Source organism: Nyctereutes procyonoides, unplaced genomic scaffold (assembly GCF_905146905.1).
Source record: "Nyctereutes procyonoides isolate TBG_1078 unplaced genomic scaffold, NYPRO_anot_genome, whole genome shotgun sequence".
In the NCBI taxonomy this organism is placed as follows: Eukaryota; Metazoa; Chordata; class Mammalia; order Carnivora; family Canidae; genus Nyctereutes; species Nyctereutes procyonoides.
The window spans coordinates 21,278,805-21,398,709 of NW_026575122.1; the positions used below are offsets into that span (position 1 = coordinate 21,278,805).

Genomic DNA, 119,905 nt, shown 5'->3' on the forward strand with positions numbered 1-119,905 from the left:
CCAGACATACACTTTGGAATGATTCAATGAAAAAATCTTATTGGACACCACTATGCACTGGGTCCTGTGGACACAAATAAATGAAAAAGCAATTCATACCTCTAAAGGGAAGGCATGAGCAAGGAAACCGCACGTGCTGGGAGGCCTGGATGCCTCCATCCCTGGCACTTGCCACATCATCTCCTTTAAGTCTCACTCTGAGAGTTCATCTTATTGTCTTCATTCTCTCTCTCCCCATGAGCCTTCTCTCCCCTTCTGTTGTATTTCCCCCTATAATTATCCACCACCACTTTCCTTTCCTCTGTCTTTTCCTTCCCCTAAAACATCGTGATTTCCATTCTATAAATCCTCCAAAATAGAATAATGAGGCACTGAGTAGATATTGGACCTAGAGATGGCCTGCATACAAAATTTAGGACCAATTCATAGTGTATGGCCACTATGAAACCCAATCTTGGCTTCAACACCCCTCCAGGGTCAACTGCCATGTCCCCAGGAAGCTCCTTTGCCATGCAGCTTTCTTCTCTACTACAATAGGGTCAATGGATACAGCTGTATACCAATGGTCATTTCTCATCATCTCAATTTAAGATGAAACTACATTTATATGAAAGTCCTTTCTCCCTGGCCCATGCTGTACTATATATGCTGTAATGCTAAATATTGTAGTGCTAAATAATGTCTAAAATATGGACATCTTCCAAAAATCTCACATCTTGGCAAACAAAAGATACTTTGCAAAACAACACTGTGTCCCTTAATAGATGACAACCATGCTTGAGTATAAAGCATGCACTTTGTTGGGGCAGACCAAGACACAGTCTCTCTCTTCTATTTTCTTCTGCCCTTATGTCTTGATTAATTCATGCTATCTGTCTAAGCTTTAAGTAGTTGAGATCAGAACTCCTTCAAATTCTCCAAACACAGTGTGATCACACCTGTTAACTTTGTCAATCCTCCAAAATAATAATGACATTTGACCTTAATGGTTCAAAAATAAGTTTTTCTAAGCAAGATTTTGGCAGTGACTCTAAAGTGCCCACACCTATCATTTAGTGGGGAGGGAGAGAATGATGGGTTGTGCTGCTTGATGTGATTTCAAGAAGCCCTACCTACTGGTCTCCAGGCTGCCTTCAGCAAATCCACCATGATTCTCTCTTGCTGAGATAGCACATATCCTCATTCACACAGGCAAATATACTCTTATTGGACCATCCTGCTACTTTTAAAGTCTTTTAAGAATACTTATGTTATGCCAGTAATACATTAGTCTTTAGTAAATGATTAGGTCAATTTCCTTTGGAATACCTAACAGAAAGTATTTAATAAAACTTGTTTAAGTTTTCTGAATGTGGGTGCCTGGGTAGCTCAGTTGGTAAAGAGTCTGCCTTCAGCTCGGGTTGTGATCCCGGAATCCTAGGTTTGAGACCCAGATCGGGCTCCCTGCATGGTAGGAAATCTGCTTCTCCCTCTGCCTTTGCTCCTCCCCCCTCCCCACCACTGTGCACTCTCTTTCTAAATATAAATAAATAAAATATTTTTTAAAATGTGGGAGGCATCTGGTAGCTTAGTCAGCTAAGTATCTGCCTTCAGCTCAGGTCATGATCCCAGGAGTCCCCCTGCTCAGGGGGAGTCTGCTTCTCCCTCTCCCTCCGCCCCTCACCCCTGTTCATGCTCTCTCTCTCTCTCTCTCTCTCTCTCTCTCAAATAAACAAATAAAATCTTTAAAAAAAATTTTTACTGAACATAAACTTAACTTGGAAATGCCCTTGAAAGTCAAAATTAAATAAATTTGCCACTTTAAAAAATAGTTTGAACATCGTAATTAAAGCCTCCTTGCAGTTAGCGTGAATAAGTTTCAAAATTGACAAGTCAATTAGTGAAGCAACATTTATATGGCATCCTCTCCATCTTCATTCCCTGATCACTTTAAAAGGGAAAGTTTTTAGTCCAATCTGAGGGAAATATACACATCTATAACCTGAGGATTTTCCATATGTCAGTTTGGTGTTGGTTTGCAAAAATTTGACTCTAGAGAAAAAAATCATGGTAGGAATAAATGTGGCGACATGATATATTGTTGATGATTTTTATGGTCATTATTTCTGGGGGAAAAAAACTAATAATAAAGTGGATTTACTCTTCTCCATAAGACCTTCCAGAATTGATTTTCTACCTAACCAGCCTCATATGAATTTACATGGAGCATTCATTGCATTAATTCGAAGTACGAATAATCAGTTCCTTATTTTTTTTTGAAGATTTTATTTATTTATTTATTTGAGAGAGAGAGAGAGAGAGCATGAGGAGGGGGGAAGGGCAGAGGGAGAGGGAGAAGCAGACTCCTCACTGAGCAGGGAGCCTGCTGGGCATGTGGCTTGATTCCAGAACCCCAAGATCATGACCTGAGTCAAAGGCAGATGCTTAACCAACTGGGCCACCCAAGTGCCCCTAATCAGTCCCTTATTAATGAGGTAGAATTCAAATTAGATTGTTCCCCCCACCCCCCAGGCAGCCCAGGTGGCTCAGGGGTTTAACGCCGCCTCCAGCCCAGGGCCTGATCCTGGAGACCAGGGATCAAGTCCCACATCAGGCCTCCTGCATGGACCTGCTTCTCCCTCTGCCTTTGTGTCTGCCTCTCTCTCCCAATCTGTGTGTGTCTCTCATGAATAAATAAATAAAATCTTTAAAATAAAAAAAAAGATTGTTCCCCCCTTCAACTTGCCTGGCAAATGTTTTTCTACCAAGTTAGTAACCTTTACAGGTTACACCTAGTTCAGAATATTGTTACATACCCACCCTCCACTGACGAATGGGACTGCTACTCATGCAGGTGGTTCCAAAGGACAGAGCAAGCACTTGGCCGGTTAGCTCAGTTGGTCAAAGGACAGAGCAGTGACAGCACCCAGCCAAAGAGGATTAGTCTCAAGACTTGAAATTTAATGGCATTTGCCCTGCCAAGGTCAGACATGTTTGGGACCCACGACTCTTACTTCCTTTCTCATCTTATCCTTTTAGAATGGAAATGTCTGTCCTATGCCTGACCCACCATTGTATTTTGGAAACTGCTAACTCCATTTTCTGGTTTCATAGGTTCACAGATGGAGAGGAATTTTGCCCCAGGATGAATTAAATGCCAAGTGTCACCCATAACTGATTTAGATGGTATTTGGATATTTTGGACTTAGAGTTGATGCTGGAATGGGTTAAGCTTTAGAGATGTTGAGATGGGATGAATGTGTTTTGTATGTGAAAGGGGTATGAATCTGGAGGGCCAAAGCAAGAATGCTATGGCTTAAATCATGTCTCCCCAAGATCCATACATCACTCTCCTGACCCTCAGTACCTCAGAATGTGATCTTATTTGGAGACAGGATCTTTACAAAGATGATCAAACTTAAAGGAGGCCATTAGAGTGGACTCTAACCCAATATGATTGGTGTCCTTAGAAAAAGAGGAAATTTGGCCACGGAGATACGCATAGAGGGAAGATAACACATAAAGACACAGAAGGAGGAGATGGTTATCTACAAATCAAGGAGAGAGGTCTGGACCAGAGCCCCCTCTCAAGGAAGGAACCAAGCCTGTGGAACCTTGATTTCAGACTTCCATCCTCCAGAGTTGTGAGACTATAAATTTCTATTGGTTAAGCCACTCAGTCTGTGGTACTTTGTTATAGCAGCCCTAGGAAACTAACACAACATCATTTAATACCAATGATTTAACACAAAAACTATGTTGATATTTAAGTATTTAAGTCATCATGTGTATGTGATATTGAATATCTATTCAATGCTATTAATTATATTTTGCAGTAAGATTGATAAAGCTTTAATTTCCTTACAAAACAATTAAAAATGGTAGAATTATATTATCATAGTCATGTATTTACTATGAATATTCTGCACTTGTATAATTGATTAAAAGGAAAAAATTAGAACACCACTCTGAAAGCATATGCAAAAGAAAAAATGAGAAGCAATAGTAATTATATTTAATTGATAAATATGCTACCAAATTATTTTCAGAATTTGGCTAAGCTTTACATTTCAGGGCTGAAACCATTATTGCAATATTCACCATATTGATTCTTAAGAGAAAGAAAAAGCTGATTTATTAAAAATGCATAATTCCCATCAGATAAAACTTACATACAAAGTAATGGGACTATGCCTAAGAGACAAACTTCCTAACTCATTCAATTGATTAATTAAAAACACAAATAACGAACAAAATAGCATCTTTAAGTCATTCTGACATCAGATTCAACAGAGATTTCTTAAAAAAAAAAAAAAACACTGCCAATTAAATACCGCTCATGAGAGCTTTTGCTTCTAAAATTTTAAACTACTTATAGAAATCTCTGCCAAATAGACACTGTACCTACATATACTATAAATGAACGAAGAATGCCAGATAAACTTAAAAAACTCAATCCTTTGGTTCTGTTTTTTCATGTGTTCTTCATGCCTTCCTTTGAAATAAAAAATACTTATTTTATATGTTGTATGGTTTCATGTAACAGGATCAATTATCGTGTCATAAATTGGTGCTGAATAATGCCTTTTGTTCTCCCAGGGTCTTATTTTCAACCAGGACTGAAGGAATTTGAATCAGCTCTTTGTCCTTGTGCAGAGCCAAAAAGAACCTTCATCACTACTTCCCAGAGGCTCCCCTGCCTGGGACTCCTCGCCAACCATCATCTTCCCTGGGCAGCCACCTCCAAAACAGGAGCCCTGGGAGTCAGGAATCTTGTACCCAATGGCCTGAAGGATGGCTCTTTCTTGCATGAAAAAGCTAGGACCACCTGCTCTTTTCCAGATGTCAGCTGAAATCTCAGAAGAGCAGACAAAACATTCTGATCCTGTCCTTCTCCTTCCCCACACCCCCTAGGTCCCAAACGCTTGGACAGTAACAGTGTACTTTACATTCATAGGATGACTGGAAGTGATTGCTGGGAATATTTTAGAAGTTGATGAATGCAGTGCCATATCTTCAATACAAGCTGTGTGGTTCCTCCCCTTGGGCGTGATGATCTCCTTGCCTCCTTGGGTGAAGCTTGTCTTTAACAACACCCTGTGACATGTGGAAACACAGAGAACAATGGTGCCCATGCCAGGGCATTGAGACCCCTGACCAGATCTATGCAAAGGAAGCTGTGACCCTGGGATACAATCACTGAGGTGGAGCTGCAGCCACTGCATTCTTCAGGATAGGAGGGGCTGGTAAGAAATAGGGGTGCCGCACTGACTCTGGTGGGACAAGGATGACTGGCCATTACAGGCTATGTGCTTAATGGACTTAACCTCTCTTGGAGCTGCTGTCCTGACAGATGACAAATGACCTACACAGCCAGTGGATGCCATTTTAAATTTTTTTTTTGAGGGGGAGGCTTATTTGTTTTTTTAATCTGTACCCTCCTAAATCATATTCTTCAATGTCTAGGAAACCATTGCTGGGCCCAAGGCCAATTAGAATAAAGCCTCTAGGTAGGTTCTACTGCAATATATAATGGTAAACATTTGCAAGCAATTTGATTCAAGGTACTCATTTGTGATATTTAGGCCCTTCTATTCCCCAGCTGGTAGAGAAAAAAAAAAAAAAACAACTTCAGCAAAGAGCAGGTTCCACAGCTTAGCCTTGATGAGGAGTAGAGACACTATTCTGGGACTTATTAGTTCATAGGGCAGAAATCTGCCCTGCTTGTTCTCAGTCACTTCCCCTAAAAGCTGGATGTGACTTTTTCAAAAATGGACTGTCTCCCTGCCAAAGCACAGAGAGGATATTTGGACACATTGTCTCCATTCTATGACCTATTAAATGTCATTTATGTACTTAGGACAGAGACAATTATTTATGGAGCAAGACTTGACAGAAAGTTCCCTGGAGTGACAGGGACATATGAGGAGTCCTTCCCCAGAGGACATGCTTTTGGTGAAAATTGAATTAATTTACAAAGTAAAATGCAGCTCAGTTTAAAAGAATAAATTTAGGATGATGAGAGATGAAAAAGATATATAATGTGAATAAATGAAATTGTTCGGTGGCAGGGGGGCGACTTTGATAAAATAAAGATTTGACTAGAAATCAAATTTGCATTCTCTACACAGAACTGTCACCAGCCTCTAAGGAACTGACAAAATCTGAGGATGGAAGAAAGTAAAATTGGTAACCAAAGGGTCAATGGGACCAATAAGCACAGATGCAGCTTTTTACCCAGATCTTTTTCATTTGCCCTTAAATTTCCCTGACCCACCTCCTCCCAGGAGGTGCCTTGTAGGTTTGTCTTTTGGTCTCCTCATTTGGCGCCTCTCAGAGAAGCCCTTTCTTTACTGTACTCCTGATGTCTCAGTGATCATCTTGGCTGCCTATCAGGCACAGGAATTTGGGTTTGGTTACAAAGTGGACGAGCCAACCCCAAGCTTTTTTGCCTATGGTTCATGGGTCCCCAGCTGGTAATGGAAGTCCAGTGACAAATCCAAACAGCTGCCTAGGATCTTTTTCCTGGGGACCGTCCCTGTGGCCCCACCGCACCTGGCACCTAACCTTGGCAATTTAATTCTTGCTGCAAGAAATGGTTTAGGGGTTTAGTTTGCACAGACAGATGTCTTTTGGTGAGTACCGCATGTGGAATAGCACCTGAGCATATTTCTTCTCCTATTTGCCTTGGCTCTCCTAGATTTCTTCCTCTTATTTTGTTGCTTCCATATAGGGGCTTCTGGGTCTCTTCACCTCCTTTTCTAGCTTAAAAAGCTGATGAAGAAGCCATTTGGTTCAGTCAATGACACTCTGACTTTTCAGGAGGAACTAGAAAGTAGAAAGCCATTTGGGGGCAGCCCTGGTGGCTCAGCGGTTTAGCACCTGCCTTCGGCCCAGGGCGTGGTCCTGGAGACCTGGGATTGAGTCCCACATCAGGCTCCCTGCATGGAGCCTGCTTCTCCCTCTGCCTGTGTTTCTGCCTCTCTCTCTCTCTCTCTCTCTCTCTCTCTGTGTGTGTGTGTGTGTGTGTGTGTCTCATGAATAAATAAGTAAAATGTTTAAAAAAAAAAAAAGGTCATTTGGTTCAGTCGGACAAGCCCCAACTTTTGAGGAGAAGCCAATGCTCACAGAGGTCCTCTGAGCTTCATTTGGTTTGCCTGCCTCTGCAGCTTTCCATATATTTGCATAAAACCATCCATGTTCTAACTGGAAAATAGGAAATGACAATTCAATTTCCAGATGCAGCCCTTCGGGCGCTATTCTCCAAAACTCCAAGTTTTTTTTTGCAACATTGCTTGACCACATTCATTAGACTCCTGATAAAAACGACCAAGTAGTGGATCTGTGAATTATAATACTATCTTGCAATTAGCTTTGTTTTGTAAAAGGGAAATATTTGGAAATTGGGCCTTTAAGATTCTGTTTGCATCTTGTTTGTGTATTTGTGTATGTTCGTGTATGTTGTGCCAGCTTGACAACTTCTCTACCTTCGATGGTGTTGCTAAAATTAATTTGTAAAAGAGCTCTATTTAGTTTAAAGGCAAGTACTTTTAAGAATTGGACATTCTAAAACTCAAAAAAATTGAAATCAAGTTCACAAAATCTTGAAAAATAGTATTAAAGTTAAGGTTGTTGGTTTAATTAAAATGGATATGTCGTTAGAATTAACAGCATTAAATGTAAAATTTTTATTCTGCTTGTGTTTACTGAAAGTCAAATAAGTCAATGTTACCTCCATTGCAAAATTTGTCAGAAAAGAAAAAATAATAGACCTCAGAACTTTGTTGAATGCCTCAAAGTTTTATGGGTAATTTAAGAACAAATAGATGTAAATAGTTTTAATAAATAAAGACTACTGGAAATAATAAGGGAACAACTCTGCGGGCCAGGAAAGCGAGAAAGAAAACTTAGGACAAAATCTGAACGAATGTAAAAGGAAAGTTGTAGAAGGTTTGTGAGAAGGGACTCTTTGGAAAGGAATTTTGTGCCTGGTCAGGACTAAGATTCTGGAGATTCATGTGTAAAGGTTATTAGGAGTGATCACCTGAGGAAGCAAAGGAAGAATAAAAAGGCAAGATTAGGCAGTAGGCGAGCAGTGGTGCATCAGCAGAAGTCTTCGTGATTCTCTGAGGAGCTCCAAACATTGGATCACCCTTCAGAACTACCCTAGCCTGGGACAAAAGGGCTGGATTTCTGTATCCTCAGGTTGGACAGTCATTGAACGTGACCACCTGGGGGAGGGCATGCCCTAGGCGAGGCAATTGTCTTAGGTCTGGCTTTGGGGAGTTGAGAACTGTTGGCCTCGTTCCTACAGCCCAGAGTCCTTTGTTCCTGATCGGGATTCTGGTCAGTACATCCCAGCACCTGTCACAGGCACGCAGGTCCTCGCAGTGCCCCGGAGTCCTTGCCTCAACATCATCAGCATGGGACAGGGGAGGGAGGATACCAGAAGAGACTGAATAATTCTTAAAAATTCACCCTCTTGGATTGAATGAGTCTTCATATCAGAAGTACAGCAGTATGGGATTGGAATTTGGCTTTTCTCTCTATTAAAATGACAGTTTTTAGATCAGTCTAAATTGCAAAGTTTTTTTTATCTTTCATCTGCCTAGAAAAAAACAAAGTGCCTGTGTTTTATCTTTATTAGGTCTTTGATTAATTGAAGTTGAAACAACTGTGCAACCCTCTGCACTTGCCTTTAGAATCTTATTGCCACCTTGCCTAAATACATAAATATTAAGGTTTGTAATGATCTTCTAATCCTATTTAGGCATATTGTTTAAAGCCTCTGATACTTTTTTTTTTAAGATTTTATTTATTTGACAGAAAGCATAAGCAGAGGGAGCTGCAGTCAGAGGGAGAGGGAGAGGGTGAGGGAGAGGCAGGCTAGATCCCAGGACCCTGGGGTCATGACCTGAGCAGAAGGCAGACGCCCGACTGACTAAGCCACCCAGGCACCCCTAAGCCTTCTGATATTTCTGACAAACTTTCCAGAATTGAACTTCTAAGTGAAGTGTTTTGTTTTGTTTTGTTTAAATAATTAGGCTTGTTGATTTGGTATGTCAAATTACATGGGAAGCCTTGTCAAATAAGTGATGATAAACCTCCTTAGGTTATACGGTAGGGGTGATTGCTATCAATGTCCCAGAAATTATAAAATTCTAAGGTTTTGATATGTCCTGGTACAATGTTATGACCTATAATTCTAATTATTAAAGTGTTGTATGTCACAGAATTTCCTTGTCAGTTGCATCATAAGAACAATTACAGGTCTCAGATACCTTTAAGATCATAAAACTAAACCGAGTAAGAATTTGTGGATCTAATGGGAAAACTGTGTTCAAACAGACTCTTGTTTGAAACATTGCTGGTTCTCTAATGTTTGGTCTTCCAGATTTAAGGCAATCTATGATTTATAGAAATTTGGTAAAACATTACTTTGCAAACAAATATGAAACATGTATCTTTATCTCCCTACCTGATCCTCCAGAATTCAGAAAGTCCCAGTGAGTATTTTTCTATTTCCATAGCAATGAATTTATTTACAAAAGTTTAATAAGAATCTGTTCTCCTTATGTCAGGAAACAATTGGAAACATTAGTTATATTATCAAGACTTTGACCCAAATGTCCTATTTGAGGGAGATATGCATGGACTCAGATATGACCAGACAGCTTTCAGGGACTAAGGTTGACTTTATGGAACCAATAAAGCCCTTTGGAAAAACTGGCCTGATACCTTGCTTATAGGGGTACCGGCAGCTTTCCCACGTGAATAGGGAAGGTCACTTCCCAGCAGGTACAGAAACTTCAGGCTATTTTGGAGACCTCAAGAAGAGAGGAATTCACCCAAAGCTCTAGGTATTGCGGGTGAAGTCTGATGGCAAGTATTTAGCTTGGCCTCTTAACCTTGAAAGGCTATTAGAAGTTCGATCTGAAATTTCTTAGGAAAGGTTCCAGGAAAACAGATTTAAAAAAATAAACAAACAAACAAAAAACCTATATGTCAATCACTATTTTGCTGCACTTAGGTAAATAATTAGGCCAAGTTTATTTCAAACATTTTACAAATTATTTTTTAAGCAATTTAGTCCTAATTTAGCTATCTTTGGAAAGGAGGGTCATTTTAGAGAAATGGTGTGGATTTCTCAAAATGACAACACATTTTGTTTCGCAAAACACACTTTTGTGGATGCTAGATTCTAGTTCTTATTAGCTGTTTACAGAGTGCTTCCTCACCTCTAAAACTGAGCTGGATTCCAAATACTTCTAGTTTCTTCAAATATCTGACCAAGACTCGACACACTAATATTTCCAATTCTCTCCCATTCTTTCAACTTGAAATCATAGAGAAACAAAACTGCTGCTCTTTTTCCTAAAGCCCTGCAAACTGAAGCCAGACAACTTAATAAACTTCAGGGAAAAACTGAACAATGGCCCAAATTTAGGCCATCTTCATGCCTGTTGCCATATAAATCACTCAAATATCACCAGAGACCTATAGAAAATTGAGCACGTTCATTCCAGCGATCCTGATTTGATGGATCTGCCACTGGAAAAATCCAGACTTTGAGATGTTTATGGATAAGAACAGTTCTATCAATCAAAGACCATTAAGAGCTGGATATGATCCTATCAGCTATTGTCCACTGCTGAGAACACCAGAAATCAGACTGCTCGCCCAAGGAAACAGCTGGGCAGATCAGGCTACCAAGTTGGAACCCTGGACAAAGATCCAAAACCCTCTCTAATGGCTTTAGTACCAGACATAGACTTAACTAGAGTATCAAACCACAATAGTCCTTGGAGGACCCAGGAAGAACCAAGGAATGGGGATTTAAACAACATGTTGGCATTAAACCCAGCTGGAAATACAATGAATCCTTACCCCCAGGATGTCTTATGGGAGAAATATTTAACCGTATTTCCCCAAAGTATCTATCATGGGTGAGATGCTACTCTTCGATGGATCCAGAAGTATATTGCACGTCCCAATCTTTAGAGAACTATTTAAAAATGTGACATGTGTGCTAAAAAACAATCCTAAGACTGGGGCCCTACCAGTTCTAAATGGTTTACAACTTAGAGACACCAAGCCTGGAGAAGCCTGGCAGGTAGATCCTACCATGATGCCAAAAACAACAAGTAAATTTATGAGATTTGCTAGTATTTATAGACAACCTTACAGATTTTGGTGAAGCTTTTCCATGCTGTTCACGGAAGGCCTCAGAAATTGTTAAAACACTTTAAGCAAAATCATTCCTAGGTTTTGACTGCCGCTAACAATTTAGAGCGACAATGGAGCTGCATTTGTGGCAAAAGTCACACAAGCAGCATCCAAAGCCGTGGGCATTAATGGAAATTAAACCCTCCTGGAGACCCAAATAAACTGGAAAAACAGAATAAATGAATATCAAAAGGAACCCTGCTTGGACCAGCAAGCCTCTGGTGGACCTGTGACTACTATTTAGAGTTGGTCCAAAGACATCCATGGACAAGTACAATGAGCTACTTGGTTATAACAAATCTACCCTAAGGCTCTAGATAAAATAGTATAAGAACTATTAACCAAGGTACAAAAATCCTGGTAATGTAAAATATTGGCTTTCAACTTAGAACTAAAGATTTCTAAATCAGTGCAAAAAGTTTCCATTCCTTTAATCCTGATCTCTGCCCCATTTTTAGCAGGAAGGAAGCAGAAGGGTCATTATCCCAATTCCCTCAAGAATGAGCAATAATCCGAAGACAATGGGGATTGAGACTGGTAATCAAAGGGTTAACAGGATTGATAAAGCACAGCTACAACTTTCACCCAGACCTTTTTCATATGCCTTTAAATCACCTTGACTCTCCTCCTTCAGGGAGGTGGGTTTGAGGCTCTCGCCCTCCCCTGCTTTGGCCACCTCCAGAATCAACCCAATGTCTCCATGATTGTCTTTGCTATACATTGGGTAGATGGACTCGGGTTTAGTTACAAAAGAAGTTACCCTATACTACTCGCATTGGTTTGGTTTTTTTCTTTGGCACCTAGACTTCGCAGTACATCGATTACTACTTCTCAATCCTTTATTCATTCAATCAACAAATACTTTTATGTACCTGCTATGTGCCAATCCTTGGCATCAGCACTGGCTATCAGGGGTCAACACTGCATGCCCCCTGCTCTCATGCAGCTTACTCAGGTTATCCACAAATGCATAATTACAGATTGAATATGGCTTGGGGAGCATAGGAAAGGGACTTCCTGAAGAAGATAGACTTAAATGGAGAAGGAGGAGGAAAACCAGAAGGGTGTGGCAAACGAACAAGATGAGACCTAGTCATGGGATTTTACCACATGGAGGTTAGTAATGAACTCACATAGATTTTTTTTTTTTTGATGTCTTTAAAGTGGAAGCCAGACGTCTGTTCTAAGTGAGTGAAGTGGCAGAGTGAGTGGCAGAGTAAGTCCTCTAGATAGCAGGAAAAACAAAAACCCCACTTTCAAGAAACTCGGTAGGGAAGAACAGAAGAACAGTAGAGAGAATGGTACCTAGAAGTGGAGGATCAGAGGACAGAAATAAACACCTAGGAGTTTGTCATCTTGGGTGCCTACTCCCATCTCTGCCTATAATGGAAACAGCACATGGACAACATAGTTGCCCAGAGTGAGTGGTGCTTGGACAGGAACCAAAATTATACTTGTACAGGAATATTCACTTGGTGAAGTTTAGTATATGCAAAAAAGCTCTATTCTAGAAAAACCATCCTTTGGACAAGGTAGTAGTTTTATGAAATACCATGTCTCTTTCATTTACAATGGAATTTTACCTGTTTCAATTTAAAATATTTTTAAAACAATTTCTAGATACACAGGACTAGCATAATTAGGCTAAACATTTTGTTTCAAATTTACTGTCTCTTAATATTCAATTATATGAACAAATTTGTGCTAATGAGGTGTACTGGCATTCCACGTTAGTGGATTATATAGACCCCATGGACCCTTCACTGGCTAATTAAATATTTAAAGAGAATATTAAGGTTTTCCAGCCAATAGCAGATTATTTCTGCTCTGGGAGTCAGTGCTGCTACTGCTGCTGAAATGCAGAAGACTGGCATCTTGCAACAGAGTAAAACAAACTAATTATCAAATTATAACATTGTATATATCTATAGTCCCCCTTTAAGCCATATTTACCACTGCAGTTTCAGACACGCCTATTTTCATTGACATCAACAAGTCTCACGTTAAATTATTGCCTAAGAAAGCACATTACCATCTCCATTACAGGGAAAGATTAGTCTGCCTTGTGCCTAAACGGGCACCTCTAATATTTAATAACAACAAAAAAAAGACATGAAGGGGCACCTGGGTGGCTCAGGTCAAGATCTCGGGGTCCTGGGATTGAGCCCCACCCCCTACCCTGCACTCAACAGGGAGTCTGCTGCGCTCTCTTTCTCCTCTCCCTCTGCCCCTCCCTCCCAACTTGTGCATAAGCGTGCCCGCTTTCTCTCTCAAATAAATGCTTTTTAAAAAAAAAATTAAAAAGGAATATGAAACTAAGTAGCTAACACTACACCCAGGGAAGACAGGCATCCTTAAAGCCACAAAGAAAGCCTAATTTCATTCCAAGTGTTAATTCACAGAGGTTGATCCAAGTACCTGGGGTATTTTCTCTGCTACTGTTTCTCTTGACATTCTCTCCTCTGGCTACTATATATTTTTCTACAAAGAAAGTATTTAGGAAACAGCATGTCTAATAAACTCAGAGGGAGCCACTGTTGACCAGATATGGAAATCATATTCTAAAAAAAAAAGCCGGAAGGAAGCCAACCTGCACACGGGATTGTGGTATGTGAGACCCACTGACTAGAAACAGATTTTTTTAAGCTCTTCACGTTCACCAACCTGGACGCTAATCTTTTTCCTTAAGAACTGAGCAGAAGAAAAATGCCAGGGTTGTTTGGGAAGCACCTACTTACGAGGTCTGGAACAAGCTGCTTCAATCACACAGGCAGCTAGAAAATCCTATTTGCAAAACAGCTCCCACTAGCTTCTTTTATGTCCGAAGTAAGACTCAATTTTGGCTAGAAAGCGCGCGCCGTCAGCGGTAAGGAAGGGGGACGGTACCCCCCCCCCCCATCAGAAACCCCGTTTCCGGGCTGAACGGACCGCAGGAGCGCTGGGTCCTCCACGCGCAGGACCGACCTGGGGACAGTGGCGGTCCGGCTCCCGGTCCTAAAGGACAATCTCCTGGGGGCTCCTGGAGGCTCCCGGGGACAGCATCCCGACCAGCTGGTCTGAGGCCGGCAGCCGGGGCTGCGCGGCTGCACGGTGGCCGACGACCCTGCGGCACGAAGGTCAGTAAGGCAGCCGGCTCCCAGGCACGCAGGAGCGCAGGGCGAACTCCGGCACTCTCGCTAGGGTCCCCGGTGTTGGGGCGTCTCCAGGCGGCCCCTGAGTCAGCCCGGGAGAGACTCGGGACGCAGGCAGGGCAGATGGGGGGCAGAGCCCGTTCTCCCCGCTGCTTTTACCCGCCACAGCTGAAGCTGGGCCACTGGCTCTGAGCCCGCGCCTCGGCTCCCGACGGACAGCGGCCACCTCCCCCCCCCCCCCCGCCTGCACCTGTACTTGAGCCGGCCCTCTTTGGGTCGGGTCCTCTCCAGGCATCCATCCCAGCGGCAAGGACCCATGGCTGGGACATCTCGGCGCCCAGCTGGGACGCCCCGGCAGCCTGGCGCGGCGCTTGCCTACATGTTCCTGAGCTGCCCGGTGCTGCAGGGACAGGTACCCTCATCCGGGACCGAATCCCGCCCTGCGCTCTACCGGCCCACCTGGGGCGCACTGACCCGCAGTAGCCCCGACCCCGCCAGCATCCTGATCGCCAACCCTGGACTCCGGGTTCCCGTGGGCCGCTCGCTTTGGCTCGACCCGCTCCGGGACCTGGTAATTCAAGTGCAGCCCGGGGACCGGTGCGAGGTGACGGTGCTGGACGCCCTGCTCTCTCTCTCCCCCCGGCCGCTTCCCCTGCGCCTTCGGACCCCACCAGGTCGGGAACACTCACTTTGGCTACGGCTGCACCTGCGCTACGACGCCCCGACTTACACGCTGGCACTGCCCTTCACGCCGGCTGTGGACCTGACCTTCCCCCAGCCGGAGCTGGTGACGCGCAACAGGCCCTTGGTGGTGGAGAAGCTGCGGGGCTGGAGCCCAGCCATCGACAGGAGCCTGCTGGACTTCGCCTCCCCGGTGAACCGGAGGGGAACCTCTGGGACCCGCAGGTGCCGGCTCACCCTTCTTCCTCCCCAGGGCGCCCACTGCCCAGGTATGGACGTTTGGTGGACGCCACGGGGGCTCCTGTCCCCAGAGGCAAAGGCATGGACTGTGAGGCTTTCGTCAGAGCCGGCGTGCGCTACCAGCATACCGCCACCACCCGGTCGCCCAACTGGGACTATGTGCCCTTGATGGCGGAGCTGCTAGGGCCAGAAGACAGAGGCGCTGGGTCAGTGGAGGTGCTGCCTCGGGAGCACTTCCAGTTGCTGGTGAGCATCCACGACGGAGTAAAGAACACTGTGCCCAGGCCCAGTTTTGGGGCCTGATGACAATGGAGGTCAATCAGTTCTTGCTAACAGCCCTAACGCCTGATGCACTGGCTGCAGAGGACACGGAGTCTGACCCTGATGACCTGGTCTTCAACATTCTCAGTGCCCCCACAACCACACCAGGGAAGCAGGGGTATGTGGTCAGCACCGATGACCCCCTGGGTCTCCCAGTTTCTTTCTTCACCCAGCGGGAACTGCGGGAACTGAAAATTGCCTATCAGCCCCCAACAGAGAACTTGAATTCAGAGCACCTCTTCCAGCTGGAGCTAGAGGTGGTGGACGGAGGCGGTGCCACCTCAGACCCCTTTGCCTTCAGGGTGATAATGAAGCCCATGAACACCCTGGCCCCAGTGGCTAGATATAACCAGGGACTACTGCTATTTGAAGATCAGTTAAAGCCCCTGTCCAGCAGCCACAGCCTTCAGATCAGTGATGATGATAACCTGGAAGAAGTGACAGTAATGGTAGTAAGGGGCTTGAGACACGGGCAGCTGGTGGTACTTGGGGCACCTGGTGGGTGCGAGCATTTCACACCAGTGGACCTGGCAGCAGGGCGAGTGGTATACCAACATGATGGCAGCAACACCTACAGTGACAGTATCATTTTCCGGATGCAGGATGGGCACCACCAGGTGGAATTCCTCTTCCCTGTCACCATCATACCTGTCGATGTTGAACCACCAAAGGTCAAGGCCAACATTGCACTCCCAGTTACAGAAGGACAGGTGGTCCAGATTTCCCCCTTTGCCCTGAGTGCTACTGATATTGACTCTGATGACTCAACTATCCACTTTGTGCTGGAGGACCAGCCTCTAGAAGGAGAAAAGGAAGAAAAAGAGGGGGATCTGACCTCTGGCTCCTCCCACTCAAGTCAGCACCCAGGAGAGATGCTGCTGCAGCAGACTGAACCACCTCTCTATCCTGAAGATGAAGATTGGTATTATGTGGAAAAAGAAGGACTTTATGAGAAGGTGGTGACTGAGTGGCTTCAGCAAGACATAATGGAAGGGAAACTCTTCTACCGCCATCTTGGACCCCATAGCCCTCAACCTGTAATGGCCCAGATGACTTTCCATGTACAGGATGACCATGACCTACCCAATCTATCTAACCAGCACTTATTCACCATTAAAGTTCAACCAGTGGATCTGCAGAGTCCAGAACTATTTCCATAAACTATCCTAGAAATGACTGTGCACCAGTACCAACTCACTCACTTCCAGAAGAAATTCCTCCAATATATTGACCAGGACTCGGATGACCAGAACCTTTGGTACACCCTACTGACACCCCCAACTGATACAGATGACAACCATCAAGTACGGGCTGGAGAAATTGTGCTAACTGACTCACCAGATACGCCCATCACGCAATTCACCCAGGCCCAGGTAAATCTCTACAAAGTTGCCTACCAGCCCCCATGGAAGAAGCTGGGTATTGTACCACGGGTTGTGCTGTTCACATACCAAGTGGAGGATGCTGCAGTAAACACTGTACCTGGCACATTCACATTATTCCTGAAGCCTGTGACAATCAGCCTCCAGAAGTCACCAACAGAGGCTTTACTGTCTTAGAGGGAGAAAGTTTTATCATCAGTAATAATGAATTGGATGTCAAAGACCCGGACATAGATGTTGACCAGATTGCCTTCATATTAGTCTGGGGTCCCCAACATGGACACCTGCATTACTTAAATAAAGATATGATTCCAGGGGAACTTTTCATGCAAGCTGCTATTGTTAATGGGAATGTCTCTTACCAACACAGGAGAGACCAAACCGCCAATGACACCTTCCATCTGAAGATAAGTGACACGGTGCACCACATACCCATCACCGTCCAGATTTCCGTGCATCCCACTGTAGCTGACAAAACTCCCAGGATCTCTATTACAGGTAGTCCAATATTAGATGTTTCCATAGATGTACTAGAGAGCAGAGCCACTGAGATCACCATAGGTGTCATACAAGGCAAAAAGAAAGGCACAGGCGACTTGATGCTATCTTTCATTATGGAGGATAGCCCAAAACTGGGACTCTTCTAGTGAATGGTTTACCTACAGAACAATTCACCCAAGAGGATCTCATCAATGGGGTAGTAGTCTATCTCCACACGGGAGGTGAAGTTGGTTTCCAGAAACAACATGATGCCTTCAGCCTCACCCTCTCCAAAGATTCTTATCAATGGGTGGTGGGAGACAGCATAGTAAAGAGAGTGCAGGTGCAAGTGGTTGTGCTGCCTGTGGACAATGTGGCACCCACAGTCTTGGTGGGGAAGTCCCACATTGTTGATGAAAGCAGGAAGAATCCCTTGACCTTACAACATCAAAGCATTGAAGATGTAGACACATCCCAAGATAAAATCCTATGCACAGTGACTGGTCAGCCAGCCTCTGGCTACCTGGAAAACATTGCACCAGCTCCTGGCTCAAAAGAATCACGGGCTGGTAGCCCCATCAGTGCTTTCTCCATCAGAGATGTCCAAGTGAGGCATATCAATTATGTACAGAGTATTCACAAGGGGTTAGAGCCACAGAAAGATCAATTCACCTTTCATTGTTCTGATGGCATCAACTTCTCCCCAAATGTCTTCTTCCCTATAACCATCTTACCCACCAATGATGAGCAGCCTGAACTTTTTGCTGGTGAGTTTGTGGTATTAGAGGGGATGAGCCTTGTCATAGACACCACAGTGGAGCAGATGCTGACTTGCCACCGAATGAGCTCCACTTTCAGCTCACAGTGCTCCCTCAGCATGGACGAATCCTACAGCAGCTGGCCACAGGCAGCCAGCCTATTCACAGCTTCACCTTACAGGAGATCCAGGAGGCCTCCACAATTGTGTATGAGCATGATGATTCTGAGACCACGGAAGATAGTTTTGGGGTCTGGCTGAGTGATGGCAAACACACCATCCACAGGAAGGTACCCATTATGGTGATCCTGCTGGATGATGAAACCCCTCATCTGACCATCAATGATGGGCTGGAAGTAGAGAATGGACACACCAAGGTAATCACAAATTGGATCCTTAAGGCCACGGACCCTGACTCCGATGAAAAGAGCCTCAGTTTTGTCCTCCGTTCAGAGCCTCAACAAGGGCTTCTACAGAGACTGAGAAAACCCAGAGGGGAGGGGAGGAATAACCTCACCTTAGGGATGAACTTTACCCAGGATGAGATTGACAGAGGCCTCATCTGTTATACCCACACAGGCCAAGAAGGAGTTCTTGACATTATCAAGTTTGATGTGACTGATGGGATTAACCCTTTGATAGGCCACTACTTCTACATCACTATTGGCAGCTTAAACAAGGTCTTCCCTGAGGTGGTTAGCTAAGGGCTTACCCTGACTGAAGGTGGCAGAGTGGCCCTTACCACCAATCTGTTTAGCACCCGTGACATCAACAGCCATAATGAACAGCATCACTTCAGAATCACACGGGCCCCTAGCCTGGGGCACTTGGAGAGCTCTGACCACCCAGGGAAGCCCGTTGCCTCTTTCACTCAGCTTCAGTTGGCTAGCAACAAAATAGTCTATGTCCACACTTCAAATGATGAGATAAAGTTGGACAGCTTTGAGTTTCAAGTGACTGATGGACTCAACACTGTGTTCCAGACCTTCAGGATCTTTATCACAGAGGTAGATGATAAGAAGCCTATCTTGACCATCCATAAACTAATACTGCAGGAAGGGGAAAGCAAACAGATCACTCCCTTCGAGTTGACAGTGGAAGATGAGGATACTCCAGATCATCTTCTCCTCTTTACTATCACCCAGCTCCCCATCCATGGCAGGATCTTGTATAATGGCAGCCATCCTGCGGCCACCTTCACCAAGCAGGACCTGAATGAGAACCTTATTAGCTACTGGCATCCTGGCAGTGAGACAACTGAAGACAGTTTCTCCTTGACTGTGACAGATGGAACTCATGCCGATTTCTATGTTTTCCCAGACCCTGTCCTAGAGACACACAAACCTCAGGTAATGAGGACCCATATAAGTCCTCTAGACAACAGGCTCCCCCAGGTTGCCATTAACAAAGGGGCATCAGCCTTGAAGTGCCTTCACACTGGACACATGAGCTTCCTGATTACCAGCAGGTCCCTGAAGGCAGAGTATCAAGACAGTTTCCATGTGTTCCTGAAGTATAAAGTGACCAGAGGACCAGAGCATGGCTTCATTATCAACACTGGTCTTGGAAACGAGAGCACTCGAGTGTTTACACAAGGTTAGTAACAATGTCCCTGATGCCTCTGTCCCTCTCCTTTAGCAAATCAAATCTCCCAATTCTGTATAAAATTGTCCCAACCTGAGCCCATTGGCAGAATGATTCTGATTCTAATGAAATATGGTGGAATATGAGATTATTCTGATAACCAAAAAAAGGCAACTAGTCCTTTTGCAGCCATTTCATCAGGATATTCATTTAACCCTCAGATATCTAGTAAGGCTGGTAGTTATGCCTTAAAATTTTAGAACACAGGTGGACAGTTTCTGCTTCTGAACTATCATCATAATATATGATTACATTAATTTTGAAATCGGTTTAATTTCTAATTTTAAGAATCACATATCTAGGGATTGTTTTCATAGTTTATCAGCAAGTTTAGATTTCTGAAGATATTTTATATTTAGATTATGGACATAAATATTACACTGCACATTTTATTGTACTATTCAAATGTAATTTATGCATCTAAAAACATAGAACCAAATTTTCCTCAGTGTGTAGAAGGATGTGCTTTAAAGATCTTTTTAAAATATATTTGTCATTACTACTAAAAGTGAACTTGAGGCAGGTTCCTCTGTTTTCCCAGGACATGTGACACCTGCTGTCTTTGGCAGCTCTTTACACTGTCTTAAAACTTTTTCATGTAGCTTTATGCATGAGATATGAAGAGATACATGGAATTTTCTACACATGATACATATATACCTAAATAGAGTTAAAATTTAGAAGAGTGTTTAAAAAATAGTTTAGTTACATTTTCAGAATTACTTCTAAAGCCAATAAAATCATAGGTACTTTTATAAGAATTATATTTATAATTCTTATAATTATAAGAATAATTAAAATGCAAAATTATCTTTAATATACTAATAATTATCTATACTAAACACTCAAATATAGACCAAGTGAAAAATTGTTAAAAATCCAAGAGAATAGGTAATTTTAAAAATCATGATTTTATTCCCATTTTATTTTTTCTTAGAAATGCAGCAGATGGGATCCCTGGGTGGCGCAGCGGTTTGGCGCCTGCCTTTGGCCCGGGGCGCGATCCTGGAGACCCGGGATCGAATCCCACATCGGGCTCCCGGTGCATGGAGCCTGCTTCTCCCTCTGCCTATGTCTCTGCGCCTCTCTCTCTCTCTCTCTCTCTGTGACTATCATAAATAAATAAAAATTAAAAAAAATAAAAAATTAGAAATGCATCAGTTATTTAAATTTATTTTGACAAATAGTTAATGAATAACCATCATCATGCCAAGCTCCATGCTTGTATAGTAAACCTAAACCAGATAGACTCAATTCTCCATAGAGGGCCAGGATGTTGTAAAACATGCTTAACTAGAATGTCTTTCTTGTTGTGTATTATCCTACAGATCATACACATAGCACAGGAACAAAATTTTAAACTAACATTCTAGTTTTGCCAGTGCAACTTTAAGAAAAAATTTTTAAGAAAAAATTAAATTTATGTTCACGTAGTCATTTTTTAAGTTAGATTTGTATTCCTTTAATAATTTTAAAATTCATTTATTGTAGTATTTTCATGCCTTAAACCATTGAAGTTCTTATCATACTCATTTTCTATTGAGTCAACATGATGAGTGATACTTGCTCTTTTATTAGCTGACATGGATGAAAGGAAGATCTGGTATGTGTTGAATGAAGGAAGAAAAGTAACAAAAGATATCTTAGACTTCTCTGTTGAAGACAATGGTAAGTCACTATTGAAACCTTAATAGAGAGTCTTGGTTATTTAGAATCAATATAAAATTGAAAAAAAATTAAATTATTTACATAGTAATCACAGTCAGTATATGCCATAATGAGTAATGTTTCATAGAAACAAATGAATTCTTTTTGCTTTATTTGTAATCCTATGCCAAATGATCCTTGAAAAATTTCTGTTTTGAAAGGGAAAGCAAGAAGAAATGTCAATAATGAAATATGAAGTATTTTACCTATGAAATATTTATGTGCGACAATCCTATAGTCAAGTAAATCTCTTCAGGTGGTTCTGAGGATCTGACTGATGGTTACTGTCATTCTGGAACAAATTAGAAAGTCCACCTTTGGATTCTGTGAGGATTTTTAGCTCCAAAACTGAATCTTAGTGACTCCTTGATCTCTGAATTGTAATCTTCCTAGATGGGGTGAAAAAAATCTATTGACCAGCATGGAAGAAAACTTGCTTTAAAAATTGCCTGTATATGCTATACCTGTATCCATTTAGTCTGTCTTCATAGTAGCATAATGAGAAGCAAAGAGCTAACAGAAGGCACTCTAGGAATGGGCTGATTATGTTGTCAAAGAAAAATTATTTTACAATATGACATAATAATTGCAAAAATTATGTCAATGTGTGGCTTGCCACTCAATAACCTCTTTCAGTGTAAATCATAACTCATTCCCAGTAAGTAACATGCATTTTATTCCTTAATCATGGCAATCATTCAGGACTGTTTTGAAAAGCAGTCCTATATGAAGGCCACATAGTATTCTGAGTTTGAACCCCAGCTTACCCCATGTGACCTTGAAAAAGTTACCTGTTCTCCCTGTGATTCATTTCATTCTCATATAAAGTAGTGGGCTTCATACCACTTCCAAAGGGCTGCCAAGAGGTTTAAGTGAGTTAATATATGTAAAGCATTTGGCACAAAGTAGATGCTCATTAAAAATGAGTTACCTTCTTTGCTTCTGATGAGACTAACTGTAGTGGAAGCCACTGCCCCCTCTTCTCCATCTTCTCACTTAAAGTTTAAAATCTGATCTTTCCTTCATTCCCCAAGTTCCCAAGGACCAAAATCATTAAAAAGATGAAGATGAATTTAAGCCTTATAAACTAAGTAAAGCACATATGAGATTCAAATACTTTATAGTGATTATTTTTCTGCCCATTTTCTAGAAGGATGATATCTAAAAAGTCGTATACCTAACTTGGACGCTATACTTTCTGGGTGACATCAGAAACAAGTCTGTGATGATAAATGTGAATTTCATATGGCTACCATTCTTGGGTACTTTCTATGGACCAGGCAATGCGTATATACATTTTGGCTTTTGATCCTTACTAAAACGAGAGGTAAACGTTAGGATGCCCATTTTAAAATAAAGGCACCAAACTTGACTATAATTGGACTGAAGTCATACAGGTGAACTGGGATCAAGCCCAGGTATTGAGATTCCAAAGCCAAGGTTCTTAACCACCATTGCTAAACTACTCTGTCCAGGAAGCTAAAACCATGGACAGAAGTCTAGGAATAAGACAAAGACGGCACTTCCTCACCTCACAAAGAAGCCTCTAGTAAATTAAAGTGATGGTAATATCCAAATATAGACTCCAAAATATTTGAAGACACATTGCTCAAAGTTGGATCTTAAAACACATATGTATATGCATATGCTGATTAAATATTTATGCATTTATCTGTTCACTGGATTTCTTTTATTGTTTTCTGAGTGCCATGCCCATTTTGAGCATTCTTAGAATAGCCTACAACTGCTTAAGAACTCAAACGTTTTCATGTCAGGTATTTTCAAATGTTGTTAATTTATTTCTCTACAAGATCCAATTTGATCTTTTCTTTTAAAATATCCCAATTTTTGCACTTTCTAATTTCTAGAAACTGTCCCGTTCCTCCATATTCAAAGCCAAAAGTTCCAGTCTTTTCTCATGTTGCTTCACTCTGGCACCAATTCTCCTGTCTCCCTCTTTCACTGTAAGAATCCCTGTGATTTCATTGGGCTCACCTGGATAATCCAGGATCCTCTCCCCACTTCAGGATCTTTAATCACATCTGCAGAGTCCCTTTTGCCATATGATATAACATACGCACAGGTTCTGGGAATTAAGATGTGACAGTCTTTAGGGGGCTATCACTCTAAGTACCATGAGTACTAAAGAAATGACACACATGAGGCACAAAGCAAGCACACAGTAGGTGTTACTATCTTAAGAATTATTAGCTGAGCTTCCAAATGCTGTATTTCTCTTCTTTTAGGTAAAAAGAAGTTTAACAATTTATTCCTGAAAATCTATAGTTAGATCAGTTGATTATATAAATAGTTTAACTTTTAGGGCACCTGATTATATAAATAGTTTAACTTTTAGGGCTTAGCGGTTGAATGTCTGCCTTTGGCTCAGGGTGTGATCCTGGGGTCCTGGGATGGAGTCCTGCTTCAGGATCCCCACAGGGAGCCTGCTTCTTCCTCTGTCTGTGTCTCTGCCTCTCTCTGTGGCTCTCATGAATAAATAAATAAAAATCTTAAGGGAAAAAGTTCAACTTTTAAACTATTATGATGACTTATCTATCAGGGTATTGCCTGTAACTCTTTGTTTCTCATCTTTTTCTCTGCCCACTTATAAACTGATTTCATATTTATTAGAAGTTCACTAAGAAAAAAAAGTCCACTAAGGAGACAAAGAAGAGGAAGTAACTCAGATTCACTGTTCTAGGCTTTGTTTGCTACTGCATGCTGACCCACTATACCAAGGAATACCTTGCCTATGCACATCCTGTTTCCTGTATCAAGTGTGCCTTTTTCTTCCTGCTCTGCTGTAGATCAATGAAGTAACATATGCCAAAAAATGTAATAGGATACCCCGCATATATCAATTCCCCAATAAATAGGAGTTTTCATTTCTTCTTCCCTCTTAAATAGTTATGCACACACCTATACTTGGGTACACAGTATCCAAGTATATCCTCGAACTGAGGATTCGAATGGAAATTTTTGACAATGTACCTAGTTAGTATGTTCCATCAGTTTCTGCAATCATCAATTTTGAGCAACCCAGACTAAGGTCAATGCTGTATAAGATCTCAGCCTTTTTGATGACATTGTGATAAAATTCATTATGTTCAGGTTATCATGAAAGCCACTGGCAAAATGGGGGAATACATCAGATTTCTAAGGCTCTGAACTATGCCAGTTCAGCATACTGTCAAGTTCATTAGTCTTCCCCTCTCTAAGTCATTATACTCATAGATTTGTCTTGAAATTTTGCATATCAATACTATATGTAATGTTGAGTGGATCTCTTCTACTTACGAAATGATAACATAACCTTACATCTATATAGCACTTAATATTTCTACACAGTGTTTTTACAGATGTTATTCCAACTGATCCTTACTATAACGTCTTACAGGTTACTGTAAGACAGAAATTATTATCTCAGATTTTAAGATGAAGAAATGGGCTTGAAGAATTAAAATGATCCATACAAAGGAAACATTAGAAACATTAAGTGAATACTTTCTAATAAGCCACACTAAATGATTATATGGGAGTGAGACAATTTTAGTTTGGGTACGTGCTATAGATATTTCATATTCTCAAGACCTAAAATAAATTGTTTTATTTCCTCTTGAACTATCCAGTGTCTAAAACCAATCTGATTAACACTATGCATTTTGATATTTTATTTTTTTTAATTTGACCTGATACTTGCTTCATGATCCATGTGAGTAATAATATTCTATTTAGGTGTGAACTATCTTTTTAAAGCAAGTTATGAAAGTAAAGTAAGAACAACAAAAAGGTTTTTTAGCACCAGTGAGAGAACTAACTGTAAGTCCAGTCCTCATGTTCAGTAGCAATCTGGGGAAGAAGTAAATCAGAGTTGCAAGGTATAGGAAAAATCTAGAGGGTTGGTGTGCTCACACTATGCTAAAGCAAAACTTGGTCATACCCACTCCTTTGTGAAATATAGTAGGTAATCCTCCCCTTGTGGCATTTGTGATTTAATTAGACTTTTTCACTTTCATAATGAAACCATTGATTCTTTATAGAAAAATGGAAGAGATACCTCTGTTGGATAACCTTACAAGTTTGTCTAGATAGGCACCTCAACCATATTTCCTATCTCTGTTTGGAGGTCACACCTGAAGTGTAACTATTATGCAGTAGTATTTTCCTACAAATTAATTCTTTTAGAAATGGCAACATCTTTCACAACACCCGGTAATGAGTTATTTTTAGGAGAGCATTCCATGAGCAGGAGAATGATAAGGAACTAATATTGAAACTACCCTAATGCCACACCATTTAAGCCTTGTTTTTAGCATTGCTAATTAAACTTCCACCTGAAAGATTTAAGTCTACAATTTAGACTACATGAGCAGTCTAAAATTTTTTAAATGGCCAGTAAGTCCTCCACCAGATAAGTTGCTATAAACATTTTTTTAAAATAAGGACATGTACATAGTTTAGCTATAATAATAATAATTATTATTAATTAAGCTAATTATAATAATAATTAAATAATAACCAAGCTGTGCATTGATACCTAATCCCTTTCCCAAAAGAGGACTTGTTCTTTCAAAAAGAAAATCGCGTAGCAGAAAATATACATATATCCTTTATTATTTACACAAAAGAGATTATTTTTTATGCTTGGCTCTAAGCCTTGCCTTCTTTTATTTAATATATGTCTATATTATATCCAGAAATATATAGAAGTAGCACAAACAGATCTATGTTATCTGCTTTATCCTTTTTAAAACAGGTATATGGTATTTTATTTTATGGCTATACAAACCAAAAATTATTCTTCCATATTTATGGCTATACTTTTCTCTCTCATTTTCAATGCTGCCATGAACTTACTCTTGGCCTATTGTTGTGAATGCACACCTTTTCTTAGTGAAAATGCTGATTTAACCTGGATACTTCCATGTCTAAAACATTCCAGCTTTTCCCTAAATTCATAGTTACTTCAAACATACCAGGCTTTTTCATACAAGGGTACCAAGACAGATCTGTAGTTCAGATAGAAAATGTGAAAGCAATTTATTCCAAAATTAACTATTAATCCTTAGAAGTTTAAAAGTATGAGCAAAGGAAAAGAAAAAATATGCAAAGCCTTTTCTGCTGGCAGGTGCTCCCAGAACACACACACACACACACACACACCGATTTCTTATTTCTTGCTTCCTTGGCTCTGCTAAGGCTGATTCTGGAGGAGTTCTGGTTTTGGTTTTTTTAAGATCTGTCATGCTGAACTTTCAAGGTTGAGTCTGCAATTTAGAATGAAGTCTGAAGTCACAGGTACAGTGAACTGCCCCAAGATGAACTGCTCCTCTGAGTACAGGTCAAAAGTTTTGCTAATTTCTAGCTCACTAGTCAGTGGGTCATGAGGATCACTACCTAGTAGCAATGAGAGACACAGGGCAACTTCATCCATTTACATGACACACAGCAGAGTGAGTCTGAGGCACAACATTTTATAAAATATTGTACATCAGTGCCTGGTACTTGACTATTACACTTTGTTCATAGTGTAGGAACACTTTTAAACCTCCTAATTCGAGGGGAGTCCAGGCGTCTCAGTTGGTTAATTATCTGCCTTCAGGTCAGGTCATGATTCCAGGGTCCTGGAGTGGAGACCCATGTCAGTCTCCCTGCTAAGCTCCCTGCTTCTCCCTCTCCTGCTGCTGCTCCCCCTGCTGTGCTCTCTCTTTGTCAAGTAAATAAAAAACCTTTAAAAAGCAAACAACAACAAAAAAATACCCTCCTAATTCCATATAATTCCCACACCTTATTTTTTTGACATAGGCTTGTCCATGCTTGAAAAACATTGATGCTTTTTAATAACAAGTAGAATTCTTAGTTTCCACAAAGAAAATTAAGAAACGATTTCTAGATGATTTTCTTAGTTCTTTATTTTATTCTGTTACTGCTAAAACATCCCTAATGTTTTCAGCCACAATTTTTAGAACCGGAAATAATATGTGCACAAACAAATGGTACAAATATTCAAATAGTGCAAAAGAATATAAAATAAAAAACAAAAGTTCTCTCCTGTTCCCATCTGTAGTCCTAGTCCACGTGAAACCAAAAATCGTTTTTACATAAGCAAACACTAGCACACACACACACGTACGTTTTGCTGTAATTATGTCTTCTGTTAATTTTTAAAGCCCTAGAGATCTGGGAGATAGCAGATAAACTTAAATTTTATCCGTCTGATTTTTAATTTTTATGTAAATGGAGGCTGTTTAGGATTGTAGTTTGGATTGTGTATACTTGGCAAAGAAAAGGAGGAGCTAATCTGGCTAATTAAGTGAATACACTCAATCTATAATCTATAGATTCAAATCTATAATCCTGATCATAACCTGTATTAGAATTGATATGTTCCCCCAAAATACCTGGCATATTATAATAGGGACTCAAATCATTTTGGTCAAATAAAAGGATAAATACAAATTCATGAAGAAAAATGACCAAATCTCAAATTAATTTTGTGTTTTGTAGAGGCTGTTATGCTCTGTCATAGTTGTGATCTTAAAAATAATTGATCATAATTATGGATAATTTGGAAGGGGGTTTTGAAATTAATAAATAAATGTATTTTGGAGTTTATGATCCATAGCAAATAACCTCAAAGAAAAATGGCTTTAAAAAAAAAAAAGAAAGGAAAATGGCTTTAGTCTCTTTATCTTTGAGTATTTGCATGAAAGGTTTTGTTCATATTTTTCTCCCCATAAAAAAAAAAAACACAGGCTTATTTTTTTAACCATACTCTATTTTTTAAAGCATGCAATTCCATGTATAAAAATAGAAGGCCAAGTTGAGCATGCAGTAACCTAAGAAATCTCTGATACAAGAAAATAATCACACTTCATAAAGATAATTAATGAAAGGAGAAAACATTTTGAAAGCAAAGAAATACTATGAATGATACTCTTTTAGTATTCTCTACTAGTAAATCAATACCTACTATATTCAGGGAGTGTCTCATTTAGATCAATCACATTATTGTGTTTCTCTTGCTTTTCATTTTCCAGTTGCTAAATATCCTCATTATCACATACATCAATTTAAGAAACATTTTATTGCTTGAAAAGAGAATTTGTTGCTGAAAAACAGCAAAGCTATTTTTGTCTTGCATTATGTAAACAGGCTCTTACATAATCACCTCAGGGAACAATTTAAAATAAAATCTGACCACCTCATGATTCAGTCCTAAATTCCATGTACATAACACATGTACCTAATTAATAGGTAATTATAAATAAAAATACACATATGTATATACACACATATAATATATGTATGTTAGTTTAGGAGGTATAGATGAACACACAGAGCTCTCTAAAATGAGAAAGGTATTTTGACTCATTTGGAATGGCTAGTTAACATATCCATCTTCTTGATGAGGAAGTAAAATAGTTTGATTTCAAATTCAGGTTCAGCACTTATTGAACATCTGTCTTGTCCCAGGTATTGTGCTACATTTAAGTACCTTACCTCTCATTTTGTTTCCACAGTACTATCATGAGATAGATATTATGCCCCATTCTATAGATAAAAAAAAAACTAAATCTTGGTGACATTGAGTGAAATTATTATTATTGTTATTAATGTTATTAGCGCTTGAACATTCTAGGGAGTCATGTGGAAGGATAAGATAATCACAAAATCCTGATCCTTATGAAATTAAGTCAGTATTAAAATTGTCCTTATGTATTGATTCACTCACTCTCCAAAAATTACATTTCTCTGGAATGCAGAAGATACTTAATTTAAAGCTGAAATTATAGGCAAATATTTGGAAACTGATGTTTATATACTGGCAAGAAACACAAATGATGGAATGATGCCCATTGCCACTTTGAGAAATTAGAAACCACTGTTTCAACTTAGATCAGATGACTCATCTGTAGTTTTGAATGACTAAAGTCACTGAGGACAATATTCTTTTTTTTTTTAAGATTTTATTTATTTATTCATGAGAGACACACAGAGAGAGGCAGAGACAGAGGCAGAGGGAGCAGAAGCAGGCTCCATGCAGGGAGCCTGATATGGGACTCGATCCTGGGACTCCAGGATCACGCTCTGAGCCGAAGGCAAGCGCTCGACCGCTGAGGCACCCAGGCATCCCAGAGACAATATTCTTAATAGAAAAATTATCTACAGGCTATTCTGACTGAGAGCTTCATATAAATTGGGCTGCTGGGCATTTTGCTCATCATTCTCTATCAGGACACAGACACTGCGTTTTCTCCAAGTATGATAATGATTCAGACTTTCCTGAAGTAATTTACAAAAAGTCGGAATGAATATGCATATACCATCTGCATACTTCAGCCCAAATTTATGAGAAACTGACAGAGAAACAAAACATATGTAAGAACCGCAGAATGGATTTCAAATCCTGACCTCACTAGCAGGAAACCATGCAGTAAAATATGCTGATCATACCTGGTGCTTAACCTGGTCAGGTTCCCAGACGCTTTGGCCCTAGTAGTAGCACAAACCAGAAAGTCAGTGGCAGTGTGATTTCAGCCCCTTGAAATCTCAAGCCAACATTAAGGATAAGGAGAACTGCACAGATGATTAAGGATCACAGTGTTTTGTTCATTAGGTGTGTTATTAGAAGTAGGATGTGCAAGTAGAATGTTTGGCTCTCATTTTTAAAATTTTATTTTTTTATTCATGAGAGACACAGAGAGAGAGGCAGAGACACAGGCAGAGGGAGAAGCAGGCTCCAGAAGGGAGCCTGATGTGGGACTCGATCCCAGGACCCTGAGATCACGACCTGAGCCAAAGGCAGGCACTCAACCGCTGAGCCACCCAGGTGTCCCTTCACTTTTCTTTTTTGACAAGTATAAGAAAATGAACATGGGGATGTATTCTTAAGCAAGGTGGCATAAGCAGAGGGAGCCCTGGAGCCTCCGAATCATTGCTAGTGATGCCTTTGGTAGTCTGGTTTTCAGCTTTTCCTTTCTTTTTTCTCTCCTTTCACCTTCTCAACTCCTGTTCTTCCTCGTTTGCTTTTAATTTCTTCTACGCAACTGATAGAATCCAGAAGTTCTGGATTCTTATATTCCTCTTGCTTTTTTCCCCAGCCCCACGATATGTACTCCACCAGTGACTTTATTTACATAATTTAATCCTACTTATGCCTTCTTTTCCATTCTCTGGGACAGTTTCCAGTAAATATAATCTCCTTTGGTGTATTTATTTACATACTTTAAGATTTTATTTATTTATTCATGAGAGACACAGAGAGAGAGGCAGAGACACAGGCAGAGGGAAAAGCAGGTTCCCCTCAGGGAGCCCGATGCAGGCCTCAATCCCAGGACCCCGGGTTCATGCCCTGAGCCAAAGGCAAACACTCAACCACTGAGCCACCCCGGCATCCCTGGTGTATTTATTTAAAAAGTGTTGGTAAAGGGTTAACAATACTGTTATTAAAACAATCTCTATGTCTTATAATGAGAACATTCTTAATACCTGACCTTAGTTGTATCTAATCAATATGCTGAAGGAGGAATGCAATTTGTTACTGTTAGAAGTAAAAAGTCTCTGAAACGGAATGCAGCGTTATGATGTCTACTCAAAAAAGCCAAGAACATTAGAAACATCTGCTAGAAAATAAAATCCTACTGAAGGGAGGGACATTGAATCCCTTTGAGATCAGCGCTGTATAAAGTTTCATCCACATGATGAGCTTTAAGGAGCCAGCACTCATCCCTGCTCAAGACCCTGGTGGAGCTGGCTCTGTTACAGCTGGAAGCATGTTTGCTCTGAAGAGCCAGCCAAGGTCCTCCGTGCAAGCAATTATGATAGAGTGAAAATGGCTGTGGTCTCTGCTTCCTGTGATGAAAGAAAAGTGGAATATGTACCAGTTGACACAGCATTAGAAGAAAAAAGATAATAGATTTCTTGAGACAATGACTTTCTAATCTTTTAAAGTGACTGCATAGAACTGCTGGAATTCAATGATTGGGGGAAGATCTATAATAGATTTCCCATTTACTTTTTTAAATTAATAAATACTGCCCGCATCAGAGTCTCGGTGGCCAGAATTATGTATGTAGTTGAATTAAAGGCATCAAAGGTAAGTCCAATGTTCCTCCTTTGTAGTTTATTTTCAATGAAATAGATTTGTAGATCTTAACCCAAGAGATCTGCAGATAGAATTCAGAGAGTCAGTGAACTTGAATGAAAAAAAAAATAGTATCTTTATTTTTACTAAGATCCACCTAAAATATAGCTTTCCCCCCAGTTATAAACGTAGGTAACAAGTAAGAACACGACCGGCAGTACTTGTGGCTTTGTAACCAATAGAACTAACAGATATTTTAATATCAAATTATAGGAATTGTAGAGTTGTCAAAGTATCCTTTATATTCATCATTACTTTGAAATTTTCGTGGTAATTACTATCGGAAATTTCTTTTTTTTTAATAGCCTTATGAGATAATTCACATAACAAAATAATTCATATCCATCCACTTAGAGTGTACAATTCAATGGATTTGGGCATATTATTAATTTTTAAGACTATAGTGATATATAGCACACAATTTGCTGTTTTAGTCATTTTATACATATAGTTCAGTAGCACTAATTGCATTCATAGTATCATGCAATTGTCACCACTATTTTCAAAATTTTTTATTTATTCCAAACAAAAATTCTCTAACTATTCATTTTTTTTTCTTTTTTTTCTCTAACTATTCGATAGTAGTTACCCACTCTCCCTTTCCCCCAGCCCTTGGTAATATCTTTTCTACTTCCTGTTTCTGTAAGTGAAATCATACAATATTTGTCCTTCTGTGTCCAGTTTATTTCACTGAGCATGATTTTTTTTAAAAAAATTTATTTAAATTCAATTTGCCAACATATAGTATAACACCCAGTGCTCATCTTGTCATGTTCCCTCCTTAGGGCCTGTCACCCAGTCACCCCATCCCCCCGCCCAGCTCCCCTTCCACAACCCTTCATTTGTTCCCCAGAGTTAGGAGTCTCTTGTGGTTTGTCTTCCTCTCTAATGTTTCCCCATTCCTAAAGTGATTCTTAAAGGTTCATCCACATATCAGTATCAGATGTATCAGTACTTCCTTTTTATAGCTGAATAATATTTCATTGTATGCATATACAATGTTTTGTTTTTCCATTCATCTGTTAACAGATACTTAGTTTCCACCTTTCGGCTATTGTGAATGATGCCATAATGAACACTAGCAAATAAGTGTGTATTCAAATTCTTGCTTTTAATTCCTTTGGATATATACCTAAGAGTAGAATTGATAGTTCTCATTTGCTAATTCTATGCTTAGTTTTTTTGTTTTTTTTTTTTTTTTAGTAACCACCGAATTGTTTTCCATAACAGCTTCAGAAAATTTTTTAGTATTCTGATAATTGCGTTTTTATAATTTAGTTTTACATGATCCTATAGATTTTCACATCTACATTCAGAAACATTGTTTGAAGAAGGGGACCAGAGGCTTCCCAGACTGCCAAAGCACTTTCATGGCACATACACAAAAATGTCAAGAACTTCTGCACACTGGCTTCTCTTTTGTCTAAGCAAACTAATTTAAATCTATAAAGTCCTGGCAGGTGTTTGATGTCTAGAACTAAATAGGCAATCATTATAAAAATAGTGATTTTGCATTCTCTTGGAAATTCAGTACAGCTGAACTAGACTAATGACTAAACTTTAAAAATACTTTCAGAACCAAATTTTCTTGATTGATAACATAATAGGCACCTTTACCAACAAACATGTTGAGAAAACATAATATGCGCTTCAATGGTGGTATAAGTTCAGGCCTTCAATATACCAGAGCATAAAGGCTACTTAGATGAGTATACTTTGAAAAGCCAGATAGTTCCTGAAATGTGGTTGATTTATCAATCAGTTATATTGGAGTTCTGAAAAGAGAATAAAAAATACAAATGCTTCAACAATTTTCATCTCTCATAAAGCTATAATCAATTTAAAACATCATGAAATACATTCATTCATAGTCTTATGCTGCCATCATCACTCTGTATTTTCAAAATTTTCATCACTTCAAACAGAAGCCACATAACCATTAAATAGTATCTGACTATTTATGACTGTATCATTTATGTAGAGGTTCATGTAAACTCTGTTTTACAATGAGAAATATATTGTAGCTACTTACTCAAGTGTTTAGGATTTGGCATATGATTGTCATCAACTATGAAAAGAAACACATAGGAAGAATTTGAACTCAAATTTCAGAAATGGCCTAGTACTTTTCTGACTTAAGTATCATTCATTTAATTAGCAAATGGTTATTGAGTACCTGCTATAAGCCAGGCTCATGAGATATGACAGGAAAAAAGACATGGTTCCTCCTGTCAAGGAACTTAGAGTCCAATGGAGGATAAGTTAAAAGGAAGAATAAGTGCTATGTTAGGAGTCAGCTTAGATAGCTGTGAGAACAAATGTGCAAGGCATCTTATCCAAGACTGAAACAAGGCTTCCCAAGAAAGTGACAATCTGAGCTGAGACCTGAATGAGTGGGAGTTAGCCCGGGGTGGGTGGGGGGGGGTGGCAGAGAAGAGTGGAAAGGCATAACAGAAGAAAGAGCAGAGGAAATTTGGAGACTGCTATGAACTCACTTTGACTGCAAAGACCAGAGAGCTGAGGCTGTGGCAGGAGTTGAAGCAGGGAGCAGACTCCAGACCAGAAGGATGTTCTAAATGTGTCCATGGACTTTTTCCTAAAGGTGATTAAGAAACAGTAAAAGTTCAGACAGAGCAGTGACATGATTACCAAGTGCTCTGTACACATAATTTTGCATTATAGAGAATACACCCGAAGTAGAAACAAAAATAGAAAGGGAGAAATTGCAGTAAAATAAATGAGAAATAATGCTGATATAAGCTTAAGTGGTGGCAATAATGTGGAGATAAGTGGATAGGTTTTTTTTTTAAATCTGTGACAGCTAGAATTGACATTTCTTGGATTTGAGAGAGTAGAGAGAGGAAGTCAAGAGTGATGCCTGGTGTTTTCTTTCTAACAATTATTATTACCTCCCTAATATGCTGTGTTCTCTCAAAGTTTTAAATGCATGTCAGCAGCCATTGGCCAGTGACACATGCTCTGTCTCTCACTGAAACAGCGAAAGAGAACAGAAAAACATAACCAGATTTAAGAATACAAGCCTGATATTGCCTTTTGTAAAAACTACACTGAGATCCAAAGAGGCACTGGTACCTGAGAGTCATTCAAAGACTGATATTTTTTTTTATCAAACTTCTTGAATGGTCAAGAAAATAATCAAAAAGGGGGACTCTTGACATAAATTTCTAGCCCAAGATGGAACTGTTTCTGCCCAGAGTGCCACATCAGGGAACTGACACTTGGATAATTTTCATGTCCCTGCAAATGCTCCACTTGACCAGAAATGCAGTGTATGTTATCATCCAATCTCCAAATGCCAAGCCAACTCTGTGCCTTCTCACCCCAAACAAGGCTGACTGACTACATGGCCCCCACCAATCAGATATTGTCTACTTGTTTCTTCCTTGGTCTTTATTCTTAAATACTATTTTATTTAAGATTTTATTTATTTATTTTGAGAGAGAATGCATGTGCACATAAGAGAGGGAGGGGGCAAAAGGAGAGGAAGAAGCAGATTCCCCACTGAGCAGGGAGCCCAATGGTCATGGGGCTCAATCCCAGGACCCCAGGATCATGACCTGAGCCAAAGGCAGACACTTAACCGACTGAGCCACCCAGGTGCCCCATTCCTTGGTCTTTATTCTTTGCCCTGTAAAAGCTTCTTGTTGGAGCACCTGGGTGGTGAAGTTGGTTAAGCATCCAACTCTTGATTTCAACTCAGGTCATGATCTCAAGGGTTGTGAATTGAGTAAAGTGTATGTTTCAGTGCACAGTCTGCCTCAGATTCTTCTCTCCCTCTGCCCCTGCCCCTACTCCCCTCCCCCAATAAAAAATAAAATCTTTAAAGAAACAAATTCTTACCTTCCATCCTATTTTGCAGTTCTCTAAAAGGAGACAGTTCACCTCATGAAGTGTTCCATAAAATTCATTTGTATCACCTAGGACAAAGTGATGCCCAGGTTTCTAAACTGAGAACCTGGAGACATAGTGGCAAGGAATAATGAGTTCTGCTTGGAAAATGCTGAGTGTCGAGTTCTCATTCCAGAGCCAGTACTTACCAACCCTATGGCTTTGGGCAAATCTTATAATCTTTTTGAACCTATGTCCAAAATGGAGATGCTGATATCTGTCTGGTTCACAGGATGTGATGAGGCCCTAATAAATTATGTTTGTGAAAGTGTTTATAAACTATACAACTGAAAAATAAAAATAAAAAATAAAAAATAAATAAATAAACTATACAACTGGGCAGCCCAGGTGGCTCAGAAGTTTAGCACTGCCTTCAGCCCAGGGTGTGATCCTGGAGTCCTGGGATTGAGTCCTATATCAGGCTCCCTGCATGGAACCTGCTTCTTCCTCTGCCTGTGTCTGTTCCTCTCTCTCACTCTCTCTCTCTCTGTCTTTCATGAATAAATAAATAAAATCTTTAAAAAATTTTATATACTATACAACTGAAAAATACTGTGATTGAGGCCAGTGCTTCAGGAACTGATTAAAACCTTATTTAGTGTCATCATTGCTCATGAATTACCATTTGGAAACAGGCTTAGTGGGAGAATACAAGCATGTTAATCAGGAGACCCGAGTGCGTGCTAGCACCCAATGGAGGGCTGGTCCTTCTCTGAAAAATGAACAAGTTGAATTGTTCATCTCCGAGGGCCCTTCTAGTCCTAAAATTATAAGGAGACTGTTAACTGTTTTGTTGAAATCTATTGGATATCTAACATGATCTTAGTAGGTCGAAGGAGATTACTCTTAGGGAAAGTAATTCAAGAATTTTCCATCATGTTAACCTACTTTACGGAGAAAAGAAGGCTTGGGCTTTCTGAGAACTGTTATTACACACACAACTACATAGTGATTAATATGTTACTTGATAAATGTGAATGTGTTACAGAAACAGTATAACAGAATATGACTAAGGATGGTAAGATGTGATGCATTTGGTGCAATATACAGTCAAGCAAGATATGAAATCATTCTAGTATCTCCTGTTAGATTTCATTTTGTGGATTGAATACATAAAGCTTGGTTTTCCCTTGTGCATTTAATTGCAAACAGCAGAAAATTTGTAAATCCCTGAACAATCCCCTACTAAGTGATTTTGTATTCTGGGTTGTTGAATATAATCAGCTACTCCTGGGACTTCCCCTGCCCCTTAGTTTTTGTTTTGTTTTCTACAAAATCTACTTATTTACATGAAATATACATACATAAAAATACATGAAAGGTAAATAAAATATTTTAATACCTTTATTGAAACATAATTCATGGATTATACAATTCACCCATTTAAAGTACACAATTTGGTGGTTTTAATACATTCCCAGGATATGCAACCAACACCACAATCTAGTTTTCTAACATTTTCATTGCCCAAGAAAAAAAACCCATTATCTATTAGCAGTCACTCTCATTTTTTCCACCCTGCCTCCCCACTCTAGACCTTGCCAACCACTAAACTACTTTCTGTATCTGTAGATTTGCCTATTTTAGACTTTTCATATAAATGGAATCATGGAATGTGTGGTTCTATCTGGTTTCTTTCACTTACTGTAATGTTTTCAAAATTCATCCACATTGTAGCAGTTATCAGTACATAATTCCTTTTATAGGTGAATAATATTCTATCACTTTTTAGTTATCCATTCATCAACTGATGGACATTTGGCTTTTTTGCACTTTTTGGATATTATGAATAATGTTAGGAGCAGTCACGAGCAAGTGTTTCGGTGGATGTGTGCTTTCATTTCTCTCAGATGTATACCTAGAGGTGGAAGCCTTCCCCTAAGTTTTAAGAACCCAGGACTTGGGGATCCCTGGGTGGCGCAGCGGTTTGGCGCCTGCCTTTGGCCCGGGGGCACGATCCTGGAGACCCGGGATCGAGTCCCACGTCGGGCTCCCGGTGCATGGAGCCTGCTTCTCTCTCTGCCTGTGTCTCTGCCTCTCTCTCTTTCTCTGTGTGACTATCATAAATAAATAAAAAAATAAAAAAATAAAGAACCCAGGACTAGAGGGGCCTGGGTGGCTCATTCAGTTAAGCAATGGACTCTTGATTTTGATTTTGACTCAAGTCATGATCTCAGGGTCCTGGGATTGAGCCCCACATGGAGCTCCATGCCTAGTGGGGAGTCTGCTAGGTATTCTGTCTCTCTACCTCTGCCCTCCACCTGTTCACATGCTCTCTCTCTCACTCTCTGTCAAATAAATAAACCTTAAAAAAAGTATCCAAGGCTTAATATGTGCCATCATTGATGCCTTGAGGACCCCTTTTATTTCAGTTGGAAGACTAATAATGAGTGTCAACTAATAGGAAATCAGTTGAATTTCTTTTGAAAACACATTTTAGGGCTAGGCATTTTTTTTAAATTATGTATTTATTTGAGGGAGAGAGCACATGTGTGCACAAGTCGGGGACGGGCAGAGAGAATCTCAAGTAGACTCCCTACTAAGTAAGGAGCCTGACACAAGGCTGATCCCCAGACCCTGATATCGTGACCGGAGCCAAAATCAAGAGTCCATCGCTTAACCAACTGAGCCACTGAGGCACCCCAGGGCTAGGTAATTTTTAAGTGTATGCAAATCAGTTGTTTTCAAGTTCATAATTATAACAGGGTGAGAAGTCTGTAGGGCAGTGCATGAGAGAGACTCGGTAACCTGTCAGCTGTTTTCTTTAGAGATACTTCATGACTTCTTAATGCTTATCACAAGTAATACCCATCATTAATGCAGGGTTTGTGTCCATGAGCTAGGTGGCATATGAGAAAATTCAGTAAATTTGGTACAGATCCCCTGAGCAGAGTTTTCCTTTCAATTAACACAAGTTTTTCTATTATGAAGCAGACTACAAAATTCACAGGGAATTTTTAAGGTGTCTCCAAGATTCAAAGCTCATAGACTATAGCTATGCCCCAGGTTCCTGGCTCTCGCCCCTCCTCAGGACAAGTTCACTATTTTATGTCCTTAGGGTTATTTTGGTGTGAGGTGTGAAAAGCACTGTTGGAATAAATTTTTTTCATATGGCTATGACAAGACTTCAAAATAATTTAAATGATATTTCCTGATTGGAACCCTGTAGAACTAGTTGTTAAAAAATGTTGTAAAAGAAAAAAAAAAACAACTCTGTGTTTGAATACATCTGAGATATACCAGGCTTAACAAATGTATAGTTTCTTTAATTTAAAACTTCTCAGATGCCAGAGAGTTCCTTCATCTCTTGCTCAAAATGAAAGATCTAGAACTATCTGCTACAACTTTCAACCTTAGGCCTGTAGAGCATTTCACAAGTCAGACATTTGCCTTTTATTTCAAAAGTTGCTAACCAAAACAATTAATTAGAAAACATTCCAAATGTTAATTTTAGAGACCTGAGGAGATATTCATGAGAGAGTACTCTCTAGATGTAGAATACAGTTTTGTCTGCCTGCAATGTTTCTCTTCTCTCATTTGCTCATGTGTGACAGTGTTGGGATTGGTAATGCCATTTCCCTAACTGTTTCACCTGGGTTACTTCCTGATAAAATGGCTTCATGCTGGCAGACACATTTTCTGTGATTAATTAAGCATGATAGGGTGATTTTTTTTTTCTACACAATTTCCCTGTTCAAGCTTTATATTGATTTTCCTTCACAGCTCCAATTTTTCTCTCCCGTGAACTCATTTGTTAGGACAAAGAACCCTAAACAGGAACCTGCTGGTGTATGTTATAACAGGAATATGCGGAAGGGGTCTGTGACAGTCAAGTCTCTACAGACTCTCTAGGTCCTAGCTACAGCCTGTATCCCCAGGACCCAGTTCCCTGCCTGGACCGCCTGGTATAGAAATGGAGCGAACAGCTCTACTAGGGCTGTTCTCCCCAGCTATTTTCTCCATGCTTGCTCCAATTTCTTCATTTACATATCTCTTTAACTCTGACCGGTTTTATTACTGGGCCCAACATACTCCACACAGTTCACCGCAAAGTAGAATGGTGTTATAGAAAAAAACACCAGTTTGGAACTACTGCTTGAAGACTCATCATATGGCAAGTTCAGAAGAGTTGAGTCTTCCCTTTCTCTGGCAGGAGTTTCAAATGCTAAGGAAAACAAGGTCACTCCAGATTAGTGGATGTCATTGCTTTATTCACAGTTGTTTAGGAAGAATCTGGTTATAAATCATATGGCAAAATATAGAAGCTCCTTTTAATAGAAAGCAAGCACCGCTAGAAGACCGGAAAGAATGGGATCAATTCCAACTTATCTCTTCCTTTTATTCTTACAAACAATCATTTTATTACTTTTTTCATTTCACTCCAAGTTACTTTTTTTGTTTTTTTTTATTGGAGGTCAATTTGCCAACATATAGCATAACACCCAGTGCTCATCCTGCCAAGTGCCCCCCTCAGTGTCCATCACCCAGTCACCTCAACCCCCTGGACACTTCCCCTTCCACTACCCCTTGTTCATTTCTCAGAGTTAGGTGTCTCTCATTTTTGTCACCCTCACTGATATTTTCACTCATTTTCTCTCCTTTCCCTTTCACTAATTTTTATATTCCCCAAATGAATGAGACCATATAATGTTTCTCCTTTTCTGATTGACTTATTTCACTCAGCATAATACCCTACAGGTCACTCCACATCAAAGCAAATGGTGGGTATTCATCATTTCTAATGGCTGAGTAATAATCCATTGTATACATAGACCACAGCTTCTTTATCCATTCATCTTTCGATGGACACCGAGGCTCCTTCCACAGTTTGCCTATTATGGACATTGCTGCTATAAACATTGGGGTGCAGGTGTCCTAGCATGTCCTTAAATCTGTATCTTTGGGGTAAATCCCCAGCGGTGCAATTGCTGGGTCGTAGGGCAGATCTATTTTTAACACTTTGAGGAACCTCCACACAGTTTTCCAGAGTGGCTGCACCAGTTCATATTCCCACCAACAGTGCAAGAGGGTTCTCCTTTCTCCACATCCTCTCCAACATTTGTGGTTTCCTGCCTTGTTAATTTTCCCCATTCTCACTGGTGTGAGGTGGTATCTCATTGTGGTTTTGATTTGTATTTCCCTGATAGCAAGTGATGCCGGGCATTTTCTCATGTGCTTGTTGGATATGTCTGTGTCTTGCTCTGTGAGATTTCTGTTCATGTCTTTTTCCATTTCATGATTAGATTGTTTGTTTCTTTTCTGTTGAGTTTAATAAGTTATTTATAGATCTTGGGTCCTACTCTTTTATCTGATAGGTCATTTGCAAATATCTTCTCCCATTCTGGAGGTTGTCTTTTAGTTTTGTTGACTGTTTCTTTTGCTGTGCAGAAGCTTCTTATCTTGATGAAGTCCCAATAATTCATTTTTGCTTTTGTTTCTCTTGCCTGGATGTATCTTACAAGAAGTTGCTGTGGCCAAGTTCAAAAAGGGTGTTGCCTATGCTCTCCTCTAGAATTTTGATGGAATCTTGTCTCGCATTTAGATCTTTCATCCATTTTGAGTTTATCTTTGTGTATGGTGTAAGAGAATGGTCTAGTTTCATTCTTTTGCATGTGGATGTACAATTTTCCCAGCACCATTTATTGAAGAGATCGTCTTTCCTCCAGTGGATAGTCTTTCCACCTTTGTCAATATTAGTTGACCATAAAGTTCAGGGTCCACTTCTGCATTCTCTATTCTCTTCCATTGATCTATGTGTCTGTTTTTGTGCCAGTACCACACTCTCTTGATGACCACAGCTTTGTAGCACAATCTGAAATCTGACATTTTGATGCCCCCAGCTACGGTTTTCTTTTTTAATATTCCCCTGGCTATTCGGAGTCTTTTATGATTCCACACAAATCTTAAGATGATTTGTTCCAACTCTCTGAAGAAAGTCCAAGGTATTTTGATAGGGATTGTACATTGCCCTGGGTAACATTGACATTTTCACAATATTAACTCTTCCAATCCATGAGCATGGAATATTTTTCCATCTCTTTGTGTCTTCCTCAATTTCTTTCAGAAGTGCTCTGTAGTTTTTAGGGTATAGATCATTTACCTCTTTGGTTAGGTTTATTCCTAGGTATCTTATGCTTTTGGTGCAACTGTAAATGGGATTGACTCCTTAATTTCTCTTTCTTCAGTCTCATTGTTAGTGTATAGAAATGCCACTGATTTCTGGGCATTGATTTTGTATCCTGCCACGCTGCCAAATTGCTGTATGAATTCTAGCAATCTTGGGGTGGGGGCTTTTGGGTTTTCTATGTACAGTATCATGTCATCTGCAAAGAGGGAGAGTTTGACTTCTTCTTTGCCAATTTGAATGCCTTTTATTTCTTTTTGTTGCCTGATTGCTATGGCTAGGACTTCTAGTACTATGTTGAATAGCAGTGGTGAGAGTGGACATCCCTGTTGTGTTCCTGATCTTAGGGAAAGGCTCCCAGTGCTTCCCCATTGAGAATGATATTTGCTGTGGGCTTTTCGTAGATGGCTTTTAAGATGTCAAGGAATGTTCCCTCTATCCCTACACTCTGAAGAGTTTTGATCAGGAATGGATGCTGTATTTTGTAAAATGCTTTCTCTGCATCTGTTGAGAGGATCATATGGTTCTTGGTTTTTCTCTTGCTGATATGATCAATCACACTGATTGCTTTACAAGTGTTGAACCAGCCTTGCATTCCAGGGATAAATCCCACTTGGTCATGATGAATAATCTTCTTAATGTATTGTTGGATCCTATTGGCTAGTATCTTATTGTGAATTTTTGCATCCATGTTCATCAGGGATATTGGTCTTATAATTCTCCTTTTTGGTGGGGCCTTTGGTTTTGGAATTAAGGTGATGCTGGCCTCATAGAACGAGTTTGGAAGTACTCCATCTCTTTCTATCTTTCCAAACAGCTTTTAGTACAATATGTATGGTTTCTTCTTTAAACGTTTGATAGAATTCCCCTGGGAAGCCCTCTGGCCCTGGACTTTTGTGTCTTGGGAGGTTTTTGATGACTGCTTGAATTTCCTCCCTGGTTATTGGCCTCTTCAGGTTTTCTATTTCTTCCTGTTCCAGTTTTGGTACTTTGTAGCTTTCCAGAAATGCATCCATTTCTTCTAGGTTGCCTAATTTATTGGTGTATAGCTGCTCATAATATGTTTTTAAAATCGTTTCTATTTCCTTGGTGTTGGTGGTGATCTCTCCTTTCTCATTCATGATTTTATTAATTTGAGTCTTCTCTATCTTCTTTTTAATAAGGCTGGCTAATGGTTTATCTATCTTATTAATTCTTTCAAAGAACCAACTCTTGGTTTTGTTGATCTGTTTCATGTTCTTCTGGTCTCTATTTCATTGAGTTCTGCTCGAATCTTTATTAACTCTCTTCTTCTGCTGGGTGTAGGATCTATTTGCTGTTTTTTCTCTAGCTCCTTTATGTGTAAGGTTAGCTTTTGCATTTGAGTTCTTTCCAGTTTTTGGATGGATGTTTGTATTGCAATGTATTTCCCCCTCAGGACTGCTTTTGCTGTATCACAAAGATTTTGAATGGTTGTATCTTCATTCTCATTAGTTTCCATGAATCTTTTTAATTCTTCTCTAATTTTCTGGTTGACCCTTTCATCTTTTAGCAGGATGTTCCTTAACTTCCACGTGCTTGAAATCCTTCCAAACTTCTTATTGTGATTTAGTTCTAATTTCAAATATTATGGTCTGGAAATATGCAGGGGACAATCCCAATCTTTTGGTATCAGTTAAGACCTGATTTGTGACCCAGTATTTGGTCTATTCTGCAGAAAGTTCCATGTGCACTTGAGAAGAATGTGTATTCAGTTGATTTTGGATGTAAAGTTCTGTAGAAATCTGTGAAATCCATCTGGTCCAGTGTATCATTTAAAGCTCTTGTTTCTTTGGAGATGTTTTGCTTAGAAGACCTATAGAGTGTAGAAAGAGCTAGATTGAAGTCACTAAGTATAAGTGTATTATTATCTAAGTATGTGTTAACTTTGGTCATTAACTGATTGATATACTTGGTAGCTCCCACATTTGGGACATAAATCTTCATGATTGTTAGGTCCTCTTGTTGCATAGACCCTTTAAGTACGATATAGTGTCCCTCTTCATCTCTTACTACAGTCTTTGGGATAAAATTTAATTTATCTGATATAAGGATTGCTACCCCTGCTTTCTTTTGAGGATCATTTGAATGGTAAATGGTTCTCCAACTTTTTATTTTCAGGCTGTATGTGTCCTTCTGTCTAAAATGAGTCTCTTGTAGACAGCAAATAGATGGGTCTTGCTTTTTTATCCAGTCTGAAACCCTGTGCCTTTTTATGGGGTCATTAAGCCCATTTACGTTCAGAGTTACTATTGGAAGATATGAATTTAGTGTCATCATGATACCTATTCAGTCCCTGTTTTGTGGATTGTTTCCTTGGACTTCCTCTTTCTTTTACAGAAAAAGGAATTAATATTCCTTAATATTTCTTGCAGAGCTGGTTTGGTGGTCACATATTCTTTCAGTTTCTGCCTATCTTGGAAGCCCTTTATGTCTCCTTCTATTCTGAATTAGAGCCTTGCTGGATAAAGTATTCTTGGCTGCATGTTCTTCTCATTTAGGAGCCTGAATATATCTTGCCTGCCCTTTCTGGCCTGCCATGTCTCTGTGGAGATGTCTGCTGTTATCCTAATACTTCTCCCCATAAATGTTATGGATTTTTTGTCTCTTGCTGCTCTTGGATCTCTTTATCTTTGGAATTTGCAAGTTTCACTATTAAATGTTGAGGTGTTGAGCGGTTTTTATTGATTTTAGGGGGGATCCCTCTATCTCCTGGATCTGAATGCCTGTTTCCCTTCCCAAGTTAGGGACGTTCTCAGCTATGATTTGTTCAAATACACTTTCTGGACCTCTGTCCCTTTCGGCGCCCTTGGGAACCCCAATTAATTTTTCCTTCTGAGGCTGTCATTTATTTCCCTTAACCTATCCTCATGATCTTTTGTTTTTCTCTTTTTCCCTCAGTTTCCTTTCTTGCCATCAACTTGTCTTCTATGTCACTCACTTGTTCTTCTACCTTGTTAACCCTCATTATTAGGACCTCCACTTTGGATTGCATCTCATTTAACTGATATTTAATTTCTACCTGATTAGATCTAAATTCTGCAGTCATGAAGTCTCTTGAATCTTTTATGCTTTTTTCTAGAGCCACCAGTAGCTGTATAATGGTGCTTCTCAATTGGCTTTCTGACATTGAATTGTAATCCAAATTTTGTAACTCTGTGGGAGAGAGGACTGTTTCTGATTCTTTCTTTTGTGGTGAGTTCTTCCTTCTAGTCATTTTGCTCAGTGCAGAGTGGCCAAAAACCATTTGTACTGGAGAAAGGAGAAAAAGAGAGAAAAAAAAGGGGGGGGAAGTAGGGGGAACAAACAGAAAACAAAAAACAAGGGGGAGTATCCTCTGTTTCTATATACTGTAAATCCCTCAACTTCCCCTGGAACTTTCCAGTGCTGCTTGGTCAATAACTTGCTTTTCCCCTGTCCTCTAGCTGGTGTTCTGGAGGAGGGGCCTGCTGTGCCAATTCCCAAGTGTGTGCTCCTTGGGGAGCTGCCCAGCCCCCTGCCAGGTGCATGGCTCAGTGGGAGCTGTTTATCCTGTGAGGCCCCTGCTCATTCCCAGGTACAAGGCGACACCAGGAGGAGAAACAACAGTGGTGGCGGCCTGCTCTCCAACTCTGGAGTCTGCTCCCGCAGCAACTACCGCAGCTCCCAGTCCACAAGGGCCTGGATGCTCCAGGGGTGGGGGGCGCCCGGCAGCAGGAGCGTCCTTGCTGCCCTGGGCCCTCCCCGCCTCCGCCTGTCCTGGGGGTAGTGCCGGATCTTGGGCTGTGTCACCCGCGCCCTGGGCTCCGGGGCCTGTGCCGCTGGAATTGCACCCCCAGGGCCATGCAGCCCCCTCCGCGCGGAGCCGCCGGAGCCACCACCTGAGCCACCACCCGAGCTGCTCCCGGCCCCCTCCAGCACGGGCTCCAGGCCTCTAGGGAGCTCGGCCCGGTGTATATCGGGCTCTCCCCGGGGCACAGGTCCTCTGTTAGTGCCCCTGGGAGCCTGAGGGCATCCCTGCCCCTCCTGGGATCCTGCCCGAGCTCCCTGCGAGTAGCTTCGATCCAAGAAGATTGGTGAAGCTCCTGCTTCTCCAGGCCTGGGCTTTCCTGTCCTGGGGACACTCGCTGCACAGCTTTAGCCTGGCCCCTCCCCCTTGGATGATTTTTTATTTCTTTTTTTTTTCCTGTCTTCCTACCTTGATAGAAGCACAAACTCTTCTCACTGTAGTATTCCAGCTGTTCTCTCTTTAAATCTCAGACCGAATTCGTAGGTTTTCAGGATGATTTGAAAGTTACCTAGGTAAGTTGGTGGGAACAGGTGACTTGAGGACCCTACTCTTCTACCATCTTGCCTCGCCTCAGATTCCTTAATTGTTGTTCTGCTGTCTGAATTTAAATCAGTGTCTGGGGACATCTGAGTGGCTCAGTGGTTGAGCATCTGCCTTCGGCTCAGGTCGTGATCCCGGGGTCCTGGGATCCAGTGCAGCACCAGATTTCCCGCAGGGAGCCTGCTTCTCTCTCTGCCTGTGTCTCTGCCTTTCTCTATCTCTGTGTCTCTCATGAATAAATAAATAAAATCTTCAAAAATAAATAAATAAATCAGTGTGTATCTTGCTAGCACCTACTAGAGAGATTGTCTGCTGGCCTTGAAGAAGCAAATGGCCACATTGCAAACTACCTGTTGAAAGCCCCATGTGGCAGGAAACTTTAGGAGGCCTCCAGAGGCTGAAGGAAGCATCCAAAAATAGCCAGTAAGAAGTTGGGACCCCCAGTCCCACAATTACAGGAAAATGAATGTTGTCAATAATCTGAATGAACTTGTGTTCTGAACGAAAGATTCACAACAGCCGTGTTTTGGTTTCTAAAAGGAAAGAAAACTTTATTATCATTATAGAAACCTAATAGAAACAGAAGAGGAAAGGAATCGACACACAGATGAAGGTAATAGGCAATAAATGAGAATAAGCCAAAGTTACCCAGATTTGGTACTTACAACATCCAACCTCATCAGCTGGGGAAACCCCGTGGAGACACCCAGGCTGGAGTCCTAAGTGAGAGGCCTGGGCCTGGGCAGAGGGTCCTCCCCCCAGGTGAGACTTCCAACTGACCATCCCCATACAGGTCATATTTATAGGGCAAATAACAGGGTTTGAAATTAAACATTTATTTGCCTATGTGCAGTTTGGAGCAACCTGCATTTCTGTTATTGTGTTTCTAGATTTCCAAGCTCTGTCCCGCCCCTAGATTCCATTCCAGGGGGCCAGTCCAGCCTGGCACAGGAGGGAATGTGAAACAAGATTTGCAGCTCCTGGCATCCAGAACAGAAGGGCCAGTTCTGAACATGCATATGCATGGTCTTCACCTTAATCTATCCAAGTCATGATATCCAAAGGGACTGAATGAGATTTCTTTCTTTTTTTCTTTCCTTTCTCTCTCTCTCTCTCTCTCTCTCTCTTTAGCTTTTCTTATTTTTTCTTTTTGTTATAATTACATAACCTAACTCATTTATGATAGGATAGCAATTTTTCAAGTGGTAAAGCTCACACTGATGTTTCAACTTCCTTCAGTCTTCCGATGGCCAACATTATTGATGACAGAAGTGGTGGTTGTGGGTCCAGGTACCATCAGCTACAGTTTGCACATAGGAAGCACTGTGACAGATCCCCACAGCTTATCTTTTCATCTTGGTTTCAGAAGGAGTAAGTGTAGCTGGCATGCTGATTTCAATTTTCTTCACCATTTTCCTGAGGGAGGCACCATAATAGGTTCCATATTTACTGATGATTCTGACCTTTTTGGTGCTTTTAGCCATGTCATCACAAACTAGGTCTGAGTCCAGAGAGCTGAATGGGATTTATTTCTATATTCCATTAAATTTTCCAGACTTATTTTCAATTGATCATTATGGCTTTTAAAACTCTTATATATTATTCTTTTCTTCTAAAGTAAAAACAAAAGTCCATTTGAAGGAATAGTTCAGTTATTATTAAAATTATGTCTTTAGAGCACACCAGGAAAACCAAATAAACAGAAAGGAAATGGGCAACATTTAATATTAAGCACAAAATGGTGAGATGCCATACACAGCCGGGAACTTATGAAAAATTACAAAAGATAGAAAAAAATTAAACCATTAGTTCTTCAGAGACTAGAATAAATGTAGCACTAAGAATTGGTCCATTAAAATGTAAATATAATAATACTGAATTAAAATACACAATTCCAGTTAGTGCTTAACAGATTCCTTTGCCCTATGCCATCTGTTCCTTCCTTTCTTCCTTTATTTTCTAAGAAGTATAGAGAGAAGCAGATGATTTTAGGATGGCTTTTATTTCTTTCTCAGAGGTCAAAGAGTTTTCTGATGTCCTTATTGGGTGCTCACAATTCTAATTAATATAGAAACCAGTTCTTTGAGGGTCCAATGAACTCGTTAATAAAAGAAATAGATGGAGCAGCCCCGGTGGCACAGTGGTTTAGTGCCACCTGCAGCCCGGGGTGTGATCCTGGAGATCTGGGATTGAGTCCCACATCGGACTCCCTGCATGGAGCCTGCTCCTCCCTCTGCCTGTGTCTCTGCCTCTCTCTCTCTCTCTCTCTCTCTCTGTGACTATCATAAGTAAATAAAAAAAATTTAAAAAAAAAACTGTAGAGATATATTACTTACCTGGCCAAAAAAAAAAAACAAAAAAAAAAACGCCTAGATAAATACTGAGTAATATAATAGAAACATATGAATATTATTGAAAGAAATACTTACAGTGCCTGGGTGACTCAGTCAGTTAGGCATCTGCCTTTGGCTCAGGTCATGATCCTGGGGTTCTGGGATTGAGCCCTGCATCAGGCTTCCTGCTCAGTGAGGAGTCTGCTTCTCCCTCTGCCTGTCCCCCATGCTTGTTTTCTCTCTCTCTCTCTCTCTCTCTCTCTCTCAAATAAATAAATAAACAAAATCTTAAAAAAATGAAAAGTGAAAAAATAAAAGAAATACTGAAACCACTGCAGTAGTCAAATAAATGAGGACTGAGTTTACTGAGTTGCTAGGCAAGGAAATACACATCAGTGAGGAAATTCAGAGTGGTTCACTGAAAATGAAGAGTCAGACCCGGAAAGAAGTTCATTGTGTGCTAATTAAGAACCAAAGCCTACATACAGGAGAAGGTGAAATGATTCCACAGAACTGATATAACTGATTAAAACAAGTCCCATAGTTCATTGACCATGGAAGACTAGCATACCAGTCATTGATGATCTTTAGCTAGTGAGTGCTTTAAATTCATAGCAGTTTATCAGTTATGGCTGGTTAGAACCAACTATGGGAGATGCAGCATCAACTTTTGATATCTCCTGGGTAAGAGCTGCTACAAGTACAAAGCTCACTTATAGTCCTTCCTGTTGATTTTCATCTATCCAGACAAAATATGGTGACTACAGAAGGATATGCTAATTATCAGATTTCCAGGTGTATACCACTTTTTGAGGAGGAGGGCTAATTTTATGCAACATCACAATTTTTATCAGAGTCCCTTCAGACCCCTTTTGCTCTATAACCATCAAAGGTATGAACAATTGGAATAGTAACTATGCAACAGCATTTATGATTTTGTTAACAATTGCCATGACAACAGCAATAATTAGAAACAAGGATAGAAAGAGCATAACTAATATGTACAGGATACCCCCAACCAGCTTCCTGTTTTGCTAAGCCTAAGCTATGAAAATAGATGCCATAGATTGGTTTGTTCAATTTGAACAACCAGTTGTTTTGCTCTAAATTTTATGCAAGTCATGAACTTGTCCTAACACTTTCCCCCAAAAGCAACAAAAGATGCTAACCAGTGTGAAAACAGAACTCTGATTGGCCAGTAAATAAACTGGATCAATTCTGCTATCTAGTACCATTATAGCAAGTACATGGAGGCTCATATATGAACTGTGTACTGTGTATATAGTTTCATATGCAGTGACAGACAAGGTGAGAGAAAGATTTGTATACAGCTTCTAATGTAGGTACTCTAAGCCATGATAAAAAGCCTCATAATAAATATAAAGTGAGGAGAGTCTTCAATTCTTCCAGGAAGGCCTACCTATCCTCAAAAGTGTGATAAGAGAAAATGACACCTAGAAAAGAAAACTAGAGGCCAATGTCTACATATAGATGCAGTAAAATCCTAGCAACCCAAATTCAGCAGTACACTAAAGGACCCCACACCATGATATAGTGGGATTTATCCTGAGGATGCAAGGGTAGTTCAACATACACAAGTCAATCAATGTGATATATCACATTAATAGAATGAAAGAAAAGAATCATTTGATCAACTCAATAGATGCAGAAAAAGCATTTGACAAAATCCAACATCTATTCGTGATAGTCTTAAAATATTACACAAAACAGAACATATCTCAACATAATAAAGGCCATATATAACTAAGCCATAGCTAACATCAATGATGAAAAGGTGAAAGTTTTTCTTCTAAGATCGGGAATAAAACAAGGGTGTCCATTCTCACCATTCCTATTCAACAAAGTAATGGAAGTGCTAGTTAGAGCAATCAGGTAAAAAAAGAAAGAACAGAATTGGAAAGGAAGAAGTAAAATTGTCTCTATTTTCAGATGACATGATTTTATAATATAGAATATCCTAAAGATTCAACCAAGAAATCCATTATGTATAATCAATAAGTTCATTAAAGTAGCACAATACAAAATTAACATACAAAAATTAGTCATGTTTCCATAGATCAGTGGGACAAAATAGAGAACCCAGAAATGAACCCTCAACTCTATGGCCAACTAATCTTTGACAAAGCATGAAAGAATATCCAATGGAAAAAAAAAAACATCTCTTCAACAAATGGTGTTGGAAAAATTGGGCAGCCACATGCAGAAGAATGAAACTGGACCATTTCCTTACAGCATAGACAAAAATAGACTCAAAATGGATAAAAGACCTAAATGTGAGACAGGAATCCATCAAAATCCTAGAGTAGAACACAGGCAGCAACCTCTGTGACTTCAGCCACAACAACTTCTTGTCAGACACGTCTCCAAAGACAAGGGAAATAAAGGCAAAAATGAACTATTGGGACTTCATCAAGATAAAAAGCTTTTGTACAGCAAAGGAAGAAGTTGACAAAACCAAAAGACAACCGACCGAATGGGAGAGGATATTTGCAAATGACATATCAGGTAAAGGGCTAGTATCCAAGATATGTAAAGAACTTATTAAACTCAACACCCAAAGAACAAATTATCCAATCAAGAAATGGGCAGAAGACATGAACAGACATTTCTCCAAAGATGTACAAATGGCTGACACATGAGAAAATGCTCAGCATCACTCGGCATCAGGGAAATACAAAATAAAACCACAATGAGATACCACCTCACACCAATCAAAATGGCTAAAATTAACAAGTCAAGAAATCACAGATGTTGGCGAGGATGCAGAAAAAGGGGGACCCTCTTGCACCGCTGATGGGAATGCAAGCTGGTGTTTCCATACTAGAAAACAGTATGGAGGTTCCTCAGAAAGTTGAAAATAGAGCTACCCTATGACTCGATAATTGCTCTACTAGGAATGTACCCCAAAGATACAAATGTAATGATCTGAGGGTACGTGCACCCCAATGTTTATAACAGGAAAACTATGGAAAAAGCCCAGATGTCCATCAACAGATAAATGAATAAAGAAGATGTGGTATACATATACATACAATGGAATACTACTCAGCCATCAAAAAATGAAATCTTCCCACTTGCAATAATATGAAGGGAAATCAGTCACAGAAAGACAATTATCATATGATTTCACTCATATGTGGAATTTAAGAAACAAAACAGAGGATCATAGGGGAAGAGAGGAAAAAAATAAAACAAGACAAAATCAAAGCAAGAGACACACCATAAGAAACTCTTAGTCATAGGAAACAAACTGAGGGTTACTGCAGGAGAGAGAGGTGAGGGGATAGGGTAACTGGGTGATAAACATTAAGTGACGTAATGAGAACCGGGTATTGTGTAAGTCTGATGAATCACTGGCCTCTACCTCTGAAACTAATAGTACATTATATGTTAATTAATTGAATTTAATTTTTTTTAAGATAGGGGAAAAAAAAGAATGTAGATGTTGGATTCCTAAATAAAGGGCTGGCAAATTTAATTTGGCAGTGTAATGAAAATAATAGGTATTCATTTGCAATGACATGGATGGAGCTAGAGATTTATAATGCTAAGTGAAATAAGTCAGTCAGAGAAAGACAAGTACCATATAACCTCACTTATATGTGAAATTTAAGAAATAAAACAAGCAAACAGGAAAAAAAAAAGAGAGAGGGAGACACAAATCAAGAAACAGACTCTTATCTGTAGAGAACAAACTGATGGCTACCAGAGGAGAGGTGGATGGGGGACAGGTGAACTAGGTGATGGAGATTAAGGAAGGCACTTGTCATGAGCACCAGGTGATATATGGAATTATTGAGTCACTCTAGTATATACCTGGAATTAATATAACACTGCATGTTAACTAACTGGATTTAGGTATACTTTATGTAAAAACACTCTTAAACCTTTGTGTTTCATCTCTAATCTTTCCTTGCATTTTCAAGCAGTTGTAAAGTTTCAGTCAGTTTTATAACCATAGATTTTTCTTTTCCACCTATTAATGTTGTCTTTTTGAAGGATCTGAGTTTAAAGCTTCATAAAAGCTCTTTGGGCAAATTAAGTAGATTAAAATGGTTCATGTCTGTCACAGGGAAAGGGAAAAACTCTTCCCATAGAATTCATATCACAATGGCTGTGTGCTAAATGCATCTCACTGGATTAAAATAAGAAAACCAAACAGGAAGATGGGGTCCAAACATCTAAATATGATTAAAAGGACATGTTGGAAGATGCTTGCCTCTAGAATACTTTTAAAGGAATTGATATGCCTTGTAGATTGAGCTTTCATCTTAACATTTTTAAAAGAGCAAAATTGTAAAAACTATTGTCAGTCTTATTATTGCCACTTAGAATCATATACTGGAAGACCAGAAATGACCTCAGAGATTGTACCCATATTTTAAAAAATTTTTATTAGTTTTATACCCATTTTCATATTTCAGCATGTTTGATGAAAGATATGGAAGTGAAGCCTTATCTTGAGATTTTATCACAAACCTCAAGGGAGCTACTAGATTGGATTCCATTTGGTATGGAATAGGCAAAGAATAAATTGAGAAACTGCTTGGTAGATGCTGCTTATGCAATCCTCATTCCTTATGTTTTAAATTTTTTCGATATAGTGTATACAAATACTAACTCGTCTTCCAGGAGCTGGAAAGAGCTCATGCAAACACAAAGACAAAATAGAAATACAGGAGAGGCAGATATGTGGGAAGACCAAGATGAAAGAAGCAAGGAGGGTCTTTGACCAAACAAGCACATGCACACAGTGGGGAGGAACAAATGTGAAGGAGACTCAGAGAAACGGAAAGCCTAGACAATTCTGTGTTAGGCCCTAGTCACATTTCTTTCCGCTTTTGAATGCCTTCTGATGATTATATATAATTGTATTCAATGTCAAATTATACAGCAGCATAATTCAAAAAAAATATGTAATCCAAAGTCTTCAAAACAAATTTTGTTTTTGTAAAATATATCTTAAGCGATTGTTACACTGAATTTCCCTCACCATTACTACAGCAGTGGGTTGGGTCTGTCTATTCTGCCATTTTTTATCCTGTGAATCTATAGCATCATTGAACATGATGCCTAACAGAGCCACTTCCAGTTTCCATAAGGGTCTATAAGACTTACGGATCTGGCATTTGTTGCTTCAGTGGTACCCACTGGAAGTGCTTATAGCTTGTGCTATAAAAAAGGCATTTTTATTTCTAGAAAATAAATACTTTACCCAGGAGTTTGTAAATTGAGTGGAAGCATTTCATTTATCTAGCAATTGTTGATTTGCGGTCTGGCAGAAAGGAATTGCTGACAAATGAAATCCTCCCCAGGGAAAAACTCAGCATCTATTCTTTGCCTGATAAGTGCTTGCCAAGAACTGGGCTAATGACATCTGTTGGCTCCCTGGCTTGCCCATTTTTATAATGCCTGGACTAATGATGCAGATGACACAGAGACAGGCTGTGGTTTACCTTAACTTCCAAACTTTCCTCTCTAATTATTGTCTTGTCAGACTTCAAGAAGAACTCTATGAGAGGTCATTCCCCATTTATTTAGAGCTTAGATGGTTCCAGGGTTTCGCCAAACCCACTTACAAGAGTGAATGAATACACTTGGCCCTATAATCTGGGCTGTGACAAGTACAACTTTATTTTTATGCCGTCACAAAGCTTCCTTTTGACACTTTTTTCATGTGGCTGCTTCCTTCCCAACTCTTACGGACCAAATTGCTTTTGGAACAGTCTTACACCTCCTTTGAGATAACTGTGGACATAAGCCAGGATGGGGATGTGACATTTATCTCTTTCTTTGTAGGAGAATGAGTGATTTGAGCTCTCACACCCATTATTTCAGAGGTGCTAGTCACCAACATTAGAGTAGACCCCCTGGAAGATGTGTTCTGTAAGATATGTGTAAGAAACTGTAGGGCCTTGCCCCGGCTATGATCATGTCCCCCTAAGGTATAGAGTGCACTATGGTTTTTCAGGAAATATTCCTTTTCATTGTATATACATGTATAATTTTTATTATACTATCTCACTTCTAATGCTAATCAAGTACAAACTTATATGCCTAGTGTTATGTCAGTTTCTAGAACATGAGCAGGACACTGAACTGTGGGGGGAAAGTTAAATAATCTGTACTATGGAAATGTAAAATAATACTTTTATTATTTTATAAAGGTTTCTCTAGAGCTAGACCCTCAAACTTAAAGATCAGTTCACCACCTGTACACACGGTATTTTGTAGAAGAGACTCTAGCTAAGAGTATAAGAACCTAGAGTGCAGGTTCTGGCTCCCTTTCTAACTAGAATAAAACTACATATATATATACTATGTTATCACTAGATTTTTTTTTAATTTTTTTTAGTTTTTATTTATTTATGATAGTCACAGAGAGAGAGAGAGAGAGAGAGAGAAGCAGAGACACAGGCAGAGGGAGAAGCAGGCTCCATGCACCGGGAGCCCGACGTGGGATTCGATCCTGGGTCTCCAGGATCGCGCCCTGGGCCAAAGGCAGGCACCAAACTGCTGCGCCACCCGGGGATCCCTATCACTAGATTTTTAAAAACCATTATCTACATTCTTATTAAGCAAGGTAATATATTATTTACAGATTGTACATAGGCTAAATTATTAGCAGTGCTCCTTCTAGTCTTTAAATCTCTATTTAGGTCAGCTTTTCTCCAGGAGACATTCAGTCATTCAACAGGTATTTATCAAGCCTCTGTAATTTCTAGACTCTGTGCCAAGTGTTAGGGACTCCACGGTGAAAAGCAGCTACCGATAAGGGAAGAGAACCAGACATAGAGACAATTCACTGCAGAACTGTGAGTGCCACTAGCAAGAAGTTATGTGCATGAGTGGCAGAGATGAGCCATCACTCAGGGAAGTTGTTCCAAGTAGCAAAGTTTCAACTGAGCTTTGAGGAATGCGTGTTTTCAGAGCTGGGAAGCCACACTGTTAGCTTCACAACCTGCATATAACTTAGAACAATCTCTCATAGACTCCAAAGACAGCAAGAGAGGTAGGAGCTGATGAGGAGGTAGAAAGGATCCAGATCATGGAGGGCTTTGCACATTTTTCAATGTATTGACTAGCTCTGTGACCTTGAGTGAGGCACAGCTACTGACCCTCAGGGACTCTACTTGTCGAATGTCAAGTATGCCCACTTCCACTCTTCAAGGTGGTGGTAAGCATTGGAATTTCACATGACATCACAAGTATGGAAAAAGATTTGATTATAATATGCAGATGGGGCTACAATCACACCTTGGGAAGTGCTGTACCCAGTTTGTGTGCCTTCCCAAGAACTTATCCTCCTCACATATGCCTCTTGAAAGCTTAAAGTTCATACTTCATTTATCAAGTTTATATACCAACATACGCTGAGTAACATTATTTTTCCAAACTGGGGCATAATAAATTTATATGTTTTCTTTGTTGCTGTGACAGTGCCACCTGCCAAGGGGGGCAGAAAGCATTATGGAATGTTAAACCTGGAAGGAACTCAGAAAACTTCTAATTCCACCCCTCATGGGAGAGAAGAATAATAAGGTTCTGACAAGGACCCAGTTGTTTTCTTTGGCTCTACCTAGATCATATCCAAAATTGAGAATGATTATTCTGATCTCCAAAGAGGAATTTGCCCTATATAGTGCATTGCATTCTATTTCCATTCCATTCCATTCCATTCTGTTCCGTTCCATTCCATTCCATTCTCTGGGAGGAAGAGTTTGCTTCAACATCTTCCTTGAATCCTATACAGTCTTGAAAAAGAAGAAGGCACCATGTTTTCTCCCTTCCAGTTAAGCCATGTGGATCTCCAAATCCCAAAGAGAAATGGCCATTGCATGTGATCATACAATCAGTATACTTTTACTTTCCTAGTAGTTGGAAACCTCTGCAAATGCAGTCTTATCCCCCCCTTTTTTAATTCTCTAAAATCTTGCTTTGAGAATATTTTGGGTAGTTTTGTTTTGTGTCAAGAGCAGGATGTGGTGCCCCTATTGAGGCATGCAAAAGAATCTTTAAAAAGCTTCTGGTCTTTATTTTTTCTCACTCCCTCCACTGTGCTAATATTGAAGAACTCTATTTTAGGAAGGCAAGAAAGGGCACAGAAAACCTGTATTGTTATTCAAAGCAGTAACATATTGGGTTTTTATCCTTCAAAATGGAGAGCCAAATATATCATCAAGACAGTCTGGAGACATCTCCAAAAAGAATACACCAAACACTACTTTCAAACTGCATTGCACCTGCCAACCCCTGCTGCCTTTCCTGCCCACCTCTCCCAACATTTCCAAAGATTACAGAAATGGACAGGAAACACAGTCCAGGAGGTGACATTACCGTAGCTTAGAAGAACACAAGGAGGGGCCCCTGAGTGGCTCCAGTTGGTTAAGTGTTTGCCTTTGGCTCAGGTCATGATCTCAGGGTCCTGGGATCCAGCCCTGCATCGGGCCCCCTGCTCAGCAAGAGTCTGTTTCTCTCCTTCTCCTTCTGCCCCTGCCCACCTCACATTCTCTTCCTCTGTCCCTCTCTCTTTCTCTCTCTCTCTCAAATCAAGGAAGAAAAAAAAAGAATTCAAGAAGATAAATGACTGCCACTATCTCATCTGTTTGCTCTTCTCTACTCCCCCTACTTTTATGAAAAACCTGCTGTGTGGTTCACCAAACTACCTGTTGTGCCTCAAGAAGAGAATGGATATGCACCTATGTGTTGGAGACTCCATCTCTCCTTCCCAGCTTTGGCTTGTGGGTGGTTGCACCCTGAAGCATTGAAGGAAGAATCAGAATCAGTCAGGCCCATAGAATTATTGAATAAAAGTGAATTATGCAAAAGAAATGGAGGTGGAATAATTTCCTGTTGTAAGCAGGGGATGTGGTGCATCTCACCCGACAAAACACATTTTTCAAATGACTACCCACAGCCCCAGGGACACTAAAGAGAGCTAGGGGAAGAAAATGGAAATCTGTCTGACATTCAGTTGCACTTTTGCCTTATCTAATTTTGCTAATTCTTCTATCTGAAGTTACTTTCTTTTCCCTGAAATTATAACTCTAAATGGGAGAATACATTGTATTTATTATATTTATATCCTGGACATGCAGCTTAGTTGTACACGGCATGCCTCAATTCAGGGTACCCATTCCATCATAATGGGGCACTGTGAAGTGTCTTCCACAGACAAATGATATTAACGAACACTATGTGACGATAGAGGTATTATGATGCGGTGCATAAGAAATTCAGATACATTTTAAAGCTGGTAGCTGTAGAAGCTAAATGCTTATGATGATGAAGCTATTTGCAAATGTCACGGAGTAATAAAAAACATAAGAAGAGTACTAGATTTTCATTGAGTAATTATTAAATATTTAAGATCAGATATCCTAGTCAATTAAATCTTTTTTTGAAGTTCAAGGCCATAAGCCATTACCATTTGACAATAGTGGCTACCTTATCATTCAGTACTGTATTTTACTCATTTGAGAGTCAGCATTTATTATTTATTTATTTATTGTACTATGGAACACTTCATGAATTTATGTACCATCCTGGCACAGGGGCCATGCCAATCTTCTCTGTATCTTTCCAATTTTAGTATATGTGTTTCTGAAGTGAGCACAAGAGTCAGCTTTAAAAAAAAATTATTTATTTATTCATGACAGACACAGAGAGAGAGAGAGGCAGAGACACAGACAGAGGGAGAAGCAGGCTCCTCGCTGGGATCCCACTGTGGGTCTCAATCCCCGGACCAGGATCACGCCCTGAGTGGAAGGCAGATGCTCAACTGCTGAGCCACCCAGGTGTCCCCATTAGGTGTATTTTCAAAATTGTCTTTAGCAATATAATCTTTTTTATTTTAAGGGTTTCTTTATTTTTAAATTATTGTTTTTATTTTTTTTAATTATTGTTTTTAAAAGAAGAAATTATATCAGAAACTAGAATGGTAAATAAGTTACATCAAAATTAAATCTTCCTGAATATAGTAAAACACTCAGTGTATATTTCCTTTTTTTTTTTCCTTAACCCAAGAGAAATGATCGTGAAAATGTAAATGCCTAATGTTCTGGTTTTGTCCACTTCCACAAGTGCATAGGTCCTTTGAGAGGCAGTGCCTGACAAAATACAGAGATTATATAATATCTATTTAGCTCTCTATTGTTACAATTTTAAAAATTGAGCTTTAGGGCACCTGGGTGGCTCAGTGGTTGAGCATCTGCATTCGGCTCAGGCCATGAACCCGGGGACCTGGGATCAAGTCCTACATCAGGCTCCCTATAGTCTTTGCCTCTCTCTGTGTCTCTCATGAATAAATAAATAAAATCTTTAAAAAGAAAAGCCTAGGCTTTAAAACTCCCTTTCAGAAACACCCAAATATACATTTCTCACCTTTGTAACTCCCCAAAAACTTTTTCCCATACATCGACATATCCAAATAGCTGATGAACTTGGACTTCTTACCAAACTTTCAAAGCCAAATCTGAAATTAAAACTCACAAGCTGTCTTCCCTCCTGACTTCTCTGTATCTGCTCATACTGGACAATTCCTCCAGCTGCCTGACTTGAGCTCTGAGTCATCTCTAATGGCTCTCCTCCAGCGTGCTGGCTTCTCATCCCCCAAACCTGTCGATGCTCCTTTATTTCTCTCTAAACTATTCTTTCATTTCCACTATCACTGCCCAGGTGCTTAAGCCCTTTCTACCTCTGTTTGATTTGACACATCAAATCTGTCCACATCCTCTTTGAAGAAATTATACCTTGTGTCAAATAACAAAAATAATACAACTGAGCAACCAGTTTGATATAGTTTATTCAAGGGAAAGCAATTCATGGACTGGGTGAAACTGCCTTGAAAGCAGTGGAGCACCGTTCCCAAGGGATGTGGGACAAGAGCAAGTCTCACAGAGCTTTTAGAAGAGGCAACTCAGAAACAGAGTATGATTGGCTAGGAGGTTGGAGATTTCCTTATAAGGCTGGTAGGTTCTATTTTCTAGAGTAAAGTAAATTAGCTATAGTTGAGCTGAAGGCTTATGATTGGTGTATGTTGGGTTTCCTTGACAGGTGTTTCAGGTAAACACAGGCCAACCTTGGTTTTGACTTGTGACGTGGACTGGGCCACTGGGGGGCCTCCATTTTGTGGGTCCTGGTGTACAAATAAACTTTATCACTTGCATGTTTTTGATCCACAACACCTATCACAGTGCTTAGCACTGTATCTGCTGATTGGCCAGAATTTAATTATTTATGGGATGTGTAAATGAGCTAGTAAATGGTCCTCTGTACCTAATTGATTTATGCATTATGCATTAAAAATACTGATTTGTATTTATTTTCTCCTGTCTCTCCATTAAAATGTGTGCATCGATGATAATACAACCTTAATGTGACCCGTTTCCTGAGTGGCAGGCATCGTGCAACTCATTTCCACCTTCTCTATCCAGGGTAATCCTTACAACTCTGCGAGAATGATATTATTCATGTCATTGTTATTGTTATCATGCTCATTTAACAGTCAAGGAATCTAAAATTCAAAGGTGTTTGGTAACTTTTTCCGAGTTCATATAGCTAATTAGTAGCAGATACTATATTCAAAGTCCCTGCTATTTCTATGCCACCTAGCTGCTTCTTTGTATTATCTACGCATTTTATTTTAGGAATCCAAGTACAGAAGAATTACTGGAGACAAGAATATAAAAGGGGCCCTCTCTATTTTCACCTAGTTTTTGCATCCTAATATTAAAGTTAAATACCGTTTAGATATCTCTAGATCTCTGAGCCCTCTTCTCTGAGAACTGCCTTCCTCCTCAACCTCACATTCCAGCAAGGCCACAGCCGTGTGTACTTAGGCCCACTTTTTTTTTTTGAGAAATTCATACTATGTACATATGGGATGTGAAAATGTTTTTGCCTCTAATTCCTGATTCTTTTTTATCATACATGTCTTGATCCAAATGGTCTTGTTTGGAATAGATTTTGCCCAGTTCCCTTTTGCAGTATTTGAGTTGCACTGATCCAGGAGCATTGATCATAGGAGCAGCAGGTCAGTCAAAAACAGAGCACTGGATTAGAGACTTACAGTCCACACAAGACCCAGACCTTGCCACTACCCTGCATAAACCTGGTCAAGTCACTTCATTGTTCTGAAACTGTTTGCCTAGATTTACAAGGAGACTCATATTTGTCCTACTCTGTAGTGTGGTAGTCAGAATAAAATGAAGATTAAATGAAAGAACTTTGAAAAAGAATAAGTAAACATAGACTGTTATTTTGACTCATAATTTCAAAATCCAAAAAACTATATACTTGAATAATTAAAGTGGTTTCAAACTAGAAACAAGACCAATATCTTACTTTTTAATAACATGAAAGGATTTCTGGTATATTTGTCTTATGTTTTCTTGCATTTATTAGAATATCCACAATAATATTAATAATGTTATCTCTAAAGAGAGAAAAGATAGATGGAGAATAAACATGTGAAATCCATCAGGAGCATTTACCCTGCAGTTATACCTCAGTGAGTTCCTGGGATGCCAAACTGAGCACGATTTGTTATATAATCAAATTATAATTTTAGCTGTATGTCCTTTTACCATCCAGTGATGGTTTGGGGAAGAAGGGAATTCTTCCCCTCATCCTACAATGGATGGGCAGGTCACACAGCTTTTCAAATCACTCTCAGATAATAACATCTTAACAGTCATATTAAATCAAAAACTGTGTTAATCTGGTCATTAGAATTCACAGCCTCAAGCAGTAACTAAATCTCAGAACTTCTATGTTAAGCCTTTTGTGCAGCTATTAGCCAGAACCTGTGACAATGGAGGACAGCAGAGGCCAGCTTCTGCCCTTTCCATGCTCATGGTTCTCCTCGCTCCCTCACAAGGTTTCGATCCTTGGGTTAGCCCCAGAGAGAGAGAGAGAGAGAAGAGATGGGGGGCAGAGCACAGTCTGGTAAGGGAAGTATTGTCATCTGATGTTGGGGCCCCTGGATGGCAACTATTTAACAGTGACTCTTTCTTTAGTTGATGTTTTCATGAGTTCCTTAAAGATTCCTGACTCTGGAATCTGTACCTCCTTGTCTTTTACTGTTTCTGCAGTAAATCTGGTTGTCAGCTTCTAGCTTCCTTCCGCTGAGATCCCACTGCCTCCTCAACAGGTTCTGTTGGACAGATGACCCACCTCTGGCCCACATGCATGCTTCCTTTGTCCTACTCTTCGTAGATACCTAATTATGTCCCAGATGCTGGCCCCTCTACTCTCCCTTCCCTGCCAAGGCTACATAAGCTTTTTGGAGAATGCATTAGTCACATGGACCTACAATTACAGAAGGACATGTCAACCCTCCAAGAGGTTTGTGAAGCCCATACCCTCTAGGCTGGAGGGGAGACTGTAGCCCTACTCCATGCCACACCCATCTTGGGTGCTGGTAGAGATTCCCACCAGTTTTTTCTAAAGTGCTCTTCATAAATCCTCCTTTCTTATCTATATGCTGCCTTTTTTTTTTTTTGCTGTGCTTGATCTTATTTAGGGGTTTAGTAGTTGTGGAACTGACTAGTAAAGCTCTCTGTTGTAAACTTTGCATATGGTAGCCTGCCCACATTCACTTTGTTACACTGGTGCATCAGCTGCAACTCAGAGAGCCCTATTTCAACATCCTTTTACTAGTGGTTATTTGTAACAGCTGCTCCCCAGTTGAGGCAGACCTGTTTTTTCTTCCAATCCACACACATTGCACAGTGCCAATATGGGGCTAGGCTGCCATTATCAAAGAAGCCTATGACCTAGTGTGGACAAGAGCAAATCAGATAGAGCCTTATATCACTGTCTCTTGAACTCCACTTGGACAGTTTTAAACACTAAGATTCTAAGTTCAAGACACCATACCAGAGCCTCACAGTGATAAAATAAGGAAATATAATGTGGGCTCTGCCCTGTCTTTAAGAAACTTCCAGCCTGGGACGCCTGGGTGGCTCAGTGGTTGAGTGTCTGCCTTTGGCTTAGGGCCTGATCCTGGAGTCCTGGGATCGAGTCCCACATCCAGCTCCCCGTAGGGAGGCTGCTTCTCCCTCTGCCTATGTCTCCGCCGCTTTCCACGTGTCTCTCATGAATAAATAAATAAAAATCTTAGAAAAAAAAGAAAAGAAAACCTCCAGCCTGTTGTGAGGGCAAACAGATACATGAACAATACAAAGGCATAAACAGAGGGCAGAGGAAGAAAATGAGAGGAGGTGGGGTGAGAGGAAGCAAACAAAGGAAGCAATGAGCAAAGGATGAAAGTGTTGTATATAAGTGGAATTTAAGACTACCAACCTTTGGCTCTTCGGAATCTAGTGTATAAAGCCTTTTAAGAATAGACCCAGGCGAATAATCCTGCATTAAGCAGGGGGAACAGGCCTTATAGATAGTGCTCATGACACTCTAGAAAAGCAAAGCACTTCTCTCTATATAAAAGAAAGGGGCATATATTTTGAAATCCTTGGCTTTAGAAGCAAAATGCAAACCATTAGATGATTTTTCCATTTAATTCTGCAACTTTCATCCAACTTCTTTACCCTTATCAATTGCAGAAGGAAATAAGCTAACACACCAACATTACCATCTAAACTGGGCTTGGATTTCTTTGGAGAAAGAGTACTACATTGTAGATAAAGACTCCACATTCTTAGAGGTAACCCTCACACACAGAGGGTATCTTAAAGAAACATCCTTTATCAGTAAGTAAATTTAGACTGCTTGTTGGCAATGGGAAATGGAAATGTGAAAATTAGGCTTAAAAATAATTATGAGAGAATAGATTGGAGAAGAATCGACAACATCGCTTGGGGGAACCTCTAAAAAATGTGTGAAATCGTGCCATAGTTTTTACTCCACACAAGTTACAGGCTTAAATATACACACCAGCTTTTCATCTTCCTCCTCCTAATTGCACCCTTCTGGAAGGTTACAGTCTTTCTCTCTTTTTCAACCCAAAAGATGCCAGGAAAAATAAAACATTTCATAGCCATATACCACAATCCCCAAGTCACTCAGTTTCTTTTAAAATTGCTTTTAAGCATATGATACATGATTATCCTTAGTTCTATTTCTTTTGAAAAATTATTTGTAAGTACATGATATATTATTATGTTTTGTTGTAGCTATTTCTTTTGATTATACATAATTGTTTTCACCCTGCTACTAGGTTCTAAATTCTTCCAAAACATGTACAGCATCAAATTTTTCTGTGTTCTACAAAGACCTATGCCTCCTTGGGGTAAACAGATGTATAAAACTCACATAATACATGTCATTATCATCATTAATATTTAACAATATTCTAATAATGCATTAGATTTTTATGACATCTTTAACTGCCAAAATTTTCAGAGACCATTTTGCCTTTATTTTCATAACCTATTGGGAAGACAGATAGGAGTGTGTTATTTTCATTTTACAAATGAGCATTCTGAGTTTTGCAGACATTTGGCACCCAATCAGAGGCCTGCCAACATATCAAAACTATTGGATAGAAGCCAAGAAGGTTATGGCTGAGGATATGCAATTAAGAAAAGGCAAGCTTTCCCCAGTCTTTTCTCTAGGCATGAGGCTCTGGGATAGGACTGCTCCCCTAGGGGAAAAGGTCAGCAAAAGAGCACTCTTATTTCTGGGTGGCCCTTAGCCTCAGTTTACACTGCAGGTTACTTGGTCAACACACAGCAGAACTTGCTGTAGGAACTTTAGCTGAAATATACTCCTTTTCTCTTGTAGGGTTCTGTCATTATAATTCTTTACCTCGGGGATTTCTCATGGGCACAAGATTTGGGTTATTATGTCAGAAAGTATTTTCATATCCTATTCAAGAAATAAACTCATTTAACTGCCCAGAACCACATGGATGGTTGTAAACTCCCCAGAGAGATGTCCCCAGCCTCTATCTGAACCAGTCCCTCCACCAGTGCTATCCATGTGCTTTGCATTATTCTTCATAGCACTGACCCTCCCAAGCTTGCATCATATGCCCATCTGTCCATTGTCTGTCTTTCCCAGTAGATTTCTAGTCCCATTAGGGCAGGCATCACAACTTGGGTTATGCCCAATTCTGAAAACAGCATGAGGCATGTGGCAATCACCTGATATATGTTGTTAAGTGAGCTACATATAATCAACTCATCTGTCCTACAAAAAAACTACTTAAAACCACATCAACACCACAGTAGAGAACCTTCCTCAGTGCTCCCAGAAGCCCTCCTAATCCCCTCACCCCCACCCTATGCTGGGGCTAGCAGTCAAAAGGCAGGAGCTAGAAGAAAACAAGACAAAGCAAAACAACTGTAGGGTTTGAATTTCTGCTCTGATACATATTCCCTTTTGTGATGCTCTCGTGACCTTTAATTTCTTTATCTGTAAAATATCCATTTCAAGATTTGTTTGTGGATTTAAATAAGATGAGCGTGAATCAATCTAGCATAGTCTCTGGCACACATTAAATACATAGTAAATGTTAACTATCTTTCACCAGACAGAATTGAAATCTTTTATTTCCCCTTGTAAATCTCTCAAGGATAGTAGTGGTTGTACCTAATTCAGCACTGCTTCCTTAGCACTTCACACAGAGCTAATGCTCTCCAAATATTATATAGTCAGGTGTCTACTCAATTTATATAGCAGTGCCATCTACCCAAACTCGGTAGAACACCACTCCCTCTTCCTTATCTTCTCTAATTCCAACATATGGCCAGACAAGGCTCTTCCTAGATATTGGACATTCATTCTCAGTAGGATCGATGGAAGCTTTCTTCAGCAGTTTTGAAAAGTCAACATGAGCTCTCTTATCTTGGAAATTATTTTCACACTTTACAGGTTTGGGTGTCTTTAACAAAATATCAGATTCTCTGAGAATGAGACAGAGGGAAGAGCAAAAGGAACTATTCGTTTCATTTTATGTAAAGTTTGTCATAATAGCTGGTATCAGGTCATGATATTTGACTTCACACATTCCGATGTGTGAAGACTGCAGAGTCTTCACCTTATGATGGGACCCAAAGAGATTAAGTATAGGTACTCTTGCTTCATTAGGCCTTTATATGACAATAAATATGAGGCTTCAGAGACCTTCCAGATCATTCTGCTGAACCCTGTCATGGCTGCACTGGAATTTCCAGAAATGGCAACAGTTGAAATTATAGACCCTGGTGATGGTATGTGGTTTCTGTTGGTATGGCTTATTAACCAGTACATGTTCCTGGCTCCATTTCCAGCATTCATACCTCCTCAGGCTCCATAAGCCACCAAACATGTTCATACCGTCTAGGATTTAAAGTGAAGTAATCACTTTAAGGCAGTATTTTTTCCTTTGCTCTTAGGATTTTTGAAAAGGAATATAAGAGATTGAAACAGACATGACTTAACCAGCATTCCTCCAAAATATGCACAAGCCCTCATATTTAGCTCTCTACAGACTCATAGTTAGCTCTCCATACATGTTGCAGCTTTGCCCACAGGTGGCTGATCCTCAGGCTCATTCCAGGCCAATGATCTTCTCACCATTTTCTGGGAGCATCCCACCACATCGGTGGGGGGACTTTAGATAACCCTTGTCCTAGATGTGGCTGCTGGGAACCAAACAACTTTTAGCATGTGTTCCACAAAGTTCTGTTATAGTTGTGCATCATATTCCTGAATTCACAGGTTCATCTTATTCATTTATTTGTTCATTCGTACTGCAAATATCTCCCAAGATAAGTTAAAAAGGGAAAAAAGAAGTTTTAACTAATAATTGTGCGATTTACTGCCCCTTTTTGTGAAAGGAGAATAATACTCCCTTAAGGAATGTTTTAGTATTCATCTTTGAATTTTAATTAGACACACTGATTTTCACAATAACTGAAAGAATTTAAGCATCTCTAGAATTGCATGACTTACTACCAGGGCATAAGTCTTGTAATTCACAGGAATGCATGGAGAGTCCTCTGTATTATTATGTCCCAAACTGCATAACAGAAAACAGTAGTATAATAGAATTTCTACAACAGGATCAGAAAGCTTTTCATGGACCAAATAAATCTAGAAACTGTTTCAAATATCTTCTTTCCTTTGAAGCATCATAATTCATGCTGGCATAGTAAACTTTCTAAGGAACTCTCCTATAAAGAAACCTGTTTAACTTTGTTTAACCAGTTTTAACTAGACCTTAAGCTTTCTAAAATTTATTGTCCCCAAAGAATATTCTATACAATTACAGTTTTAGTTACAGTTTTCTCTGAATGCAACCTGGAAATACTGTTCTATACACTTTGGGTTTTGGCAGACAAAAGTAGAAAACATTGCCCCATTACCCAGTGAACAAGATATCTTATCAGTTTTGTTGATAACAACACTTAGACACATGAATCGATTAAGAAAGCCCAAAGTTAGGATACATGCCTAAAGCAGTTAAGAGTTCTGAGGCAAGAAAGTGAAGAGATCACCATAATCCTAAGCAATTAAGCCTCCTACAGGAGGGAGGGTTTGAGCTGAGACTTGAAGAATAAATGGGATTTGGATTCATAGATGGAAGGGAGTAGGCTTTTCAAAATGGAACAATAGAGAACATGTCTGAGTAACTCAATATTAAAGATTTATCCAGTTTTTTCCACATGATATTAATAACTTAACTTACTTTTAGCTTCTTCCATGATGCCAGCATTTTGAATCAAGAGATGTCAAGACAGTATACGACCATAGGAAAGTAAAATGGCAGAAAGAAAATTTTCACTGGTCTTTTCCCTCTGTAAATCAGGACCAGTATTTCTTTAAAGGCAGAAGAAAAAACTAACCCACAACAATTAGTTCAACATTGAATTCTGGGTTATCACTTAGTAACAGTTCCAAAAGAAGAAATGATGGTCTACTACAATATTTTTCCTTCTTGCTTCCTTTTCCATGAAGGAAAGAACTAAAGCAATTAAATGTGGTTTGATCAGTTGTCCACTTGACTCTGTGAATAGTAGTAACAACCTATTTTACATTTCTGATTTTTTTAAACAAACACATATATTTAATTGCACAATGCATGCTTAATGAAAAGCCTTTTGGAAAACACTGAAATGCCCAAAGAAAAATAGTACACATAATTCCATCAACAGGCGATGACCAATATTCATATCTGTATTCCAGTGAAGGTTCTGATGATGTGTGTACATGCACAAATATACACACATGTGAATGCTTACAGGTTCACACACACAGCTCAGTAAATTTCAATGGGAATATTATTTTAAAAATTGAGGGTAGGAGTATGTTAACTATACCATAATTAAAATAAAAAGCTTAATAAAAAGATTAAGGGAGAACCAGTAACTTACCTTTCTCAAAATATAATTGGTCGGTGTCTTCCACCAATATCTGCACAATAAGTGTTGAATAAAATGTTTGTTGAACAAAACAGGAAAAAAATTTCTGCATTAATGAATGAGATTACCTGACCATTAAAAACATTTTTCTTAAAAAAAAAAAGCAGTAAAACTAAAGCAAGAGTAGAAATGTGTGATCTCTAGAACACCTAAAATTTGACCTCAAAAGGAAAAAAAGACACAATTGCTGCAAGATTTTCTTTTCCAATTTAGTGCTAGCTTTCCTTTTTACCTTTCAGAAGCCTCCTAAACCCAATTCCACTGCCTCTCTAGCTCCACTTAATAAGAAACATTTCCTATTCCCACTATATTTCATACAGTTAATCATGTTAAATATAGGTGTCAGAGAGTTTCTACATTTCTACTCAGATTTAAATGTCACCACTATCACCAATACAATTGAAGTCTTGCTGAAGTGTCTTCTACCATCTTTTCTAGAATCAACAGTTTATATTCCAGAGGCAGAATACAAAATAGAGGAGCATGTTGGAGAGCTTTTGATTCCACTAAGATGGCCTGGAGATGTTAGCCAAGAACTGATGGTCATTTGCTCTACACATGAAGGTATGAGGCTTTATGGGGGTACTGACAGGAATGATTCTTAGTCAGGGCTGTGGGGCTGAAGGAGTGGCTAGGTAGTGGGCCAACTGCTTACAGAAGACTGAAGTCCAGACCACACCCTGGTCTATGCCCTGCTGCTTAACTACCTTGCAACCATGTGCAGGTGCCTCAACTCTTCTGGAGCTTGTCTCTTCAACCAAGGATAAAATTTTACTGGAAACTGGGATGAAAACATATGTTATAACCACCTAATAAAGTTTTCTGAGAGTGAAATGAGATATTTTATGTGAAAATAGTTTATATACAAGGACAAGCCCCTGTGGTACATCTTCAAGATCTTCATGTTTGTGCTTGGCTTAAATCCAGAGATTAACGGCACTATAGGCAGTCCTTAACCAAGACTCCTCTCTTGAAGACATCAGACACTGCTGGCTACATGTAACTTCCGTACCTCTTAAGTTTTAACCTGTTGTTACCCTGTGCGGGAAGTGAAAAGCAAAGACAAGAAATAATGAGATGAGGCAGTCCTTGAGGTCTTCTTTGCCAGGTGATCCCTGGGAGGATGTGCTTCGCTCTCTCTTCCAAGTCCATGCTGGGCTCTGGTTCCATTCCTAGAATGAATGAGGACCTAGGCATGCGGGGGAGGGGCTGCAGCTGGGCAGAGAGGCTAATGGGGAAAGTGCACTCCTTTTCTGCCCTAGGCTTCCAGCTGGGCTGCTTCTGGTATATTCTCTGTCCACATGCATACAGTCGAGAAGACAATGATTCTAGAGATTCCAGATGTGAATGGGAGAAATGAAGTGGTAAATAGCCAAACTTGGAAAATCAGTTGCAATTGCTAAACTGGATAGGATCACCAAGGTCTGACCATCCCTTTGTTTCTGGAAAGAGCTACATTGTAGAAAGATAAGCAGAACAAACTAGGAAGTCCATAAGCTTTAGCAGTGAGCCAGCTAGAATAAGGGGATGCCTCCTCGCCACGTGAGAGAAGCTACACAGATCTAGCTTCCCACAGAACTCTTCAACGGGACCCAACTTCGAATAAGGTCTCCAGATTCAAGACTGTTATTCCCAGAAAACTCCATACCTACTCAGATGGCTCAGCACCTGAGCCTTGACCCACCCAAAACACAGTTCTCAGGCTTTCAGTAAAAAACAAACAAAAAATTTTAAAAGTATAACAGGGCCAGGGTCCTTCCCCAGAACACAAAGTCATGGAGTTCATGGTCACACTCTGATTTTCGCACACCACTGTGGAATTAAAAGAGAGCAAGAACTTGTAAATTTTGTGTGCGCATTTGAGTAGGATTGTATTTATCCTCACCACTTAAAAATCTCAGAGGTTGAAAGATTATTTAAAGATTTATTTATTTATTTATTTATTTATTTATTTATGGAAGGGGAGGGAGGGGCAGAGGGAGAGAGAATCTTAAGCAGACTCCACGCTGAGCAGAGACCCATGTGGGGCTCCATCTCATGACCCCAAGATTATGATCTGTGCTGAAACCAAGAGTTGGATGCTTAACCAACTGTGCCACCCAGGCACCCCTTAATTTGGTTATTTAAACCTTTATGGAAGTCTTATTAAAATAAATCTTTACCAATTCTTATTTTCATGGATAAAAGAAGCATGAGTTGTATAAATGGTTGTATGGAAAGCAAACTCGTGCTTTGTACAGTGGCACTAATTCACAAACACTAAGTGCATATCACAGTCACAGGTGGATGAAAGGAATGACTAGTCTTATGCTGTGCTTTGATGGGGATGCCAAGGGCCCACCACTAAGGTTTTAGTTGGCTGTGGCATCACCTGCCTGAAGTGTCCTGCCTTGCTACCTACCTAAAATGCCCATCCATCCTCAGTATTCTCAGACAGTGACATGGGGCATTGCATTTTTTAAAAAAATTTTTGGAAGAAGCAGAGCTGGAGAAATAAACCCCTTGATGACTGTGAACAATTACTCTCTAGTGAAATGTTTCAAGCTCAAGGATACCTTGGGAACAGAGTTGTACAAATTAGTTCTTGGCCTTGTTTTATTCTCAGACAGATGTTCATCTTTTTCTTCTCATTAGTCACTTCCTTGTTAGGAAACTGCTCTTATTGGGAAAAGACAGCCAATGAAGAGCAAACCACAGAACCTAAAACCAACAGTCCAGGAGTGGTACTGAATTATCCCGTGGTTTTGGTCAGCCCCAAGTCAAATATGTTGAGGTTTTGAAATGATCGACTTTATGCAGCTGTAAAGGGCTGTGTGGTGAACCACAAGCTGTGGCCCAGTCCCACTTCTCTGATTGGACTATTTCTCTGGGTCATGTTAAGGAGATAGAATTCTAACAGATTATTCTGAACAGGTTCCAAGCACATCCAAACAAAAGACTTTTTCCTTTTTTTTTCTTTAAAAAAAACTCTGTGTCTGTTTATTTGATTACAAGTGTGTTTATAGGTTGTAGAAGTTACACCTTGCATCTCAGAGAGGCCCTTTGGATCATTTAGAAGTCCCTTGACTGTATAGGCTTTGGGGGTAAACTTCAATTTTTTGTTTATCGGAATATGTTTTCATTTCAACCTCAGTCTTGAAATTCTAGGTAGACAGTGATTTACTCCTAGCATTTTGAAGGTCCAGCATCTTCCAGCCTACACGGTTGCTGTTAAAAAGCCTGCACATGGTCTAAGGTCATCTTTGTGGTGATTGGTCTTTTCTATGCATTCAAAATCTTCTCACAATTGTTTGACTGAATCTGTGAAAGATCTGAGGGCTTTACTTGAGGATGCTTTCCCCCAAGAAGGATTTGTGTTGCTTTTTCCAGGATTTAAGAGCAGTGCTGACCCAGAGACACCCCTGCTCCCCAGGATCCCCAGGCTTAATTGTAGAATTTCAGATTCTGCTCCCTGATGGAGCCTCAGGCCCAAAACACTGTGTCCCTGGCAGTGCTGATACTGTACTTGTTCTCAGGATGACCCTGCTTCTAAGACAAATTCCCTTCTCTAGCTTTATGACACTTGGGATTTTAGGATATTATTGCTATTTTATTCTGGCCCTTGATTATTTTCCTTATTCCGATGACACAGAAAAGCCAGAATAACATTTCTTCTACATATTTTGTAGTGGGAGAGCACCACAGTGTACCTAATCGGCCAGTCTATTGGGAACAACTTTCCTAAAGACTCTTCTAGACAGCGCTCTGGTGCCGCACCAGTCCAGCCTTGCCCACCCTTCATTTCTCTTCACTTGCTCCCCTATCTGTCCCAGTCACAGACCCTCCTGGGCATTACATGAACTGTGCCTGGGGCTTCTAACAATGACCTGCTCCAACCAGAAGTTAAATGCTATGCTTTTAAAGAGAGGTGACTTCCTGTCTTGCTGCCCTGTTAAAAATCTATACTAAAGGAAATTTGTATGTTTAAAAGAATTTATAATTAAGTAATGCAATAACTAAAGATAATGGCGGGAAGTAAACTATGCCCCATCAGGAGATGGGTCTTTGATTCATGGACAAGTCACTGGGGCATTCTCTGCCTCAATTTTATCATTGCTAAAATGCCCTAGCCACCTTATAAAGTTATCAAATACCATAATATAGTGATCCAATAGCCCTTTAGTATAGTTTCTAGATAGGGCTTTCTCTGACTTTAAGTATGATCTATGATTTTTATAAAGCAAATGTACTATGTAGCCACAGAAACTGAGCTATATATACTCTCTGTAAAGAAACAATTATTTTTTTAAAATAACTTCATAGACTCTCAGACTCCCATGATGTCTGAGATGGGCTTGGGCCAGGGAAAACGTATACCATCATCATTATGGATACAGTGGCATGCTGGATCCAGCCAGAATCTGCTGGTAAGAGTCCATTGTGTACAATGTCATCCCAAACCTGGATTCTGACTTCACATTGATAGTGAAACTAGCTAGTGGGAATGACATGACAAAAATGAGCAAGGACTATAGATCAGGGCTTTCGTGTGTTTTGCATAGTTAGAGACCCAGTTGTTAGACTTTGCCAGCAAAACTTCATGCCAGAGGGCACAGGGGAGAGTTAGTATGAAATGAATCCTTTGGTCTAATCTTAATTTTGAAGAATTAAATGATACTCCGTAAGGCAGTCCAACCTGCCTCATAATCTACCTCTGCAAACAACAATGTATTATATGAGAGCCTTCCCTAATGTTCCTTGCAAAAATGCTATAGCACAACCATGGTCTAGTGGCCCTAGTAAGACTTGAGGCCCAGTTGCTAAATCATCTTTTTGAAAACCACCTGGAACAACATTCAATACTTCTGGAACATGCTTCACTATTAAATAAGAGATATGTATAGACATTGCCAAGGACCTGTTCTTAGATTCAGGTTACATCTAATGTTTTCAGAACAGAATTTTCTCTCTTAATTCCTGGGAATTGTTCACTTGCTACCAATAAAATAGTGGGTTTTTTTTTTTAACTAAAATAAATACCAGTATTTTCTGTTCTTGACTATTACATATTTGGATCATTGGTTTTCCAAAGTAAAAGTTCCAGAATCCTAGGAAGAATTGGCCATTTAGATAAACTGAATTTTTTTTTATTAAATAAGATGTAAATTAGACTTTTTTTCTATCAACACTAGGTGTTTTAAAAAGTTTTGCCAGGGGCATCTGGGTGGCTCAGTCAGTTTAGCAGCAAACTCTTGATTTTGGCTCAGGTCATGACCTCAGGATCCTGAGAATGGAGGCCCAGGGTGGGCTTCCACTCAGCTGGGAGTCTGCTTGAGATTTTCTCTCCCTCTTCTCTGCCCCTCCCCCACCCCTATTCTCCCCACCCAAGAATAAATAACTAAATCTTTTTTTTAAAGACTTGCTTAAAAATTGCTAAAATGTATTGTTTTACTTTTTGTTTTAGTAGAATTCCACATTTCACAGCCAAATGATTTTCAATAAGAATTATATTTCACTCTATCATTGAACCCAGAAAGCTAATTAAATAAATGTCTATTTCACCAAGTGGATCAGTCAGCTGAAAAAAATTGAACAGAAAAGGGGAAAACCCCAATTACTCTTATTTTATGAACTATGATAAATCATTATTTGACCATTCACAAGATGAAATATATTGAGAAAGAGATTTAATAAAGATAGTGTTGAATATGCTATTCAACAAACATAGCATTGGATACTTACTATGCAAGTCCAGTGTGTATCTGCTTTTGGTAGTTATTCTGAGGAGTTAAATGTGCAGTTTCTGATCAGGTTGTTTTCTCACATTGGCTGTCATATCAATATTCTGCATACCAGATGACTAGGGGGAAGAAAAGAGTGTATTCTCATGTATAATCCCTTTTAAACTTTGAGCTCTTAAAAAAAAAAAATCCCAAAGGTTGTTTGTTATCTAATCAGATTATTGTAAAATTTTATGACCTTTTCCCCATTTTTTGTGTATATCCTGAAGCATAAAAATCTTCCCAATAGAGTATCTCATCATGTCCTGTGAGCTTTCAGTACTGTAGCCCTTACCTCTCTGTCTAGCTGGGGAGTAGCCCTCTCTAGCACTTGTTAAGAGCTCTGTCTCTGAAATCCCAAGGACTAGACTCTTCTTCCTGACTTGGATTTTCAATGTGCAGATTTCACAGGATTGAAACAGGAAGGAACGTCATAAAGGAATAAGTTTCAAAGCACAAGCTGGCACTAGAACTTGGCTAGCTTCCCCTGCAAATGGCCATCCCCCTGTAGCTGTCCATGTCTAGCAGTCTCTGCCCTCTGCCTTTGTAAACATGTTTATTCTCATCAGTCCCTCCAACCTGAAACTTTTTTTAGGTTCCCAGAAGAACAGAACAGTCCATTTGCTATACCTCATCATTCTCAATTAGAATCTGTTCTGTTGAACATAAAGACTTCTAACTCTGGGAAATGAACTAGGGGTGGTGGAGGGGGAGGAGGGCGGGGGGTGGGGGTGAGTGGGTGACGGGCACGGAGGGGGACGCTTGACGGGATGAGCACTGGGTGTTATTCTGTATGTTGGCAAATTGAACACCAATAAAAAATAAATTTATTTATAAAAAAAAAGAATCTGTTCTGTTGAAAAATCATTCCAAAATATTTTGTGAATTAGTGCCCCTCTAAGCAAAACCTATGAAGCCAATTTGGAAAGCATTTTCGTTTTTGAACAAGCTATATGTATACATGCAACACACACTCATAGATATCAACTTGTATTTATATTGATTCTTTCACATTATCCAAAAGACAGTGGACATTGGTGCTATGCATATACCAGAGCTACAAGTAAGAGAGACACTTGCAAGACTAGAATGTCAGTTCAGAAGCTCACTGTCATATCCCCGCCACTTCCTATTAAGAAGTGTGGTGGGAAATATTTAGGCTTTTCAAAAATTGCTTATTTAACATATTGAGTTATTCTACACAGTTTTTGTTCGACCCAAATCTGATCTGCCTAAATCATTTAAATTACTGTGACTACTTTTTACTCTTTTAGCTCTAAATCTGTGTGTTGCTGTTTTTTTTTAATACTGCAAAAAATGCACTGATGAACCGTTGGTGGGGATTATAAAATGGTACAACTGATATGGAAGGCAGGATAGAGATTCTTCAAAAAATTAAAAGTAGAACTCCTCTATGGTCCAGCAATCCCATTTCAAAGAAGTTAAAGGCAAAGTTGAGGAGATATTTGCACATCCTTATTCATAGCAACATTATTCACAATAGCCTAGGTGAAGCAACCCAAGTATCCATGGACAAATGAATGGATAAACAAAATGTGGTTTATGCATACAATGGAATATTATTCAGCCTTAAAAAAGAAGAAAATCATATCACATGCTACAACATGGATGAAGTTTGAGGACATTGTGCCAACTGAAACAAAGCAGTCACAAAAAAGACAAATACTGTATAATTCCACTTACATGAAATGCCTAGAGTTGATGAATTCATGGTGGTTGCCAGAGACTAGTGGGGCAGGGGAAGGAAATGGAGAGTTGTTATTTAATGGGTAGAGAGTTTCCATTTTGCAAGATGAAAAAAGTTCTGGATATTTATTTCACAATAATATGAATAGACCACACTACTGATACGTACCCTTAAATGGTTAAGATGACTAATTTTAGGTTATGTGTATTTTACCATAATAATAACACTATACTAATTTCCAGGAATTTTACTCCTAAGTATTAACTCAAGAGAAATAAAATTATGTATCCAAAGACCTGTACTAGAATATTCATAGCAGCATTATTCAGAATAGCTAAAAACCAGAAACAACCCACATTATCAACTGGTAAATGGGAAAACAAATTGTGGTATAACCATAAAATGAAGAATACTATTCAGCAACACAAAGTGAAAAAAAAAAACCTGCTGACTCTCAAAAGCATTGTGCTAAGTAACAGAACTCAGAGACAGAAGAGTAAGAAATGGGGATCCTTGGGTGGCGCAGCGGTTTGGCGCCTGCCTTTGGCCCAGGGCGCGATCCTGGAGACCCGGGATCGAATCCCACATCAGGCTCCCGGTGCATGGAGCCTGCTTCTCCCTCTGCCTCTCTCTCTCTCTCTCTGTGACTATCATAAATAAATTTAAAAAAAAGAGTAAGAAATGTATATTTCATTTATATGAAATTCGCATAAAGACAAATAAATCTGTAGTGCCGGAAGACAGATTCATGGTTTCCAGGTCAGCGAGACAGGGAAGGAGAGGGATTGCAAGGGGTATACGTCAACTTCTGTGGGTGGATAAAAATGTTCTCTGTTGTGCTGATAGTAATGGTTACACAACTATATACATTTGTCAAAACTCATCAAATAGTGTGTTTAAATTTGTGAATGATAATGTATGTAAATCATTACAATAAAATTTAAAACACACTGCATCTAAACTGAAATCTTCCCATCAATCCTATACTTCTTGTAAAATAACAAGTAATTTTGTGGCTGCATTTCAATGCCATGCAAGGAACTCTAGTCAGGGCATGAAAGTCAGATTACATAGATGCTGCTTGCAGCTCTGCCACTGTGGGAAGGGTAGGAGCAGGAAAACATCTGCACCACTACCATGCCATGGATTCTCTGGTCCTAATTTATCTGCACTTCAATTTTCCCACCTGTGATATGAACAAATAAAGCTAAACCAAGCCTACTATCTTATGATCCTTCAGTTTATTTAGCCCCTAATCCAAACAGACCTTATTCAATATGTACCCTGTTTAGAGACCACTAACTGTGGATCATATCAAAATGCCAGCGTCTGTCCTGAAAACCTTCTAATTGCAATATTAACATCTGTGACTGTCGGAGCAAAGTGTGATTTATAATTCATATATCATTGTACTCAATGCTATTACCTCAAACAGTTTGAAGAACCAGAGGAAAACAGGTTTCCTATTTAGAATTCCACTTCTTCTCACCTTCTCTGTTCCATCTCCTATTTCTATAGGTTCTGCCACAGGCTCCATTCCTTCAACAGCATTATATTTCACTGACTACATCTCACATCTAGAAGACCACACCAGCATCCTCCGCTTTGACAAGGATGAGGTTGAGAAGAGCTGCGGGGTCTTGATCATCAATGACTCCCTCTATGAAGAGGAGGAATTCTTTAGCATTTCACTGAGCCTGCCAGTGGGAGGGCGACTAGGAGCCCAGTTCCCCACCACCAGGGTGATTATCCTGGCTGATCCTGATGATGGTAAGTCCATTTCCTGCTTTCAATTCTTGGCAATAATTGCCTTCTTCGTATACTGTCTTTCAAAAGTTGAGAGACAAATTTACTTCAATTATCTATTAAAGGAATATTTGATGTTCCTCCTTCTCCAAAGGCTGTGAGTAGCTTGTCAAACACATAGATATCACCAACACCAAAAACAAAAAAGCAATTTAGGAAGATGAAATATTTGTATCTGACCCTACTTAAAAAAAAAGTCTAGGGATACCTGCGTGGCTCAGTGGTTGAGCATCTGCCTTTGGCTCCGGTTGTGATCCTGAGGTCCTGGGATCAGGCTCCTTCCCTACAGGGAGCCTTCTTCTCCCTCTGCCTATGTCTCTGCCTCTCTGTCTCTCATGAATAAATAAATAAAATCTTTTTTAAAAAAAATTCTAAAGAAGTCACCTAAGGACCAAAGTTAAGTATCTCATTCCTCAAACAGATCTGCCCACAAAAACCTTCATCTTAGTAGCAAAAGGAGGCTTGCTCACAACAGTAAGTACATGAGTCTTCAGATGGTACAAGGGTACCTGGAGGTCCAGCGTGGAGGCATCCAGATTTTTTTTCCTACCCCTGTGTGGCAGGAAATTTGGCTCCACTCACTTCCTGGGGAGCTCAGCTGAAATTCAGCCAGAGAAGTGGGGCGGGGGGGGGGGGGGGGAGATGTCCTCACTTCTCAATACCAACTCCCTGGCCCAGATGTGATAAGAAGTATCAAACCCAATATTATTTTCCTAGGTCTCACTCGCCCTTTCTACAAGAGGCACTTTCAAGAGAAAATGTTGATAAAGCCAGGGGCAGGATCAGACTATTTTATCACTAGTCTCAGCCTGCTTCATCTATCAAATGTGCCTCCATTAGGACTTGAGAATCTGTGAGTTGTGTGTTCAAATCTAGGCAAGATAAGGCTGGTTGTTACCACAGACCCAAAATTCGTGTGACTGCTTTATGGATATGCACAGAGCTTTCATGAAACTGAGAGCTGTGCCAAGTGATAAAAACAGATTGAATTGGGGGTGAAGAGTGTATACAGTTTCTAGATGGTATGGCAAATGTACTACATTATTTCAGTGAAATGATGTTTTTATAGCAACCATAGAGAAAAAGAAAATATGAGTGAGATTAAAAGTAATTAAAGGTAATTTGTTTTTTGTTTGTTTGCTTGGTCTCCTAAGTGGGTTTATTTGTTGATGTTGCACCCTATGGACAAAATCTCAGAGTTGGACAGTCAACCAGTTTTGCTCCATTAAAAAGAAAAAAATCAAAAAAAAAAAAAAAAAGAAAAAAAGCATCAAAGACTAAGTTCCATCCCAAAACGTATTTTCACAAGCTAAGAATAAGTATAGATCCTGAGGTCTAGGCTTCCTTCACTGTGTATTTTTCTTTTAAAATATTTCCCTATTAGCAGCCCCGGTGGCCCAGTGGTTTAGCACCACCTTCAGCCCAGGGCATGATCCTAGAGACCCGGAATTGAGTCCCACGTTGGGCTCCCTGCATGGAGCCTGCTTGTCCCTCCGCCTGTGTCTCAGCCTATCTCTCTCTCTGTGTCTCTCATGAATAAATAAATAAAATCTTTTTTAAAAATTTCCCTATTAGAATTAAGAGAATGATATTTTTCTTAAAAAATGTGAATGAATTTTTACTATATGGAAATTTAGAATTTATATAATCTTCTCTGCTAAACCAAAGAGTTACTAGGTAATGATTACTAAGAATATTAGTATTGATTATCCAATATTTCTGGAAAGAGAAATGTTATTTATAGTCTTATATATAAATTATCTGTTGTTTCCCAACAGAAGAGAAGGAAAATCTGAGTAACTTTAACTGAGACTCCTGAAAAATCCAATAATCAAGTATATTTGAAAAATATGAAGAGTCGGTAAAAGAGCAAGAACAGTCTGAAAGGAAAGAATGATAATATGATATTATATGGTTTTTGAAGTTCAAATGAAAGATTCTTTTTAGTATCAGGCTTATAATTAGAATTATGGCTAGAGCACCTATCTCTCTCTTTTTTTTTTAAGATTTATTTATTTATTTATTCATGAGAGACACACAGAGAGAGAGAGAGAGAGGCAGAGACACAGGCCAAGGGAGAAACAGACTCCATACAGGGAGCCTAACATAGGACTCCATCCCAAGTCTCCAGGATCAGGCCCTAGGCTGAAGGCGGCGCTAAACCGCTGAGCCACCCAGGCTGCCCTAGAGCACCTATCTCTTACTGTGAGGTAAGGAAAGTTTGCAGGACTAAGTTCCAGAGACTGAGAAATTCAGCACCAAACAAGAAGAGAAAGGAAGGGACTTCTCAGATCATTCTATATACTTTTCTTCATGGTAACTTTCCTTTTATAACTAATTTTCAGTTTGATGAGGAGCAATTCACATGAAAATGTGGAAATCTATAAACATAAAGCTTCAAATTCCTTTCACCTTCATCATACCTTTCCCTATGCCAGAAAGAGTGATGTCAGTACAGTTTGAGTTCTCTTTCTCTGCTAGACCTAGTTATTGCTCCAAGTACACAAGAAAAAAAAAAGTGGGAGGAAAAAGAAAATCAGGAAGTGGAATGCCAGAATGAGAAAATCTTGCCCTGGGAGCCTGGAGACTTGGATCCTGAGTTTGGGCACTACTACTGCTCCAGGTGACGTTGGGAAGATCAAGGTATCTGGGGCTCAGTTTCCCAATTTGTAAAATAAGGAAGTTTAAGTGGGTGATCTCTGGGGAGGGACTCTAGCAAACTCTAGCATTTGATGGTTCTTGAAGTCATTTTAAGATGAAGACTTCAGTTAATTATTACTCATACCCATAAAATGAAGTATCTTACAGAATATTTGAGTATTTTTTAATAAAATTGTGCCATGAACTTAAAAATTTGTAATAAAATTTTACTCCTAAAAAAGTCAGATAAAGAACAGAGCTAATCACTGTACTTGAATGGTCTTGTGATTAAGACTGTCCATTTTGGGGATCCCTGGGTGGCGCAGCAGTTTGGCGCCTGCCTTTGGCCCAGGGCGCGATCCTGGAGAGCCAGGATCGAATCCCACATCGGGCTCCCGGTGCATGGAGCCTGCTTCTCCCTCTGCCTATGTCTCTGCCTCTCTCTCTCTCTCTCTGTGTGTAACTATCATAAATAAAAATAAAAATAAAAAAAATTTAAGACTGTCCATTTTGTCTTCTATTTCTCCAGGGCTTCCCCCAGATAAATAAATTCCTATTGTTTAACTCAGGCTGTTCTTTCTCACATGGGTGCTAAGAGACTCCTCAAAATAAAGCATAGAGTTTTAAGCTCTATTTTAAATATAATATAGTGTTCCATGCTTTAATACTTTCTAGGCACATAATGACTTACCTTTGATAAGGAAGTACATTACAATCTCACCCACACATTTAGAAAGATGTGTATCTTAAAAAATCATCCTGGAAAACTAAAGCAAAAGTAAAGAATAAGAGTGCCTGACTGTCAATAATTTTCTTTTTTCCCAATAAGAAGTATGTTTCCTGCAGCTCTTTACCTAATACTTTCTAAGAGTTTATCAAAAAACCAGTGTCTCTCAACACTACAAACACCAGAGATGGTCATAAATTAACACAAAATCCAGTATATTATACATTTGCTAACTTGTAGTATTGTTTGAAATGATTTTAGTAGATTTTTAAGTAATTAATTTATTCAAGAAATATTTATAGTGGCCTACTGTGCACTTAGTATAAGAATACAAAGTCAAACAAGCTCTTTCTTCTGCCTTCTATCACATCTGACTTGATCTCTAATTAAACTATTCTCAAACTCATGAAGGATTTTGAATGGGGGAAAAAAAGCATGTGCAGAAATAACGATGGAAGATTTTTAGTTCATTATAAACAATCTTTATCACTACACATTTTTCTGAGCAAGTCACTGTTAATTGTTGAATTCAGGAAACTTGCATTCAGATCCTGTAACACTTATTGAAGATTGAACACTGCTAAGCTTAAAACAAAAACAAAAACAAACCAACAGTTACTTGTTAACATATGCTCTTCTTTTTTTTTTTTTTTTTAAGATTTTATTTATTGGGATGCCTGGGTGGCTTGGTTGAGTGTCTGCCTTTGGTTCAGGGTGTGATCCCAGGGTCCCAGGATTGAGTCCCACATTGGGCTTATTTATTCATGAGAGACACACAGAGAGAGGCAGAGGGAGAAGCAAGCTCCCCATGAGGAGCCAGATGCAGGACTCAATCCCGGGACTCCGGGATCACACCCTGAGCCAAAGTCAGCTGCTCAACCACTGAGCCACCCAAGGACCCCCTAACATATCCTCTTCTTAAAGGAGACTCTATATGGGCAGTGACTTTACAGGCAGGAAATTGCTTGATAAGCTTGGGATCTGAGCAACACCATCAAGCCACAAGCCATCTCTACCCCTGGGTAAATACTGCCAGAGGTCCTGGACTGTCAAGATCCGAGGTCAGAATACTCTTCCTCTTAACATGGCTGAAAATGGGCAGCCCATTCTTTCTTATTCTGGCTGCTTTCTCTTTTCTAGATTCCACACAGAGTAAACTTCAGCTAAAACTATTTTGCTACAGATGTGACCAAACTAATCTAGTCCCACTCTCCTGAGATTGCATGGTCACATTCCCTGTAGTTCTACTAAGTGCCCAATCTCCATGATCCGAATTAATGATATCCATTGATATCCATTGATCCATCCCAATCTCCATGATCAGAATTAATGATATTTCAGAAAAGGTATCCTGTGAAATTCTAATGTGTGACTTCCTCCCCTTTCAGCTAGTGAGCAGGTGCTCATTTAGCAGCTGTTCTTGAATGACTGCTATAGGTACTACTTCCACTTTAGTCACTAGACTTAAGATAGAGATTTTGCCATTCATGCTGCTATCATTTTATCTTCTTGAGAAAACATCTACAGTGATTATTAGCATACCTACCACATGATTATAATCTTTTGAAATATTGATGTGAAATGATAATTCCTCTAATTCAGTTTTTAAGCATTAAGCTTTTATTAAACCCTAATGTGTAGTGTATCTCAGGTAATAATATAGTTGTCATTTCAGTCAGGAATAAAAACAAGTGTCATACAAAATTGATGATTTGGGAAAATATTGAGGAAAGTGTACATTCGTTTTCCAGGGTTATGGTTTTGTGTGTAATTTGCCACAGTGTAATTTGACACTTGTTAAGTGCCAATAGTGCTTTCTTTGTTCAGACATGTCAAGTCCATCATCTCATAGCAAAAGCATGTTTTTATTTAGGCCAACTAATGACACAGTATCCAGCAATCTAAAGATTTACCCAGGTAAGTTAAAGGAAAACTTTTTTTTTTCTAGTTAGAATTGGGATGAAATGGGGTTTTATGTTTAGTTGGTTTTGGGTTTTTTAGATAATTTTTTTAATTGAAGTATAATTTACACACAATGTTACATTAGTTTCAGGTGTACAACATAGTGATTTGACCGTCTATGTCTTATTATTTCATCACAAGCGTAGCTACCATCTGTCACCATACAATGCTATTATAATACCAATAACTATATTCCCTGTGCTGTACCTTTAAAAGGATGAAGTTTTTTTCATTCTACTTAGCTAGATTCTGAGAAACGTTTTGCCTCCTTAAACAGGGGTCAAATATCCCCTTGTCAAATGGGTCACCCACAGAATATCTTTGTAAAGGCGACTACCATGGAGTAATATTAGAAAAGAAATTGTACAGAAGCAGAAACAACCTAACCATCCAAGATCCCAGCCCTACACCACCACAAGAACCCTTCTACCAAACATCAGCTATATGGGGGCAGATAACACAGAATATGGCCAATAAGTGTTAGCTGAATGAATGCAGGCTTCACTAGGCTTCAGACCCTAGCTTCCATTTGCTCTATACCAAGGGCAAGAAGAAGCTGAAGACACTTCTTAATTAGCAAATTGTGTCTGTTTTATATATAAACACTTATGACAGGTTTCTGCTTTTCTAGTGAGAATGTTTCTTTCCATTTTTAGTATGTGCTTTGAAAACTTATAATCTGCTACAAAACAAGAATTGATGCCCAATTTCATAGAGGGCTGTTAATTTTGCCCTGAGGCAATAAGATTTGTATAACATGCATAAAATTTGCCTATAAAGATTGCCAGCTAGATTAGTATCTTTATCATTAAATGAGTATCTAACAGAATGATGATAGATTGAAGAAAACATTGTAAAGAAAAACTGCACTTAACGTGTCATTTTGGTGAGATCAGCACATCCAGTTTTTTTTTTTTAATGTGGTTAATAATGTTGCATGGGCCAAGATAAACTTCAACACATCAATGTTTTTAAAACTTGAAAGACATTGCTGTGCTGTAAAACCAGGAAACCATTCAGAAGAGCATCACTATGCTGTATAGGGCTATTCATATTATAATACAATTGCCGTAGGCTTTACAAGTAGAAAAAGTTTATTTCAGCCCTTACTCTTAACTTGGGTGCCAAGGATAACTGGAGATACTGCTGGACAATGCATAGTTTTCTCTAGAAGCCCCCAATATCCAGCCACTGGGTGCTGCTCAGGGCACTTAACACATTCATCTCCGACTACAACCCTAATACTAGTGCATAGTTCAAACCATGGCCATGTCTCACCTGGATAATTGCAATAGTTTCCTAATTGGTAGCCTTAACTCTTCCTTAAATCTGTGGCTCACCTGGAGTTAACAGATGTACAGAAACAACAACAACAACATTCCTCCCACCATTTCCATTGGCCCATTTTCATTCATCCTTGAGATCTAGCACAGCTTTATTTCCTCCCAGTCCTCCTCCTCTGAGCCTTTAGGTTGCTTCCTTCTTTTGTCAAAGCACTCAGAGGTTAGCTGACTGAAACTGGTGTGGCTGCCCTCTTATACCAAAAACACCTCAAAGACAAAGAATGAGTATTCCTCTACATCCCCAGTAGCTACCACAGTACTTAGAGCACAGAAAGGATGCTCAGTAGATGTTTAGCTGAACAACAACAAAAAATTGAATCTGATGACATGAAGTCTTACATTAAAGAACTAATGCTGACTCATAGGCATCACCTCTTTCTTTCTGAAAAATTCAGAAATCATTTTAAATAAGCGATTCTAGAATTTTTCTAGAGATTAAGCTTACCAGTTTGCTTCTAGATTTTATTTTCTCTGCTGAGGCAACAGAAAAAAACATTTTCCTATCTTCCAACTTTTGACACCTATCCTGTTCTGAGTGGTTTCTCAAAGTTTACCAATACTGTTTCTGTCACTTCATCTGCAAGTCCTTTTTGGATCTTGTCATGCCATTTCTCTGAATCTGGACATTGAATTAATTTTAAGTAGTGGCAGATCTCTTTTGAGAGCTTCACTTTCCAACTTTTCATATTCCCTTTTCCTATTTCCATTTAAAGAACATTCTCTGTGAAAGATAAAAACCATCTATAGCTATGGAATCAATTTAATATAGGAATGATATGGTTAAAACATCATACTCTCATAATGGCCCCACCCTTAAGGATTACTGCCACTGTCTCAGTTCTTCAGACAGAGCAGGGCCAAAGATAATAGGAGATGCTGCTGGGCAACACATAGTTGTCTCCATTTCAGCAAATCCCGTGATGCTCAATACACAGAGCATCTCAGAAGAGGTTCATGATTTTTCTTCTAAGTGATGTTATCCTCCTCTTGCATCTTGTATCTATCTTCATAGATATTTGATACATTTTTTCTCTGCACAGCAGCATAAGTGACCCAAATATGTTTTCTCTTTGTTACCTCTTGCCCTTCCCTAATACTTTACAGAATAAGTTCTGTGCTAAAAAATATATATATCACTTTGTCCCAACTTTTTTTAAAAAGCTTTGTAATAAGTTCAAAATACTTCAGAAGTGAATTAAAATTATCCATTAGACAAATTCTTGCATTCTTATTATAAACCAGCCTCTGTATCACTAAGGGGACAAAGACATTTGGACTATGGTCACTGACCTTGAGACGTTTGTATGGTTCAATAAAAATACAGAACAATGTGTTAGCTTGTTGGCTTTAACATTTTAACTTCTCACATAATTCATAAATCAGGAGATGGAGTTCTAAGGAGACCATTTGGGAAGTCATATGTGTCATGTGCAATATGGAAGATGCAGTGAATTGAAGTCTAGCGTTACCTGGAAAATCACAATGTAGAAGACAAGCTGGTTGGCCACTCTGATGGATGAGCAAAAAATAAGGGCTGCATCAGGATTAGGCAGTATTCTTAGAGTTTATCAAGGAAACGGTTGCAGGAGGTTTGCAATGGACCTAACATGAGCCTTGCATGCAAGAGAGAACAAAAATGAATTTGTCGTGGGTCTTGTCTAAAAGCGCCATCTAGAGGGGTGAACAATCCTCAGCAGAAGTGTTCCCAACATTAATGGGTTGAAGAATTGAGTGACCAGTAAGAATAGAGAAGCATCATCCCCTTCAAGGGAGCAGAGAAATATCCAGCTATGGGAGTGAGGGGTCTCCACAGAACACACAAAAGTGCCCACGAGAAACAGAATCAGTTTTCTTCCATCATCTAAGACCAGAGAGTGTGATCACCATGATAATACCAAGAAAAAGCTTCCCTTCTCCTCTTGCCTCTCCTCCCTCTTTCCTGCCCCAAATTTGGAACTATAAGAAACATTCAGCAATAGGGAGATGGCATGAAAGGTCTAGGCAAGAATAAAAAAGAGGAGGCCCCTCCTCTTCTGAGTGCAAGCCTCCCATCTGTGGTACAACTGAGGTGAGCCAATAGCAAGTGTGGCCCATCATCGCAGGCATAGAGCTATTCAAAATCTTAGGAACCATGGGTAAAGAATGCTTAATTTCTTAAGGGAGTTATTATACAGTTTCCCAAAGCGGGTAACTCTTAACAACAGTCTTAAAGAATGAGCAGAAATGTGTGAAACTGGCAGTTTGGGAAGAGAGTTCCAGCTCAGAGAACATCACCAGCAACAAAAGAGGCCTGTAAACACATGGTGTGTTGGGTACATGGTGAGCTGTTTTGTGCAGGTCCTGGGAGCATAACCTGAGCAAAAGGCAGATGCTTAACAGACTGAGCTACCCAGGTGCCCCTCTGGCTCACTTTCTATCTTTCTCCAAAATAAATAAATAAAATATTTTTTAAAAAATAAACATTTGTTTCAAATCCTTTTCATAGCAACGTATCTGGTATAGCAGCTAGAACTTGTGTAAGCTTTAAATAGCTGAATTCATAGACTACTTTCTGAAACACAGAGAACTAGATACAAACAGGTATACCCATAAAAATGCCAGCTTTCTCATTGTCAAACTTCTCCTCCCTTCAGGAAATGCACACTACTCTGCCACCTGCCCCCCAAAGTCTGATGCCCACTCTGGTTTCCTTCGATCTTGTCTTTCTAGGGACCCCTTCTCTGCCTCCAGGAGAGCATTTCTGGTATCCCAGCTGATGCAACTCTGCCTTCCTCTAGGATTTCTGTCTATCCCTGCAATCAACAAATAACATGAGAAAAGGATCAGCAGCAGTCCCCGAATTCAGAACCCTGGCTGGACTATCCCTCAACATAAAGAGCAATTTCTCCCGAGAAGAAAGCCTTCTAAATTCCCCCACCATCTTTTCCCAAATAATAGCAGACTTGCCTGAGTCACAGCTAGTTGGCCAATTTTCCCCAATTGGGAAATTTCTTTATATGACAGAAATCTTTTGAAACAGAAAAATGAATAGAATTCTAACAGATCTTATTTCACTGTACCACCTCAGGTTTGTGGCATGTGACTCTGACATGGTTTTGTGTGTGTGTGTGTGTGTGTGTGTGTGTGTGTGGCAGGGGTGTGGGGTGTCTGTTCTTCCTTGAGCCTGTGGGATCTGTCAAGTCTGATGATTGTGACAAATACCCAGGGTCACAGAAGCCAACGAAATATTGGCCTGGAGGGCTGAAGCATTCTTAGTCTGTCTTTTGATGCCTCCTTAGAGCCTATCCTGCACTTTGGGGATGCTGAGTATCATGTCGAGGAAAGTGCTGGCTCTGTGGAGATCTCTGTCTGGAGGACCAGCACTGACCTTTCACAAGCATCCTCTGTCATTGTGCGCTCCAGGAAGAGCGAGCCAGCCACAGCAGAAGGTGAAAGGGCCATTTAAAAAATATATCATTATCAACATATATGTATAAGGACCTCTGAAACTAATAATACACTATATGTTAATTAGTAGAATTTAAATTTTTAAAAAAGATATACATATTGGGTGGGATCTGGTCTGTCATGTGTAGTATGCCTGGTCTTTATTGACGGAGTCTGATCGTAAGTCTCTCCCACCTGAGCACATAAATTGTCTGTATATGTAATGATTTCGGCTGTTTATAAAGTAAACAGACTATTTCAACAGCAACCTTTATGATTCATTCATTACCCGCTGGCTTGTCATGGACCCAAATTAATTTCCAAAGCTCAGAATATTTGTAGATACTGTAAGCTATTCATAAACAGTTTTTCAGACCAAGGTATACCTTTAATGGTTGAGCAAGGCCTCCCAGGAAAATCCAGGCCCCTCATAGACCCTAGCAGGACAGGAGATTTGCACTAGGACTCAGGCACTTTCCTTGGCTTCAAGCAGCATGTCTTCGTGTCCCGCTCACCTTTGCCTCTCTTGATATGGACAATCAAGACCTGGCCAGCAGAGGAGCTAGACAGTTCTGATAACACTTCCTCTGGGTAGCCTGTCAGCTGCTTTACCAAAAAATAAACAAAAAAAAAAAAAAAAGAAGAAGAAGAAGAATTCAACGGGATATGAAGGGGAAATTTCCATTTGCACTGATACCCACATTTTCTTGTTTGCCACCTGCACATTTTAGTCTTCTACCCAGAAGGGTTATGGAACATTCAGGACTAGCATCATCTATATCCAAGACAATGACAATATTTTAAGATAAAAGCACAAATCCTGCAGATAAAACCCAGTGATATAAAAGCCTATGCTACCTGATGAGATATAAAGAGATTAAATATGCATTTATATCTGAGAATGTCAACCCAGATTCAATATGCATCCAGAAACACTTAAGGAAAATAAAGACATCCAGTTGAGTTTAGAGCACAGAGCTTACTCGTGGAAGAGTTCTTGGAAGAATTCACAGGTTATAACTCTCCAATGAATGTATCATAGCATATGGCACATGAAACTAGTAATGATGCTTACAAGTTGTTGGGGCAGTGCTTTTTTTCCTTTTCTTTCTTTTTCTTAATTGTCAGATAAGCCACTTTTCAGTCTGTTTTTGTGGAAATGAAAATAAATAGACTAATTGGCTCATTGGGCCATTTTGCTTGGGGTTGGGAAAATTAATTCTAATTCATTTAGATAAATCCCCTTGCATGTGAGATCACCCTTCTGCTAGTTCTCAGGTAGGGATGGACTAATAGAAGCAATACGTCTGCTCATCTTGGTTAACAAACAACAATAATTATGCATATGTAGTTAACTATATCATTACAACTTGTTGCATAAATAATAATTATAATTTCTTTGATGCCTATTATTTGCTAGACTCCGTGCTAGAATCCTTGTTGTACTATCTACAACCTTGTAAAATAGCAATAATTATCCCCATTTTCCAGTAAAAGAAACTGAGACTCAAGGAGGTTAAATAGTTTATACAAGTAAGCAGTGGTTTCAAGATCCAAACCACAGAGTGCAAATCCCATGGTCTCCTTACTCTCCTGCCTTGGCACTCTTCAGCATAATCTTGTTTTGCTTTTCTTAACATAACTACTTAATGGCTTTTTAAAAAATATAATTGAAAGCACCTGTGTGGCTCAGTTGGTTAAGGTCTGACTTCAGCTCAGGTCATGATCTCAAGGTCCTAGGATTGAGCCCCACGTCAGGCGCTGTGCTGTCCCTCTGCCCCTCCTCCTGCTTGTCTCTCTTTCTCTCTCTCTCAAATGAAGAAATAAAATTGTTTTAAAAAAAAAAGAAAGAAAAAGAAAAAATATCTTTGCAGCAATCTCAAACTTACCAGAAAAGTGACAAGAACAATAAAAAAGCACTTTTTCCCCTGAACCATTGAAAGCAAGTTGCCAACAAATTTGGAATCATCTTTCTGAAAACTTAGAATGCCATTTCTACAAAGACATTCTCCTCTATGACCACAATGCAAGCATGAAATCAGGAAATTAACTTAATACATTACTACAGTCTAATCCTTAGACCTAGGGCAGGGCAAGATGGCAGAGGAATTGGGCCCTCAACCCACCTGGCCCCACCAACCTACCTAGATAACTTTCAAACCATCCTGAACACCAACTAAGTCGACCTGAGATTTAAAGAGAGAACAGTTGGAACGCTACAGAGACAAGGGTTTTCACTTCTAACAAGGTGGGAAGGCAGAAAAAAAATAAAATATAAAAGAATTAAGCTGGGAGGGGCCCCGCGAGGAGCTAGGCTAAAGCCGGGCAGCAAGAGCCTCCCCTACTGGAAAGCCCAGCCCCAGAGGAGTGGAAACTTTAAAAAATCCGCACTGGATTCTTCCCAGAGGGAAAGGCGCTGAGCAGGGAAACCGAGCAGAATCGAGGGGCAGTGGAGCCTCCAGGCTCCCGGAGTCACTAATAGGGGAAGTGCGGCCGAGGGAGGGCGCACCACAAACCACAGGCCGATCTCGGTAAAGGGCTGGAACTCGCACCCGGCCGGGCCCCGGGAAAAGCCAGTCGGTCAGGCGGGGGCTCCGGATGGAGGGGCTGCAGCCTGCTGCCTTCGGGAGCCACGGCCCCGGGAGCGCGACTCCAGCAGCACAAGCCCCAGATCCCAGGGCACTGGGAGACACGGCCCAGGATCCTGCATTCCCCCGGGATGGGCAGAGGCAGGGAGGGCACAGGACAGTGAGGACTCTCCTGCCGCGGGGCACCCCCAAGCTGTGCAGGTCAGCGCCCCTGCTCCCTGGGAGCACCTAGACCAGTGCGGACTGGGAGCTGCGGTAGTTACTGCAGCAGCTGACTCCAGAGCTGGGGAGCTGGCCACTGCCAGTGTTGTTCCTCCTTGTGTCACCCTGTGCCTGGGAGAGGCAGGGCTGCCAGGGGACAGAGGCCTCATAGGGTAAACAGGTCCCACTGAGCCCGGCACCCGGCAGGAAGCAGGGCATCCCCACCAGGTGCACACACCTGAGAATCAGCACGGCAAGCCCCTCCCCCAGAAGACCAGCTGGAAGGATGCGGGAAGAGCAAGTTCTTGACAAAGCAGCGCTGGAAAGCTCCAGGGGAAGTCGAGGGCTTTACAGGATATAGAACCAGAGGGTACACCTCTATTTTTTTTCTTCCTTTTTCCAGTACAACTCTTTTTTGTATAAGACTGTAAATGTCCATTTTTTTTTCTCTTTTCCCAACTTAACTACGATATTTTACCACCTCTTCATTTTTAAGTTTCTTCCTTTTTGACTTTCATATTTCTAAAACTACATGTCCTAGATATATTTTCCACTTCCCTTCAACATACTCAACTTAATTTTGGGAGAAATACAAGAAAAGTTTTTTTGTTTTGTGTTTTTTGTTTTCTCTTCCTCGTGTTGTTCTACAATGGCAGAAGTTAATACCTTCTGAAACATGACCAGCAGGCACACAGAACCAAGTGGTATACCGTGCTGGTTCATTCTGTGAGATTCCTCATTCCCATTCTGCCCCTCTCTTTTATCTCATTTATGTTTTGGTAGTCAATGGTTGGGTCCTCTACAAGTATTTCTGGTTTATGTAAATTTGGCACTGAGCATGTTCTAGCATACAGAACTTAATATACTCTGAACCAAGATGATCACCCTCTAGGACCCCGCAGGTAGACTACATTCTCCATCAACTACAACTTCATCACCACCACCATCTCCCAGTCCCCCCTTTTTTCTTCTCCTTTTTTTCTTTTTTCTTTTTTTTTTCTCTTTACTTTTACCTTTTTCTTTCTTTTTTCTTTTTTTCTTTCTTCTTCTTTGGGATTCTTGGTCTTTCATTCTTTACTACTTTGTTTTAAAATTTGTTTTTCACTTTAGTGCTCCTTTTGTTTTATTTTATTCTGATCTTTAATTTCAATTTCTGGCCTCTGACCTTGGCAGAATAATCTAGGGTGATATTTACTTAGGTTGTGGTTGATATTCTTGATTCAGCCTGTTCATACAACCACTCTGCACTGAGCAAAATGACTAGAAGGAAGAACTCACCACAAAAGGAAGAATCAGAAACAGTACTCTCTCACACAGAGTTATAGAATTTAGTTTACAATTTGATGTCAGAAAGCCAATTCAAAAGCACAAATATAAAGCTACTGGTGGCTCTGGAAAAAAAGCATGAAGGAATCAAGAGACTTCGTGACTGCACAATTTAGATCTAATCAGGCCAAAATTAAAAATCAATCAAATGAGATGCAATCCAAACTGGAGGTCCTAACAACGAGGGTTAATGAGATGGATGAAAGAAGGAGCACATAGAAGACAAGTTGATGGCAAGGAAGGAAGCTGAGGAAAAAAGTGAAAAAACAATTAAAAGACCATGAGGAAAGGTTAGGGGAAATAAATGATAGCCTTAGAAGGAAAAATCTACATATAATTCAGCTTACAGAGAGCGCCAAAAGTGACAGAGGGCCAGAAAGCATATTTGAACAAATCATAGGTGAGAATTTCCCTAATTTGCGGGAGTGGGGGTAGGAAACAGGCACCCAGATCCAGGGGATAGAGAGGTTCCCCCTCCAAATCAATAAAAACCATTCAACACCTTGACATTTAATAGTGAAAATTGTGAATTCCAAAAATAAAGAGAAAATCCTTAAGGCAGCAAGAGACAAGAGATCCCTAACTTATATGGGGAGAAGTATTAGATTAACAGCAGACCTCTCCACAGAGACCTGGCAGGCCAGAAAGGGCTGGAAGGATATATTCAGGACACTAAATGAGAAGAACATGCAGTCAAGAACTCTTTATCCAGCACAGCTCTCATTCAGAATAGAAGGAGAGATAAAGAGCTTCCAGGATAGGCAGAAACTGAAAGAGTTTGTGACCACCAAACCAGCTCTGCAAGAAATATTGAGGGGGACTGTGTAAATGAAAGAGGAAGCCCAAAGAAATAACCCACAGAAACAGACACTGAACAGGTATTACAATGACACTATGTCTTTCAATAGTTATTCTGAAGATGAATGGGCTAAATGATCCAATCAAAAGACACAGGGTTACTGACTGGATAAAAAAGCAAGACACATCTATTTGCTGTCTACAAGAGACTCATTTTAGACCTAAGAACACCTCTAGCCTGAAAATGAAAGTTTGGAGAACCATTTACCATTCAACTGGTCCTCAAAAGAAAGCTGAGGTAGTAATCCTCATATCAGCTAAATTAAAGTTTATCCCAAAGACTGTACTAAGAAATGAAGAGGGACACTATATCATAATTAAAGGGTCTATACAACAAGGAGACCTAACAATCATGAATATTTATGCCCCTGATGTGGGAGCTGCCAAGTATATCTATCAATTAATAACCAAAGTAAAGACATACTGAGATAATAATACACTAATAGTAGGAGACTTCAACATGGCACTTTCTGCAAATGACAGACTTTCTAAGCACAACATCACCAAAGAAACAAGAGCTTTAAATAATACGCTGGACCAGATGGGTTTCACAGATATATACAGAACTTTGCATCCAAATGGAACTGAATACACATTCTTCTCAAGTGCACATGGAACTTTCTCCAGAAGACCACGTACTGGGTCACAAATCAGGTCTCAACCGACACCAAAAGACTGGGATTGTCCCTGCATATTTTCTGACCACAATGCTTTGTAACTAGAACTCAATCACAAGAAGAAATTTGGAAGAAATTCAAACATGTGAATGTTAAAGAGCATCTGCTAAAAGATAAATGGGTCAACCAGGAAATTAGAGGAGAATTAATAAGATTCATGGAAACTAATGAAAATGAAGATAAAACCATTCAAAATCTTTAGGATACAGCAAAAGCAATCCTACGAGGGAAATACATCACAATACAAACCTCCCTTAAAAATTGGAAAAATCTCAAATACACAACCTAACCTCGCACCTACAGGAACTGGAGAAAGAACAGCAAATAAAACCTACACCAAGCAGAAGAAGAGAGTTAATAAAAATTCGAGAGAGCTCAATGAAATAGAGACCAGAAAACTGTAGAACAGATCAACAAAACCAGAAGTTGGTTCTTTGAAAGAATGAATAAGGTAGATAAACCATTAGCCAGTCTTGTTAAAAAGAAAAAAGACTTAAGTAATAAAATCATGAATGAAAGAGGAGAGATCACAACCAATGCCAAGGAAATACAAATGATTTTAAAATGAGCAGCTATATGCCAATAAAATAGGCAATCTAGAAGAAATGGATGCATTTCTGGAAAACCACAAATTACCAAAACTGGAACAGGAGGAATTGAAAACTGAACATGCCAATAACCAGGGAGGAAATAGAAGCAGTCATCAAAAACCTCCCAAGACACAAAAGTCCAGGGCCAGATGGCTTCCCAGGGGAATTCTATCAAACTTTTAAAAGAGAAACAACACCTATTCTACTAAGGCTGTTTCGAAAGATAGAAAGGGACACAGAATACCACCAATCTCGTTATATGAAGCCAACATAACCTTAATTCCAAAACCAGACAAAGACCCCACCAAAAAGGAGAATTATAGACCCATATCCCTGATGAACACAGAGGCAAAAATTCTCAACAAGATACTAGCCAATAGGATCCAATAGTATATTAAGAAGATTATTCACCATAACCAGGTGGGATTTATCCCCGGGATGCAAGGTTGGTTCAACACTCATAAAACAATCACCTTGATAGATCACATCAATGAGAGAACAAACGAGAACCATATGATCCTCTCAATAAATGTGGAGAAAGCATTTTAGCAAATACAGAATCCATTCCTGATCAAAACTCTTCAGACTGTAGGGATAGAGGGAACATTCCTCAGCATCTTAAAAGCCATCTACGAAAAGCCCACAGCAAATATCATTCTCAGTGGGGAAACACTGAGAGTCTTTCCCCTAAGATCAGGAACAGGACAGGGATGTCCACTCTCACCACTGCTATTCAACATAGTACTAGAAGTCCTAGCCTCAGCAATCAGACAACAAAAAGAAATAAAAGGCATTCAAATTGGCAAAGAAGAAGTCAAACTCTCCCTCTTCACAGATGACATGATACTGTACATAGAAAACCCAAAAGACTCCACCCCAAGATTGCTAGAACTCTTATAGCAATTAAGCAGTGTGGCAGGATACAAAATCAATGCCCAGAAGTCAGTGGCATTTCTATACACTAACAATGAGACTGAAGAAAGAGAAGGAGTCAATCCCATTTACAATTGCACCCAAAAGCATAAGATACCTAGGGATAAACCTCATCTCTTGGTAAAGGATCTATACCCTAAAAACTACAGGACACTACTGAAAGAAATTGAGGAAGACACAAAGAGTTGGAAAAATAATCCATGCTCATGGATTGGAAGAATTAATATTGTGAAAATGTCTATGCCACCCAGGGCAATGTACACGTTCAATGCAATCCCTATCAAAATACCATGGACTTTCTTCAGAGAGTTGGAACAAATCATCCTAAGATTTGTGTGGAATCAGAAAAGACCCTGAATAGCCCGGGGAATATTGAAAAAGAAAACCAGAGCCAGGGGCATCACAATGCCGGATTTCAAGCTATACTACAAAGCTGTAATCATCAAGACAGTGTGGTACTGGCACAAAAACAAACACATAGATCAATGGAACAGAATAGAGAACCCAGAAATGGGCCCTCAACTCTATGGTCAACTCATCTTCGACAAAGCAGGAAAGACTATCCACTGGAAAAAGGACAGTCTCTTCAACAAATGGTATTGAGGAAATTGGACAGTCATGTGCAGAAGAGTGAAAGTAGACCTTTCTCTTACATCAGACACAAAGATAAACTCAAAATGGATGAAAGATCTAAATGTGAAACAAGAATCCATCAAAATCCTAGAGGAGAACATGGGCAACACCCTTTTTGAACTCGGCCACAGCAGCTTCTTGCAAGATACATCTATAGAGGCAAGAGAAACAAAAGCAAAAGTGAACTATTGGGACTTCATCAAGATTAAAAGCTTCTGCACAGCAAAAGAAACAGTCAACAAAACTCAAAGACAACCTACAGAATGGGAGAAGGTATTTGCAAATGACATATCAGATAAAGGGCTAGTATCCAAGACCTATAAAGAACTTATCAAACTCAACAGCAAAGAAACAAACAATCCAATCATGAAATAGGCAAAAGACATGAACAGAAATTTCACCAAAGAAGACATACACATGGCCAACAAGCACATGAGAAAATACTCCGCATCACTGGCCATCAGGGAAATACAAATCAAAACCACAATGAGATACCACCTCACACCAGTAAGAACGATGAAAATTATCAAGACAGGAAATAACAAATGTTGGAGAGGATGTGGAGAAAGGGGAACCCTCTTGCACTGTTGGTGGGTATGTGCACTGGTACAGCCACTCTGGAAAACTGTGTGGAGATTCCTCAAAGAGTTAAAAATAGAGCTACCCAGCAATTGCACTGCTTGGGATTTGCCCCAAAGATACAGATCTGGTGAAACACCAAGACACCTGCACCCTGATGTTTATAGCAGCAATGTCCACAATAGCCAAACTGTGGAAGGAGCCTCAGTGTCCACTGAAAGATTAATAGATAAAGAAGATGCAGTCTATATATGTAATGGAATATTACTTAGCCATTAGAAATGATGAATACCCACCATTTGCTTCAACATGGATGGAACTGGAGGGTATTATGCTGAGTGAGTCAATCAGAAGTAATCAATCAGAGAAGGACAAACATTATATGGTTTCATTCATATAGGGAATATAAAAAATAGTGAAAGAGATTATAGGGGAAAGGAGAGAAAATGAGTAGGAAATATCAGAGAGGGTGAAAGAACATGAGAGACTCCTAACTCTGGGAAACGAACAAGGGGTAGTGGAAGGGGTGTTGGGCAGGGGGATGGGGTGACTGGGTGACAGGCACATAAGGGGGCACTTGACAGGATGAGTACTGGGTGTTCTACTATATGTTGGCAAATTGAACTCCAATTTAAAAAAAACACCAAAAAAAAAAAAATCCTTAAACCTCATTCAAGATGCACCAGGTGTTGTCCAGTCATTGTTTACAGCAAGAATCCAGTTGAGATTTTCATTCTGTTTAGTTGTCATGTCTGTTTAGTTTCCTTCAATCTGAAATAGTTCCTTGTATTTCCTTGACTTTCGTGACCTTGATATTTTTCATGATTATCAGGTTTGGTGACATATAAAATGTCCCTCAGTTTGGGATTTGTCTTATGTTTCCTTATAATTAGACTCAGACTATGCATCTTTGGCAGTAATGCTTGCAGATATGACACTGTGTTCTTGCTGGATTCTATCAAATGGCACACAGTTCCCATTTTCTCATCAATGGTGCTGTTAACTTTGATCACCTGGTTAAGTGGTATCTGCCAGGTTTCCCCACTACAAAGTTATTTTTCTTCCTTTGCAATTAATATGTATTTTATGACTTGACGGGATGAGCACTGGGTGATATGCAATATTTTGGCAAATTGAACTCCAATATTAAAATATTTTATAAAAAAATATGCTTTTTATGGAGAGATACCTTGAGATAATATAAATATTCTGTTCCTCAATTTACTAACATATTTATTTATATCACTTAAGGTTTTCTATTTTATTCCATTGGTTATAATTGCTATCATTACATTTGATGACTTTTTAAATGAGTAGCAAAGAAACTACATGATTGGGTGATCCAATTTACAAAGTAACTAATAACCCAGGAAGTGGCAGAAACTCCATGCCTTAGTAAAATCGAGTGGAATGTGGTAATATTAACCAAATATCCGGCAAAGGTGAATGAGTGAAACCTAATGAAAACAAAATTCATGATAGTGTCCTTAATAATTAAAAAAGTGAATTTCTTCCCTACAAATTGAAGTTGCCTTCCGAGAGCCTTCAGTCTATTGGTGGGATTTTTGTGGAAGTACTTAGAAAATGTTGTGCCTGGTCTCAACATAGAGAACACTGATGAGGATGGCTTTATGATCGTGGATGAGCAAGACTATCATTGCATTTAGTAGAATATGGAAACCCCCTTTCTGGGGTTGAGCCCACAAACTAGGATTCTGAGAGTGCTGTGTATGTAGGAGAATGCTGTTTTTCTTTGAAGGAAATTTTTCTCTGAGGGAAAATTTATGACAATGAATCCTACAATCTCACTCTTGAATTTTCCTTTCCCATTAGCTGGAATAGACCACGTTGGCATCAGCCAAAATCTGGACTTTGCTCCGGGAGTGCATATGCAGATATTCCAAGTGATGATCCTTGGTGACCTGAAACAGCGCACCTTGGAGGGTCCTGAGAGGTTTAAATTAGTTCTCCTGATGCCAGTGGGTGCAGTGCTTGGAGAACCAGATAAAACCACCATTTTCATCAATGACACCATCTGACTATAAGCAGAGTGCTTGTAGCTCATTTGACTGAAAGACTTTAAGGATTTTAATACTCAAAATACATCTCCTAACAACAGAATGAGACTATATGTCTTTAGAGCTTAGCAGCTCTGAGTTATCAATGATATTGTACTGTCATTGGTGATATATCTATTCTGGTGATATGTGCAAATATAGACATGTGACTGTATAGATACATAGAGAGAAAGATACACATACGCAGAGAAAAGACTGAGCCCACAAAGGATTAGACTGTGCTCTTCTTTTCCTTTTCCTATTTTCTTTTACTTTGTTTCTGAAACTAGTGAAAGCCACTGTCACCAATTAAATCAAAAGTCAAGAACACAAGGGTTGGCTTCTCTTTGCCCATTGACGCTGGACATGAAGTACCTTTCAACTCTATACATACTGTCCACCTTCTTCCAGTGTACCAAGTTATTGTGATGAGCATGCCCTAACAAATTTGCAGAGAAGCCTAAAGCTCCTTTTTGCCAATTGCTCACTTTTCCTCCACAAGTCTTTATCAGAGCTACTTATGTAGGGAAATCCTTTCATCAGCTGTCCCTTCTTTTGTAAATTCCCTTATAAAAGAGGATCCAAAAACAATAACATGATTTTTTTCAACATGCAAGTATAAAGGAGATTGAAAAAAAGTTGAAGAGTTGCATAATCCCTTTACTGCCCAATTCCTTCTTAACTAAGTTTCAGTTGGCAATATACATTACCATCAGCATGCCTCAGCTAATGTCACATAAATCAGAGTTTCCAAATTATTTTGAAATCCACGTCTTTATTCCCGTCATCATCTTTTAGGTATTTCTTAGGCAAATCCTTTTTAAATTTGTGTTTCAGACATAACCTATTCATAAGTCAACATGGCACATGATAAAAACTATTTCCAAAAAAAAAAAAATTTCAAGTAGCCTTCCTCCCCCTTCCCCCCATACTAAAGAGCAGACAAGAAGGCCCTTCGCTGCCACGTGATCTGCATATATATGTAGAGAAGTCCCTACATATTGTCAGCCTGGCTTTGCTTCCATGCTGGACAGCATCAGCTTCCCCAGCCAGAGAGAGATTTTTCCAAGCAACTTTTTTAACTCTTGATCTCACTTCCCCTTCTGTAAGATGAGAAATTTGCACTCAATTTCCAGTTCTAATTCCTGTCTGGGTACTTATCTACCAACAGAAAATCTCTCTCCCTCATCTTATAATTTGCTCAGCTACCAGGATCAACATTCTTTTAAACTTGGGGTGCCTGGCTGGCATGACTCTTGATCATGGGGCTGTGAGTTCGATCTCCATTGTTGAGTATAGAGATTACTTAAAAATAAAATCCTAAAAATATATATATATATATTTTAAAGATTTTATTTATTTATTCATAGAAACAGAGAGAATGAGAGGCAGAGACACAGACAGAGGCTCCAAGCAGGGAGCCCGACGTGGGACTCAATCCAGGGTCTCCAGGATCACGCCCTGGGCTGCAGGCGGCGCTAAACCGCTGCGCCACCCGGGCTGCCCCTAAAAAAAAATATTTTAAACTCAGTTCAATTCAACAGATATTCATTGGGCTTCCAATAGGTCAGAAAGATATGAACCCTTCACAAATGTAAATAATAATAATAATAATAATAATAATAATAATAATAATGAAAAAACTACATACTGGCCAGGATAATTCAGATACACCCAACAGTCCCCAAATGAAACAACCATCCTGAACTTCTAGCTGAGTAACTAGGCCCAAGAAAAATCCACATTGTCAGGTTTGTAGAGAAAGCCACAGAGGATTCAGTTTTGAACCTGAAATTAATCCCTAGCTTGCAGTGTCTTTCAGACAATTCCTTTCTCTCTTTCTTGTTCTGGAGCTCCATTCAGAAGAATGCAGTGTTTTTGCATGCATCTTTTTTCCTGGGTGATTTTACAAACACTGCTTTCTGTGAAGTGTACCTGTTCAATTCCTAGTTTCCTCACAGGAAGACATGCCAGGGAAGCAAAACTACTGTTTTTAGGCGTCTAGGATAAAACCCAGTGTATTCAAGATATGACTTAAATTGTACTACAGGAATGTACATATTGAATGAAAGTGATCTAGTGTCTAAAAGAGTGAAAAATATCCAATTTCCTATGGAGAATGGACTTACACAATCTCAAAAATCGGGCTCATTTTCATTCCTCACATATTCTTCCAACGTGTTGACATTTTTATGGAATAAAAAGTATGTACACTTTTTTCTCATTAGTACTTCAGTTTTCAGGGTGCCTGGGTGGTGCAGTCAGTTGAGCGATCAACTGGGTTTCTGCTCCTGTTGTGATCTCAGGATTGTGGGATTGAGTCTCCCACTGGGCTCTGTGATCAGCTCAGAGTTTGTTTAAGACTCCCCCTGCCCCTCCCCCATTCTCTCTCTCTCTCTCTCTCTCTCTCTCTCTCTGTGTGTGTGTGTGTGTGTGTGTGTGTGTGTGTGTGTCTCAGGAATAAATAAAGTCTTTTAAAAAAGAGAATATGTTACTCTTAAAAAAAGAATATTTTATTGTAATTCTCTTAAAAATTTGTGATTCGTGTGGCTACTCTCTACTAATCAAAAAGTTTAATCAGAACTACTCAACCCATTTTTCTAGAAATTCAGCAGTGTACTTATTCTTTTTAATATAATCTATCTGTGTGGTAAATGTTAGGAAGCATAAAAAAACAGTTTACTTCTCTAAAAGATGAACACTGCAGATGTGATGGTGTTCTGTAAGGAAACAAGATTGGGATGTTCTACGTGATGCCTCATTTCCTTACTGTAAGTAACACTAAGCACCTGCATAAGTGACTGAATACAGATTATGAATTTGAAATTCCTAAAACATCTTCAGTAAAAGAAAGTTCAAGTGTATGTCATGTTTACTCTTCTTACGTCCAGTACCTGACACCACACCTGGCACATAGGATTATGTTTCAAGATTAAAAACATATGAGCAAATAAATTGATGACCCCAAGTATATGATTAAAGTACTATTCTTCCTAAAGGAATTTTTATCAGTCAAGTTCCCAGCAGGAAAGTCATGAAACATTCAAAAGTATTTAACTGGAGAGTATTCAATGAAAGGAATATTACAGAGGTGTGGGCAGGATTGAAGGAACCAAAAGGGGTGCAGAAACATGAGGGGCCAGCAACAGTGAGGCATCCTCACCACCATGAGGCTTCAAGAGGCAAGGACAGAGCAGCATACCAGAGCCTGGAAAGAATGGCTGGAACCCTATGGAGAGAAGAACCAACCAGAGAAGCCATATGTACAGGGTGAGCCAGGGAATCAGTATCCTAAACTCTGTGCTCCTACACTCTGCTGTCCTGCGGGCACATACCACTGGGCAGAATCAGTGGGAAGCCAGAGGGAAAGGGAGCCCAGTTGTTGTGGTCCACTAGACTCATCTCCCAAGGGGCATAGAGAAGCAAGGACAGTGGGTCTGGAGGAGGCAGACCGAGACTATAACTGGCTCAAAAATGAACTGTATGAACAACCTCTGTGGGCCTCATGGGCCTCTGACTCTGAAAAAGCTCAGCTCATCAGTACCGGGTGGGTATCTACATCCAAACCTGAAGGACAAAGGGACAGATTAATGCAATAAAATAAGAACTGCAGTTTCCTTAGTACAGTCACTTCAGGATTGTCAGTAGGCATCCCAGAGCTGAACACTGAGATAATCTAATGAAAACTATGGCAAATACACTGGGATCACATATTGCCCATTTTGCTTTTTTTGAAGTGACATATTCATATCTCTATTTCAGATAGCCAAAGCTATTGTGTACATTGAAAGACACAAAGAGTTTCTCACATGTCATCTTTCCAGCTGTGGCCCAAGTGATGTCTCTTCTCATTGACAATGACACATCTGCCACCAAAAACAGAGGCAGACCTCTGCTGGCTTCCCACTTGTGTGTGTAACCATAGGACACATTTGTCAGTGCTCTGCTCAACCCAGCACACATCAGCCCTCAAAACAGTCCCTTGCCCTCTTAGCTAACAAATGCCATGGCTATGACGTAGACAAAAATCTGTGAGCCTCCTATTTTAGCTTATTCTTATTTCTCTATAATCCAAAATCCTTTAAGGCTTGAATTACTTTATAAAACCTTGATGCTGGTGTTCCTTGGTGTTGCAAAAGTAAATAGGTATGGATTCTTCTCCAATTGGAGTGTGGATACTTCGCTGTGGTACAGTACCCACCCGGGTGTCAGGATGTGCCAAAGCAGATCGTAATGTGAAATCTGATGCATCTCCCTCAAGCATTAGTGATATGTATTTGAAATATTTTAATGAAAACAAATATAGTATGGACCAAAATAGAATATTTTCCTTACTGAGACAAGCCACAAATTTTAAACATGTTTTGTCATTTCTGCTTCTTGCTTAGATCCCCAGAGTGACATGTATTTGGCCTTTTTGCCCTCAGAGCTACTGTCAGTAGAAACGTTTGATCCACACAGACGTAGCCTAAAAGAACGCATCTTTTTCTGCCATTTTTTGGTCCTATTTTGGGCCTGTACTCCCAAATCTTCCAATTACAAGAAGACAAGAGCCATCTGCTTGACTGAGAGCATTAATGACACCCTGACCTTGTGTGGCTGGCTGGCCAGAGCTCCCAGCACCAGTGACAGCCACTGCAGGAATCAGATTGCAACACTTTCTTCACTGACACAAAGTCAATCACACTTGACCCCATCTGTGTCCAAGCCTGCTCAGGGGTACAATGTGCAGGTCGAGCTGTCAGCACTGGTGGTGATACGGGGCTTGCACTTCTGAGTCCAGCTGTCATTGTAAACAAAGAGGATGGGGAGTGGTAGTATCCCAAAAGGAAATTCTTTGGCACAAGGGCTGCATAATGAAAGAGAAAATCATAACTGCTTGAAACCTGTTGAAGTTCATTTTTGTGATGTTCATTCTTTACCACTGAAATTACATGACTTCCAATATATATAAAATATCTAAGAGCACAATAAGCCAGGTTTGGGGGTAAGGATTTTTCTTTATGACCATTTTGAATTTTTTCTGTACTGTAATGAGACAAATGGAAGATAAATGGACTTTTTAAAACTTTCCAAAAAAGAAACCCTCATGCACTGTTAGTTTGAATATAAGTTGGTGCAGCTGCTGTGGAAAATAGTATGGAGTTTCCTCAAAAAATGAAAAATAGAAATACCATACAATCCAATGCCATTTCAATTCCCAAAGGAAATGAAAACAACTGATTCAAAGATATATGTATCCCTATATTCATTGCAGCACTACTTACAATAGCCAAGAAATGGAAGTGGCCTAAGTGTCTATCCATGGACAAATGGATAAAGAAGATTCCATGGGTGCCTGGGTGGTTCAGTTGGTTAAGTATCTGCCTTTGGTTCAGGTCATGATCTTGGGGTCCTGGGTTGAGCCCCGCATCAGGCTCCCTGCTCAGTGGGGCATTTCTTCTCCCTCTGTTCCTTCCTCCTCCCCAGCTCATGCTCAGTCTCTAGCTCGCTCGCTCGCTCTCTCTCTCTCTCAAATAAATAAATTAAATATTTAAAAATAAATAAATTCTTAAAAAAAAAAAGATTCCACATAGAGTGGAATATTACTCAGCCACAAAAAAAAGAATGACATCATGCCATTTGCAACAATATGGATGGATCTACAGGGCATTATGCTAAGTGAAGTAATTCAGACAGAGAAAAACAAATATCACATGTTTTTACTTATATGGATAATCTAAAAAACAGGACAAATAAAAAACAGAAATAGTCTTATAAATACAGAGAACAAACGTGGTTGCCAGGGGTGGGGGTGGGTGGGTGAAATAGGTGAAGAGGATTAAGAGATACAAACTTTCTCAGTTATAAAATAATTCACAGAGATGAAAAGTACAGCATAGGGAATATAGTCAATAATATTATAATAATGGTTTATGGTGAGGGATGCTACTTACATGGTGAGCAATGAAAATGTATAGAAGTATCGAATCACTATGTTGTGCACCTGAAACCAATATAACATTATATGCCAGCTATAATTTAACAATAAAAGATTTTTTTAATTTTAATTTAATTTTTAATTTTAATTAAGACAATAAAAGTTATAGATTTTGTAAGTTTGAGTCCAATGCATACAGCATTGGCAGGACTGTATGGGAGGCTCTCTCATTTATTTTGACTTGACCACTGACCAGACACTGTATGAAGTGCACTGCAAACATTTTTTTCATTTAATCTTACAGCATTCCTATCAGGGATGTATTATTATCATCAGGTGAAAGAACCATTTTACAGACAATGAAACTTCTCCAAAGTCATTTGGAGAATCAAGATTGCAGCTGAGTCTGATTCTAAAGTTAGAGTTCTTTCTAGCTCACCCTGCACCTCCTCGATACTATACTGCTCAAAAACAAAAACCAAATGTAATGACATCCCCTAAGTATTTTAAGATCTCTATCTCCTGGACAGTAGGTTTTAAAGATTATAGGTATTGCCCTTACAATATCATAAACAACCCATTTCTGAGGTCTACTTAAAAAAATACATCATGTTATACATAATATGTACATACAAAGGTATTGATTTCAATTGTAGAGGTTCTACAATTGGGTTGCTTAACTCAAATTGATACAGTGCTACTAGAAATATATTAACTGAGGAGAATCTTGAAATTTGCAACTTTTATACTCATAAAAGGAATGTTAAATCAAAGGCATAGCCATCTCCAGCCCACAGAATACATGCCAGTCTCAGTGTGTGAGGTGGACGGCAAGTGTCTCTAAGATAGAATGCTCCACTTACATGATAGTGTGTGGGAAGGGTCCAGGTCAGGGCCAGATGGGTGGGACCCCGCCTGAGGAAGAAGCCTCTACAAACTACCCAGACCTTATATCAGTGCAAACCCCATGTAACAATTCTTAGCCCTAATAAATGTATTTCCATCCCTCAGCAATCCCCAGATGGCTAGCCATTGTAGGCAAGAAGTATATTTTAGTTTCTTCCTCCTTTCCTTTCTCAAATCATTCTGAATCTGATCTGTTGTGTGTTTTACATAAAATTCAACAAATAGGAAATAATCTCACTAGGCATGTATTCGTATGCATGGTATTTATGATTTTTTATGTCCTCAATCCTATCCTTTGTGGGCTAGAAGAAACCTGTCAGAGGGCCAGCTGAGTCCCTTCATTGAGGAAAGTGTTCCACAGGTTTGCATCTTTTTTTTTAAATTTTTTTTAATTTTTTTTATTTATTTATGATAGTCACAGAGAGATAGAGAGAGAGAGGCAGAGACATAGGCAGAGGGAGAAGCAGGTTCCATGCAGCGGGAGGCCGACGTGGGATTCGATCCCGGGTCTCCAGGATTGCGCCCTGGGCCAAAGGCAAGCGCCAAACTGCTGCGCCACCCAGGGATCCCCACAGGTTTGCATCTTGTTGAAACAAGAAATCAGTCCTCTTTGGACAAGGAATTATTTGACAAAAATACATAAAAAGAATGGTGCCCAGCTGGCTCAGTCAGAAGAGCATACAACTCTTGATCTCAGGGTCGTGAGTTTGAGCCTCTCATTGTGTGTAGATATTTCTTTTTTTATTTTTTTATTTATTTATGATAGTCACAGAGAGAGAGAGAGAGAGAGAGAGAGAGAGGCAGAGACACAGGCAGAGGGAGAAGCAGGCTCCATGCACCGGGAGCCCGACGTGGGATTCGATCCCGGGTCGCCAGGATCATGCCCCGGGCCAAAGGCAGGCGCTAAACCGCTGCGCCACCCAGGGATCTCTGTGTGTAGATATTTCTTAAAAATTAATAAACTTTTTTTAAAAATCCATTGAAAGATAATGACTATTAATTTATTCCAAGCTTTTTTCCCTTGTAATACAGAAGCCAATAATTTACAAAGACGATTGTGACTGTGACTTCATTTTCTCATCTGCAAGAGGAGAATATCTCCTTTGTACAAGGATCATTGGGAATAACTGTGGGATAACTGTACTAATAACTGTAGTACTTAATAGGCACCTGATAGATGATACCTACCATTTCTTTCCTTATTCATATTAACCCTGGCCTAGCCAGTCCCTCACGTTTTCTTTTAACATCCTTGTCCCCAGGTGTCTATCAGCCTCACCTGCTTAGCAAAGTAGGAGCCAAAACTTCCTTAGCCAATATACATGGCCTGATGGGCCTGATTACCTTAATCTGATCAAAATAATTGTGATGAGGCCAAACATAAATGATAAGCATCACCATAAAACAAAGGTATAATTATTGCATTCACAGGGGAAGAGAAACGGGAACCTCAGGGCCATGCCACAAGTACTGGAAGAGCTAGAGGTACAGGTGGGATGTCCCCGTGCCTAAGCCCTGCCCTATGCAGGCTATCCCTCCATATTCTGGGAATGCTGCCTGTCATCTCCACATGGCTTTGGACCAAGCCCACACTCAGCCCTAGTGGCACCTGTGTGGGCAACCAACAGTGCTCTCCAATCTTCTAGACAATAGTGAGCTCCATATGAAGCATGGCTTGGTACAGACCAACACTTGCCAGGCATGGACAGAGTACCCCTCACTGGTACTGCATCCCCCTGAGGTGTGTCTGTACTCTCCACTCTTACCAGAATTCCAGCCTGGAGTCCTGCCTCTGGGAAATCAGTAGTTACTCTGACACGTCCCAACTGTTGGCTGAGCATGATGATGGCCAGGTATGCTTCTGAGAGTCTCTGCAGAGAAGGGGCACAGCAGCGTTCCAAGACTCTGGGACTGAGGACAGACAACCCAGGCACCGCTTGAAGAAATCCTAGGTGTGGGTGAACCCTGGCTAAACTAGTGCATTAGCGAGCCTGCTCAAGAACTAAAATTCCAAATGAGCTTTAGACACCGTTGTCATCCACTATCACTACTCGCCTTCTTTGAAGTTGACAAAATGCTTTTTTTTAAAAAAAATCATTTTCTCATTTAGTCCTCAGTCCCACGTGAAGTATCTACAAACACCCCACAATAAAAATAAAAGCACCCTGAGTTACTCAGGCAACAGGGGCAGAGTTAAGACTTGAACCCACATTATCTGGCTCTCAGTTCCCACTTCCATGTGGTGCCAGATAAAGTAGAGCATGCACTCAGGTGCCCGGCATGAGCTGATGAGCATATACACTTTGCTGGTAGGTTTAGAGTCGGACAAAGAATCCTGGAAGCTGAGGACACAATCAGGCTTGCATTGATTCGACAGAAATGTATGAGCAAAAGTGCTTTACTAAATGGTGAGCTTGGGCAGCCCTGGTGGCTCAGCGGTTTAGCACCGCCTTCAGCCCAGGGCATGATTCTGGACACCCGGGATCCAGTCCCACGTCGGGCTCCCTGCATGGAGCCTGCTTCACCCTCTGCCTGTGTCTCTGCCTCTCTCTGTATCTGTCATGAATAAATAAATAAAATCTTTAAAAAATAATAATAAATGGTGAGCTTGAGGCTAACAACCGAAGGGTTAATGGCCCTTGTAAGCATAGCTGCAGCCTTTTACTCAGACCTCTTTCCTTTTGCCTTTACATTTCCCTGACTCTTCCTCCAAGAGGTAGGCTGGAGGTTTGTCCTCTGGTCTCCTCCTTGGGCTGCCTCCTGGCTGAGCCTTTTCTTTGCCGCCCACCTGCCATCTCAGTGGTTGGCTCTGCTGTGCATCAGGCTGGAGAAACTGGGTTTGGTTACAACGTTGAAGAGCTGGCTGGGAGTCTTTGCTTCTCCTGTGTGGGCCGCCAGCTGGTAAGGAGAGGCCAGCAACAAGGCCAAGGCAGGGCAGCTGCCTAGGCTCTTGGTCCTAGGGGCCACCCCAGACGAGGCACCCCGGCCGAACCTTCAGCGCTTAGCTCCAGCAGCAAGGCAGCAGTTTGGGGTGTCTGTGTGGACAAACCTCTCTGATGGTGAGTACTCTGTGTACAAGGGCACCGGAGCTGATTTCTTCTTCCTGTTTGGTTTGGCTAAGCCTCCTTTATCTAGCCTGAATTGAAAAGGGGTGACCATGAAGCTGTTTGGTTCATTAGCGAAGCCCTGACTTCTGGGGAGAAGCCAACACTCCCAGAGGTCCTCTGGGCTTCATTTGGTTTGTTTGCTACTGCCGCTTTCACATCTTCTGATAAAAACCGTTATGTTCTAGTTGGAAAATGGGAAATGGTCATTTGATTACCCACTGCAGCCCTTTGGACTGTGTCTTCCCGAACTGGGGGACATTGAGTTATGAATCTCTGAGGAGAAATAAGATGGTCTTTGTTCTTGTTGCTACACTACTTGGCCGCAATATTCATTAGACTCTGGAGAAAAAAAACTAACAGATCCATAAATGCTAATCCTATCTTGTAATTAGATTTGTAAAGGGAGATATTTGAAAATTAGAACTTTAATGTGTTCTCCAAACACTAGTAAGACAAAAGCTATAAGATTTTGTTTGCATCTTGTTTGCATATTTGTGCACATGTCCATGTATACTGTAAATGGGGGATAATCTCTCTACCTCTGGATGGTGTTACTAAAATTAATTTGTAAAAGAGCTCTTTCTTATTGGTTTAAAAGGCCAGCCTTTGTAAGAATTGGGCATTTTAAAACACGGAAAAATGCGAACTAACCCAAATGTTTATGTGATCTGGGAAAATATTTGATATAAAGAATAATTTAAGGTTGTTTAATTAATAATGGACAGGTCTTTAGAGGACCTAGCATTAGATGTAGAACTTCTGCCTGTGTTGACTGAAAGTCAGGTAGTTTCACACTAAATTTTAGGATTACTGGAAATAAAGGGAACAACTCTGCACGCCAGGAAAGCGAGAAAGAGAGAAAACTTAGGACAAAATCTGAACGAATGTAAAAGGAAAGTTGTAGAAGGTTTGTGAGAAGGGACTCTTTGGAAAGGAATTTTGTGCCTGGTCAGGACTAAGATTCTGGAGATTCATGTGTAAAGGTTATTAGGAGTGATCACCTGAGGAAGCAAAGGAAGAATAAAAAGGCAAGATTAGGCAGTAGGCGAGCAGTGGTGCATCAGCAGAAGTCTTCGTGATTCTCTGAGGAGCTCCAAACATTGGATCACCCTTCAGAACTACCCTAGCCTGGGACAAAAGGGCTGGATTTCTGTATCCTCAGGTTGGACAGTCATTGAACGTGACCACCTGGGGGAGGGCATGCCCTAGGCGAGGCAATTGTCTTAGGTCTGGCTTTGGGGAGTTGAGAACTGTTGGCCTCATTCCTACAGCCCAGAGCCCTTTGTTCCTGATCGGGATTCTGGTCAGCACATCCCAGCACCTGTCACAGGCACGCAGGGCCTCGCAGTGCCCCGGAGTCCTTGCCTCAACATCATCAGCATGGGACAGGGGAGGGAGGATACCAGAAGAGACTGAATAATTCTTAAAAATTCACCCTCTTGGATTGAATGAGTCTTCATATCAGAAGTACAGCAGTATGGGATTGGAATTTGGCTTTTCTCTCTGTTAAAATGACAGTTTTCTTAGGTTAATCTAAATTAGAAACAAAGTGGGTTTTTTTTTTTAACTAATCAAAGATCTAATAAGAGAAAATACTTTTTTCTAGGCAGATTCTATTAAGATAAAGTTGACACAACTATGTAAGCCTCTACACTTGCCTTTAGAATCTTTTTTTTTAAATTTATTTATTTATTCCTGAGAGACACAGAGAGAGAGGCAGAGACATGGGCAGAGGGAGAAGCAGGCTCCCCACGGGGAGCCCGATGTGGGACTCAGTCCCAGGAACCTGTGATCACACCCTGAGCCAAAAGCAGACATTCAACCACTGAGCCACCCAAGATGCCTCTTGCCTTTAGAATCTTATCAAAGCCTTCTGATATTTCTGACAAACTTTCCAAAGTTTAACTTCTAAATGAAGTCTTTTTGACTGAATAGAGTTGGTATATCAAATTACATGAGAAGTATTGTCAAATAAGTGATGATAAACTTCTTAGGTTATACAGTAGAGGTGATTGCTATCACTGTTCCAGAAATTATATAAAATTCCTAAGGTTTTGATATGTCCTGGTATCATGTAATTACCTATAATTCTAATTATTGAAGTGTGTGCCACAGAATTTCCTTGTCAGTTGCACTATAATGACAAATACAGGTCTCTGATATCTTTAAGATCATAAAGCTAAACAGAGTAAGAATTTCTAAAACTAGTGGGAAAACTGCATCAAATAAAACAAAAATTAGTAACATAGGACTGAGTGAATTCAAAAAGATAGTTATATGACTCTCCTTTGAAATGTTGCTGGTTCTCTAATGTTTGCTCTTCCAGATTTAAGGAAACTCTGCCTCTGAAGCTATCTATGACTTACCAAAATCTGGCAAAATGATCCTTTGCAAACAAATATGAAACCTTAATCTTTTTCTCCCTACCTAATCCTTCCAGAATTCAGAAACTCCCAGTGAGTATTCTTCTGTTTTCATTTATTTCTGTTTTCATTTATTATTTTTCATTTATTTCAGTGTATTTATTTCCATAAGTTTTTTTTTAATTTTATTTATTTATGATAGGCACACACAGAGAGAGAGAGGCAGAGACACAGGCAGAGGGAGAAGCAGGCTCCATGCACCGGGAGCCCGACGTGGGGACTCGATCCCCGGTCTCCAGGATCACGCCCTGGGCCAAAGGCAGGCGCCAAACCGCTGCGCCACCCAGGGATCCCTATTTCCATAAGTTTTGATAAGAATCTGTTCTCCTAGGAAACATAAGATATTCCAGTCAAAGTCTTGGTAATATAGCACCTATCTGAGGGAGCCATACATAGACTTGGATATGACCAGAAAGCTTTAAGGAACTAAGGTCGACTTTCTGGAGTCAATGAAGCCCTTCGGAAAAATCAACCTGGTACCCTGCTTACAAGATCCCAGCATCCGGGATCCCTGGGTGGCGCAGCGGTTTGGCCCCTGCCTTTGGCCCAGGGCGCGATCCTGGAGACCCAGGATTGAATCCCACATCGGGTTCCCGGTGCATGGAGCCTGCTTGTGTCTCTGCCTCTCTCTCTCTCTCTCTCTCTCTCTCTCTCTCTCTCTCTCTCTCTCTCTCTCTGTGACTATCATAAATAAATAAAAATTTAAAAAAAAAAAAAAACAAGATCCCAGCATCCTTCCCAGGTGAGTAAGAAGGTCACTTCCTGACTGGTGCTGGAGTATCAGGATATTTTGGGAACCTCAAGAAGAGAGGAATTCACCACCCTAACCTTTAGATGCTGCAGGTGAAGTCTGATGGCAAATATTTGGCTTGGCTTCTTAACCTTCAGAGAAGGCCTCAGAAGTTGTCAGAACACTTTTTTAAACAAAATTGTTCCTAGGTTTGGATTGCTGTTAGTAACTCAGAGCAGCATTTGTGGCAAAAAAAAAAAAAAAAGTCACATGAGCAGCATCCAATGCCTTGGGCATTAACAAAAATTTAATGGTTCCTAGCATTAATAAACAAAAATACTGGGAAAAACAGGAAAAAACTTACCAAGAAACCAACTTGGAAAAAAGCTTCACCAGTTGCCCTACTTCAGGTAAGAGGGGCCCCTAGAAACAAGCAACTAGTGATCATCATCCCAATTTCCTCAAAAATGAGAAACGGTCAAAAGATGAGGTATTGAAACCAGTAGCCAAAGCCTTACTCATAACAGTTTATTAACACCTGTCTTGTGTGTTACTTTGTTGTAAGAGTACTCTAGTATATAATACATACAAGCTAGATTTTAAAAGTTTAAAAAAAGAGAAAATATAGTATGCACTAGATTGAAAAAAATCCACATTTAAGTGGACCCATGTTATTCAAATCCATGTTGTTCAAGGGTCAACCGTTCACTGTTCTGATGGGCTCAAGTGTAAAAGCCAAACAGATAGAAGTGAATATTCCAGATCAGGTGAGGTTGAGATGTACCCATGTGCATTATCATGAGTCCAGAGCTTCCCTGTGTTCACCTTTGGGGCAAATAAGCAGCAGGTCAGACAGATCTAGAGAGAACTAATATCAGACACAAAAAAGCTTTGGAAATTACCTTATGTGACTTACTTATAATGTAACCAGGAAATACTTCCTTAACCCCTTTCTTTGTGCGTTGTCTGGCATTTAAAATGGCAAGAAGGTGTTTCTCCTAGAGGAGCATCTTTTCCTATTAGTAAGTATCCAGACCTAAGATCCAGAGGAAAAAACCTTTTTACAATCAGAAAACCTACTAAGAAGTAAACATACTCATGTCCTAGGATTAAAAGGAATCCAAAATAAAAAAGAGAGTTAAGTTAATCCTTGCAAAATCAGGATGACCAAATGGTCCCTAGCCAGCTCCTAGAAAAGAGTCCAAGTGTGCTGATCACCAATCTACTCATGAAGGAAAGCTGGTAAGAATCTTTCCTATTGGGATCCCTGGGTGGCGCAGCGGTTTGGCGCCTGCCTTTGGCCCAGGGTGTGATCCTAGAGACCCGGGATCGAATCCCACGTTGGGCTCCCGGTGCATGGAGCCTGCTTCTCTCTCTGCCTGCTTCTCTCTCTGCCTGTGTCTCTGCGTCTCTCTCTCTCTCTCTCTCTCTGTGACTATCATAAATAAATTTAATAAATAAAATTTAAAAAAGATGCTGCTATTGTCTAGACTCTATCCTTTTCCCAACAACTCAGCACCTTTCTGTCCTCTCAAGTGATACCTACACACCATCCTGATAACTCCTTCACTCTGAGCCTCCTGAAGGAGTAGACCCAACCTTCCATAGAACAGCACGGCACTGGAATTTCCTCTCTGATTTCCCAGTGAATTCAGTTTTCAGGACATAATTTGGTCTGGGATAAGAACGAAGTTCCTATCATTATCAAGTATGGCATTCAAATCCTGGGTTCTTCAGTGATGAAGAGTAATAAAGAAAAATGTGTAAAATATAGCATCAAAAAAGCTGATATGCCATAGCAAGAAAAATACATGCATAATTGATCGGACTTTGCAAGCACTAATTTAAGCCCTTTTTGTTAATATAAATCCACTGGCTCTAGTTAAATTCCAAGAGACTTTCTTGTACTGGAGATACAGGCTCTGCAACAATGATGTCCTAGAGATAAGACCAATCCACCTCGGGTGCCATAGAATTAGAGGCAACCACCTCCTTCCTTGGTCCTCTCATTAGCCTCCATACTCCCAGATGAAGTCTGTCATCAGAGCTCAGGGATCTATCCAGACTAAAAGGATCCCTATGTTGCCAGAGAAGGTAAGGTGCCAGTCCACTTCCGAAATGATGCTCACCTGTATTTTATGTGTACTAATAAGTTATCCCACTTTTTTTCCCATTTAGAATCCTATCATTTGTCTTATTCTCACTACAGTATTGGTTCTCATGGAATAATCTCTTCTGATAATCACAGTGGAGCTAATGCTGAAAATCCTATTTAATAAAACCTTAACAGATCCAAGACTACTCTAGGATGTACACAGTGAAGTTAATTCCATGTATCACTGATTCCAAACCTATTATCTGTTACCTGAAGGATCCTGTCACCTTTGTTCTTGACATCAGGTTCTCACAGGTAAGGATATTTTGGTAACAGCTATATATTTCTAGGTTTCTACTAGGTTATTACATACCTTCCAGCATTTCCTTAGTTTGAATTTTATTAGTTCATATTGGATTATCTATTCACTCGTTTAAAACTCTCCTTTAATCCCTATATTTTTAAGAGTGTTTAGCCCACACATGTTCTGCCACAAACCAATTGATTTGACATATAGCACAACCTCTCAAAGGAATTCTTAAGGCTAAAATAAGTAGAAAAATAAATGAAATTTGGTTTTCCAAAAAAATTGAGGTAAAAAAGTGGTATTTTACATTTTTAAAAGCTGAGAGTCAGAAATGTACCTAAGCCACAGATAACTTCTATAACTAAATACATATCAGTTCATATAATTGGCCTATGTTAATAATGTTCAAAGCACTCTATGCCTAGGGGTTGCATCTCTCTGCTTTATGAAGTATAGTGCAGCTTTTTGGTGTGTTTCAGTTACTTTTGAAAGTGTATAACCCATAATACATTCAGTTTAAGTATGTCAAAGTGTTTTCAAAAGAGTATTTTATAGTTTATAGTAGCTACCAGCACTTTATTTTGCTAGAAGTACAATTAAGCATATATAAGTTGTCCTTAATCACCATTTTAATATTTAAGGCATTGCAGTAATCTTAGTAATTTGAGAAGGTGTAAATATGTCTTGAGAAAAATAGAAATTACACTTAGTCTTCAAAATTGAAAAAAAAAAACAAAATTGAGTCATTCCAAAATATCTATAAAATTTGGTTCAAGAATGACAGATAATTCATACTGCTCTTTTTAATCAAAATTGTTCGATTGTTTTTCATATCACTCAGAATGAAAACACAATCTCCCACCATATCCTACAAAACCTTACGCTATCTAGCCTCCATCCCTGCAGTCTCAACTTCACTCTTGCCCTGGCTTATTCCTTTGTAGCCACAAAGGTCTGGCTTGCTGTTTCTCCATAATTCTAGCCTCCTCTGACCTCAGTCTTTACACTTGCTGTTTCCTTTGCCTGCAGACTTCATCCAGTGATTTATACAAAGACCATTCCCTCACTTTATGTCTCTGCTTAAATGGACCCTCCTCAGAAAACCACCTGTCTAGAAGAACACTTGTCTATCCATCATTATTGTCTAGTCTTTTAAACCTTGCTTTATTTTTCTTCATAGCATTTACTACCTCATGAAGATGTTACATATCAGTGGCTTTCATTCAGGAATGATTTTATTCCCAGGAGGACATTTGGCAATGTCTGAAGACATTTTTGATTGTCACACTAGGGAGGGTGTTACTGGCATCTAGTGGGTAGAGGCCAGTGATGCTGCTCAACACCTAGCACACAGGACAGGCCTTGCAATAAATTACTCGGCCCAAAATGACAATGGAACTGAGGTTGAGAAATTCTTTTATATAAATCCTTTGTCTCCCTGGGTTTGATATAAACTCCATGGGAGTTTGTGCCTATCTTGCTCACTTATTCCCAAAGCCTAGATTTTTATGCAAGGATATTAAAAGGAGTTTGGATCCACACTGCTTTCCAAAATACGAGACCAAACATTTGTTTTGTCTTCCTTACTGTTGTCTCCAATAACTAGAAAAGTACCTTTGACCTTATTAGATGCTCAGAAAATCCTGGATCAATATAGGAATACTAGCACTCATACTTTGGGAAAGAGCTTATTCTTTAAGAAGCCATGTATTACAGATTAATGTATATCAGAGAATATATCTATTTTTTTCTAACTTACACTAAGAATTTTCAGATAACTTAACATGGTGGTGTTAGATCCAATGACCTTGTAGTTCACAGAGATGACTATCACTTTCATAGTGTTGCTTGACAAGCTTTGTTTATGAGAGTAGAATATCTACATTGCTTACTAACTCATTTCAGATTTATAAAACTGAACTCTATTTTGCATTACCTGGGTTTCGTTACATAACTGTCCCTCTTTCTCCTGCCTATTAAGTCAGTGACCCACTTGCAGCTAAATTGGTCTTGATGCCCAGATTCCTCTTCTCTGGGCATCAAGGAGCTCTGGATGTCTGATGGGTCCCTGGGTTTTGAGGAAGAAACTGATGTGATCTGAAGGTTAAGGCCCTTCTATATCTAAGGTACAATTTAGAGTTTTAGTCATAGTCAGTTACATAAATCCATAGTCTCTAGCCTAGCGGGGGGCAAATACATGGTCCATGTAACCATGAAATATCATTTTCTTTCCAAACGTAAGACAAACATGTCCATCATCTATGTTCTCCCTTTCTTGCTGAAACCCCCAAATATCCAAGTGGCTGCTACTAATTATCAGAATTGTCATGAGTGATGAAACTCCTCCCAATACTATTTCTGATTTAAAATACCACTAAAATACCACAGAAGTTGTATCTAAGAATGTACTACCACTGGCCATGTATCCTTCTAAATTTTATCTAAATTTAGTGTAAAAAAAAAAAAACACACAAAACAACCCTTAGTATGAACTTAGGCACAAGAATATCACTTTCAGTAAAAAGACTTTGAAAAGTCCTCATTTGTTTGGGATAATTAATCTGTTTAAAAAACAAAACTTAGAGCCAGTGATGACATCCTCTATCTCAATAACTTTTATAGTATTCAAGTTTTATGAGGAATTTCTAGGAGAACTTTATATTCATCATCAGATGTATTGGCTGCTCTTGAAAAAAATCTGGAAAATGTCTCTTTTAAGTCTTTTTTTTTAAGATTTTATTTATTTATTCATGAGAGACACAGTAAGAGAGGCAGATACATAGACAATGGGAGAAAAAAGCTCCCATCAGGGAGCCCAGTGTGGGACTCAATCCCAGGACCCTGGGATCACAACCTGAGCCAAAGGCAGACGCTCAGCGGCTGAGCCACATGGGCATCCCTCCTTTAAGTCTTTATGATTTTTACTTTTCATTCTTCAACACTTGCAATCACTATTGCATCTAAAAAAGAAAATCTATGCCAAATTCACGAATACACTTTAGCACACAACTCTCATCTGATGAGACTTTTCCCCTGTGGTCACCATGACCTCAGACTTGTGTTTTTTCTTCCAGGTTCAAGGATCTAGGGTAATATATGGGCGACCTAGTACAATATTGCAATATGGAGAAGGTGTTCTATGTACAGAAACAGATAGATGTGTTTCTGTACATAGAACAGAAATACTTCAGAACATAAGAAATATGGTTGCTTACCCTCCCTCCTCCACAGGTTCAATATCCTGGTGATGTGATTCTTGTTTATATGTTAACATCCACTTTATGGTCAGTAACATACTACCTTAGGGTAAAGGGAGACTGACAGGGTATATTATTGCTACCAACGGACAACATGGCTGGCCAATTAGGTATGTTGAGCCCAGTTTCATGAGCTTTATTTAATGGTGATTCTTCAGAGATCAAAAATTTGCACTTTAGTCAGAAAGAAACTTATGGAGCATTCACTTTTAATACTAGTGTTCAAAAGCTAATACCAAACAAACAAACAAACACCTAATACCAAATATCTCATGTCATCTTCTAAGGTAAAGGTTATCCCCAGAGACTCAAATTAGAAAACCTCACAATGCAGATCTTGATGCTCAGCCACAAGGAAGCACTTCCTCTAGGGAAATGGCCAGGATCCGAAGCTTTCATCCAGTCCTCTGCTGCCTTCTTTCAGTTGTATGTCCGGTAACTCACACGGCAACAATAGCCTCCAACCTCCCTGCCCCTATCACTTCTCATACTTGGTAAACTTCCTCAGAGCAGATTTTGGTTTGCTTGAAAGGCGACAACTGGGAGAAAGTATATCCACAGAATTTACACTGTCCAACCAGGAGAGCATGCAAACAGCTTTTGGAAAGAGGAGTCCGTCCATATTTTCTTTTTGCTGGGGCAAAACCTTAAAACCCAGTGGAACAGCCCATCCTGGGTTCCCGATATGTTCTCAAAATGTAGGTGCTGATAAAAACAGGGGCACTAATATTCAACATATATCACCCTGAACCATTCTAAATGAATGAGTCCACTCTAAATGAGTCATCTTTACTCCAAACTAATTCCCAGCTGACAAGGCTCATGAGCAAATGGGTCTACAAACTAGAGGTATGGATACCCAAAGCAGCACCATATCCATTTTAGAGGGTGTAATTTGTCTCTTATTACTGAGTAGCCTCAGACTATGGACTTCCTTTCGGCTCAGAAACATGCCTCAGATGAGAAATCTGACCCTCTGTAAGCAAAGTTTTGAGCAATCAGACAGTAACTCCATTATATAGTCATGATGACTCCCCAGAAATCTCTACTGTCTGCTGAAATGTGAAGGACCTTCTCTGTGGTCCTTCAAGTGGAGCTGGACCATACCTGGGAAGCAAATTTGGTTGTCTGCACATCAATATTGAGCCTACTTTTCTGACTTCGAACCAGATTAACCATTTAAAAGTTTAAGTCTTAATATATAGCAAGACAAATGTGCTGAGAATTACTTTTACATATTCTGATGTTAAAAATTGTCCTTCCTATGAAAGAGATGACCCACTCATCCAAGTCATTGTCAGCAAGCCTAATTCTCTAACCATCATTTGTACACCATACCTATAAGGAGAGGTGGCACAGGGCTCCAACAGCATCTTGCATTCACTACAAGAATGAGGTTGCTCAGATGTCATTCATTGAATTACCTACATGCTCGGCATTATTCCTTTCGTGGTCTCATGACTAGATTTATAAATTTGAATAAGACAATGCAAGTCACGATCACAAGTTTGATAATTTATTCCATTTAAAGGCAACCAAGAGGTGTTTTGAGAGGTGCTAATACAGTGCATCTCAAACTTCAGTACGGACTAAAGAATTACCTGAAAAGTTTAAGACTTAAATTTCAAGACCCCATACACAGAGATTCAATTCAGTAGAGGGTGATCTGAGAATCTATATTTTTAACAAGCTCCCCGCTGCTGTCATGCTGCTAGTCCTCAGACCACACAGTGGAGTAACACTACTCTAACATATTTGGGATGGGGCAGCCCAGGTGGCTCAGCAGTTTAGTGCCGCCTTAAGCCTGGGATCGAGTCCCACATCAGTCTCCCTGCATGGAGTCTGCTTCTCCCTCTACCTGTGTCTCTGCCTCTCAATCTCTCTCTCTCTCTCTCTCTCTCTCTCTCTCTGTGTGTGTGTGTGTGTGTGTGAATAAATAAAATCTTAAAAAAAATAATATATTTTGGATATAATGACTTAAATGCTAGTATATTGAAACTCACCAGAAAAATTCCTGGTAAAACTATCTGCATCTCCAAAATTTAAGATAAAAGGATTTTCTTTGACATAGCATTGTTATTTTCCTCACCTAAACTAAAAAGAATCCATGTTACCTTTATACTAACATGACATCAAAGTATCCGTTGAACAGTTATTAAGATCACATTTTATTTTGCTTTGGCAAAATGTTTTTAAAGCAGTATTTTTCAAATTTTCCTGTGCATATATATGAATGACCTCTGAGGATCTTATTAAAATGCAAATTCTTTTTTTTTTTAGTAATGTTTTATTTTTTTTTTAATTTTTTTGTTTTTTATTTATTTATGATAGGCACACAATGAGAGAGAGAGAGGCAGAGACATAGGCAGAGGGAGAAGCAGGCTCCATACACTGGGTGCCCGACGTGGGATTCGATCCCGGGTCTCCAGGATCGCGCCCTGGGCCAAAGGCAGGCGCTAAACCGCTGCGCCACCCAGGGATCCCTAAAATGCAAATTCTAATTCAGCCCATCTGGCATGAGGTAATTTATCTTTATTTATTAAAAATAAAGTCTTTAAAAAATAATCTCTGTACCCAACATGGGGCTCATCACTACCCCAAGGGGATCCCTGGGTGGCGCAGCGGTTTAGCGCCTGCCTTTGGCCCAGGGCGCGATCCTGAAGTCCCGGAATCGAGTCCTGCATCGGGCTCCCTGCATGGAGCCTGCTTCTCCCTCTGCCTGTCTCTCTCTCTCTCTCTCTCTCTCTCTCTCTCTCTCTCTCTCTCTCATGAATAAATAAATAAATAAATAAATAAATCTTTTTTAAAAAAATCACTACCCCAAGATCAAGTCCTACACTCCTCCAACTGAGCCAGCCAGGTGCCCCTGACATGAGGCTTTAGATTCTACATTTCTAATAAAATGGTTCTAGGGATCCCTGGGTGGCGCAGCGGTTTGGCGCCTGCCTTTGGCCCAGGGCGCGATCCTGGAGACCCGGGATCGAATCCCACATCGGGCTCCCGGTGCATGGAGCCTGCTTCTCCCTCTGCCTGTGTCTCTGCCTCTCTCTCTCTGTGACTATCATAAAAAAATAAAAAGTTAAAAAAAAAAAAACCTAATAAAATGGTTCTAAAGGTTCAAAAACCACCTAATCACTGTTACATCCAAAGATTACTGTGATCGTAATTTTCAAAATACATCAGATTCAGGTTGATACTTTTTCAAGTGAAACTTAAAATGTGAGTGATGCCAGAGACCTAAGCAGAAGAGTGGTTTCAGGAAAGGAGAGGTGTACATGGTGAGGGCATTAGAATGCGGCCCCCACCACTTCTGCTGTCAAAGTCACCGGTGAAATCAAAACCACAATGAGATACCACCTCTCACCAGTGAGAATGGGGAAATTAACAAGGCAGGAAACCACAAATGGAGAGGATGTGGAGAGAGGGGAACCCTCTTGCACTGTTGGTGGGAATGTGAACTGGTGCAGCCACTCTGGAAAACTGTGTGGAGGTTCCTCAAAGAGTTAAAAATAGATCTGCCCTACGACCCAGCAATTACACTGCTGGGGATTTACCCCAAGGATGCAGATGC

The 119,905-nt window shown here is 39.9% G+C and overlaps 1 protein-coding gene and 1 non-coding gene across 2 annotated transcripts; one reads left to right on the plus strand and one right to left on the minus strand.

The window, feature by feature from the left end:
- The first annotated feature begins 14,652 nt into the window (after positions 1 to 14,652).
- On the plus strand, positions 14,653 to 97,605 carry FREM3 (FRAS1 related extracellular matrix 3). The gene is given in 16 exon segments (XM_055336448.1): positions 14,653 to 14,979; positions 14,981 to 15,029; positions 15,032 to 15,271; positions 15,274 to 15,555; positions 15,558 to 17,087; positions 17,090 to 17,590; positions 17,593 to 18,249; positions 18,252 to 19,793; positions 21,420 to 21,509; positions 62,974 to 63,124; positions 65,462 to 65,583; positions 68,215 to 68,340; positions 76,762 to 77,013; positions 87,000 to 87,149; positions 97,366 to 97,567; positions 97,569 to 97,605. Coding segments are annotated over 16 exon segments (6,258 nt in total).
- Positions 57,919 to 58,025, minus strand: LOC129517043 (U6 spliceosomal RNA). The gene has a single exon (XR_008665930.1). It is a non-coding gene; the product is annotated as a U6 spliceosomal RNA (small nuclear RNA).
- Positions 97,606 to 119,905: the final 22,300 nt, after the last annotated feature.